General features: G+C 40.6%; 1 protein-coding gene across 7 annotated transcripts; it reads left to right on the forward strand.

Moving 5' to 3' along the window:
* The first annotated feature begins 21,122 nt into the window (after nt 1-21,122).
* On the forward strand, nt 21,123-118,490 carry mak (male germ cell-associated kinase). 7 transcript variants are annotated; one of them, XM_059945605.1, is made up of 15 exons: nt 21,125-21,387; nt 26,291-27,691; nt 36,988-37,322; nt 42,434-42,488; nt 44,820-44,941; nt 54,024-54,103; nt 61,177-61,309; nt 68,879-69,050; nt 71,268-71,435; nt 85,936-86,235; nt 88,571-88,770; nt 89,212-89,348; nt 107,392-107,493; nt 108,038-108,157; nt 117,599-118,490. In XM_059945605.1, exons 3-15 carry the CDS (start codon nt 37,222-37,224, stop codon nt 117,757-117,759), a joined length of 1,851 nt encoding a protein of 616 aa, XP_059801588.1. In that variant the 5' UTR covers nt 21,125-21,387; nt 26,291-27,691; nt 36,988-37,221; the 3' UTR covers nt 117,760-118,490. The 7 variants fall into 7 exon arrangements, 6 of the variants coding, with proteins under 6 accessions (XP_059801588.1, XP_059801584.1, XP_059801585.1 ...); XR_009507116.1 differs by lacking the exons at nt 26,291-27,691; nt 117,599-118,490 and adding an exon at nt 106,052-106,094 and having other exon boundaries at nt 21,123-21,719; XM_059945601.1 differs by lacking the exon at nt 26,291-27,691 and having other exon boundaries at nt 21,125-21,719.
* The last annotated feature ends 5,044 nt before the right edge of the window (nt 118,491-123,534 follow it).

The raw sequence follows: 123,534 nt of genomic DNA on the forward strand, positions 1-123,534 counted from the left end.
ACCTGGAGAAAAACACAGTCATTAGCACCAGAGAAAGCAGCACCAGAACTCTGTGGCTTTGCATTTCTGAAGGATGTCAGGGTGGTACTATCATGTGGCAGTGCAGACATTTGAAATTAGATCCTATTACTGCTATATTGAAAATATAGGAAATCTGCTGTGAAAGTAGATTGAACGATTAGCTGATTTCTTTCAACAGTGCTGAGGTAAAGATAAAACAAGTCAAACAAAGATAAAACAGATTTATCCTGTGCAGATAGCTTAGAGAGATAGGAAGCAGTTTTACAAACTGAAATGCTTTAGACAAACATGAGCTGACCATGTCTGAAATCTATGCTTAACTCTTTATTGAAATTGTTATCACTGTTACCAAAGTCTATGGGCTTTTAATTTTGCCTTATGATCCCTGCTCTGCCATAAATACATAATATGAAATATAGAGTTGCTCTTACTAGGAATATCTAAGTGCATTCTGCCAACTACCTATAAAATTAGTCCAAAATGCTGAGGGACATTGCAAGGTCTGACAGTGTGAATTATACACACTTCATCAAGTGTCCTGCATAAGGGTCTTGGCCTGAAATTTTGACTGTTTATTCCATTCTATGGATGCTGCCTGAGTTCCTCCAGCACTTTGTGTGTGTGGCCTTGGATTTCCAGTATCTGTAGATTTTCTCGACTTTCCGAATAATATGAATCTGTATCTGAATACCAAAAATCTGTTTTTGAAATAAACAAACTTTTAGCTTGAAATTTATACTTTTGTTTGACGATGACAAAAGAATATCAAATTTAAAATAATATACAATTCAAATTAAAGCCATTGTGAATGATAATTCATACAGTTCAGTTTAAAAGTCTGACCTGACACATTATATAACTGCTAGTTTAATGCTTTTTGTTTGTCTGAAACATTTGCAGTCTATAAGACATCAGATATTTCTCTTTGAGAGATTTCCCAAGCAATTTATTGCACCTGTCAGTGATTTATCTTCACATGTTTATCTACAATACGTAAAAGAATATCTCAAGAATGTCAAATATAATACGTGATGGATTGCAATATTGAATGTTGAGCACAGTTACAAAGAGCTACAAAACTGCATGAATTTGCTCTGCTCAAATTATTGCTTCTGACATCAAAGAGTGAAACAGACTTTGGACTTACTCTTATATTTTGATCCAATGAATAAAAACCAATAAAAACCATTGTTTTGCAATTAAAACAAAACAAATTTTCTATTGAGGAAACTGCAGAGTTGAATACAGTATTTGCTGTACAAATTCCCTCCTCTTCCAGGAAGTTCTTTGTTGTTGCAGAATCTTGACAAGAGATGTGGCCTTCACATAACATAATTCTTAATTATTCCAAGAAACCTCTCTAGTCTGAAAACTTAATTTCAAAAGTATGTAGTTATTTTTTCAGATGTTTTAAAAATAGATTATTCATCTTTTTCCCCTCTATACTAATTTCTCACTTTCTCTTATTTCCTCTCCCTTATTGAGTGTATTTTTTTATTTTAATGATTTGGCATTGAATTAACTATCCTAATTTGTGCTGTATAGCTCAGAACTGCATTAAGACTCTTCAATCTAATTGGTTAAGAAGAGATGCAGATGCTTTTCTTGTTCACACAGGTTACAGACCCAAAAGCTTCATCTGCAGAAGGCTTTGAATTTTACAGTAAGTCACAGTAAAAAAAAATGTAAATATAATCAATAGCTGGTGTTGCTTGTTCACTACTGAGTGCAAACTCTGAAAAAAATTACCAGGAGAGTAAGTATACATATATTGAATAGATTAAAAATCATGCAAAAAAACAGAAATACAGTATATTAAAAAAAAGTGAGGGTCCATGGGTTCAATATCCATTTAGGAATTGGATGGCAGAGGGGAAGAAGCTGTTCCTGAATCGCTGAGTGTGTGCCTTCAGGCTTCTGTACCTCCTACCTGATGGTAACAGTGAGAAAAGGTCCTTAATATTGGGCGCAGCCTTTCTAAGACACCGCTCCCTGAAGGTGTCCCGGGTACTTTGTAGGCTAGTACCCAAGATGGAGCTGACTAGATTTACAACCCTCTGCAGCTTCTTTCAGTCCTGTGCAGCAGCCACTCCATACCAGACAGTGATGCAGCCTGTCAGAATGCTTTCCATGTTATATCTATATAAGTTTTTGAGTGTATTTGTTGACACACCAAATCTTTTCTTTTACTTATTACTTAGAAAATAAAAAACCTAATCTAATTGAGTAGAAGAATAAGAACTCTGAAAGTTGGAATACATACCACTAGAAGTGAAACTAATCAAAAAGGTGGTAATGGAAACAAACAAAGCCAATAAGTTTATTTGACAAGGAGGAAAGTTATCTTACACCTGTATGAGGTATGGATAGATCACATTTGCTTTACTATGGCCAGGAGACAGAGATACAGAAGACTTAGAAGGCAGAAATCAGAACTGAAAACTCACACTTATCAAGGACTGATGAATTAGTCATTAACAGAATGAAGGCTTGGGGCTAATAAAGATCTTTAAATTTGTGAAAGATTTTGATAGAAATGACACAACAATGTTTTAGTCATGAAAAAGGGCAAAACAATGATCAGAATCAGAATTATGTCTTATATAATGTGAAATTTGTTTTGCAGCAGTACAGTGCAAATAAGTTCCAAAAAAAATGATAATACAAAAAAGGAACAATGAGATCATGTTCTTTGGTTCACTGACCATTCAGAAATCCAATAGAGGGGAAAAAGCTGTTTCTGAATCATTTAGTATGGGTCTTCAGGTTCCTGTGCCTTCTCCTGATGGTAGTAGCATAAAGAGAGCATGAACCAGAGTGTGTGTGTCTTTAGTGCTGATGCCACCTTCTTAAGGCACCTCCTCTTGAAGGTGTCCCCAGTGGTGGGGAGAGTAGTTAGTACCCGTGATGTAGCAGGCTCTGTCAGCAATCATCTATAGCCTCTTGTAATCCCATGCATTGAAGCCACCATACCTGGCTGTGATTCAACAAAAGAGAATGCTCTTCACTGTACATCTATAGAAAGTTGCAAGAGTTTACAAATCTTCTCAAATGGCTAACAAATTAGGGCCACTGGAATGTCTTCTTCACAATTCCAACAATGTGCTGGGCCCAGGATAAATCCTCTGAGATGCTGGCACCCAGGAACTATCCACCACTTACCCCTCAATGAAGAGTAGAATGCATTTCCCATTATTTAAGTCGACCATTCCTTTCTTTTGCTGACATTGAGTGCAAGGTTTTCGTTGCAACACCACTCAACCAGCTGATCTATCCCACTCCTGTATCCCATGCCTCACTACCAACAGCAGTGATGCCTTCAAACTTATAGAAGCCATGCTTAGCCACACAGTGATCAGTAAGTAGAGCAGTAGGATAAGCAACCATCCTTGAGGTGCATCTGTTTTGACTGTCAGTGAGGAAATGTAATCACTGATCTGTACTGACTGTGGTCTCCCAATGACGAAGTCAAGGATCTAGTTGCAGAGGGAGGTATGGAGACCCAAGAAAATAAACATGAGTAGGATATCGTGACCACATTTTGAAGTTGATTGAACTATTATAAAAAAAATTAGATTAGCATACAATTTAAGAGAAAACAGTGTATTTATGCTACCAAGATTAGATTGTGAAGATAGATGAAGGCTGTGACGATAAACACTAGCATGGACATATTGACCATTTTTTAAACTGCTTAATATATGTGTCAGGGTTTAGTTTTCCAGATTGCATATTCTGCAAAAGGTCACTGACAGAGGCAGCACAGTTAGACAGGATAATGAGGATGGTATTCAGGTATTTATCTTTATTAGCAAGGGCATATAAGATCAGGTCTTGATACAAGCTTAGTTAGGCTACAAGTGAATTGTACATGTTCAGGTTGCCACACAATACTGAGTAAGTGACACAACTGCACTGAAGAGGTTTCACAAGGTCATTACCTGGGATGGACTGCTTCAGCTACGAGAAGAAATTGGATAGGCTGAGTTTGTTTTCCAGGATTGTTGTGGGGGGCAGGTATTGTACTCACAACATTTAAGAAGCTAGGTGAGCATTTGAAATATCAAGGTTAAGCTATGGACCAAGTGCTGGTAAATGGAATAATATAGAAAGATACCGGATAGTCAACATGGCTGAAGGGCCTATTTCTGTACTGTAAGGTTTTGTGCATTCAGTCATGAATAACAGAGCTTTAGTCAAATGAATTGTTTTTGATAATAATTGATTCAATATGTTGAGTGATTTCTAGAGACAGTGAAAAAAACAGCTGTAGGAGCTCAGTGGTTCAAGGCAGCAACTGTGGAGGCAGAGGGGCAGTGATTGTTTTGAGTCTAGGCCCTGTATTACAGTCCTCAACCTGAAAAAGGTCAACTACACCTGTGCATTCACAGATGCAGCCTGACCTGCTGATTTCCTCAGGTTTTTTTTTGCTCTAGAGTGGAGCATCAGCAGACGTCCCTCCAGAAGGGGTTTTATATATAGATGGGTTCTATATTCTGATTAGGCTCTATAAAATATGTGGATTCTATAAACTAGCTGGGTTCTAAAGGCTGAATGAGTTCTTTTTTCTCAAATCTTTTTTAATATTATTATTCAAAAATAGTACAAGTACATCAAAGTAACAACACTTACAATGCCTCAAAAAAAGAAGAAATTATCTTAAGGATTTTTGTGGATTTAAAAAAACCCTACTAAGCAAGAAAAGTGACGGGAAAAAAAAAGAAACCCATTGGGGGTACAACCCCAGAGCCATGCGTCATACAAAAGGCTTCTAAAAATAAGCATCAAACCGCCAACAAGAAAAAAAGATATATCAAAAAAAATTTACATTTAGATCATGGAGGAAATCTAACAATTAACTGAAATGATAATAACGAGCAAATGAGCCCCATCTCTTCTCAAAATCGAATAAAGGTTCAAAGGTTCAACTTCTAATTTTCTCCAAGCTAAGACGTAGCATCACTTGAGAGAACCATTGTGACAAAGTAGGAGCTGATATATCCTTCCATTTCAACAAGATGGCCCTCTTAGCTATCAATGTAACAAATGCAATAACATATTGGTCAGGCACAGAGATACCATGGATATCTTGAGGAATTATTCCAAAAAGCACAGTCAATTTATTAGGCTGTAAATTGATTCTGAGTGCTTTAGAAATTGTTGAAAAGACTGACTTCCAAAACAGTTTTAATATAGAACATGACCAGAACATATGTGTCAGTGTAGCTATCTCAGTTTTACATCTATCACAATACTTGACAACATTAGGAAATATTTTCGAAAGTCTCTCCTTCATCAAATGGTAACGATGTACAATTTTAAATTGAATCAGTGAATGACTAGCACAGATCGAAGAAGAGTTAACCAGCTTCAGAATCCGTGTCCAATCCTCCCATATAAAAGTTAAATTGAGTTCCTTCTCCCAATCCTGTTTAATCTTAATTAAAGGATGATTATCCCATTGTAATAATAAATTATAAATTCTTCCAATAGAACCTTTCAAAGAGGGTTCATATTCATAATAGTATCTAACAAGTCAGCCTCCAATACATAAGGAAAATTACTTAAATGATTTTGTAAAAAATGTCTAACTTGTAAAAAGTGTGAACATGAGAGAGAATACTTATCGACTAATTGTTCAAAAGACATCAATCTGCCTTCTTTAAATAAATTCAATAAAGAATTAAAACTTTATTTTTCCAAAGTAAAAAAAATTAGATCACTCCAAGAAGGTTTAAAACAGTAATTACAATAAATTATACTACAAAGTTTGAATTTTTTAAGATTAAAAAAATTACAGAACTGGAGCCAAATTTGTAAAGAGTGCTTAACCACAGGATATAGGTTTAAATTAGCAACTTTAGCTAATTGTATAGGTAGAGCAACTCCTAATAATGAAGTTAAATAAAACTGCTTCACAGATCTCAGTTCCAAGTCTACCCAAATTGGCCAATCATTCCTATCACCCCAATATAACCAAAAGGACCCAATATACCGCAAATTAACAGCCTAATAATACCATCTTAGATTAGGCAAAGCGAAACCTCCGTCCTTTTTCAACGTTTGCAAATGACATTTACCAATTCTTGGTCTTTTATTATCCCAAATAAAAGAGGTTGAATGAGTTCTGTACACTTGGCAGACTCTATAGGCTGTGTAGGTTCTATATGAGTGGGTACCGCAATGAAACAGCAGGTATGGGATTAGAACAATCAGTGATACTGGGAAGAGTGCTCAAGTCAACAGCCTTTGTTTATGTTGGAGATGGATGGCTCTAACAACAGCTTAACCTGTGAAATTGAATTACCTTCTTCTGTGTTTTGATTACAATCATCCCTCATTGAGTACATATCTTGAAAAAGCTACTTTATAATTGAACCTAGTTAAACTGTGCCCTTGAATACAAGAAGCTACCACTTTTATGGTACCTTTCAATTTCATTTAGGTAAAATGACTCCTTATGGCCAAAGACTTAACTTTTAACATGCAGTCACTGTTTGACAGTCAAAGGCTGCTTATTTGCACACTGCAGACCGACAAACAATGGAATAAAAAAGTTGATTGAAAAGTAGTTCGGACAAGGCAGACAATTTTAAAGACTCGCTTGAAAATAAAACTATAGCATTTATTAACAAACCGAGAGAGGCCATTCAGCCCATTGGGCCCATTATGACAATTCAATTATCACATATCCATCCTCTTTCTATCCTTGTAGCACTTCAGATTATTCTCCCTCAAGCCCATCATCCCTCCTATGATTCATTTTGACATTCCTGATACTAAGGAGTAATTTACAGTGACCAAGTAACCTACCAGTGTATTCTTGTGATGTGGGAGGAAACCACAACAGCCCAGGGAAAATTCACACATCAACAGGTGAATGTACACACACTCCACACACAGCACCAAGGTCAGGACTGAACCTGAGTCTCAGGAGCTGTGGTATAACAACATTTCCAGCTACATCTACTTCTGGGGTGCCAAGGCACAACTCGAGTGGCAGCAGTCCTCTCACTGGATACAATTAAATATTCCCTTTTTAGACCGCTACAGCTAAAAACCGCAACTGCTCCCAAGGTCAGTACAGTCAACAAAGATGTTTTAATGTGTTTAAATGAACTATTGCTGCTTAAAACCAATGGAAACAACACCAATTGGGGTCAGAAGCGCCTACATAGGACACCTCGGAAGAAGCATGGGCGTAGAGCGGGATTACAAGTGCATTTAAGGAAATAGGGTTTTAAACTCCCTATACTGACTATCTTGCTGGTGAACGTGCAGTGTCTGGTAAGTAAAATCGATGATCTCAGAGCTAGGTTGCTGTATCAGAGGGACAATAGGACCACGTGTATCCTTTGTTTCATGGAATCCTGGTTAACCCCTTCCATACCGGATGCAGCGATTCAGATAGAGGGGTTTACTATACACCATCAGGATAGATCTATAGAGTTTCTCAAAAGCAGAGGTGGTGGAGTATGCCTCATGATCAACTCTTCTTGGTGCACAAACATATCAATGCTGTCCCAAATGTGCTCACCAGATGTGGAATATCCAGCAGCAAAGTGCCATCCTTTTTACCTACCTTGGGAGTTCTCTGGGGTAATTTTGGTAGCAGTTTACATTCCACCTCAGGCCAATGTCAATCAGGCTTCAGATGATCTGAGCAATGGGATCAACATGCATGAAACAACACGCCCTAATGCCTTCACCATCGTTTTGGGAAATTTTAACCAGTCCAGTCTGAAAAAAATCACTAAGCAACTACTATCAACAGACCACTTGCAATTCCAGAGGAAACAACACACTGGACCATTGCTACACCACCATCAAGAATGCCTACCGTGCTATTCCACACCCTCACTTCAGGAAGTCTGATCACATGGCTGTACTTCTACTCCTGGAGTATATGCAGAGACTGAGGACTGCAGCACCAGAGGTGAAGACCAAGAAGATTTGGACAAGAGATGCACAGGAGCACCTACAGGACTGCTTTGAATCGGTGGACTGGACTGTATTCAGGGAAACATGAGGAAATCTGCAGATGCTGGAAATTCAAGCAACACACACAAAATGCTTGTGGAACACAGCAGGTCAGGAAGCAATAACAGGGAGAAGCACTGTCAACGTTTCGGGCCGAGACCCTTCGTCAGGACTAACTGAAAGGAAAGATAGTAAGAGATTTGAAAGTAGGAGGGGGAGGGGAAAATACTAAATGATAGGAGAAGACCGGGGGGAGTGAGGTGAAGCTGAGAGCTGGAAAGGTGATTGGCAAAAGGGATACAGAGCTAGAGAAGGGAAAGGATCATGGGATCATTCAGGGATTCATCTTTCAACCTGGATGAATTTGCTGCAGTTGTTTCCGATTTCATTAAAACCTGTGTGGATGAGTGTGCGGCCACAAAGACTTACTGTACATTCCCAAACCAAAAGCTGTGAATGAACCAAGAGGTATTTCGTTTGCTGAAGGCTAGATCTGTGGTATTCAAGTCTGGCGACCCAGGCCTATAACAGAAAACCAGATATGATTTGCGGAGGGCTATTTCAAGGGAGAAGAGACAATTTCAAATGAGGTTGGAGCCGACATCGAATGGCAAACCTGGCAGAATCTGCAAGGCATTGCTTCCTACCAAGTGAAACCCAATAGCATGAATGGCAGCGATGCTTCACTACCAGGGCCTTCTATGCACGCTTTGAAAGGGAGAACACAACTACAGCTGTGAAGATCCCTGCTGCTCCTGATGACCCTGTGATCTCTGTCTCAGAGTCCGATGTTAGACTGTCTTTAAAGAGAGTGAACCCTCGCAAGGCAGAAGATCCCGATGGAGTACCTGGTAAGGCTCTGTAAACCTGTGCCAACCAACTAGTGGGAGTCTTCAAGGACATTTTCAACCTCCCACTGCTACAGGTGGAAGTTCCCACTTGCTTTAAAAAGGCAACAATTATACAAGTGCCTAAGAAGAATAATTAGAGCTGCCTTAATGACTATCACCCAGTAGCACTCACATCTGCAGTGATGAAATGCTTTGAGAGGTTGATTATGAATAGACTGAACTCCTGCCTCAGCAAGGACCTGGACACATTGTAATTAGCCTATCGCTACAATAGATCAATGGCAGACACAATTTCAATGGCTCTCCACACGGCTTTAGACCACCTAGACAACACAAACACCTACGTCAGGATTCTGTTCATCGACTATAGCTCAACATTTAATACCATCATTCCCACAATCCTGATTGAGAAGTTGCAGAACCTGGGCCTCTGTACCTTCCTCTGCAATTGGATCCTTGACTTCCTAACTGGAAGACACAATCTGTGTGGATTGGTGATAACATCTCCTCCTAACTGACAATCAACACTGGCGCACCTCAGGGTTGTGTCCTTAGCCCACTGCTCTACTCTCTATATACACATGACTGTGTGGCAAGGTATAGCTCAAATACCATCTATAAATTTGCTGACGATACAACCGTTGTTGGTAGAATCCCAGATGGTGATGAGAGGCTGTACAGGACTGAGATTTGCTAACTAGTGGAGTGGTACTGTAACAACAACCTGGCACTCAATGTCAGTAAGACGAAAGAACTGATTGTGGACTTCCGGAAGGGTAAGAAGAAGGAACACATACCAATCCTCACAAAGGGATCAGAAGTAGATAGAGTGAGCTGTTTCAAGTTCCTGTGTATCAGGATCTCTGAGGATCAAACTTGGTCCCAACATATCAATGTAGTTACAAAGAAGGCAAGACAGTGGCTATACTTTATTAGGAGTTTGAAGAGATTTGGCATGTCAACAAATACACTCAAAAACTTCTATAGTTTTACTGTGGTGGGCATTCTGACAGACTGCATCACTGTCTGGTATGGATGGGCTACTGCACAGGACCGAAAGAAGCTGCAGAAGATTTTAAATGTAGTCAGCTCCATCTTGGGTACTGGCCTACAAAGTACCCAGGACATCTTCAGAGAACGGTGTCTCAGAAAGGCAGCGTCCATTATTAAGGACCTCCAGCACCCAGGGCAAGCCCTTTTCTCACTGTTACCAACAGGTAGGAGTTACAGAAGCCTGACGTCACACACTCAGTCATTCAGGAACAGCTTCTTCCCCAATGCCATCCGATTCCTAAATGGACAATGAATCTTTGGACACTACCTCACTTTTTAAAAAATATACAGTATTTCTGTTTTTGCATGTTTTTAATCTATTCAATACATGCATACTGTAATTAATTAATTAATTGTTATTTATTTATTTATAAGAGCAATTACTGCATTTGCATTTTAGGCTAAACCTGAAAACTTTTGTAGAGAGAAACCATGTTCCACAAACTATCATCTGTGAAATAGCATGCATGATTCTGGGTCTTCAGGCAGTTCCTCATTTTGGATAACTAAAGTCCAAAGGAGAACAATACATGCATGGCCCAAGACAAACAGCCCACCATACACTGAGTTCCTGTGTGCAAACTGCTGATCAAGCAGAAAAGGACAGATGAAGGCAAAATAAGATCAGCCATGTTTTTGACAAATAGAGGAGCAGGCTTGAGGAGGGTATGGTGTTGGGAGTAGCACAGATCCTTCTACTTGTATGTTCTTAATAGCTCTTCCTAATTTACACATCTTCTTCAGACTGGAATAGTAGGGGGTTGAGAGCAGTTATGCAAATTTCAGCAGGCTCATTGTTGGATTGCAGAAGCTCAGAAAAATTTGTGTTGGAGCTCCACTTACCTTCACTGCTTCTGCTGTCACTTGATTGTCCACAGGTTAAGGAGGAGGAACAACGCAAGCATTACCTCCGAGAGATTAAGAATTCAGGATGAATTTCTATTAAGACTACACATTGGAGCAGTACAATTCCTTCCATTGCAACCTGGAGTCCTTGGATTTAGCAAATCAGCCCATTCATTAAAATTCTATGTCTTGCCCTCTTTTTATAATCTAGGGGTTTCTACTGCCTCAGTATCTTCCCCTCACTCACAAGATTACAAACTAACAAGCCAAGGTACTTCATTTATAAAAGAATTATGTCACGCAAAGCCGCATTTCTTTATGCGTGCATATCAAATAAGCAACTGGCTTCTCCATAGAGGATGTCAGTATCAAGATCCTTCCAGCCCAAACAATATTGCAATGTATACACAAATAACAAGTTACTCACATAGTACAATCCTTAAAATGGTGCCACATTTGTTACAGATACACAGATGCATTGAATTTATTATGTATTGAGTTGTTGACACATGTTTGGCTGATCAAATATTTTCAAACATGTGGCAACAACTCAATGCATAAAAGCATGCAGACATGGTCAAGAGGTTCAAAAGTCAGAATGGGGAAGAAATGTGATCAAAGTGACTTTGACCATGGAATAATTGTTGGTGCCAGACAGGTGGTTTGAGTATCTCAGAAGCTGCTGATCTCCTGGGATTTTCATGCACAACAGTCTCTAGAGTTTACAGAGAATGGTGTGATAAGCAAAAAGTGAGCAGCAGTTCTGTGAGCCAAAATGCCTTGTTAATGAGAGAGGTCAGAGGAGAATGGCCAGAATTGTTCAAGCTGACAAGAAGGCGATAGCAAGAAAGAAGAAAGAAAGAAGAATTGCCTGGATATCGGAGGATCCCCACATGCACCATGGAGTTCAAAATAACTTTAGTATATGTCTTTATTTTTTTCCCCAAATAACTAATAATTTTATCTTCAAAGGACCTATATATTTAATCCTATCTTTTGTAGATAGTGGTGCCAAATTTTCAAAAAGATATCATATTCATTACTCTATTATTCTATTTATTGTATGTAATTCTCTTAAAAATTTAATAAAAAATATATTTTAAAAAAAGGCGATAGAAACTCAAATAACACGTTACAACAGTGGTGTGAAGAAGAACACCTCTGAATGCACAGCATGTCAAAATAAATGGGCAACAGCAGCTGAAGACTGAACATACCTCCTGTATCTAATAAAGTGGCCTTTGAGCGTTTTCTTTTCCAACATCATTGTGTTTCTACTGGTAGTATATGTTGATAGAAACTGAATACTGTAAGCTGATGGTTGAGCTGAAGGGTGTGTTTCTGTGCTCTGAGTTTGTAAGCTGTGGCTTTCAACCCTGAATATGGCTGGTGCCATCACTGTGTCTATTAGTGCCACCTACAGGTCAGATTTTTCTTAGTCAAATTCTTACATTGCATTCTATCATATTGTACATTTCAGCCCTCTCCCCTTTTTAATATTTAGTTAATGGATCTTAGCATTACAGTCAAAGTTTGTAATGCCAAGTGGGGCTAAGTGCCAAGTTTAAAGTGGGGTCAGAAACCAGAAGTGATTGAAATCAATCCTGGAAGTCAGAGGAGAGGAAGAACACTAAAAAGAAGTAATGTTAGCTTCAGAAGAGGCGTGGGAATATCTAAGAGTGGGATGGGCAGAAAATAAGCAAACTATTAGGAGAGAAGAAGAATGAGAGCAAAGGGCTATTGGAAAAGGGGTAAACAAGGTAAGAAAGAATGGTGCTGTGACAGGAATGGGTGCAAGATGGAGAGAGGTGTGGGAAAAACCTGTCAGAACTGAGAAAAATAATAAAGGCAATTATATGGTACCTTCCATAACCTTATGATGTCTAAAATCTTCTTTGCAAAGACAGTTAATTCATCTTGTGATGGCTAGTGTTGTAATGTAAAGAAATATCATAGTCATCTTGCAATTTGCAAGTTGCCAGATGCAAGAGTGTGACAAAATGTTATCTGACCATCTGGAGTGGTGTAGGAATACTGACCTGAGACACCAACCAAGTTCTCCTGTTTCTGTTCCACTGGTGTCAGTGGATATTTTAAACCTATCTGGAGGACAACTTGAAATTCTGTTGGTGTCATTTTAAAGCTCTCCTTGAGAATACATATTTCAGTTGTGAATGGAAAGACAGGGTTTATATCTAAGATATTCTGTCCCAGAACAATGTTCTTACTCCAAGATAGATTTAAGATTGGGCAATGGAAGGCCTACCCCAAAACATCTGCCATGGTGTGAATTTGGTCATGGTAATTTTCAGACTCTAGGAATTTTGGAAGGGAATCCGGGAATACTTTCAATAGGCATTAGATCAGAAAACTCAAGGGGCAATGGAGGATTTTGTTTCTCACAAGAAGGGAGAATATATTTTATTGGTTCTTCAGCAGCAGATATAGAGAGCATTGAGATTGAGTTACTGCATAACACTGCATGATCTGGATATTCAACCTGGAGATATTGCATCATGGCAGCAATGAAATTTAAATTTAAGCATTTAAGTAAAAAAATGAAATAACCTGCTATCAGTATTAGTGGCAATGGAGCTAACAGGATGTCATTTAAAACTGTCTGCATCAGTAACGTCCTTCATAGAAAGAAATCTGTCTTATTTTCCTGTATGTAGCCTGTATGTAGGGTTTGCATTTCTCAGCTTTAACTGACATAAACTTAAACAACCTTGCATACCAAATTGAAAAAAATTGTTCTTTTCTGAGCCCCATTGAACAAGAGTGTGTGGTTTTGCTTTCTGAAGATGCACATAGCTTTCAAACGGTGGATATAGGCTTCTGACCGATCCCATCTGACTAGTCAGTGCTTTTTAGTAAAAATAAAGGAATATGCTTTTTAGTAAAAATAAAGGAATATAAGTGGGTGGTAATGGTCAGAAAATCACACTAATGCATGATTACATGAGAGGAAATTAAGACATAACTAAAGTTTTTCAGTCTGAGATATTTCATTGTCACTTACCAGAAATTTTATGAATGATCTCCAGTAGCTAACCACCTTGCTAGATGGCAGGGTCAGTCAAGTGCTGAACTTATTTGTGGGCAGTTTGCAAAGACTGTTCATTTCAGTCCCTGCATATGCTCATGGAAACACCTGCATAAACAATGAAATCCACTACCACCTTAAAAGAAACAGAGTTAAGGTGATTGTAGGGATTATCTTTATCATCATGTTTGACAGTGGCAGGGATTACACCCTTGTATTCCTCTAAGATCAAAGAAAGCAGATTTCAAATCACAGAACATCTTCAATAATTATCCTGCAGAATCAGTACTCAGACATATCACATCGCCATTGACTTTGTTACCTCAGAACAGAACTGTGTACAGGAATTGAAAGAGATTGAAAGTTAATATCTAAAAACTTTGCTGAATGCTAATACGAAAAACAAAATAACACCATCAAGCTGAATCAAAAATATAAACTGAGAAAAATCAAACATCACCTTCAGACTTACCAGCCTGTCTTTAACCACACTGTGAAATAGCCTAGTATGTCATTCAGTTCAGAGGGTAAATAGGGTCAGACAATAAATATTCCTCTTGCCAACAATGTCTTGAACATGCAAATAAATGTAAAACAAATGAATGCAACCTGTAGTTGCAGCCAACATTCTGTGTCAGCTTGTTTATCCTTGCTAACCACAGCACCACATACTGGCAAAACAACGATCGCAGGTTAAAGTTGATAGTTATACAAAATGAATTTTCACCTTAGCACAACCTGACATGGGAAATACACTTAAATGCATTTTGAAAGGGAATATTATGACCAGTTCTGATGAAGGATCTCGACCCAAAAAGTTGACTGTTCATTTCCCTCCATAGATGCTGCTTGACTGAGTTCCTTCAGCTTCTTTGTATATTGCTCAGTTTTATGATACACACTCCTTAATGATGCCACACAAGCTAATTTAAGACTAGTGGTAAGCAGGCAGAATATAATTAATATATGCAGAGAAAATTAATTTTGTTTCATGATGTATATTAGAATGCTAACATTCTAATTTATTACTATTTAACTAATCAAGTTGAAATGGTTCGCCCATGTCCTTTAGGAAATCTGCTATATTTTCACAGTCTAGGTTACATGTGATTCCAATCCTGTACCAAAACAGTTTTAATTTTAACCACCCTTTAGTAAGCCACTTGGCTACATCAAACGGCTACCTAGCAATTTATCTTCTTGGGGCAAATAGAAACATAGAAACGTAGAAAACCTACAGCACAATACAGGCCCTTTGGCCCACAATTCTGTGCCAAACATGTGCATACTTTAGAAATTACATAGAGTTACCCATAGCCCTCTATTTTTCTAAGCTATATGTACTTATCCAAGAGTCTCCTAAAAGACCCTATTGTATCCACCTACACCACCATGGCTGGCAGCCTTCTACAACCACTCTTTGCCTTCTGTGGGCAGGCCAATTCTTGATCAACAAAGCCTCCTTATTTTCTCAATAAGCCTTGCAAGGGGTACCTTATCAAATGCCTTGCTGAAATCCATATACACTACATCTACTACTCTACCTTCATCAATGTGTTTAATCACATCTTCAAAAAACTCAGTCAGGCTTGTAAGGCACAATCTGCCTTTGACAAAGCCATGCTGACTATTCCTAAACAAATTATGCCTCTCCAAATGTTCATAAATCCTGCCTCTCAGGATCTTCTCCATCAACTTACCAACCACTGAAGTAAGACTCACTGGTCTATAATTTCCTTGGCTATCTCTACTCCCTTTCTTGAATAAGGGAACCTTTGCAACTCTCCAATCCTCTGGAGCCTCCCCCGTCCCCATTAATGGTGCAAATATCATTGCCAGAGGCTCAGCAATCACCTCCCAAAGTAGTCCTGGAGACTTATCCAACTTGATGCTTTCCAAAACTCCAGCACATCGTCTTTTTTAATATCGATATGCTCAAGCTTTTCAGTCCATTCTAAGTCATCCCTACAATCACCAAGATTGTTTTCCATAGTGAATACTAAACAAAGTATTCATTAAGTACCACTGCTACCTCCTCCAGTTCCATATACACTTTTCCACTGTCGCACTTGATTGGTCCTATTCTCTCACATTTTATCCTCTTGCTCTTCATACACTTGTTGAATGCCTTGAGGTTTTCCTTAATCCTGTTCGCCAAGGCTTTCTCATGGCCCCTTCCGGCTCTTCTAATTTCATTCTTAAGCTCCTTCTTACTAGGATTATAATTTTCTAGATCTCTATCATTGCCTAGCTTTTTGAACCTTTTGGAAGCTTTTCTTTTTGACTAGATTTACAACAGCCTTTGTACACCATGGTACCTGTACCCTACCATCCTTTCCTTGTCTCATTGGAATGTACCTATGCAGAATCCCACGTAAATATCATCTGAACGTTTGCCTCATTTCTGCCATACATTTCCCTGAGAAGCTACCAACTTATTCTTCCAAGTTCCTGCCTGATAGCCTCATATTTCCCCTTATTCCAATTAAACACTTTTCTAACTTGCCTGTTCCTATTCCTCTCCAATGCTATGGTAAAGGAGATAGAATTGTGATAACTATCTCCAAAATGCTCCCCCACTGAGAGATCTGACACCTGACCAGGTTCATTTCCCAATGCCAGATCAAGCACAGCCTCTCCTCTTGTAGCTTATCTACATATTGTGTCAAGAAACCTTCTGGAACACACTAACAAACTCCATGCCATCTAAGCCCTTTGCTCTAGGGAGATGCAAATCAATATTTGGGAAATTAAAATCTCCCATCATGACAACCCTGTTATTATTACACCTTTCCATAATCTGTCTCCTTATCACTTCGATGTCCCTGTTACTATTGGGTACTGTATAAAAACACCCAGTAGAGTTATTGACCCCTTTCTGTTTCTAACTTCCACCCACAGAGAACCCGTAGACAATCCCTCCATGACTTCCTCCTTTTCTGCTGCCCTGTCAATATCTCTGTTCAGCAGTGCCAATCCCCACTTCTTTTGCCTCCCTCCCTGTCCTTTCTGAAACTTGTAACACCTGGCACTCTAAGTAGCCCTTCCTGCCCCTGAGCCATCCAAGTCTCAGTAATGGCCACAACATCATAGGTCCAAGTGCTGATCCACAAAGCTCATCCGCTTTGTTCATTATATTCCTTGTATTAAAATAGACTCATCTCAAACCATTGGTCTGAGCATATCCCTTCTCTGTCACCTGCCTATCCTCCCTCTCACACTGCCTACAAGTTTTCTCTATTTGTGAGCCAACCTCCTTTTCCTCCGTCTCTTCAGTTTGGTTCCCACCCCCCAGCAATTCTATTTTAAACTCTCCCCAACAGCCTTAGCAAACCTCCCTGCCAGAATATTGGTCCCCCTTGGCTTCAAGTGCAACCCAACCTTATTGTACAGGTTACACCAACCCCAAAAGAGATCGCAATGATCCAGAAATCTGAATCCCTGCCCACTGCTCCAATCCCTCAGCCACACATTTATCCTCCACCTCACCTGCGCAGTCGTACCTTGATCAAATCACTGAAGAAAAAGTGATCTTCTTTTAAATTCTTCCCACCGGTCTAACTCGCTGACATCTATGCGCCTGCGCAGTCGTGCCTTGATCAAACTGTTGAAGAAAAAATTATCTCCTTTTAATTTCTTCCCTATTAGCCACAGTCATATTCCAAGAGTATTGAGAACATGAAATCACTGTATGAGTATGAACACTGGAATCATACACAAACCCTTGCAGATTGGAAGGGAAAAGTGTCTTGAGAAGGTGATGGAGCTAAGCAGAAAAGCCATGGCCATAGGCTGAAGTCCACTGGTTAAATTCTCGTTAATTTTGTGTGATGGCCACCCCTATTAACCATTTCTTTTCTCGAGTTTCCCTCTAAAATACCTTTTTCATAAAGCACATGCACTTATCTACTATCTTTAAATCTCATCTATACCAACTTTTCTACTATCAAAACAATATCACACTTGTGAACTTTATTCCCCATATTTTCCACTTACACTAAAATCGAAACACTTTTGTAAAATCTTGCCTCAATTTCAGGCTCTGTAAAACCACGGTTTCAGATCACTGAAGATCTGGTATTGCAGGATTGTTGTATGTTTCTGATTTACAGACATTTAAAAATTATTAACATTGCTTTGGATATACTTACCACCTGGCTTTAAGAGGTTCAGAACAAATGGTGTCATACATCCACACGAGCCACAGGAAAGAACACAGGGCAGGTTTGGCTGGCAAACATCACCCAAATCTCTGGGAATTTGGAATACTGAGTAGTTTTAGATTATGCAATAGTACAAGTTAAGTTTGTTTGCAAATTTAATCTGTTCATCAATCAACATCATAATTCTGCCTAAACTTGGCAAAGTTATAATTTGGTCACCCCAATGTAAAAGGGAACAGTAGTATATTGTCTATCTAAAACAACATTATTGCATAGCTCAATGACTCACTGAATTTTTTTTCATGTGTTAATTTTTAAAAAATATTTCAAAGAGTTTTCTCACATGAACTGCATTTGTTGTGTAATATTGATAAAGATATTATTTTTGTTTGGTCAAGCTGGAGCTTGCTTTACATTGTTTAATCATTCATAATCTGTGCCATTTCAAACTTGGAGAAAATGTTGTTGAAACAAAATCTTTCCAGAGTCTGATAGAAATTGACATCCTCCTATTTTTCTTTCACCACATCTTTTCTTGACTGGAAAAATAGCCTGTCAGGGAGCTCAACCCTTGGCCACATCCCAATCAACCAGACAGGGCTATCTAACCAGAGATACCAGTAACTGTTTTCTTTTTAATCATCTTTACATCTTGACTGGTTTCATTTTTGATTCCTGTACTTTGAAGGTTTGGAGGTTTATTTTGAGGATTGCAACAAAAATGTAAATACACAGATCAAAATTCAAAATAAAATTAATTATCAAAATGTTACCATATACTACCTTGAGATACATTCCTTGCAGATATTTGAAGGAATATAACAAAATACAATAAAATTTATGAAAACTATACATATACAAGGAATCTGTAAAAGAAAACAAATTGTCCAAATAAAAATAATAGTGAGAACATGAGATGTAAAGAATCCTTGAAAGTGACTTTGTAGGTTGCAGAATCAGTTCAGAATTCTGGTGAGTAAGTTATCATTTCAGGAACTTAATGGTTGTAGGATAATAACTGTTCCTGAACTTGGTGGTGTGGGATCTAAGACTCCTGTACTTCCTGCACAAAGGTGGTAGTGAGGACAGAGCATGGCCTGGATGGTGTGGATTTTTGATGATAGATACTGCTTTCTTGTGCCAGCACTCCATGTAAGTGTGCTCAATGGTGCAGTCATAAAATGGTTGGTTGGCATCCATCTGTTCCGAAGGACAATGGATGATGATCATCATCATATTCACAAGCCTGGGCAGAATGTATGCAGATACTGAGATATCCAGTCATCAAGATCCCTCTCTTGGCTTCACCAGTATAGTCCAAAGGAGAGCTTATGAAACAATACGTTTGAGACCAGCTTGGCTACAGCAGCTGCCAGAAGGATATTCAATGACATCCAGCTGCCTTAGGGGCTCCACTCCGGATTTGCTGTCTGTGTTTAGTCCATAGACTCCATCTCTCCCGAGGTTGCCCTCAAGGCAGTGGGGCTATTTACCCATAGCTGGGGATCTGGTTCACGAGCACCAGGGCATGACCACACACTAGTGAGCCTGCGTGCTATGTGTACAGGGGCCAGAACTCCTCCCCATCTTCTATAGTTCAGCCTGAGTCTGAAAGGAGTTCAGTTTCTGTGTGTCACCTGAAGGAGCCACTACATTGGGGCTTGCTGTTGGAGAGACTATGTACTGGCAGGGAGAGACTTACACATTCCATTCTCCTTTTTGCAAGACTGCTAGCCAATGGTGGAAGTTGAAAGTGAGAGCGACAAGCACTACCCACTACACTACCACACTAGACGTGTCACATCAACCATTTGACACACCATTGACAATCCATATAGTCAACATTTCCACCAAGAGCCTGATTCTTTATAGATCATGACAGATTTTCTGCCATGGTTTCTAATTTCCACCGTTTACAATCATTGATTTTGTTTTTTGTTTAGGAGTTATTGGCCCAATAAGACCATTACTGACCAAGACAATTACTTCAGTTAGAACTCCATAGATTTAAAAACAGAAATTGCTGGAATAATCAGGACAGGCTACATCTGCATGAAGACGAAAAGTTAATATTTCACGCTGATGGCCCTTTTTGTTAAAACATTGGTTTAATCCCCACTAACATCTCGGGCTCCAAGGTATATAACTAATGCAGCTTGAAGCTTGGTTAATCCTTCTACAACATCCAAACATGCTTTTGATGAACCAACTGGAACTGAATTTATAACTTCTTAAAGCATTGAAAATCAGAAGTGGACCAGTGCCAGTTAATTATACAAAGGACAAAGAATTTGAGGTTTTCAGTTTATAAAACAAATACAAAAAATTGTGTGAGATTTAAACATGATGGTGGCCAAGAAACTTACAGCATTAGCTTAACAGTCCAGAACACGTATTACAGGTACCGTAGGGTATGGTACTTTAATGGTAAGAAAATATCTCAGAGGCTAAATGCAAATAATTTATAAAACGCATATGAACGATAAAGGGTAGAATCAAGCACTATCTGAAGTGTTGGGTTCATTTGTCATAGTCCTATATACCCTAAGGATTTTTTGTGCATATTCATTCAGGAGATGCAGACATTACAGAATTCCAGTTTCTTTCACTACCAATTAGCTGAAGAATCTTTTAATTGGATTGATGGGTATGCAGGCCAGAGCAGTAAGGATGGTACATTTCTTTCCTGAAGGATATCACATCAAATGGATATGCGAACAATTTCGTGGATAGAGGCAAAAAAAAACTGGAGAAACATCTCAGATCCATGTCACCGCATTTAGGTAATGGTATGGAGATCAAGCTGTCGGTCCAGTAATTTGACCATTCCGTTACCTTGAGGGAAGAGGGACAATGATATGTTAGACAGGGCATCAGCTTTGTCCCTCTACCCAGGAGAAATTCGGCATTGCAACCATTTGACAACGGCGATCCAGGGTTCCTGTCGGCATCACCACAGGTTGCAGATTACAATCTCTGGCAGTGCATCCGTAAGGGGAAATACACCAACCGAGAGAAACCCAAGAGAAGAAATTTCCAATGCCACGGAAGAAAACCACACGCGCACCAGACTCCGCCGAGGCGAGTCTACACCTGCGCAAATCGGACGAAGCAGCTCGGACATTCATTGGTCAAGAGGGCGGATATTTCTTGAGCATGCGCGTTGCTTGTAAACGGTGTGGCGTTGCCATGGAGAAGGCGGCAGTGTCTGGGACAGGAGCAGCGGCGTAACTGCAGGTTTTCTCGTATTTAAAATAAACAACAGCCGAGCAGGCGGGAGACTAGTGTTGGGGTGAACGTTACGAGTGGATCCAGAGTCGGGAACCTGGTCTGTTTGATGCGGCAGTGGTGAAGGCGCCGGGCCGGATGCTTCAGTGCCGGCCCTCTCCTGAAAGAAACGAAGTGTGAAGTTATTTACGCAAGTAAAGTGAGTTATTGCCGTGTGCAAAAGTACGGGGAGGCATAGGTACTTTTTAAAAAAAAACTTGCTGGCAACAACATCATAGGCACATCGGTTCTGACTCACACAGAATAGAAGTTATACATAAAAAAATACAATTAAAGAAACAGACTTAAGAAATAAGACATTGGTGCCAAAATAGACGACAGACAGAAGCGAGTTCGTGGTGGTCCGAGGTGTTCCATTGTTGAAGTAGGATTGGGATTGTGAAGGTCGGTTCAAGAACCTGATTGTCACACGGAAGTGGCCGTTCCTGAACTCTTCTGTATCTCCTGCGCCATGGTAACACCGAGAAGAAGGTATGGATTGGATAGAGGGGTCCTTGATGATAGATACTGCCTTCTTGAGATAGCGTCTCCTGTAAATGTTTTCAATGATGCTTGGCCAGCAACCATCATTCTCATCTGGAGCTGGTGTTCGACATTAGACAAAATAAATACTAATAATTTGACAGAAGGGGGCGATCAAAATAAAAGGTCAGTTGATAGTTAAATTGACAGAATTGCTGTTAAACACCGGCTCGAGAAGCAGAACAGTATTTTCTTGGTAGCACCTGACTTTAATTCCAGGGCACTCTGACAAAGACAAGGAATGGAAGAGGGGTGTGTCTTAATTTTCTTGGGCATCAGGATGTTTCTGAGGGAAGAGTGAGCAGCAAGAAGATGGATCGATTGCACCTCAACAAAGCTGTGAATTGTGTCGTTATAAGGAGGTTAATTATGACGAGGTATACACTAACGTGGTTGGGGACGGAAAAGCAAAAATAGTTGAAATGGAATGGAAGACTGTGTGTGCAGGCAAAATTAAAACTATCCTAATATTAAAAAGCAAACTCTATAAGGTAGCTTTTATTTAATGCATATCACTGACCATTTAATAAGAAGTAAGAACTAAGACCCTGGTGTGGTTGGATTCACATATAAATAACTTCAAATGTAGTTTTTCAGCATATCAAATACTTGGGGCTCAAAAAGAAGAAATACAGGGGAAAGAAAGGATACAAGGTGATATTTCATGGGTTACTCACAAAACTTCTAGATATACCTCATCTGAACTACTATTGCTGCAATTTATAGCCTGTATTTCCACCTTAAACAACGTACTTTTAAAATGTCTTAACGAACTAGCAGTTTTACGATATCCTGAAGGACAAGGAGTGGAGTGGACCTCCAATCTCAGGATGCAGGTATGGCACCTTTAAGCAGACAAATAGCTGGAAGAGAGGAAGGAAGGGACGACTTCAAGCCAGACCAAAATGGCACAATGTAAAACTTCCTCTACTCAGTTGGCAAATGTACAGTCTCTGGAGAACAAGATAGAGGATGTAAGGGCAAGATTGCTGTATCAGCCATCATTCTCTTTCAGAGACGAGGCTAGCTTCAAAAAGACCAGATATGGCAGTCAGGGTCAAGGACTTCTCAATCTACTGGATGGACCAGACTGCATATTGAAAGAAAACAAGAGGCGTGGGCTCTGTGAATCATGATAAACTGTTCATGGTTCTTGGATGTAATGGCATTGTTGCACTCTTGGGTTCCCGTGATCTTAATCTCGTGATTAAGTGCCATCAGTTATACTTACCGAGAGAGTTCTCCTCCGTGATCCTGACCGCAGTTTGCATACTCCCAAAGGCTGATGTTCAGCAAGCATATTGAGTGACATGATTAGCAAAAAAAAAAAAACAGCCTAACCCAAATCCTTTCAAGACATTACCAGGAACTTCGATCTCTGCTCAGTTATAATCAACGTATCACTTGCAGAACCAGGGATCCTAACACACTTAACCACTGCTACACTAACATAAAGAATACTTACCATTCCCTGGATCACATTTTGGGAAATCTGATCACCTGCCATTTCTCCTCTTACCTCCACACAGGCAGAGGCTAAAGAACAAGGTTCTAGAAGTAAGGACAATGAAGAGGTAGTCACAGGAGGCATAGGACCACTTTGAGTCAGTGGAGTGAGTTGTGTTTGAGGACTCATCAGGGGATCTGAATGAGTATGCCATGGTTGTCACAAACTTTTGTAAAGTAAGTCATGTCCCCACAAAATCATTGAGCTTCTCCAAACCAAATCCCTGGATGAAAAAAAAAGGTACCCATGTACTTCAAGCAGGCTTCAATTGTACTGTGCCCAAGAAAAACATGGTAACCTGCCTCAATAACCATTATCCAGGAGTACTAACATCCACTGTGATGCAGTGCTTTGAAAGGTTGGTGGTGAAGCACATCAACTCCACTCTGAGAAGCAACTTGGATCCTCTACAATTTCCTACCATCACAACAGGTCAACAGCAAATGCCATTTAATTGGCAGTTCACTCAACCCCAGAACATCAGGATGCTCTTCATTGACTATAACTCACTATTCAGTGCTATCATCCCTGTCAAAACTCATCAATAAGTTCTAAGACCTAGGTCTTTATACCTCCTTTTACAACTGGACCCTTGATTTCCTTACTTGCAGACAACGGTCAGTTTGGATTGGCAGTAACTTCTTCTCCACAATCACTATCAGCTCAGGTGCACCACAAGGCTGTGTGCTTAGTCCCATGCTCTACTCACTTTATATTTGTGACTGAGGTTAAGCACAGCTCCAATGCCATGTTTAAGTTTTCTGACAACACTACTGTTGCTGGCTGAATCAAAGGTGCTGATAAATCAGCATATAGAAGGAAGATTGAAAATCTGGCTAAGTGGTGCCACAACAACAACATCTCACTAAATGTCAGCAAAAGGAGGAAACTGGAAGTCCATGAGCCAGTCCTCATCAAAGGACCAGAGATGGAGAGGGTCGGCAACTTTAAATTATTTGGTACTTAAGTATCATTAAAATGAAAGCATGGCAGTGCCTCTGCTTTCTTAGAAGTTTGCAAAGATTCAGCATGTCATCTAAAACTTTAAAAAACTTCTATAGATGCACAGTGGAAAGTATATTGACTGGTTGCATCACAGCCTGGTATAGAAACACCAATGGCCTTGAACATATAGGCCGGCAAAATGTAGTAGATACGGCAGAGTCAATCGTGGGTAAAGCTCTCCTCACCATTAAGCACATCTGCAAGGAATACTGTCACAGGAAAGTAACATACATCGTTAGGTACCCCCCCCCCCATCCAGGTATGCTCTCTTACCGCTACTGCCATCAGTAAGGAGGTGCAGGAGCCTCATGCCTCACACAGCCAGTTTCGGGAACAGCTATTACCCACTCAACCATCAGGCTCTTGAACTAGAGGGAATTACTACTCAACTTCACTTGCTCCAACACTGAAGTGTTCCCACAAACTATGGACTCACTTACAAGGACGCTTCATCTCATTTATTTGTTTGTTTACTTGTTTATTTATTTTTTTGTTTTGTATTTGCACAGTTTGCTGTATTGTGCACATTTATTGTGTGTTTTTTCATTGGGATTCTATTGCATTTCTTCGTAATTACTGTGAATGTCCTCAAAAAATGAATCTCCAGGTAGTATACAGTGGCATGTAGGTGCTTTGAGAATGAATTTACTTTGAATGTTTTTTTTTCTCATCCTGAATATCAATCCTAAATGTGTTTTTTTTAAACTTACAAAAATCTTAAAGGGTAAATACAAATAATGTTGACTAATTATTTACCAAAACAGAGTAAATAAAATAAAATTAATGGATATTTCAAAAATGAATAATGATACAGGAGTCTTAGCTGTTGACCTCATTGAACACACTCTGTTGAAAGAACTGAGCAGCGTCAGTGGGAGAAAAGTACTTGTTGACATTGAGTCAAACCCTACACTGGGGCTGAGAGTAGAGAGGTGAAATGGCCAGCATAAAGACGAGGAGAGTGGTGAGAGAGAACTCTGATGTAATTGGTGAACTGTAAAATGTCAGGCAGGTAATGCCTGGTAGGGGAAATAAATTGGTGTGGAGTTGGAAGACTGTGGTGTATGAGTGATAAAACAGGGCAGACAAAGAAAATAACAATAGTTGGATCAAGATGAAGGGAGCAGAGTATGAAGATGAGAGACAATTGCTAGAAGGAGATACTTGGCAGCACCTTAATTGAATTCTGAGTCATTGAGTTTCTCCAACTCCTGTTTTGCTGAAGTAGTATCTGTTGGGATGGATGGTGAACTTTGCATGGATTGTCCCAGGGGCTATGGTTGCTAGTTCAGAGAGCAACCACAATTGGGGAATAGTAAGATAGTGGGTAATGCTATACTTGGAAAGATAGATACTCTTAGCTTGTGAATGGAGTCCTGCAGTTGCTGGAGGTAAGGGCATCTTCTTGGATTTAGAAAGGAACTACAGATCCACAAAGAAGCAAACAGCATGGCTAATATCAAATGGTATAAAGTGCAGTGAGGGTAGGCATGCCCAGGCATTAGCCTTGAAGAAGATGGCAGAGTTTGTCATCAAAATCTCAGTTATAATTGATACCCGTACCTGGCTGAAAGCCTGAGAGAGTTTATTCATAACTAGCTTCTAGTTTCCTGTCTTATGTTTTCTTCCCTTGTTTCTGTTTTCATCCATAGCTGTGGATGAGTGTGTCCCCACAAAAACTTTCAGTGTTGTCCCCACAGAAGCCCTGGATGAACAATGAAATCCGGAACCTGCTGAAAGCCAGATCAGAGGCATTCAATTCTGGAGATCCAGAATGCTACAATAGGTGCATGTATGATCTCCAGAAAGCCATCTCTCAGGTGAAATGGAGATTCTGGACTAGACTGGCGTCAACAAGGGATGCTCAACAATCGTGACAGGGTCTGAATGCCATAACTTCCGACAAAGCTAAATCTTGTGACATAAGGGGCAGCAGAGTTTTGCTTCCAGATGAGCTTAATGCCTTCTATGCTAACGTTGACCACTAGGAACTATTGTGCATCCCCAGGTTTCCTGATGATCCTTTGGTGTCAGTATCTGAAGATGACATGTGGGCTGCCTTCAAGAGAGTGAATCTAGGGAAAGCATCCAGTCTGGATGGAGTACCTGATGGCGTACTGAAGACCTGTGTTGAGCAACTGTCTGGTGTACTCATGGATAACTTTAACCTCTCGCTCCGGCTGTGTGTTGTATCCACCTGCTTCAAGCAGGCTTCAATTGTACTGGTGCCCAAGAAGAGTGTGGTAACCTGTCTAAATGGTTATCACCTAATGGCATGTGTATCCACAGTGATAAAGTGTTTTGAGAGGCTGCTGTTGAAGCATATCAGCTATTGGCTGAATGGCGACTTGGATGCGCTCTAATTCGTCTACTGAAGCAACAGGTTCACAGCATATGCTGTCTTGTTGGCTCCTCATACAAGTCTGGAACATCTGCACAGCAAAGATGCATACATCAGGATGCTCCTTATCAATATCAGCTCAGCATTGAATTCCATCATCCCCTCAAAACTAATCAGTAAATTCCAAGACCTGGGCCTCAATACCCCCTTGTGCAAATGGATCCTGGATTTCCTCACTTGTAGACACCAGTCAGTTCAGAATGGCAAAAACATCTCCTCCACAATCTCCATTAGCACAAGACCACCACTAGAATGTATACTTAGTCCTGTCCTCTACTCGCTTTACACCTATGACAGTGTGGCTAAGTACAACTCCAACACCGTATACAAGTTTGCTGATGACACCACTGTTTTAGGCTGTACTAAAGGGGGTGATGAATCAACGTACAGGAGGGAGATTGAAAACTTGGCTGAGTGGTGTAATTACTACAACCTCTCACTCAATGTCAATAAAACCAAGGAACTGATTGTAGATTTCAGGAGACCCAGTAAATTTCAGAGGGTCAGTGGTGGAGAGGGTCAGTACCTTTAAATTCCTGGGTGTCACTATCTCAGAGGACTGTTCCTGGACTCATGGTGTAAATACTATTGCAAAGAAAGCACAACAGTGCCTCTACTTGCTCAGGAGTCTGTAGAGGTTTGGCATGTCATCGAAAACCTTGGCAAACTTCTATGTATGGTGGAAAGTGTGCTGAATGGCTGCATTGCAGCCTATTGTGGGAACAGCAAGGCCTTTGAGTGTAAAATCCTACAGAGGATTTGGCCCAATACATCACAGGTAAAACTCTCCCAACTATTGAGCACATCTACACGAAACACTGCTGTAGAAAAGCTGCATCCATCATCAAAGATCCTCACTACCCAGGCCATGCTGTTTTCTCACTACTGCCATTAGGTAGAAGGTACAGGTGCCTCAGGACTTGCACCAGGAGGTTCAAGGACAGTTACTACCCCACAACCATCAAGCTCTTAAACAAAAGAAGATAGCTGCTATCATTTAAGGACTTGGTTAGATTGTTATTTCATACTTGCTATTTATTGCTATTTATTTATATCTACATTTGCACAGTTTGTTTACAGCTTATAGTTCCTGATGTTTATAGTTACTATTTTATAGATTTGCTAAGTATGCCCACAGAAAAAGAATCTTGGTTGTATGTGTATGTATTCCGATAATTAATTTTACTTTGAACAATGGAATTACACTGGCTATTTTTCAGTCTTCAGATACACTGCTGGAATTCACTGAGCTCTGAGAAATTTCAATCGATCGATTCACTATCCCTGCTGACCATTCTGGTGTAGACTATTGGGTCCAGCAACTTGTCTGCATTTAGCCACATGAGATTTTGACTATTTTATTCCTTGTGATTTGGATTTGTACAAATTCCTCTTTGCTGAAGTTCGCCCATATTTTATCTTTAAGTGAGATCCCCTCTCATTCTTCTAAACTCAGTGAATATAATCCTGAGTGCATATTTATCATTAACAAGAATGCCTTATTGTATCTTTCCCTTTCTTAATCTTTTACCATTTAGATAATTATCATCCTTCCTGTTAACACGAATATAAATGAAAATCTTCATATTTATCCACATTATACTGCAACAGCCATTTATTGAATAGTGGTATGCCTAACAGTATAGTTATTCAAGCTTGTCAACTTCCACCACTATTTTCTCCCTCAGCATTCTCTCTCCAGCCAACCTAATTTTAATTCATGTTCTACCATCCATCCTAATGCAACAGCTCTCTCCTTCCCCAGTATTGTTCTAGTCCCCCATGAATCCAAACTCTACCCATTTAATACCCTGATCTATTTGATCCTAAACCATTTTACTCAGACAGAAATTCAATTTTCACAAAGAAAGTTATCCAGAGATTATGACCAACTGGTTTGAATTACTAATTTAGAGCAGGGGCTCCCAACCTGTGTGGATATAAATACCACAGGCCTAGATGTGCCCAAGCATCATTCCTGAAGAAGATGGCAGAGTTGGTAATCAAAACATCAGTTATAATTGATAACTGTGCCTGGCTGGAAGCCCAAGAAGGATTTATTCGCCATATACTCCTTGAAAGCACTAGATTCATTTTTAATAGGCTAGTTAGTTTAACATCTATTTTGACAAAATGAAAAGTCAATAATCAAAGAACAAAGTAACTAATCATTTAGGATAGTTGAATATAATCAAATTTAATCAATGTGGTTTTATTAAAGGTAAATCTTGTTTGATAAGTTTGCTAGAATTCTTTGAGGGTATGACAGGGGCAGTTGATAGAGGGGAACTGGAGATGTAGTATATTAGATTTCTGAAAGGTAGTTGACAAGGTGCCATGTCAGAAATGTATAAATTAAGAACCCATGGTAGTGGAGGAAGAAAACTGAAAACCGGCTGTTACATAGAAAACAGAGGGGTGAAGCTAGTGTACACTAGAGTTTGTTTTGGGCTCTCCAAAGTTTATTGTTTGCATTAATTGCCAGGAGAAAAGAATTTAATAAAAGTTTTCAAGTTTGCCGATAATCCGAAAATAAATGGAAGGGCATATTGTGATAAGGACATTGTTATTCTGCAGTGGGTTACAGGTTAAATCATTAGGCAAAATCTTGGCACATACTGTATATTGTTTCAGCCCCTTATCTAAGAAAGGAAATGGTAGCAATGGAGGCAGTCCAAAGGAAATTCACCAAGCTAATTCTTGCAATGATAGGGTTGTCCTGTCAAGAGAGGTTGGACAGTTCTTGTCAGTATTCTTTGGTGCTTAGAACTTATAAGATACTAACAGAACTTGACACTGTGAATGTCCAGATGTTTTCACTAAGGAACAAGGGAATTTCAATAGGTTCAATTTAATGTCAGAGAAATGTATACAATTCTAGCGTAGTGTTCTAATATACATCCTGAAATTCTTTTTCGTCACAAACATCCACAAAACAGAGGAGTGCCGCAAAAAATGAATGACAGAATGAATAAAGCCCTCCCCAGCTCCCCCCTCCCACACATAAGCAGCAGCAAGGCAATAACCCCCCACCACCACCACCAGCAAAAAAACATCAGTGCCCTCCACCGAGCACTCAAGTATGCAGCAAAGCATCAATAAAGACACAGACTTGCAGTACCCAAAGACTACTCGTTCACCTGGTAATTCGACATAGCACAGACTCTCTCTCTCTCCCAAATAAGGGAAAAAGAAGTGTCCCCATTTCACAGCGAGAAGGGAGACATAACAAAAACAACTCACTAATTTATGATTTTAAAAGTCTGTTGCGTTGCTTTTTCCGAGCTCTGTGCCCAAAAACCTCAGGTCCCTGGGCACACAGTCACTGCTTATGATCTTCCATCTCCCACAACACACCAGTTTTCTGCGGTGGCACCAGCCTCGAATCTTCTCGCCTCCACAGCCACGAAAATCTGGCACCCTGAAGGCGCGTTAGTCTTCTAGGCTGCATTCTTGGCCTATCGAAAATCGACCAGTTGTGACGCCCTGAGAGCGGGTCCCATTCCCGCAAAGAACCAAAGTCAGTGTGTAACAAATTAAAGGGCTAGTCATTTGAAACCGAAGTGCACAGAAATGTCATCTGTGAGGTCAGTGAATCCCTGGAATTTTCTGCCCCAGCTGTTGATGGAGGCCAGATCATTAAATATATTTTAAAGGTAGAGACCGATAAATATTACATAGATTAAGGAACTAATGGCTTTGGGGAACCAGCATAGAAGAGGAGTCAATATTATATAAAATGGTGGGGAGGGCTTGAAGGACCTGCAAGCATATTCATGCTCTTAGGTTGTGAGAGATTATATAAGTTTGAGAGTGATGTAAAAATTAAATCTAAGACAAACTTGATTGAAATCTATAGACTTGAATTTAATGGTAATACAAAGATGTGACAGATACATTGGTATAGGTCAGTTGGTAGATAAGCACCAACAGGTATTTAAATATATTTTATTGTTCCATTGGGGAAATAAGTAACTCCAAGAGAAAAGTAATCTATCAGTAGCTAACTAAAGCAGTTAAGGAGGTCCAAAAATTGAAAGAAAAGGTTTATAAGTTTGCAAAAGGTAGACTGGAAGAATTTTAGAAACTAGCAAAAGATGACTTAAAAAGTTGACAGACAAGAAAAGACTACAGTAATTAATAAACCAGAAATATAAAAATAGAACTTGTCCATAAAAAGGGAAAATTGGTCTCTTACAATTTGTAAGGATAAATATCTGGGTATTAGGAATGTCAGCAATTACCCTGTATCTGTTTTCACAGTAGAAGGTGCTAAAAGCATAATAAAAACAGAGGGTACCCAGAGGTCAAAGGAGTCTGAAGATCTTAACAATTCGAGGCAAAGGGCTGCTAAATCCCTTGCACGTGGTGGCAGGTATTCTGCACTTCTAAAGAAATACAGTGCCTGTAAAAAGTATTCACCCCCTTGGAAGTCTTCATGTTTTATTGCTTTACAACATTGAATCACAGTGAATTCAATTTGGCTTTTTTGACACTGATCATCAGAAGAAGACTTTCCTTTCAAAGTGAAAACTGATCTCTGCAAAGTGATCTAAATTAATTACAGATGTAAAACACAATTGATTGCATAAGTATTCGCCCCCTTTAATATGATACACCAAATCATCACTGGTGCAGCCAATTGGTTTTAAAGATCACATAATTAGTTAGAAGGAGTGTGTGCAGTCAAGGTGTTTCAATTGGTTGTAGTAAAAATACACCTATATCTGGAAGGTCTAACTGCTGATGTGTCAGTATCCTGGCAATAACTACATAAAGACAAAGTAACTCCATGAAAAGGTTATTGAAAAGCACAAGTCAGGAAATGGATACAAGAAAATTTCTAAGACACTGTATATCCCTTGGAGTACAGTTAAGTCAATCATTAAGAAATGGAAAGGATGTGGCACAGCTGTAGATCTGCCTAGAGCAGGCAGTTTTCACAGTAGAAGGTCCTCAAAAATGGAGTGACCATGCAAGAAGGGAACTAGTGAGGGAGGCCACTAAGACCTATGACAACTCTGGAGGAGTTACAAGCTTCAGTGGCTGAGATAGGAGAGACTGCGCACACAACAGTTGTTGCCTGGGTGCTTCACCATTCGCAGCTTTATGGGAGAAAGCCACCGTTGAAAAAAGTACATATGAAATCTCGGCTAGAGTCTGCCAGAAGGTATGTGGGAGACTCTGAAGTCAGCTGGAAGAAGGTTGTTATAGTCTAATAAAACACAAATTGAACTTTTTGGCCATCAGACTAAACATTGCGTATCATCAAAAACACACCATCCCTACCGTGAAGCATGGTGGTGGCTGCATCATGCTGTGGGGATGCTTCACTGCAGAAGGTCCTGGAAGGCTTGTGGAGGTAGAGTGTAAAATAAATGCAGTGAAATCCTGGGGGGAAACCTGATGCAGTGTGCAAGAGAACTGCAACTTGGGAGACAATGACCCCAAGCATAAAGTCAAAGCTGACAGGAATGGCTTAAAAACAACAAAGTTAATGTGTTGGATTGGCCAAGTCAGTGTCCAAACCCCAATCCAATTGAAAATTTGTGGCTGGACTTCAAAAGGGCTGTTTGGTCGCTCAGGATCCCCATGCAATCTGACAAGGTTTGAGCAGTTTTGTAAAGAAGAATGGGGAACAGTGTCCAGATGTGCAAAGCTGATGAGACCTATCCACACACTCAAGGCTGAAACTGCTGCCAAAAATGCATCTACTAAATACCAACTTGAAAGGGGTGAGTACTTTTGGAATCAATTATTTTGTGTTTTATATTTGTAGAGATCTCTTTTCACTTTGCCACAAAATAGTCTTTTTCTGTTGATCAGTGCCAAAAAAGCCAAATTAAATCCACTGTGATTCAATGTTATAAAACAATAGAACATGAAGACTTTCAAAGGGGGTGTACACTTTTTATAGGTACTGTAGCTCAAGGGGTACCAGATCTATTAGTTGTCTTCTGTCTAGATTTTACAAAGGGCTCCATAGCTTGGAAGACAGTAAACAGTAAAAAAGAAAGGAAAATATGAAACATGCTGGTTGTGAAGTTTTTGGCAAGCAGACCCGAGGTATCCCCGGGTTATGTATGAGCCTGAAGGATTTAGGTGAGGGGGTACGGAGGTCTTGGAGGGTTAGGAAACTCCCAGATCAGTTGACCTATGTAGCGCCTGAGGGCTACATTTGGCTACATTTACATCTACTGTTTGGGGAGCAATGTCACTGTTTGTGCCTGGGTTAGGGTTTGTGTTGGCAGGAAAGGTTGGCAACTTATTTAGTAGTCATGAGGACATGACTAAATTTGGTGGGGGGGAGAGTGTAAGGGGGTTTCTTTTTTTAGGTAGCCCCCTGGTAAGCCTCAGGCTCACTCAGCTCGCTTCTATCTAGGGGAAGCAGCCTTCGGCCCCACCAAGCTGGGTAGTCAGCTTGTGTGGATGCTGTGTGATATCCCCACCCCGCCAAATAACAGACAGTACTCCATATGCAATTAAATGATTACACTTTATAGAGCTTACTAGAACTAAGTGACTAATAACGATACAGTATATATGAAGGAAAAGAAAATAAAGAAAAGGCGCCAAAACTTATCAAAGTCCAAACCACTTCATGCACAGCTGTTGGAGCTCAATTAACAAAGTCTTCTGGCCACCATTCGATCCCCTCAGACCTCCTCGACTTGTAGCTCAGGATCACCGGAAGTGATCAACCAAACACCCCAAGCATGTCTGCCTTCATCTCCTCTCCTCACCAAAAATCCTGGCCTCGGACCCCCGCTCGGGGTCCGTTCCGTTGCCCAGCTTACAGCATCACGTCCTCTCTCTCTCACCACCTCGTGCCGACTCCCCAAATGCCCACCAACAAGAGCTTACAGACCCAGAAGAGAGAATAACATCTATCCCAATTGGTTAACAAATGAATACAATTCTCGTTATCAGTAATTTTAACCCAAACAAGCTGTGAGAGAAAGCACTTATCATAACAAAGAAGCATTCCTACTTTTAACAAAACAAAGAAGCCATTTTGATTAACATACGCAGTAACAAAAAAAACCCTTACACCAAGAAGAAACCCCCTTACACATGAAAAACTAAAACTTCAAAAATCGAAATATCAGCAGTTCAAAAGTATTCATTCCCCTTTGCTAGATACTTAGTTGAACCACCTCTTGCAGCTATTACAGCCAGTATTCTTTTTGGATACGTCTCCAAAAAGATAGCACCTGAGTACAACACTCCTTTAGTCGACATCTCGATAGATTATGAAGTCATATATTTCACTACTTTTAAGTCTTTCACTTTTTTTTAACTTGGATGTGAATCTGGAACTGTTGGAGCCTGTCATTTGTTGTTTGGGTGTTCCAGCACTCTGCAGTCTCTGAGAGGATTCCTGGAACCTTGTGGCAGGCAGGCTGTGAACTGATGTTCAACTTCATCTCATTAATTAAATCTTTCATTGTTCACCAATTAAAGCAATCAGGGTGATTGAAACATCTAGGTGAATGCAGAAACGAGGAGATTGTTTTGGTGTTTCAGTACTCTGTGGTCTCTGCGAGGATGCTGGGGTTGAACTCCGAACTCCGAACTCCAACCGACACCCTGAGCTGTAATAGCATTGCGTTAACCGCTATGCTTCCATGGCACCCTATGATACCTCTGGACCAAACACTTGGATTGCCTCACGTCTCCCACACTCCATATCAATTTAATACCATCCAGAGTTCTACTGCTTACATCTCTACCTGCACTTAGTCATATTCACTTATTATCCCAAAGATCTTTAATCTATATTTGTTGCAGTTAAGCAAATTTGAATTTAAAATTCTCAAATGTGTTTTATTTTTAATCCTTGAATAGGCTCCCTGCACATAATTCTACAATGCTCGGAAGTATATTCATTTCCCAATCTCATGCATTTTCCTGATTTAATTTCTACCAAAACTGGCAGATTCATCTTTATCTGGAATTACTTTTCTAAGCTACATTTTTATTTAAAATTCTCTTTCACCTTTGGCCAAGATGTTGTTCATCAGCTGAAATATATCTTTATGACATGTCAAGTTAATAATGACATGGAGTATCTTGAGATGTTTTCCTGTGTCACATGGGATAGCTGGAGATAAGTTATCACTAACCTTGATATTAGTACATGGAATACTTGCTAAGCTTTCAGAATTATTTTGTATACAATCATTCCTAAAAGGAAATGGATTAATGTAATGGTTAAAAATTATGAATTGTTTTGATATATGTAATAGTACAAGTATCATTACATTTTGATACTTGTGTTGAGGTTGGTAACCAAAGGACAAATGTTTAAGATAATGGCTAAAAAAAACTGCTTTCCTCCTTGCAGTTTTTTCACAGCATGCTAAAGACTGTAAACTGGGCATTTGATTGTTTGATGACTAAAAAGAGCTATAGAGTAGGGATGATAGAGTGGGAGTAAGAGAACTCTAAAGAGCTGGCACAGATGCAGCATGCCTTCAAAGACCTCCAGTGCTCTATGGTTTTATAAAACTGTCTTCAAGTGTATACTGGTTTGACAAAGGACATTGAAAACAGGAAAGAATATTTTCAACATTTCAGCTTGATAAGTAGTGAGAAACCCATTAGATATTCAGTGTGTCACTGCCTGGCACTATGGAATAATGGAAATAACAAACATAAATTCTATTACATCAGTGGCAGTTCATAAAGGATGATCAAAATACTTTTAACACAGCTAATTTTTTTTTTTGTTTGGGCATTAATGTGTGTGTCCCTTTAGAGTCATGGAGAAGTACAGCACAGAAACAGGCCCTTTGACTCATCTAGTCCATGCCAAAACCATTTAAACTGCTTACTTCCTCTGACCTTCACTTGGACCATTGCCCTCCATATCCCTACCATTCAAACTTCTTTTAAACATTGAAATCAAGCTCACATGCACAACTTGTGCTGGGAGTTTGTTCCACACACTCATGACCCTCTGAGTAATAAGTTTACCCCCATGTTCCCTTTAAACTTCTCACCTTTTCACCCTTAACCCATTATCTCTAGTTGTAATTCCACCCAACCTCAGTAGAAAAAGCCTGCTTGCATTTACCCTGTCTATGTCCCTCATCATTTTGTATACCTCTATCAAATCTCCTCTCAACTTCTACATTCTAAAGAATACAATCCTAACCTACTCAAACTTTCTTAACTCAGGTCCTCCAGGTTCGACAACGTCCTTGTAAAATTTCGCTGTACTCTTCTAAATTGTGTTTCCTTCCTCAACTTTTTCAAATGCATATTATCTTCATATCATAAACTTTATACAGTTTGATGCTAGTGCCTGATTTTAAATCTTCATTAATTTCTAGAAATTAATTCACAATTTATGATGCTTGTATTACTTTGTAACTTTATTTTTACAACTGTTTTTAATTTTGTAATGCTTTCAGACACTGAGCTAACTTCAGAAATGTGATAACAAATGGCTGGTTGTTGTACTCCTCCAACTGTAATCATGAATGTTATGATTTTTGTTCAGACTCTTGTGCCAAGCTTGATTTGTAATAAAACCACAATAAATGTACATTCCTTTGTTTCCTAAATACTGTTATTACAAAAAGCCTAATGGCCCATTGTTCCCCATCTATATTTGTCCCAACATTAAGTGAAATTAACTCATTTACATATAACTGAAGATCACTTTTGTGAGGCCGAGATAAATTAATTGTTGAATGCATCTTAAAATTAGGCATTCCTTTCCACCCAGCCCACTCTCTACACCATTAATAGAAACACATGTCTGGAAGATTAACAAGCATTTTGTGGTGTAGTACCCTTGTTCCTCACTATTTAGAATAATCTATGTACATTCTATGAGAGTAATATTTAGCTGTTCCAAGCTTTAGAAGTCTGGCATATGCAAGCAATGCCTGAATTCTACAAAAGCAATATCTGGGCATTGCCCTTGATGTTTAAAGTCATTGCACAGTTTCGGGTGCTAAAATTAATTGTAGGATCCCACGTCTTCCTGGAAAAAAATTGGATCCCTAGACCAGTAGACAACAATTGCCTAGTATTAAAGACCATTCATTACACTGAACTCCTTGATTTGCATTTCATGAATGGCTGAACACATCTATGCTTGGCCCAGTTGTCAGTTGTCAGTTGTCAGATATTTGGGTTCAAGTTTTGAAAAATTTTTCTGTTCAAACAAAAAAAAATTAACAAGGGAGTGGCAAAAAGTTTACACTTGTGTGGTACTTGATTGTATATATTGTATATGATGTGATGCAGTATCGAATGAAGATAAAGACACTTATGTTTTGCTTTTACAGCAGAATGACAGAGGAACACTTGTGACTATATTCTTGAAACCTGTTACAAGTATGCATTAAGGAAATGCTAAACAACCGTACATCCAAGGACTACTTTCATTTCTGAGATAAATAACAGAAGGCTTTTAAAGCACTCTTGGAGTTGTACAGTTTTTGAAACTGTGAATCAAGCAGATGAAGGAATATTTTACATGAGCCTTAAGTACTGAACTATATAGATTTTTTCCACAAAATATGAATCGATACACAACTCTGAAGCAGTTAGGAGATGGCACATATGGCTGTGTGCTTATGGGAAAGAGTAATGAATCTGGAGAATTGGTGGCAATTAAAAGGTATGTGTGCTTTTTCCACAAAAATTGTTATCTACATTTACATGTTACAATTATATTCATGGAGAATACATACAGATGAGAAATTTAAATTTATAATTTTGTAAATTGCTTTGACATGAAATTTTCAGAATGAAGAACCAGAAATAAAGCTTTAGTTAAAGTGAGTCATGTGGCTTAGCAGAAGTGCACGCCACCCTGTTATATAAAGCCACAAATGAGATGCTGCTTACTTACAATTGTAACCGTTTCATATTTGAGAGACTTCTATTATTTGAATAGCTCAGAGAAACAGGTTTTGATTTTCTTTGGAATAACACAGTACTGGAGAAACTCAGAAGGTCAGGAAGTATTTATAGAGGCAAAGGAACAGTCAATATTTTGAGCCTTCATCAGGACTGGAAAGAAAGAGGGCAGAAGCCAGAATAAAATGAGTGAGGAGAAGAGAAGGAGCAGGTGGCAGGTGATAAGTGAACCCAGGTAGAGGGGGAAAGTAGATAGGGAGGGAAGGGTAATGGAAATAATAGGAGAAACTAGGAAATGATGAGTTATGATAAATGATGAGGCAAAGAGTTAAATAAGATGAAATCTGATAGGAGAGGGCAGTGGACCACAGAATAAAGTGAAAGAGGTGCAATACCAGAGGGAGAAAGTGTGTGTGATGGGCTGGATAAGGGGAAACAGTGGATGAATGGGGGTGAGGGAGGGGGGATTGGAGAGGAGTGGTTACTTGGAAGTTGATGCTGTCAAGTTAGAGTCTACCAAGGCAGAATATGAGGTGTTGTTCCTCTAGTCTGCATCTAGCCTCAATTTGACGGCAGAGGAGGCATTAACAGAATAAGAAATGAAATTAAAATGGCTGACCACTGGAAAATTCTGGCTTCTCTTTGAGCAACGTACTTTCAGAAATAAGTTGATATTGGTCAATGTTGTTCAAGGTGCAGTTTGCCCCTGGTAGTTTCCAGAAATTCACCCAGGAAAATGATAGAAGAAGGAACATCAATTTTTCATGTGAGTTGTACTGAGAAAGATGACACCCAGAAGCTAATATTTTAACACAGAAATTTGTCCCCAAATACAAGGAATATGGAATAAAATTCACTCCTGTGGAACTTCTGTGAGCACAAATTGTGAAAGAAACAACAAACTTTCTCTATTTTTGTTTTCAACTGTCATTTTTTTTGGGGAGTACACAGATAATGTATCAGCCTGTTTAGTCTGGTAGGTTCCATTTAGTGTCCAACAGTTTTTTTTTCTTCAAGAGTTTTCCATATTATTTAATCTCAGCAAATCTAAAACAGGGCCTGCAAGTTTAAGATCCAGTAGTAAATCTAAATAACCACTGTTACTTTGTTGCAAGTAATGTCATTAAACAAACAACCTACTTGGTATGCATTAAAAGCATATGTCTCCATTTAAATTGAAAGCTAGAAGGTGAATTGCATCTGTAGTGGCCTGTATCTCCAGATGAGCTGCTGGCCACTTAAGAGGTCAGTTTCCAAATCTCTTAAAGTGCCCCCACCCCCGCAATGAGCACCACCAGCTGTGGCACCCATCATTACTGTTGAGAAGAAACCATCCAGCAGAAATCCATCTCTGATAATAAATTTACTTTATTAATGAAGTGCATACATGTCACCAAATACAACCCTGAGATTCATTTTCTTGTGGGCATACTTTAAAAATCCATAATAGAATAATAACCATAGTAGGATCATGAAAGACTATGTCAACTTTGGCATTCAACCAATGTGCAAAAGACAACAAACTACAAATAAAAATAAGAAAGAAAGAATAATAAATAAAAAAGCAATAACCGTTGAAAACATGGGGTGAAGAGTCCTTGTAAGTGAGTTCATAGTTTGTGGGAACGGTTCAGTGTTGGGTTGAGTGAAGTTATCTCCCTTTTGCTCAAGAGCCCGATAGTTGAAGACTAATAACTGTTCCTGAACCTGTTGGTGTGAATCCTGAGGCCATTGTACTACCTTCCCCTTTGTGGCAGCGAGAAGAGAACATGTCCTGGGCAGTGTGGGTTCCTGATGCTGCTATCCTGCAACAGTGTTTTGTACAAATGCACTCAGTTGTGGGGAAGGCTTTACTCATGATGGACTGGGCATATCCACTACTTTTTGTAGGATTTTTCATTTGAGGGCATTGGTGTTTCAATGCCAGGCTGTGATGCAGCCAGTCAATATACTCTCTTCCATGCATCTATAGAAGTTTGAAAAACAAACAAGGGAAAATCTGCAGATGCTGGAAATCTAAGCAACACACACAAAATGCTGGAGGAACTCAGCAGGCCAGGCAGCATTTATGGAAAAAAGTACAGTCAATGTTTCAGGCTGAAACCCTTTGGCTGGACTGGAGGAAAAAGGCTGAGGAGCAGATTTAAAAGGTGGGGGAGCAGAGAGAGAGAAATACTAGGCAAGAGGTGAAACTTGGTGGGGGGGAGGGATGAAGTAAACAGCTGGGAAGTTGATTGGTGAAATAGACAGAAGGCCCTGGAAGAAAGAAAAGTGGGGAAGGAACACCAGAGGGAAGCGATGGGCAGACAATGAGATAAGGTGAGGGAGGAAAAAGGGGGTGGGAGAAGGGGGAGGCGGTGGGAGTCATTAACCAGAAGGTTGAGAAATTGATGTTCATGCTAATCAGGTTGGAGGCTACCCAATCAGAACATAAGGTGTTGTTCCTCCAACTTGAGTGTGGCCTCATCATGACAGTGGAGGAGGCCATGGATGGACATATCACACTGGGAAGTGGAATTGTTCTGCCAGACGGAGCATAAATGCTCGACGAAGCAGGACATATCGGATTTGGAATGGGAAGAGCATTTATGCTCCGTCAGCCAGAACAAGCGGGATCTCCCAGTGGCCACCTATTTTAATTTCACTTCCCATTCCCATTCAATATGTCCATCCATGGCCTCTTCCACTGTCGTGATGAGGCCACACTTAGATTGGAGGAACAACACCTTGTATTCCATTTGAGGAGCCTCCAACCTGATAGCATGAACATCGATTTCTCAAACTTCTAGTAATGCCTCCTCCCCTCCTTCATCATTCCCCATCCCCTTTTCCTTTTCTCATCTTACCTCCTTGCCCACCCATCGCCTCCCTCTGGTGCTCCAACCCCCTTTTTCTTTCTTCCAGGGCCTTCTGTCTCTTTCATCAATCAACTTCCCAGTTCTTTACTTCATTTCACCCCTCCAAGTTTCAGCTATCACCTGCCATTTCTCTCCCTCTCCCCCCACCTTTTAAATCTGCACAGCTTTTTTCCTTGAGTCCTGCTGAAGGGTTTCAGCCTGAAACATCTACTGTACTTGCTATAATTGAGTAAGAGGTTGTTCTTATAGCACCACTCAGCCAGATATTCAATATTCACCTTATATGCTGATCGGTCACCACCTTTGATTTGGCGTACAACAGTGGTGTTGTCAGCCAACTTAAAAATGGCATTGGAACTGTGCTCAGTACAAGGAGGTATAGAGGTCAAGGTCTTGAATCTTTTTTATTAGCTTGGAAGGGTGATGGGATTGAATGACAAGTTGTAGTCAATAAAGAGCACCTTTGCTGTCTAGATGTTTCAGGGTTGAGTGAAGTGCCAATGAGATGGCATCTGCTGTGCTCCGGTAGAAAAATTGGAGTCGATCCAAGTAACTTCTCAGGCCGGAGTTGAATGTTTTATCACCAACCTCTCAAAACACTTTATCACTATGGATGTTAGTTCTACTGGACAATAGTCATTAAGGAAGGCTACCAGGTTCTTCTTGGGTACCAATATAATTGAAGCCTACTTGAAGCAAGTGGATACCTCAAACTGCTGACACAAGAGATGAAAGACCTTAGTGAACACTCTATCTAGTTGATCAGCACAGGTCTTTAGTATTTGGCCAGGAACCCCATCTGGGCCACCTTCCTGAAGACTACTCAGACATTGGCCTCAGAGACTGATCATCAGGGGCTGTGGGAGTTTGTAATGATGGCTCCTCCAATGTTTTGACAGTCAAAACGGGGATAGAAGGCATTGAGTTCCTCTGGAAGCAAAGTCCTGATGTTGCATGGTTTGCATTATGAATATATGGTATTTACACAGTGGCTACCTTATTAGGTACATCTGTACACCTGCTTGTTAATGCAAATATATAATCAACTAATCATGTGGAAGCAACTCAATGCATTAAAACGTGCAGATATGGTGGTTCAGTTGTTGTTCAGCCCTAAGATCAGAATGGGGAAGAAATATGTTCTAAGTGACTCTGACCATGAAATGATTGTTGGTGTCAGATGGAGTGGTTTGAGTATCTCAGAAATTTCTGATCTCCTGGGATTTTCAAAAACAACAATCTGAGATTTGCAGAGAATGGTGTGAGAAACAAGAAGTATCCAGTGAGCAGCAATTTTTTGGGCAAAAATGCCTTATTAGTGAGAGAGGTGGATGGAGAGTGGCCAGACTCATTCAAGCTAATAGGTAGACAACACTAACTCAGATGACCATGCATTACAATGGTGATGTACTGAAGAGCATCTCTGACTGCACAGCACATCAAACCTTGAAGTGGATGGGCTATGACAACAGGAAACCACAAGCATGCACTCAGTGGCCACTTCATTAGATACAGGAGGTACCTAATAAAGTGGCCACTAAGTGTAATTGCAGACTGCATGAAAGGAGAGCAAAATATGCTCTGATCGATTCCTCTTAACAACTAAATCTGATGGAAGCTTCAGCTGTATATGAAAGTTCACAGATGCTAAATATGTTTCAGTAAATTTCAAGAACATTTATATTTTTGATACATGCATTAATCAGCTTGTCTAATATAGTGAGAGAATTCTGTACTCATCCAGTCTACATTAAGAGATTACTAGACAGGTATATGGAGGAATTTAAGGTGGAGGGTTATATGGGGGGGGGGCAGGGTTTAAGGGTTGGCACAACATTGTGGGCCGAATGGCCTGTACTGTGCTGTATTGTTCTTTGTACATTAAGAGTATTAGGTTATCTTGACGTATGCTATGCTTAATTTTCTCATTACCTTTTAAGAATATATTTAGTACCTAATACCTAGGCTTCATTTGAGCTCTTTGTTTCAGTGCATATGTTTAATTGTGCAGGATGAAGAGGAAATTCTATTCCTGGGATGAATGTATGAATCTCAGAGAAGTTAAGGTACAGCAAATAATTGTTCACCCCTCGTAATGATTCTGTCTCCATTAAGAAGTACGTGTGATTCCTTCAGGGACTGAAACACATTCCTTCTCTTTCCTCCTCCCAACCCCATCCCCACAGTCAAACACTGATGAAGTGGATTGCTAGTTTATTGCATAAGTTCAGATACCATGGGTAGCAAATTCTGTAGGAATTGAAACAAGTACTGTATGCTGCACTTCCTCTCTGTATAGTATGTTCTTGTGTTAGTAAGCAGGCCAGAGCTGTAAGTTGTATTCCAGATATAATCTCACCAAGGCCATGTATATTTGGGGCAAGATATCTCTACTATTGTACTTAAATACTCTTGTAATAGAGGACAAGATGCTGGTTACCTTCCAAGCTGTTTGCTAAACATATTTGTTAACTTTCTATAAATTGAGTGCATGGGTACTTGACTCTGAACACTAACATTTTACAGCAACACATAAAACGCCAGAGGGATTCAATGGGTACGTATCTCCACAGGGACATAGACAATTTTTTGTTTTGGGTCAAAATTCTAGCATCTGCAGCCTCTTGAGTCACTAACAAGTCTGTCAACCTTTCGATGAACTTTGCTTTTAAACATACTCTAATTTTTGTATCTTTTTTAAACCAAAGGGTGTAATTTTACATTTTTTTCTTTATTATATTTCACGTGCTTCCTTCACATAGTTCACACTGCTGTCTAACTTTATATCATTATATACTTGGATAATTAAATAAAAGCAAAAGAAAGATTAACTTTGTCAAGGATTTTGAGTATGACCAGTTTCTTTAAGAGTGCAAAGAGAAACAGCAGGATGGAGCTTAACATTTAGTGGGGATTGGGAAATGGAACAAGAGACTGCCAAAGAGCTGAAGGCAGGAGAACTGGCATTGACAACCGGGGAATCAGGAATTGCAGATTTGACGAATCTGTGGGGGAGGTAGACTTGAGATGGGGGGATTTTAAAGTGTTTTTTTCTGTGTCAAGGCAAGGCAGCAATTTAATAACTTTTGTAGTCCTCCCAATTCAACACTACTAGACGAAGAGTGTGCAAACAGATGTTATGCATTTGAATTTCTAGGCATTGCTTATTTAGGTGAAATATTCTTTTACCTACATAACAAATAATTATCTTTTTAATGAAATCATTTATCCCAAAAAGCTCAAACAGCATCCATGAACAAAGAAAAAGTTAACTTAATGGGGTTTTTGTTATAGAAATACATTCTGCATGTTTGCAGCATTCTATTTTTTAAAATCCTTATTCAATGTTTTCTTCCTTCTCTGCAACATTCCTAGGACAGGATTTCTTTCCCAAGCATTGTAACTTTGTCTATTGAATTTGTTTCCTTTTCTCCTTCTTCCCCCTTCTTGAAGAAATTGATCAGTTTTGTTTTAATGGGAGTTATTCTGGGCATTTATTGATATTTGATTATGGATTTGGATCACTGTTCCCTCTAAGCTGTGTTGGTGCGTGACCATGCAGTAACTAACATGCTCCCATGCACGTAGCATTTGTTGCTGCACAGCTAGAAATGGATGCAGCCAGAAGTTTATGAAACACAAAAGATTTTCTTTGTTGTGCTGTATTTCATTATACCCTTAAATTACTAAATAAAATCAAAAGTAAATGATTATTCAATTTTCATTCTAAATTTTGTCCCCCAATCCCCACTACAACAGTGTTGCTTGTTGTTAATTCGTACTAATATTTGAGCTTCCCAGCACAGTTTGGCCTGAAATATATGACCTATCTTATTTGTTTTTAATTACTTTGTATCTTAATCCTACAAAACAGCTCAAAATGGTAACTCTTGCATGTGATAAAGATCAATAGAAAATGCACAACAAACTTAATCCAGTGTGTGATGAGAAGTTTGAATACTACAGTCCATTGTAGCTTCTCTGTTTTGAAGACAACAGAACTTTATCATTATTATGCATACTATGCTTGTTTTAATCATAGTTTATTTAAGTAAAGCTTAATAGTATGCATAATAATGATAAAGTTCTGTTGTTGTGCAAGTTAAATACTGAAATTTGAACACAGTTGTGTTATATTAATTCTACTAAGATAATGAAAAGGTAGCTGTTGACAAAATTGAAAATTTCTTGGTAAGTGGTTTAGAAATACAAACTTGTTTCTGAATTCTAAGAAAAAAAATTGCAAGAGAAAATTGTTCCATTTAAGCAACTTTCAATTTATAACAGGACTTAGTCATATAAAAGAAAGTGTTGATGTATCAACCTACATATCAGAACTTTGCATTGTCTTGAATGCTTTCCAAGCAAAATCAATAATGTATTTTCTATTTTTTTAGTCACTAAAGAAGTTAAATCATGCAAACATTATCAAGCTGAAAGAAGTTATAAGGGAAAATGACCATCTTTACTTTATTTTTGAATACATGAAAGAAAACCTCTATCAGCTTATGAAAGACAGGTATGTCTTTTGTTCAGCATCTTTTTAAACTATTTTTGTGGAAGGGAGGTCTTTTAATTTACAGTGAAGAACATTATACTATGAAACAAACAATGGTACTAATGTAGCAATGTGTTATAAAATAGACAATTATACTACACAACAAGTAAATGTTATTAAACTGGAATCATAAATGTTTTGCTGTTCCCAACCAGCAGGATAAATAATAACTAGACCCAGAAAGCTATGTGTAAAGAAAACAAACACATAACCAACTGTTGTGAATGATGATATGGATGCTAATGTTGTTTGTTTAAAAATTATTTAGAATTCTGCAAAATTAATTTGGACTCGGATTACTTTATATCTATCCTCCTTGTCCAGCTATGTTTTCCAAACCTAACCACGAGGTTCACAGAAAGGTCTTCTTCAATGTGGACATGGTTCATTTGCAAATCATCTTAAATTTGTTCAACTATCCTCTATTACTGTGTTACACATAATTAATCGTATTAATTAATGATGATTTGTTGTGGGGAAATTTTAGCTTGGTTCTTTTTTTTAGTCCATGGTTCCACTAAAGGCTGTTAAATTTCTCTTGATTTTGTGATTCTTTCCCCAAAAGCTTTCCCACTTTTCATGTTATAGTGATTTCTCATTTTTTGAACACTCTAATTCTTTGGGAACACATCAACATATATGAATCAAAAAAATTATGTTGACCATTTCCTAATTTCTATACTTAGTGAGATAGAAAGAATCTAATTCTGATTGTGTGACATATCCAATTCAGTTTTCTAATATCTCCTTTGATTCTACCTGATCTTGTCCAGTGACCCAATTTTACTGTGGTGTTCACTGAACATCTACTTCATCAAAGACCTCTATAATGTAGGTTGATGACCCTGGTTCCTAAACCATATGATGTACATTATTACCCCTTAACAAGCTGGTATATTATACAATACTTATTTTCAGAAAAATTATTAGTACTTTGTAAGTCAGCTTTCTGTGACTTTTTAAGCCCCAACTGTAAATAGATTCGGTCCATTTTTATGGCAAATTGGAAACTGATTCTGAAGAGAGAGCATTAAACTAAAAGAGAGAGATGAGATCAGATGAGGAGAACATCAAGGCCATGGAAAAAATGGCATTTTAGATGATGGTAGACTGTCCAGCCAGGTGAAATGCATCAAAGAAAATTATAATAACAAATCCTAGAAAAATGGTAAAAGTTAAAACTGAAGTCAGTGTATCTAAATGTATGATGTATTCAGAACAAAATAGATAAACCACCAAAACAAATTGAGACTGTTGTGTATGTGGCCTGATTACACAACAATGCAATTAATAAAAACGCTGGAGACGGGAGCTAAGGTTCATGATTTTTTTACTGGCAGAAACCGAACTCGGCACACACGTACAGATCAATACGCGTCTAATAGAGCCTGCAACGACGTGTCCCTACAACATAAAGTAGTCCCTTATTATACTGTAGGCCATACAGTACACTCCTCCACTTTTATTTTAATAATGTATCAACTTTTTTTTATTGGGTCACTATGCTAAACAAATATGTCTACCCTTAACATACAAATGCCTACCATTTATTTACTTAGTAACATAATAATATCAAGTTACAACAAGCCTTTTTTTTTACTTTTGGTCTAAGACCCATATATAACTCAAGTCTCTGAAGGGGTCTTCTCTGCCTCTCCGGGTAACGTCTGTAAATAAACTTGTTTATTTTAATACAGAGTTCCATATAAAAGTCATGAAAAGTGGACCTCTGAGCATAGTTAAGAAGATCTGTGCCTTCAACTTGCTAAGAGTTCTAGGCAGCAGATCGCCTCCGTATAATGAAGACTCCTCTGTGAAGCTGTCCTATATATATTATGCATCTTTGTGCTATCACTTGTCTTCCTTACCCATATCTCATTTGTTCCAACTGAGCTAATTATACAGCCGATCTTCTTATTCTCCTTGGATTCCAACTAGATAGCCTGATCTTTATGATACTATCTCCGATCATAATATAGCTTTCCATCTTCTATTCACGCTTCTTATCTTTGTGCTGGTGATTCAGCAGGAGTGCTGGGAAGATGCTCAGGAGAAGACGGAGATGCTGTCACTTTTTGTGGAACACATCATTTTGGGAGTTAAAGAAATACATGATAAATTGGAGAACAATATTGCATTCTGCACTGTTCAACTTGCAAAGAGTTTGAACAGCAACTCTGACGTGAGATCCCGAGGGCTCTTTCGGGCTGTGATTCAGGTCCTCAGGGACTGTAAAAATAGTGCAGGGTGTCTGTTCTTCAGGTATGATCTGAAAGAATGTACAATTTGCTTAGGAGAACTCAACAATCCAAACCTGCTTCCATGTAATCATTTTTATTGTTTAAAATGTATAAAGCGGTGGTTTGAATCAGGACAATGACTCTGCCCACTGTGCCATACTTCTCTAGATGATGATTATGTACCAGCGGTAGCAGAAGAAATAAGTGAAGCTGTAGCAAAATTAGTCATATTTCGCAAGAGGTGTGATGTATTTTTCGTAGCTTCGGTTTCCATGGTCTGCTTCAAAGATGACTTGACACCAATAAAAGAAGTGGTTGGTGATCTACTGTCTCTACTAGTTATTCAAAAGTCAGGGCAATCCAATGACTCACAGAAAGATCAGGACTTTACCAGTAATCGTTCACCATTTGATGAAGCAATTGATTGAAATCCTATTGTTCATTTTGTTGTTCTTAAGCTGCTGTTAAAGTACAGTTTTGCAGATATTAAGGATTACCTGCAGTGCTATTTGTCTGGCTCAAGAGGGAGAAATCCTTCGGTGCACATTCAGCACAAGTATGAAAATACAATAGAAACCTTACAGTTTGTTGCCAGCATTCACCTCTGTTTTGATGTTGTTTCCCAACCTCCTTGTGGAAAAACAAAACCCATTGGCTGAAGATTCAAAATATGTACGTGCAAAAGAAACTTTCCTGCAAAGAATTAAGTGTATGATCCTCAATGGAGGAAATGATTGGTTCAAGATTTACCTTGTGCGAAAGCTGTTCTATTTGAATGGAGATCCTGGTCTTTTCAGAGATTTAAGCTTATTGAGAGTTCACAGATCTTCCATTATCTGTTCGTCTGTTAACAAGTAATTTAGCTGCACAGGTGCAGGTTTTCATCTTTTGTCGGTAATTAGAACAGGATCATTAGGTCTCCTCCTTAGTTTCCAAGTCGTTATTGACTTTATCTCCATAATGAGTTCCATTATTAGCCTTTCATTCTCAATCATATTTTCCTTTTCTTCTAACTCAATCTTTTTATCTTCAAATTCCTTCACTGCTGCTTTCTTCTCTTTAATATAATTCCTTTCCACTTGTTCTGTCTCCAGTTGCAGAAAAAGCTCTGCATTTCATATTCTTTCATTGTATTGTTGATCTAGTTTCTTCATCCTTTTCTGATACTCCTGCAAAGTGCCTTTCTGTAACTGTTGTAGCTGTCTTTTGAGAGATGTCAATTTCTCCTGGTACATCTGCTCTTTTACTTCCAGGTAGTCTTCATCATCCTGCTTATTGGCAATATCTTGCATCCTCTGTATCTTCATCCGAGTCACAGCCACGGATACTGTGTTCGCCCTTATCGTTGATGCTGTCTAGCTGCTCCTTGTTGTTGTAATAGTCGACAGTGGGAGAGGGGAGAGCCACAGATATCTTCCCCGCCGAGCTGCCCTCCTTTGTTGACACAACTTGTGCCTTGATGGTGTGCCAATCCAATCCAACTGGATTTTCCTGAACCATTCACATCCCAGCAACGATGGTCCTCCATTTTTCAGTACATAGAGGTTCAGCTGCTGTGTTTTGTCTCCGTAGGTCACTGTCACTTTAATTTTGCCTTTGGGATTCACTTTCTGACCTGTTTAAGTCTTTAGTAGAAGTTCAGTTCATTTCAGAGGTATGTGCATCAACAGTCATTTGTAATCATGTACAGAGGTCACTGTTAAAGCTGAGCCTATGTCCAACTCCATTTTCAGTCTCACGCTTGTCACTTGTGGATCTCTTCGATCATCTGTCTCTTTCACATTATGAAGTTGCAGACAAGACAATTCACTTTTGTCTGAGTCATTTTCATCAGAACTGCTTTCTTCCATTTTGTGTACATTGTTGTGTTTTCCTTTCTGGAGCTTCTTGTTTCTCTATTTTTCCCTTTTTCTGCTGTTGACTAGCTTTGCATACTCTGCCAATGTGGCCCTGTTTACCACAGTTTCTGTGTTCTTTGTTTTTAAACCAAGAGTCATTCATGTCATGTGACATATTCCCACAATGGTAATGTTTCTTTCCTTCATTTCTGTTGTCATGTACCCTGTGACCGGGTTACCAAACCAGCAGAAATGGAATGATACGTTGGAGTCTGTTGGTACTGCAACTAAAGGTGTTTATTAGTAAACTAAGTAATACAGTATAAAAAATGCAAATATACATATAAAACAGGTTAGCAATGATAAATACAGAATTGTAGGAATAAGAATCAAAACCAAGCTCTATCGTAGTCTAGAGCTAAATGAATAGTCTTAAGATAATGCAGAGTTCAGTTCAGTTTGGGTTGAGGTAGTTGCTTTGTGATGAGAGAGGGAGAGGGAGAGAGAGCGAACCTTCCGTTGTCTTCTTGTTCCGTTGTACTGTTGCGGTCACCGATTATGACCCCTCCGTTCCAAGCCAGACCATTCTTCAGTGGTGAGCTCGTCAGCCAGGCGTGGGTGGACACACACTCAAGCCCTCACCGGCTTGGTTTCACACACTGTAAGCCTCTGACCAATTTCCTCAAATCGATCCTCCAAGCCCCACCTTCCTGTGGGTGCACAACACTCATTCAGTGTCCAGTGGCGTGTCTGCCTGTGTCTCAGCAGACTCATCTTTTATCCCCCCTGCCAGGGTACCAGCCATCCATCAACTGACCATGTCCATGTCCATCAAACTGGGTCACTCCCTCCTGTCTCAGCAAGCACTGGCATCACTCTGCTGTGTCGGCAGGGATTCACACAAACAGGCAAAGTGGCAAAGTCCTTGGAAGTAAAGTCAACAATCAGCAAAGAAGTCATAATTTTAAATCCTTGTATCTCTTTCATTATCAGCATGTGCAGCATGGTGCCTCTCCCCTTCTTTATCTCTCTCTCGTTAGCAGCATAGTTCATGGGGGGTCAACTCTGGACCCCATCTCCCCATGGTTTTCTCATCACACATCACACTGTTCAGTGCCATTTTATTTGTGGCATATTCCAGAGATTTTTGTTGTACCTCGGAAGCACCTCGTGCCGCTATTTCTGTTGATATTGCAATGTTTAGCGCTTTCTCGAATGTAAGGTCTCTTTCACACAGAAGCTTCTTCTGCGTGGCTTCACAGTGCATGCCACACACTAACCTGTCCCTCAATGCATCCAATAGACCAGCTCCAAATTGACAATGTTCTGATAATTTGTGCAATTCAGCACAATATTCAGAAATGCTTTAATTTTTGCTCTGATTCCGTTTGTGAAATTTAAATCTTTCAGCAATGACCAGTGGTTTGGGATTTGAATGCTGTTGGAGAATGTCTACTATTTGCTTGAACGTTTTGTCAGTTGGCTTTTCAGGGGTTAAAAAAGCCCGTAGCAGGCCATATGTTTTTGCTCCCATAACGCTGAGTAAGATGCTGGTTTTCTTTTCATCATTAATATCATTAGCATCACACTATAACTCCACTCTTTCAATGTAAGTTGCCCAGTCTTCAAAGCCACTTTCAAATGCTGTAATGATTCCAATCATAGCTATCTTTGCTATGTTAATTAAGCCCTGTTTTCCTTTTTGCTAGCACCATGAGCTAGCATCTCCATCTAGATGCTCCTTTTTATCTCCCTTTTGGGGCAGACAGACCCTCAATCCCTGGGGGTCAGCGCCGGCTGTGGTCTCGCCTGTATGTGCTGGGGCTCCGACTGTGTCTCTTGGTCTCCTGACGTTCCTGACCCCGGCTGTGCTCCTGTTTCCTTTCAGACTTGCGGCCTCACTCAACCTCCTTTTCCCGCTCCTTGGCTTGTTCCTTGCGCTCTTCTTCCGAGTATTGTTATCAATTAAAACACAGCATTTCGATACGATGTAGGTTCATTAACCTTGTCACCAATTTGTTGGTTACACAACAATGCTATTAATAAAAACACTGGAGATGGGAGCTAAGGATCATGATTCTTTACTGGCATAAACCAAATTCGGCACACATCTTCCAGCAGATAGTTAGTTTAGTAATTCTGCCATCAGATCTGGCTTATCCAGTCAAAGCAGTAACAAGCCCTGCTTATTGGTTCCAGAACTATTCAGTATTCCAGAATCATACTGGAATGCAGAGATGACGCTAGGTCTTTATTTCTCCTGCATCCTCTCTCCAATAAAAACTTCAAGGGTTTCGTGAACTGTTTTCCCAATAAAATTAAAACCATACCTTGGCTTCCTGCTATTATTTTCCTTCTTTCCTCTAGAAACTGAGACCACCCCTTTCCACTTGCCTAACTCTACCCCACCTTAAATGAATACTGCTGTAGCCCTTGCCATTTGTTAACTCTAGAGCTGTCAATTTCATTTGCAGCTTTCCTTGTACTCTGTAAATTTGAGGTTTTCCAAAACAGTTTTCTTATATTATCTCCAGTTGGTAAATGTCCATTTAAAATCCTGATCCTAGATTTCAGACCACTAAGGTTTTGACCCACTCTATATTTTTAATCTCTTCCCTCACTGAAACACTCCAAGACATCTGGACTTCTTAAATGATGGCTTCTTGATCATTGCTGAATTTAATTGATACAGCATTGCTGATTGTGTGTTTGAAAGTCTTGGTTCTAAGGTCTAGAATTCATTCAAAGTCCAGTCTCCTTTCCTCTCATTGCTATCTATCCCTCTGACGAAGATTTTGATCATCTTACTATTTTACATTTATGTGTCTAAGTAATGATTTTTACCAGATAACAATTCTATGAAGCTTTCATAATGTTTTGTCAGATTCATGGTTCTGGTAAAGTCAATACTATAGTCTAAATTACACTATATATTTTATCTTTTGACAGTAAACCAAGTAAACATTAAATTCCCAGCTTCTACTTAAATTACAACTAACCCATTCTCTGTTCATGCTCTGTGTCTTGGCAAAGTTATAGCTCCTGTTTGGATTATACATAAAACAATAATTGCAGTTTTGTTTTAGGTCTAACCCATATTATAACAGAATTCTGTTCCTGAGAACTATTTGCACCCAAATAGTTCCGGAGTCTAAAGTACGGTCACAAACTAAGTTTCCACATGGCAGAAAATAAGGCCATAAGATATAGGAGCAGAATTAGGCCATTTGGCCCATTGAATCTGCTCCACCATCCAATCATAGCTGTTTTATTATCCCTCTTAACCCTATTCTCCTGCCTTCTACCCATAACCTTTGACATCCTTACCAATCAAGAACCTATAAGCCACCTCCTTAGATATACCTAGTAACTTGCCCTCCACATGGTCACCAACTTCTGGCTAAAAAAAAAAATCCTCCCATTTGCCTACAGCCTATAACAGCGGGCAAATCTATATTGCTTGTATCACAAACACATGTTTTATATTATTCAATGCCTATAAAAAGTGTTCATCCCCCTTGGAAGTTTTCATGTTTTATTGTTTTACAACGTTGAATCACAGTGTACAAAATTTGGCTTTTTTGACGCCAATCAACAGAAAAAGACTCTTTCCTCTCAAAGTGAAAGCCAATCTCTACAAAGTGATCGGAATTAATTAGAGATATAAAACACAAAATAATTGATTGCATAAGTATTCACCACCTAAAATATGATACACCAAATCATCACTGGTGCAGCCAATTGGTTTTAGAAGTCACATAATTAGTTAAGGTATCCTAGCTATATATAAACGTAAGTGCAGAGAAGGTGTTTCAATTAATTGTAGTAAAAATACACCTATATCTGGAAGATCCAACTGCTGGTGAGTCAGTATCCTGGCAAAAACTATATGAAGACAAAAGATCACTCCAAGCAAATCTGTGAAAAGGTTATTGGAAAGCACCAGTTGGGAGATTGGTACAAGACAACTTTCCAAGTCACTGTATATCCTTTGGAATACAGTTAAGTCAATCATCAAGAAATGGAAAGAATATGGCACAGTTGTAATTCTACCTAGAGCAGCTATTCTCAAAAACTGAGTGACCATGCAAGAAGTGGACTAGTGAGGGAGGACAAGAGACCTATGGAGTTACAAGCTTCAATGGCTAAGATGGAAGAGACTGCACATACAACAACTGTTGTCTAGGTGCTTCACCAGTTGCAGATATATGGGAGAGTGGCAAAGAGAAAGCCACTATTGAGGGAAAAAACTGACATGAAATGTCAGCTAGAGTTTGCTAGAATGAGAGGAAAGCTTTTCAGCCATCAGACTAAATGCAATGTTTGGCATAAGGCAAATACCACACACCATCCCCACCATGAAGCATGATGGTGGTTGCATCATGCTGTGAGGATACTTCCACAGGAAGTAGGAATGGCTTAAGAACAACAAAGTTAATGTCCTGGAGTGGCCAAATAAAAGTCCAGACCTCAATGCAATTGAGAATTTGTGGCTGGCTCACAATCCCTGTGCATTCTGACAGAGCTTGAGCAGTTTTGTAAAGAAAGGGGGAAAATGTGCAAAACAGATACACATCCACATTGACTCAAGGCTGTAATTGCTACCAAAGGTACATCTACTAAATACTGACTTGAAGTGGGTGACTAATTATACAATCAATTATTTTGTGTTTGATAATTGTAATAAATTTAGACCAACTTGTAGAAATTTGTTTTCACTTTGACATGAAAGTCTTTTCTGTTGATCACTGTCAAAAGCCAAACTAAATCCACAGTGAAAGAAAGTTATAAAACATGAAAGCTTCCGGGGGGGGGGGGGGGGGGGGGGGAGGGGTTGAGAATAACTTTTAAAGAAACTAGATATACTGCACATAATGCAGGTGTTCGTAAGCTGGGGAGGACTTGCAATGACATGATAACTGTTTACTCAATCAGAGATATTTGTACTGTATTGTCTCTCCACAGAAACAAGTTATTTCCTGAATCAGTCATTAGGAACATAATGTATCAAATAATACAAGGATTGGCATTTATCCACAAGCACGGTAGGTTTCTTCTAAAGGTTAGTGTAATCCAACTTGCCAACAACATGAGCTGAAAAGCAGCTAGCAGCAGAAAAATATGTCTCTCCACTGCTCCCTTTCCAGTTCAAAAATTTTGAATCATATTTGCAACAATTTGTGTGCTGTTTGTTAGAAATGGAGCTAAATCATCCAAACTTCGATTCATCTACCTCATCCTCAAATAATTAAAGCTCAAACTTCAAAGTAAATTTTATTGTCAGAGTACATATATATCACCATGTATAACTGTGAGATTCTTTTTCCTATGGGCATACTCAGCAAAACTATAGAGTAGTAACTGTAAACAGGATCAATGAAAGATCAAGTAGAGCACAGAAGGCAACAAACTGTGCAAATGCAAATTTAAATAAATAGTAATAAATTACGAGAGTATGAAATAACAAGATAATGAATCCTTAAAGTGAGATCATTTGTCATGGGTACATCTCAATAGATGAGTGCAAGAGCATTCATAGTTGAGGGGTAGTAACTGTTCTTGAACCTAATAGTGCGAGTCCTGAGGCACCTGTACCTTCTACCTGAAAGCAGCAGTGAGAAAAGAGCATAGCCTGGATGGTAAGGATCTTTGATGAATACTGCTTTGCCACTACAGCATTTCATGATGATATGCTCAATGGTTGGGAAGGCTTTACTCATAATGTACCAGACCAAATCCATTACCTTTTGTAGGATTTTCCCCTCAAGGGCATTGGTGTTCCCATACCAAGTCACAATGCAGCCAGTCAATACACTTTCCACTATACATCTATAAAAGTTTGTCAAAGTTTTTGATGTCATGCTGAATCTCCACAAACTCCTGAGGAAGTAGAGACACTGTTGTGCTTTCTTTGCAATTACATTTAGATGGGCCCTCTGAGATAGTAACACAAGGAATTTAAAGTTACTGATCCTCTCCATCTCTGATACTCCAGTGAGGACTGGCTCATGGACCTCTAGTTTCCTTCCCCTGAAGTCTACAATCAGTTCCTTGGTCTTGTTGACATTGACTGAGAGGTTATGATACCACTCAGCCAAATTTCCAAATTAGACTGCATCTTGAGACTACCAATCAGAAAGATTCAAATTAAAAACAAGAAATAAAAGCAAGAGGAGACATTCTGCTCCATTAAGCCTATTCTGCCTTTCAATAAGATTGTTTAATGAAGTGCCCTCTATTGCTTCCCTAGGCAGAGAATTCCACAGAGTTACTACTCTCTGAGAGAAGCAGTTTAACTCATCATCTCCAGTCCAAATCTGCTCCCTTAAATCTTGAGGTGATGTCTCCTAATACTAGTCTCACCTACTAATGAAAAGAACTTTTCTGCCTCTATCCTTTCTATCCCTTCTTAGTTTTATGTTTCTGTAAGATCCCCTCTCATTCTTCTAAATTCCAGTATCTATAGTCCCAGGCATCTCGATGTTTCCTCATAGGCTAACCCTCTCATCTGGAATCAACCTGGAACTTCCTCTGCATCACCACCAAAGCAGGTATATCTTACCTCAAGTAAGGAGACCAGAATTGAATGCAGTACTCCAGGTGCAGCCTCACCAGTGCCCTGTATAATTTCATTATAACCTCCCTGCTCCTAAATTTAATCCCTCTAGCACTGAAGGCTATTATTCAATTTGCTTTCTTGATAACCTGACATAGGGAAAGGTTGAATAGGTTAGTGTAACATTATTACAGTGCCAGTGATCTGAGCTCAGTCTGTGGGGAGTTAAGATATTCTTCCCGTGACTGAATGGGTTTCCTGTGGATGTTTCTCACATTCCAAAGATGTATGGGTTAGGAGATTAATTGGTTACATGGGTCTAATTGGTGAGGTTCCCCAGATTGTTGGACTGGAAGGGCCTGTTTCTGTGCTGTTTCTCTAAATTAAACTAACTTGTTACACCTGCAGCCAACCTTTTGCTACTCATGCACAAGTACTCTCGAATCCCTTTGCAGAACCAGAATCAGGTTTAATGTCACTGGCAATGTCCATTCAGAAAACGGGTGGGGGAGGGCAAGAAGCTGTTCCTGAAACATTGAGTGTGTGCCTTCAAGCTTCTGTACCTCCCTCCTCATGTATCCATGAGAACAAGGCATTACTTGCGTGATGAGAGTCCTTAATGATGGATGCTGCCTTTATGTGGCATAATTCCTTGAGGATATCCTGGATACTACGGAGGCTAAGTGCCCAAGATGAAGCTGACTAAACTTACAGCTCTCTGCAACTTATTTCAATCCTATGCAGTAGCACCTCCCCATACCACAACAATATGCTGCAATATTTCACCATTTCAAATCAAATCAAATTCAGATTTAATTGTCATTCAACCAAACATAAATACAGCTGAACTAAACAACATTAGTATGGGGCCAAGGTGCAAAGCATACACAGCATATTGAAAATAGTGACCAAAAAACCATAGCCAAGCAAAAAAAAAACACATGTATAGTCCAAGACCCTGAGCGACATGGTCTGCAAATTGATGGTACAGTTCCGGGCGGTGCACAGCCACTACAATCCAGCCTGTCATTCGACTGATTAAACACTGTAGGGCAGTACCGATGAGAGGCTTGCCATCCAGCCGGGCATAGATGCCACAGTGTACTGCCTCCGGCATCTCCTGTCCTGGACTCCAGCAGCAGGCAAGCCCACGGCTTGAGGCTATGCCTTGCTACAACTGAAGCTACACAGCTGCCCCAACCACCTGTCATACCACCAAGCAAGGGAAGTAGGCCTGCAGCGTCTTACATTATCAATGTCCAACAGAGCTCTTGCAATTGCAAGAGAAATATCCAAGACAGTTATTCTCAGTTACACAGCATGCCAAGGTCGTGTATCAACACTGATGCCTTTGTGCAGCAGACAGCAACACAGTGTTTAAATAATAATCTATTTTTTCTTCCAAAGTACTGTAGATGTCCATGCATTTACCAACATTGCACTCCATCGGCCAGACCCTTGACCACTGACTTAACCTAACTTTAGTTCTCTGAAGACTCTCCACATCCTTAGCTATACTACACTCTGTTCCCTCTTCCAAATCGTTAATGGATATGGTGAACAGTTGTGGGATCACCCTTGGAGCAGTTTGCTCCCCCCTGATTACCAACCAGAAAAACATTTATTTAACCCAACTCTTTATAACCATATAACCATATAACAATCACAGCACGGAAACAGGCCATCTCGGCCCTCCTAGTCCATGCCGAACTCTTAATCTCACCTAGTCCCACCTACCCGCACTCAGCCCATAACCCTCCACTCCTTTCCTGTCCATATACCTATCCAATTTTACCTTAAATGACACAAATGAACTGGCCTCTACTACTTCTACAGGAAGCTCATTCCACATAGCTATCACTCTCTGAGTAAAGAAATACCCCCTCGTGTTTCCCTTAAACTTCTGCCCCCTAACTCTCAAATCATGTCCTCTCATTTGAATCTCCCCTACTCTCAATGGAAACAGCCTATTCACATCAACTCTATCTAACCCTCTCAAAATTTTAAATACCTCGATCAAATCCCCCCTCAACCTTCTATGCTCCAATGAATAGAGACCTAACTTGTTCAACCTTTCTTTGTAACTTAAGTGCTGAAACCCAGGTAACATCCTAGTAAATCGTCTCTGCACTCTCTCTAATTTATTGATATCTTTCCTATAATTCAGTGACCAGAACTATACACAATATTCCAAATTTGGCCTTACCAATGCCTTGTACAATTTTAACATTACATCCCAACTTCTGTACTCAATGCTTTGATTTATAAAGGCCAGCGTTCCAAAAGCCTTCTTCACCACCCTATCTACATGAGACTCCACCTTCAGGGAACTATGCACTGTTATTCCTAGATCTCTCTGTTCCTCTGCATTCCTCATGCCCTACCATTTACCCTGTATGTTCTATTTGGATTATTCCTGCCAAAATGTAGAACCTCAGACTTCTCAGCATTAAACTCCATCTGCCAACGTTCAGCCCATTCTTCTAACCAGCATAAATCTCCCTGCAAGCTTTGAAAACCCACCTCATTATCCACAACACCTCCTACCTTAGTATCATTGGCAAACTTACTAATCCAATTTACCACCCCATCATCCAGATCATTTATGTATATTACAAACAACATTGGGCCCAAAATAGATCCCTGAGGCACCCCGCTAGTCACCGACCTCCATCACGATAAACAATTATCCACCACTACTCTCTGGCATCTTTGCCTTCTGCTTATTAACAACTCCTCAATGCATGCCTTATCAAACACCTGGAAATCCAAGTATACAAAACAATATACTGCTGGTACCAAACTATCCATCTCTATTATAACTTTGGGTTCATCAGACACATGAAGAGGGGGAGCTTGCTACATGGGCAAGCTCTCCCTCTTCATGTGTCTGATGAACCCAAAGTTATAGCAGAGATGGATAGTTTGGTACCAGCAGTATATTGTTTTATATACTGCAGATTGGGTCACAACTGTAGTTCCCCATTAAGGTAACAGAGGCATAGAAGTTGAGCCAGTCTTCAAGTACAATTGAAACGCAGAGGCTTTAAACACCCACTCCTGACTATACTTCTGGCAAATGAGGGCATACAGAAGTTGTCGATGCCAACTGCTGGAGTGATGCCACAGACAACCTGGCACTCAACGTCAGTAAGACAAAAGAGCTGATTGTGGACTTCAGGAAGGGTAAGACGAAGAAACACATGCCAATCCTCATAGAAGGATCAGAAGTGGAGAGAGTGAGCAGCTTCAAGTTCCTGGGTGTCAAAATCTCTGAGGTTCTAACCTGGTCCCAACATATTGATGAAGTTATAAAGAAAGCAAGACTGCAGCTATACTTTATGAGGAGTTTGAAGGGGTTTGGCATGTCAACAAATAAGCTCAAGAACTTCTATACTTGTACCGTGGAGAGCATTCTGACAGGCTGCATCACTGTCTGGTATGAAAGGGCTACTGCACAGGACCGAAAGAAGCTGCAGAAGGTTGGTAAATCTAGTCAGTTCCATCTTGGGCACTAGCCTACAAAGTACCCAGGACATCTTCAGAGAACGGTGTCTCAGAAAGGCAGCATCCATTATTAAGGACCACCAGCACACAGGGCGTGCCCTTTTCTCACTGTTACCAACAGGTGGGAGGTACAGAAGCTTGAAGGCACACACTCAATGATTCAGGAACAGCTTCTTCCCCTCTGCCATCTGATTCCTAAATGGATATTGAATCTTTGGACACTACCTCAATTTTTTTAATATACAGTATTTTGGTTTTTGTATGTTTTTTAAATCTATTCAATATATGTAATTAATTTACTTGTTTACTTTTATTTATTATTATATTTTTTTCTCTGCTAGAAATAAGTTAACAAATTTCACATCGCATGCTGGTGATAATAAACCTGATTCTGATTCTATCATATACAGTCTCTGGAAAATAAAGTTGAAGACCTCAGAACAAGTGATTGCATTGAGGCCCTCATCTCCTGTTGCATCCATAACATTTCCATTTGGCATGTTAGACAATGTCCTCTACTGTGAAGACCTACATAAAACTGTTTTTTTCTGCTTTTGTGCTAGCTTACTGTCATAATTTGTCTTTCCTTTTCTTACTGCTTACTTAGTGTTTTTTTTGCTTTGTAAACTTTCCTGAGCCTTCCATTTTCCCATTATTTTTGATGATTTCATAAGCATGAGCGTTTAGTTTGTTGCCTTCCTGTTTCTTAGTTATCCAAGATTGGCACTCCCCACCCTTCCTTACTGTCCTTGCTTTTAACTGGAATCTACCTTTATTAATCACTCTGAAAAGTCTACTTGGAAGTTTTTCACTGGTCCTCAACTGTCCCACCATGTGGCCTGTACCAGCCAACTCCTTCTTCATCCCATTGTCGTCTCCCTTGTTTGGGCATAATTCTGTGATTTTAGATCAAGCTATTGCACCCTCTGTTTGTATGAGCAATTGAATCATACTATGATCACTCTTTCCAAGATGATCCCTAACTACAAGATCATTAATTTCTATCTGTCTCATTGCCCAGGACCATATCCAAGATCTCATTTTCCCATGAAGGTTCAGCAACATGCTGTTCAAGAAAGCTGTCATGGATGCATTTTATGAAGTCCTCATCAATACTACCTTGACCAGCTTGATTTGTCAAATCTATGTGCTAGTGAAAGTCCCCCATGTTAATTACCATTCCATTCTTCTATGCTTAAGATATTTATTTGTTTATTTCCTGTGACACTGTAATATTATTATTTGGTGGCCTATAGACTACTCCCACCGGTGATTTTTTCTTTTGCCTTTCTTATTCCTAATCTCTACCCATATAGATGCAATATTTTGTTCATTAGATCTCTTATCATCTCTCACTATCTCCCTAATCTAATTCTTCCTGAAGAGCAGTACCCTACCTCCCTTACCGTCCTGCCTATCCTTATATATTACCCTTGGATACTCCCAATTATCTCCGTCCTGTAACCACATTTCTGTAATGGCCACTAAATCATACTCCTTTGTACTGACGCATTCCACAAGTTCACTGACTTTGATTAAGATGCTATGGGCATTCTGATAATATATCATTACATTCATTCTGCTTTTTAGAATCTAGAAATTTTTGTGTTTGTCTTTTCTGTACTCAATTCTTGCTTTTATCTTATTTTAACTTTTGCTTTGGACTCTGCATTGCTTCCCTCTGTTTTTCTGCATGGATTCTATGCCCCCCCCCCACTGTATTAGTTAAAACACTCCCCAACAGCACTAGCAAGCATACCCCTAGAATTGTCATCGCTGGTATAAAACTGTGGGTCCAGAAACTAAGTGCACCTTCTGGGTTAGCACAACAGAGGCAACAGCACATTCAGTATTGCAATGCAAGATGCATTAATTGGTAATATGCAAACCCACATATTGTTAGGCAGCATTCCCCTATGCAACATGAAGTGTTTCATTACATTCTGGACTAATGTTAGATAATGATAAAATTTGTAGATCTTTTACTTATGCTTCACAAAGTGCTGAAGGTCAACAAGAGTTGCTGTCTTAAGAAATTCTGGATGTCTCTGATAGGATTTTTTCATCGTGACATGAAGCCAGAAAACTTGCTCTGCATGGGTCCAGATCTTGTCAAAATAGGAGACTTTGGGTTAGCCAGGGAGCTAAGGTCACGTCCACCCTATACAGACTATGTATCCACACGATGGTAAGTCCAATTTTATATAAGAAACCAGAATCTTAAATAAAAAGGTACTTCTTCCACCAAACATACCTTTACTTTCCCACCACTCTCTGCTTTCTGCAGGGATCACTCTCTCCATAATTCCCTAATCTTTTCATCCCTCCCCACTAATCTCCCTTCTGGCGTTTATCCCTGCAAGCGTAAGAAGTAATTCATCCCCTCCTTCACCACTCAGTACGCCAAATAGTCATTCCAGGTGAGGCAACACTTCTCCTGCATATCCTTTGGGGCCATCTACTTCCAGGGTGCCTTGGGAACGGTAATTTCTTGCAGCATAGCTCAACAGATTTGATTAAGTATTCTCATTTCAGCCTGATACAGCTGGGGATTACAACTGTTTCCAAGGTCTGTACAGTTAATAAAGATGTTTTAATGTGATTGAATAAACTATTGCTGCTTAAAACCAAGATTGAATAAACTATTGCTGCTTAAAACCAATGGAAACAATGCCAATTGTGGCCGTACTTCTCACCAGATACTTTGAAGAAAACATGGCTGCAGGTCAGGAATACAGGTGTGTTTCAGAAAATGGGGTTTTAGACTCCCAGTATTGACTATCTTGCTGTCAAATGTATAGAGTCTCGTAAATAAAATCAAACATCTTGGAGATGAGGTGCTGAATCAGACGGACTTTAGGACTGTGTGTGTCCTTTGTTTCATGGAATCCTGGTTAACCCCTTCCGTACCAGACACAGATTCAGATTGATGGGTTCACTATACACCATCAGACAGGACTGTCAAGTCTCTCAAAAGCAGTGTTGGAGGTGTATGCCTCATGATCAACTCCTCTTGCTGCACTAATGTATCAGTGTTGTCCCAATTCTGTTCACCAGTCTAAAATATCTCACAATTAAGTGTTGTCCATTTTACGTGTCATGGGAGATTTCTGCGATCATTTTGGAGGTGGTATACATTCCACCTCAGGCCAATGTCAAACAGGCTTTGGATGATCAAAGCGATGGGATCAACATTTATCGAAATTCTCTAGACTCTGGACAGGTCCCGGCGAATTGGAAGACAGCAAGTGTCACGCCACTTTTTTAAAAAGGTTGTAGGCAAAAGATGGGTAACTATAGGCTAGTTAGCTTAACATCTGTAGTCGGGAAAATGCTTGGAGCTGTCATTAAGGAAGAAATAGCGAAACATTTAGAAAGGAGTGGTTCCATTCTACAGACGCAGCATGGATTCAGAAAGGGCAGGACCTGTTTGACAAACTTACTGGAGTTCTTTGAGGACATAATGAGTGCAGTGGATAGAGGGGAACAGGTGGATATCGTATACTTGGATTTCCAGAAAGCATTCGATAAGGTGCCGCACAAGAGGCGTCGAAATAAGATACGGATGCATGGAGTCGGAGGAAGTGTATTAGTATGGATAGTGGATTGGTTAACCAATAGAAGGCAGAGAGTTGGGTGTTTCTCCGGTTAGCAGTGAGTGGGGTGCTGCAGGGGTCGGTGCTGGGCCCACAGCTGTTTACCATTTACATTGATGATTTGGAAGAGGGGACTGAGTGTAGCGTAGCAAAATTTGCTGATGACACTGAACTGAGTGGAAAAGCAAATTGTACAGAGGCTGTGGAGAGTCTGCAGAGGGATATAGATAGGTTAAGTGAGTGGGCCAAGGTCTAGTGGATGGAATGCAACATTGGTAAATGTGAGATCATCCACTTTGGAAGGAATAATAGAAGAGCAGATTATTATTTAAATGGTGAAAGATTGCAGCATGCCGTTGTGCAGAGGGACTTGGGAGTGCTTGTGCTTGAATTGTAAAAAGTTGGCTTGTAGGTACAACAGGTTATTAAGAAGGCAAACAGAATGTTGACCTTCAGTGTTAAAGGGATTGAATTCAAGAGCAGGGAGGTCATGCTGCAACTATACAGGTTACTGGTGAGGCCGCAACTGGAATACTGTGTGCAGTTCTGGTCTCCATACTTAAAGAAGGATATACAGGCTTTGGAAGCAGTGCAGAGGAGGTTCACCAGTTTGATTCCAGAGATGAAAGGGTTAACCTTTGAAGACAGATTGAGTCACTCTCTGGAATTCAGAGAATAAGAGGGGATCTTATAGAAACATACAAAATTTTGAAAGGGATAGATAAGATAGAAATAGGAAAGTTGTTTCCATTGGTAGCTGAGACTAGAACTAGGGGACATTGCCTCAAGATTCAGGGGAGAAGATTTAGGATGGAGATGAGGAGAAACTGTTTTTCCCAGACAGTGGTGAATCTGTGGAATTCTCTGCCAAGGGAAGTAGAATGCTGTGGAATTCTCTGCCAAGGCTCCTTGACTAAATATATTTAAGAAACAGTTTGATAGATTTTTACATAGTAGGGGAATTAAGGGTTACAGGGAAAAGGCAGGTAGATGGAGCCGAGTTTATGGACAGATCAGCCATAATCTTATTAAATGGCGGGCCAGGCTTGATGGGCCAAATGGCCTACACTTGCTCCTATTTCTTATGTTCTTATGTTAACATGTGTGAAACAGCACACCATGATGCCTTAAACATCATGTTGGGGAATTTTAACCAGGCCAACCTGAATAAGTCACTAAATTACCATCAACAAATCACTTGTACTACCAGAGGAAACAACATACTGGACCACTGTTACACCACCATCAAGAATGCCTACCGTGCTATTACACACCTTCACTTCAGAACATCTGATCACCTGGCTATACTTCTACTCCTTGAGTATAAGCAGAGACTGAAGACCAGTAGTGAAGACCAAGAAGGAATGGACAAGGGAAGCATAAGAGGACTTACAGAACTGCGATGGACTGAACCATATTCAGAGATTCATCTTCGAGTCCAGGTGAGTATGCCGGAGTTGTTGCCGATTTCATTAAAACCTGTGTGGATCAGTGTGTGCCTACAAAGACTTACTGTACATTCCCAAACCAAAAGGCATGGATGAACCAGGAGGTACATCGTCTGCTGTGGGATAGATTTGTGGCATTCAAGTCTGGCGACCCACGCTGTAGAGAAAAACAAGGTATGATTTGCGGAGGGCTACTTCAAGAGCCGAGAGACAATTCCAAGCAAGGTTAAAGGTGACATCGGATACACATCTATTCTGGCAGAGTTTGCAGGACATTACTTCCTATAAAGTGAAACCCAGTAATATGAATGGCAGTGATGGTTCACTACCAGATGAGCTGAATACCTTCTATGTCCACTTTGAAAGGATGAATATAACAAGAGTTGTGAAGCTCCCTGCTGTACCCAGTGACCCTGTGGTCTCTGTCTCGGAGGCCGATGTTTGGCTGTCTTTAAGGAGGGTGAACCCTCGCAAGGCAGCAGGTCCTGATTGAGTACCTGGTAAGGGTCTGAAAACTTATGCCAATCAACTGGCAGGAGGATTCAAGGACATTTTCAATCACTCACTCCTACAGGCAGAAGTTCCCACCTGCTTCAAAAAGGCAATAATTATACCAGTGCTTAAGAGTAGTGTGAGCTGCCTTATTGACTATCGCTCAGTAGCATCCACGTCTAAGTTGATGAAATACTTTGAATAGTTGGTCATGGCTAGAATGAATTTCTGCCTCAGCAAGGACCTGAACCCACAGAAATTTGCCTATCGCCGCAATAGTTCTACGGCAGACACATTCTCAATGGTTCTTCAAATGGCCTTCGATCATCTGGACAATACAAACACCTATGTCAGGATGCTGTTTGTTGACTATAGCTCAGCGTTTAACACCATCATTCCCACAGCTTTGATCAATAAGCTAAGAACCTGGACCTCTGTGCCTCTCTCTGCAATTGAATTCTCAACTTCCTAACTGGACGACCACATACTGTGTGGATTAGTGATAATATCTCCTCCTCCCTGACAATCAACACTGGCGTACCCAAGGGTGTGTGCTTAGCCCACTGCTCTACTCTCCATACTCATGACTGTGTGGCTAGGCATAGCTCAAATACCAACTATAAATTTGATGATGATACAACAATTGGTGGTAGAATCTCAAATGGAGATGAGAGACTGTACAGGAGTGAGATACACCAGCTAGTTGAGTGGTGTTGCAGCAACAACCTTGCACTTGAAGTCAGTGAGACCAAAAAGCTAATTCTGGACTTCAGGAAGGGTAAAATGAGGGAACATGGACCAATCCTCAACAAGACAATAGACAATAGGTGCAGGAGTAGGCCATTCGGCCCTTCTAGCCAGCACCGCTATTCACTGTGATCATGGCTGATCATACACAATCGGTACCCTGTTCCTGCCCTCTCCCCATATCCCTTGACCCCACTATCTATAAGAGCTCGATCTAACTCTCTCTTGAATGCATCCAGAGACTTGGCCTCCACTGCCTTCTGGGGCAGAGCATTCCACATATCCACCACTCTCTGGGTGAAAAAGTTTTTTCACATCTCTGTTCTAAATGGCCTACCCCTTATTCTTAAACTGTGGCCTCTGGTTCTGGACTCACCCATCAGTGGGAACATGCTTCCTGCCTCCAGTGTGTCCAATCCCTTAATAATCTTATATGTTTCAATCAGATCCCCTCTCATCCTTCTAAATTCCAGTGTATACAAGCCCAGTCACTCCAATCTTTCAACATATGACAGTCCCGCCATTCCGGGAATTAACCTTGTGAACTTACGCTGCACTCCCTCAATAGCAAGAATGTCCTTCCTCAAATTTGGAGACCAAAACTGCACACAGTACTCCAGGTGTGGTCTCACCAGGGCCCTGTACAGCTGCAGAAGGACCTCTTTACTCCTATACTCAATTCCTCTTGTTATAAAAGCCAGCATTCCATTAGTTTTCTTCACTGCCTGCTGTACCTGCATGCTTGCTTTCATTGACTGATGTACAAGAACACCTAGATCTCGTTGTACTTCCCCTTTTCCTAACTTGACTCCATTTAGATAGTAATCTGCCTTCCTGTTCTTGCCACCAAAGTGGATAACCTCACATTTATCCACATTAAACTGCATCTGCCATACATTTGCCCACTCACCCAACCTGTCCAAGTCACCCTGCGTTCTCATAACATCCTCCTGACATTTCACACTGCCACCCAGTTTTGTGTCATCAGCAAATTTGCTAATGTTACTTTTAATCCCTTCATCTAAATCATTAATGTATATTGTAAACAGCTGTGGTCCCAGCACCGAACCTTGCGGTACCCCACTGGTCACAGCCTGCCATTCCGAAAGGGACCCGTTAATCACTACTCTTTGTTTCCTGTCAGCCAGCCAATTTTCAATCCATGTCAGTACTCTGCCCCCAATACCATGTGCCCTAATTTTGCCCACTAGTCTCCTATGTGGGACTTTATCAAAAGCTTTCTGGAAGTCCAGGTACACTACATCCACTGGCTCTCCCTTGTCCATTTTCATAGTTACGTCCTCAAAAAACTCCAGAAGATTAGTCAAGCATGATTTTCCCTTCATAAATCCATGCTGACTCGGACTGATCCTTCTACTGCTATCCAAATGTGTCGTAATTTCCTCTTTTATAATTGACTCCAGCATCTTTCCCACCACTGACATCAGGCTAACCAGTCTATAATTCCCTGTTTTCTCTCTCCCTCCTTTCTTGAAAAGTGGGACAACATTAGCCACCCTCCAATCAGCAGGAACTGTCCTGAATCTATAGAACATTGGAAAATGATTACCAATGCGTCCACGATTTCTAGAGCCACCTCTTTAAGTACCCAGGGATGCAGACCATCAGGTCCCGGGGACTTAACAGCCTTCAGACTCAACAGTCTATCCAACACCGTTTCTTGCCTAATATAAATATCCTTCAGTTCATCCTTTACCCTAGTTCCTTTGGCCACTATTACATCTGGGAGATTGTGTCTTCCCTAGTGAAGACAGATCCAAAGTACCTGTTCAACTCATCTGCCATTTCCTTGTTCCCCATAATAAATTCACCTGTTTCTGTCTTCAATGGCCCAATTTTGGTCTCAACTATTTTTTTGCTATTCACATACCTAAAGAAGCTTTTATTATCCTCCTTTATATTCTTGGCTAGTTTGCCTTCGTACCTCATTTTTTCTTGGCGTATTGGCTTTTTTGTTATCTTCTGTTGCTCTTTAAAAGCTTCCCAGTCCTCCGGTTTCCTGCTCATCTTTGCTATGTTATACTTCTCTTTTATTTTTGTACTGCCCTTTACTTCCCTCGTCAGCCACGGCCGCCCCTTACTCCCCTTAGGATCTGTCTTCCTCTTTGGAATGAACTGATCCTGCTGCTTCTGCATTATTCCCAGAAATACCTGACATTTTTGTTCCACTGTCTTCCCTGCTAGGGTATTGTTCCATTGAACTTTGGCCAGCTCCTCCCTCATAGCTCCATAGTTCCCTTTGTTCAACTGTAATACTGACACATCCGATTTTTCCCTTCTCCTTCTCAAAACGGGATCTGAAGTGGAGAGAGAGAAAAATTTCAAGTTGCTGGGTGTCAAGATCTCTGAGGATCTAACCTAGTCCCAACATATCAATGCGACTACAAAGAAGGCAAAACAGTGGTTATATTTCATTAGGAGTTTGAAGAGATTTGGTTTGTCAACTAAAACACTCAAAAACTTACATAGATGTACCATGGAGAGCATTGCAACAGGCTGCATCACTGTCTGGTATTAGGGGATGGGGGAGTGTTTCTATTGCACAGGACTGTAAGAAGCTGCAGAAAGTTGTAAAATCAGTCAGCTCCATTGTAGGTACTAGCCTCTGTAGTATCCAAGACATCTTCAGGACCAGTACCTCAGAAAGACGACGTCCATTATTAATGACTCCAATTACCCAGGGCATACCCTCTTCTCATTGTTACCATCAGGTAGGAGGTGCAGAAGCCTGAAGGTGCACACTCAGCAGTTCAAGAACAGCTTCTTCCCTTTTGCCATCCAATTTCTGAATGGACATTGAACCCATAAGCACTACCTTGCTTCTTATATTGTATGCTCTTTCTGTTTTTGCACAATTTTGATCTATTCAATATACATATATATTTTACTGTAATTGATTTGTTTATTATTTTCTTTTTTATCTTTATTATCATGCATTGCATTGTACTGCTCCTGCTAAACTCACAAATTTCATGACACATGCCAGTGATAATAAACCTGATTCTAATTCTGATCCAGTGCTCCCAAAGCAGCCTCCTCTACATTGGTGTGACGCGACATAGATTGGGGGGGGGGGCACTTTGTCAACCACTTTTGCTCTGTTTGGTCTATTTTCAGAAAATTTAGAAAACATTTTGTTCTTTTGTTCATCTCACTTCCTGTCTCAATATACATATCAGCAGCTATTAGTAAATTTCTTTAACTATTAAGATTACCTATTTTGCCACCTAACTTTATAATTTTCTTTGGAAAAACCTGTCACTAAAAACAACAATAGATTGATTCACCATTCATTCCATGACTATTTGTGACTATTTTCTATTTGTAGAATTACCATTGTCTTTGGTATCAATAATTACATTTTAACAATTCTAGAACCCTTATAGATATTCTGAGAAATATGATACAGCATATAGCATTTTTCTTTCAGTTGTTTTCCCCATATCTTCATAGGTATCGTGCTCCGGAAGTTCTATTGCGTTCCTCTGTCTATAGTTCTCCAATAGATATATGGGCAACAGGCTGTATTATGGCTGAACTATACACACTGAGGCCACTCTTTCCAGGAACCAGTGAAGTGGATGAAATCTTTAAAATCTGTCAAGTGTTAGGCACTCCAAAAAAAGTAAGTAACAATTGTAAATGTGAAGGCAATAGCCTTTATCAAAGTTCAAAGTTTGTTTATTATCAAATTATATTTATGTTATACAACCTTGAGATTCTACAGGCAGTCACAAAACAAAGAAAACCAAAAGAACCCATAAAAAAGACTGCCCAATATGCAGAGAGGTGAAAAAACAAATCGTGCAAACAATATGAATACCCATTTGAAAATTTTGGCCAGGAAAGGATTGCTGTATCAGGAAAGGTTAGATAAATTGAGACCATTCTTATTGGGGTTTAATAGACACTTGGATAAGTACATGGATAAGATATGAAACAGCATGGGAAAATGGGATGTTTGGTGGAAACCATGGTTGGCATGGATGAGATGGGCTGAAGAGCCTGCTTCCACGCTGTATTACTCATAACTTTAAGAATGAGAGACAATCTTACTGATACAGATAACATTCTTAGGGTGCTGGATAAGGTAAATGCTGGGAGTGTGGGAAAATCTAGTACCAGAAGACATCTCATTTCAGTCTTAATTAGGAAGCATTTCTATTCTCAAAGCACTGTGTTTTTTGGAGTACTTTACATCAGTAAGCTGAGGAGGCAGAATCCTTGAATATTTCATAGCTGTTGTATGTAGATTTTAATGAATAAATTAATCAAAGGCTATGGAGATAGGGTAGGAAAGGTGACAAAGTTGTATCTGCTTGCTGAATGGTGGAGCAGGCACTAGGGGCCAAATGAGAGTGAAAGTGTGTCATAGAGTCATACATTTTCTGAAATAGTCACTTTGGCTAACCATATCCATCAAATATTTATCTACACTAATGTCTGAAAGTGTTCATCTAAAGCTACTTAAATGTTTTAAGAGTCCCTGCCTCCACTACACCCTCAGGTAGTGTATACAATATCTCAACTTGGTGAAAAATTCTTCTTTAAATCCCCTCTAAATATCATACCCCTTCCATTTAATCTTTGCCCTCCTGTTATAGAAACCTCACCAAGAGTTAAAGTTTCTCATTATCTACCCTTTCCATGCTGCTAATAATTTTAATTGCATCATTTAGGTTCCCCCCACCCCCCACAGTCTTCTCCACTGAGGAAAATAAACCCAGCCTAAGTGATTGTTTCTTACTGCTGAAACATCCAGGCAACATGATGATGAATCTCTTCTGTATCTGCTCTAGTGCAGTCACATTCTATCTATCATGTACCAACCAGAACTGTACATTTCACTCCAGCTGCTGTTTAATGTGTACAATAATCTTGATCTCATACTTTATTTCCTTGAGCTATTGTGCTTTATCTTATTGTGTAATTAGTAAATGTTAGACATGTCTGTGTTATGTTTAAAAAATTGAGAAGTATGATGACAAGGCAACAAACAATGTGTTGGAAGAACTCAGTAGGTCGAGCACCTGTTGTGGGAGGAAGGGAATTGTTTACATTGCAGGTCAAAAACTTGCATCAGGACCTGCTGAGTTCTTCCAGCAGATTGTTTGTTGCTCCAGGTTATAGCATCAGCAGTCTCTTGTGAGTTTGAAGGCTTTGGACAAAGCAAGTGACAGTACCTGAATACTGAGAATAAATGGTGCATCTACCTAAAACTCTGCTGAACTAGGGTTCACACTGATCTACCAGGAAGTGGAATGTTTATCCATCAAGTACTCTGTCACTTTCCAAAGTACATTGTTTCACTATCATAAGTGTGGTGAGTGAGAACAGCAGTATGAAGTTAGAATTTAAGAACCTTAGATTTTAAGACAATAAAAGGATCTCAACCACAGATGAAAGGAGATGGAAGAGAAGTTGAGTAATGTCGAACATGTGGGAATAGGTGTTAATGTCAAAATTAGGTTTATTGTCATATGCACAAATACATGTAGGCAAAGGTACAGCAGTATCACAGTCATGTAACATCATGTAAGTAGCATTCATAAGAAAACAAATTAAACACAATTTTTACAAGAAAGAACACAACTAAAACAAAGTCCATTCTACGAAAACTCAACTCTATTACACAGTCAGAGCCTGTTGTCATAGAAGTCGTACAGATGTGCACATGGAGGCATCAGTTTGGATAAAAAACAAAGTCCCCAATAATCTAACAATTTTTATTATAATCTTGCATAGTTCCTAAGTAGGATAAATAAAGTCATATTAATGTTATAGTTTATCTTCAAAAAAGTGTATCATATTAAATGTAAGCTGTCCCCCCCCCATCTTCCAGAATGACTGGCCAGAAGGTTATCAGCTTTCAGCTGCCATGAATTTCCGATTTCCACAGTGTGTGCCCATTCATCTGAAGACGCTGATACCCAATGCTAGTGACGAAGCAATACAGCTCATTAAAGAAGCACTTTATTGGGATCCTAAAAAAAGACCAAATGCTAGTCAGGTAAGTTAACAGAAGAGGACCATTCAGTAACGTTGTGTAATTTGATAATCTAAGGCTACATTTATGTAGAACTTTATCAGATGCTGAACAAATTTCTGTATGTGTACTGAGAAAGCATCTAATATATCAGTAGCACAACAATTGAGTAACATTTGTCTGGGGGGGCGGAATGTTGATTGTAGATCACATTTATTGTAATGTCATAAAAGTTTACTATAGAGGAGGCTATTCTTCTTTTCTTGAGGCTGGGACCACCTTCCAGCTTTTTGGTCTAAGGTCTTTCAAGTAGAGTATATTAGCTACTCATTTAGACACATTTATATGCATTGAGTATTTCTGCCTTCAACACTTTCCCAGGCAGAGAGTTCCAGTTTTAGGGTTTAAAAAAATAACTTTCATTAACTCCCCTCTAATTCTTCTTGCCTTTAGTCACTATACCCTGGCTATTGAACTCTCAACTAAGGGAAATACTTCCTCTCAAACTTCAGATCGCTTTATGAACCTTGATTAAATACTTCAATAGCCACCTCTGCTCAATGCCATTCTAGTTCATCTTTATGATAATCCTCCAGCCCAGGCAAAACCTGTGCAAAGCAACATAGTGGGGCAACAAGCTCCAGTAATCCAAGTTTGACCCTGACCTTTGGTGTAGACTGTGCACAATGTGACCTTTCTGTGATTATCTAGCTTTCCTCCAGGTGCTTTGGTTTCCTTCCGACTCCCACAGATGTACTGCAGGTTAAATTTACCCTAATGTCAGTGGGGTAGGAGGTAGGGATGCTGGGCAAGCAAGTTGTTCATCATGCAAGAGATTGCAAAAAAGTAGGAGGAATGCATCTGATATGAATGTTCTGATAACCAGCATTGATTCAATGCTCTGAAAGGTCACCTCCTCTGTCACTATGAAACACAAAATAAACATACCCTATTTGGCACTGTTATATTCTTCCTGTAGTGTTTAGAACTTCATGCAGTGCTTTAGCTAGCCAATGATTTATGGAGTCCCATTGTGACTTCTCTGTTCTTGTAGTCCATGCTTTAACCACTAATGTAAAGTATCTTTTTTCACCACTTTAGCTTTTTTTCCTGCTTTCTCTGCACCTTCAGTATTTAGTAGATTTGAGCTTTTAGATTTCTCTGTTTCTCCACACTGCTCAGGAATACCATATTTAATGCGCTGTAAGGCTTCACTGCTAATGTAATGGTTTCTCTGTAGCAGCAATGTTTGGGTTATGACTAGAGATAACAGGGGCTTTGGAATGCGCCATCCAATGAGAGGCATGTTGTTCTTTCTTGTGGGACTGAGGGAAGGGATTTTGTGGTATTTTGTTGGAGCAAGAAGATAGGAGTGGAGAAAGTTAGTAGACCCGACTGAGTGGACTTGGAGCGAGCATCTGAGGGTACGTGACACTTGGAGGAGGTCAATGGAGAATCAGTAGATGGAAACGTGATCTTCAACATACTGTTATGATCTGGCAACAATGAATATAGAAATGAGACAGGTTTTTTTTTAAACGAAGAAATTTAAATTTAAATTTAAATTCAGCTCAACAACCAATGAAAAGTAAACAAACAACTAACTTAACTGGAAGTTAACTGCTATATGGCAACTCAAACAGTTCTTAAAAGCGATAAATGCAAACACAGTTCTTAAAGCGATAAATGTAAAAGTCCAAGTGATTTAGAGAGTCAATTAGGAGAGACTTTCCTGAAGTAACGAATTCCTCGATGATGTGACGTTATGGCTGATCCCAGCCAAAATATGCCTTGTCCGAAGGATTTACGATGAAGGAAATAAAAACAGCTTAAAGGAACTGACCTTCCCCTTGGTGAATAACGCTGCATCCAACCCTTTCTGCTTTCACAATGCAGGGCCTATGTCGGATGCAGGTTACTACCTTCTGAACGAGGTTTCAATAAGGTCGATCCTGTATTACCGCTGACGACACCAACTTTTCTCAATCCTTCGGGTTTTCCATACTTCGATAAATTCTTCACTCTCCGACTGGACTAAACTGGCAGCATTGTGGCGAAACTGCTGGCAATAACCTTTGAGATTTAAGATAGAAAGTAAAACTCCACTTTAAAACAAAACTGCATCATGAGATGAATACGCAGCATAACGGAGTCACTAACAAATTAAACAATGAACTGATCTGTGTCACAGCAAAGCTTTCCTGTCTTATACCTGTTGAAACAGGCCATCACATGACAGTGGGAAAATTACATCATGTGACATCACACTGGTGGGAAATTACATCACCCCACCATCACAAGACCATTACATTGTGCTCACAAGATACTCATTTACATCCTGGTCATAAGATACGCACGAGGTATTTAACAGTTTCATGTGAATGGGCCCTCTTTGTTTTTATTTACTAACCTATGGTCAAATTAAGAATTATAAAGCTCAATCGTTCAGTTGCACATTGTGTACTGTTTCTTATTGCATGGTACTGATTTGTAACAGGGGAACACATCACACAGCATCCACCCAAACAAGATTTCTCAAGTTTAGCTGGGCCAGGGTCTGTCTTCCCTTAGATTAAGCCGCTAGCTGAACCTGAGGGTTACAATTGTGGGGGTATCATTCCAGGATTGATTTTGTGGGATGCTCCAGAAGACGACGAGGAAGAGTTGAGATTTCCTGCTGGGGTACTGGTGAAGCCCGAATTGCAGAAGCCCTTGGTTATACAGGCGAGCAGGATGGTAGTGATTGTCAGAAACATTTTGAAGAGGGAGGTCACTTTCAAGCAGGGGTTGCCCCTGGCGCATCTGTTCCCAGTGATGGTAATGTCTAGTGTCCCTGTGAGACAAGCTGGAGAGAAACTTTTGGAAAAAGGGAGAAAGTTGACCACTGAGTCATTCAACTTCAGAGACTTCCTGGTTCCTGCGGGTTGGAAGAGGTGGCTGGTAGAGAAGATGTTGAAGCTGGAAGGTGTCTTTTCCACTGAAGAGTTTGATATGGGTTGTTCTAAGAGCACTTGTCACACTATCCGGGTGACCAAGGACACCCCATTTAGAGAGAGTTCACGGAGACTGGCCCTGCAGAAATGGAAGACGTTCAGCAGCATTTGTGTAAGTTGAAGGAAGCTGGGATCATCACTGAGACCCAAAGCCAGTAGTGCGTCCCCAGTAGTAATGGCCCGAAAGAAGAATGGGAAGGTACCGATGTGCATAGACCATAGGACTCTGAAAAGGCGCACCAACCCTGACCAGTATATGGCCCCGAGGATCGAAGATGTGCTCGCCTGTCTGAGTGGTGCAAAGTGGTTCAGTGTGCTGAACTTGAGGAGTGGATATTACCAGATACCCATGAGTGAGGCTGGCAAAGAGAAGTCAGCATTTATATGTCCCCTGGAATTTTTCCAGTTCAAAAGGTGCCCCGGGGCATATTGGGAGCTCCTGCAACCTTCCAGTGGGTCATGGAGAAGATGGTGGGGGATGTGAACTTGCTTGTGGTATTGGTGTATCTGGATGACCTCATAGTGTTTGAATTAACCTTGGAAAAACATGAAGTGAGGCTACTGAAGGTGCTGGGCTGCCTGAAAGCTGAAGGTTTAAAACTTTCCCTGGACAGGTGCCAGTTCTGCAAAATGTCTGTTAGCTATGTTGGGCACATAGTCTCACTGATAGAGTAGTTGCAGATCCAGCTTAGATAGAGGTGGTGACCACTAGGCCAAGACTCCAGACTGTGAGCACTCTGTACTCGTTCCTCGGGTTCTGTGGTTACTATCGAAAGTTCGTGAAGGGCTACGCAAAAGTGAGTCACCTGTTGAAGCAGCTTCTGTGCGGTTACCCTTCCTTGGGGAAGATAGGGAGGGGGATAAAAGGACAGGAGGGTGGAGAGTACCTTAGCCCATTGGAGCCCTTTAGACCGAGGTGGGATGCAGAATATGAGGATTCCTTTCAGTCACTGAAGGAGCTGTTGACCCAGGTGCCAGTGCTGGCTTTTGCAGACCCCCAATTGCCCTATGTATAGCACATGGATGCCAGCCAAGAACTGCTGGGGGCGTCCTTTATCAGGATCGGGGCATCGGATTGAGAACCGTTGCATTTATCAGCTGGAGTTTGTCATCCTCCGAGGAAAAACTATCCCACACACAGGTTGGAATTTCACTCGTTGAAGTGGACAGTGGTGGATAAGCTGAGTGACTACCTCTGCAGGGCCAAATTTGATGTGAGGACAGACAACAACCCCCTAAATTATATCCTGACCTCAGCGAAACTGGATGCTACAGGCCATCGGTGGTTGGCAGCATTGTCTGCCTGTGATTTCAGCCTGAAGTACCAGTCAGGTAGGAGGAACGTTAATGCTGATGCATTATCCTGATGGGTGCATGAGGGACAGGACAGGAAAGAGAAGTGGGAGAGCGTTCTTGCTCCGGGAGTGAAGGCCATGTGTCAGTTTGCCTTTACCGTGAAGGCATAAGGAAAGGGGGGTCAGGATCGAGCTGTGGATCAATTGGGAGCTTCAGATGATACCATTCCCCTGCTTTATTGTAACCTGACTGTTCTGAAGACAAATCTGCTGCTGGAATTGAGTTCTGGGGAAGTGGCAACTGCTCAGCAAGATGACCCAGGCATCGGTATTATTTGGTCAGCGGTCGAAAAGGGAGACATGGCTCAGACAGAGAAGACAAAACGCGCGGTGGTGCCTCCATTACTGAGAGAATGGCCTTGGTTGGAGTTGCATAACTAGATCCTATACCTGGTCACGTCACCTCCAGACCGACCTCGGCATTCCCAGCTGGTTCTGCTGGAGAAGTATCAGAGGATTGTGTTGAAGTCACTTCATGATGATTCTGGACATTTGGGGGTTGCAAAGGCCTATAGATTGCTCAGAGATCAGTTTTACTGGCCCCGAATGAAGTCAGAAGTTGAAGAATACTGCAAGTTGTGCATTCGATCCATATGGCGGAAGACACTGCCTACGTAGGCAGCTCCCTTGACCCACTTGCAGAGTGTGGGACTCCTGGACCTGGTGTGTATGGATTTCCTGTCCATAGACCCTGATGCCAGCAACATGGCGAATGTCTTAGTCATCATGGACCACTACACCAGGAATACAAACACGAGGAAATCTGCAGATGCTGGAAATTTAAACAACACACACAAAATGCTGGTAGATCACAGCAGGCCAGGCAGCATCTATAAGGAGAAGCACTGTCGACGTTTTGGGCTGAGATCCTTCATCAGAACTAACTAAAAGGAAAGATAGTAAGAGATTTGAATGTAGTGGGGGGAGGGGGAAATGCGAAATGATAGAAGACCAGAGGGGGTGGGATGAAGCTAAGAACTGGAAAGGTGATTGGTGAAAGTGATACAGAGCTGGAGAAGGCAAAGGATCATGGGACTGTCAAAATGAATCCAAACTCAGGTTGGAGGAACAACACCTTATATACCGGCTGGGTAGCCTCCAACCTGATGGCATGAACATTGACTTCTCTAACTTCTGTTAATGCCCCTCCTCCCCTTCTTACCCCATCTTTGACATATTTAGTTGTTTGCCTGTTCTCTATCTCCCTCTGGTGCTTCCCCCCTCCCCCTTTCTTTTTCCAAGGCCTCCCGTCCCATGATCCTTTCCCTTCGCCAGATACTGCTACAATACAGAGATCGCCCAAAAACAAACCTTCATGAAGATCTGCTGGTTAAATTACGCGACCTCGGCTTGCTGAGGGGATCAGTCCTACAGTCCTTGGAGTTGCCTGATGCTGGTGGCCAGAGGTGGGGACATTGTAAGCAATGTGCAAGGAAGCAGAAGCAAGGCAAGTGGGCAGGGGTCCGTGCCAGGCAAAAAGCAAACATTAGCCGGCCGGCTCTCTCTCGTCCATTCTGCTCTCCAATGTCCGCTGCCTGGACAATAAATTAGACTACGTCTGACTCCAACGAAATACTCAGCAGGAGTACAGAGTCTGCTGTGTATATGTTTTTACAGAGATGTGGCTCACTGATGGAGTCCCAGGCACTGCCATTCAGCTGGACGTCTTGTTTCAAGCAGACAGAGATGCAGCTCATTCCGGTAAGACTCGCCGTGGTGGCTTGTGTGTCTACATCAATACGGAATGGTGTAAGAACTCTGTGCTGGTTTCCAGACACTGCTCATCGCTAGTGGAGTTTGTGACTGTTAGATGCAGACTATTTTATTTACCACGGGAATTCACCTCTGTCCTCATAGTTGGTGTGTACATTCCCCCCAGCGTTATTGCTAAGGAGGCTCTCTATGAACTGTATGGGGTATTAGCAAACTGCACACCCTGATGCATTGTTTATTGTTGCCGGAGATTTTAACCACGCGAACCTTAAGTTAGTGCTCCCCAAATTCCATCAGTATGTGGACTTTGCAACGAGGGGGGAGAACGCATCGGACCTGGTTTACACAAACATCCCTGACACATACCGGGTGGAGCCCCACCCCCACCTCAGTTACTCAGACCACATCTCTGTTACGCTAATCCCAGCATACAGGCCACTTGTCAGACGCTCCAGATCAGTTCAGAAGCAGGTGAAAACCTGGCCAGCAGGAGCCATCTCTGTTCTTCAAGACTGCTTTGAACACACTGACTGGCACATGTTCAGGGAGGCTGCAACCGATGGTGACTCCACCAACCTAGAGGAGTACACGGCAACAGTAACTAGCTACATCAGGAAGTGCATTGACGATGTCACTGTGTCCAAGACCATCACTACACATGCTAACCAGAAGCCATAGATGACAGCGGAGGTGCGTGCACTGCTGAGGACCCGTGACTCCACCTTCAGAGCAGGTGACAAGGCAGCCCTAACAACAGCAAGGACCAAACTGTCCCAGGTCATCAGAGAGACAAAGCGTGCACATATCCAGTGAATCCACAGCCACTTCCAGGACAGCAGTGACATGCAGCGCATGTGAAAGGACATCCAGGACATCACCAATTACAGGACAACAACACCTGACTGTGCGGGTGATGCCGCCTTCCCAGATGCACTGAACAACTTCTGTGCTCAGTTTGAGGCAGAAAGTGATGTGGCGGCGAGGGAGTCCACCCCTCCTCTAAATAACCAGGTGCTGTGTCTCACCGTGGCCGTTGTGAGAAGAACCCTGTGCAGGGTCAACCCAAGGAAGGCTGCTGGACCAGCCAACATTCCTGGTAGAGTGCTTAGAGAATGTGCAGACCAGCTAGCAGGTGTTCTCACTGACATCTTCAACATCTCCCTGAGCAGCACCATTGTTCCAACATGCTTCAAGACCACCACCATCGTCCCCATGCCGAAGAAGTCTTCAGTGTCCTGCCTAAATGACTACCATCCCATTGCACTCACATCCATCATCATGAAGTGTTTCAAGAGGCTCGTCATGAGGCACCTTAAGACCCTGCTGCCCCCCACACTGGACCCCCTGCAGTTTGTGTACCGTCCCAACTGTTCAACAGACGACACCATTGCCACCACCCTCCACCTGGCCCTAACCCACCTGGTCAAAAAAGACACATACGTTCGAATGCTGTTCATAGACGTCAGTTCAGCATTCAACACAATCATCCCTCAGAAACTGATAGGAAAGCTGAGCCTACTGGGCCTGAACACCTGCCTCTGCAACTGAATACTAGACTTCCTGACTGGGAGACCTCAGTCAGTCTGGATCAGAGGCAGCACCTCCAACACCATCAGACTGAGCATGGGCCCCCCACCCCCCCAGGGCTGTGTGCTCACTCCACTGCTGTTCACTCTGCTGACCCACGACTGTGCTGCAACACACAGCTTGAACCACATCATCAAGTTCGCCGATGAGATGACCGTGGTGGGTCTCATCAGCAAGAATGACGAGTCAGCATACAGAGAGGAGGTGCAGCGGCTAACGGACTGGTGCAGAGCCAACAACCTGTCTCTGAATGTGAACAAAACAAAAGAGATGGTTGTTGACTTCAGGAGGGCACAGAGTGACCACCAAGGTTCAGCTGGTCACTCCTTGGTAGAGATCATTAAGAGCACCAAATTTCTTGGTGTTCACCTGGCGGAGAATCTCACCTGGTCGCTCAACACCAGCTCCATAGCAAAGAAAGCCCAGCAGAGTCTTTACTTTCTGCGAAGGCTGAGGAAAGTCAATGTCCCACCCCTCCCTATCCTCATCACATTCTACAGGGTTTGTATTGAGAGCATCCTGAGCAGCTGCATCACTGCCTGGTTCAGAAATTGCAAGACCCTGCAGCGGATAGTGAGGTCAGCTGAGAAGATCATCGGGGTCTCTCTTCCCACCATTACAGACATTTACACTACACGCTGCATCCAGAATTCAAACAGCATTATGAAGGACCCCACACACTCCTCATACAAACTCTTCTCCCTTCTGCCATCTGGGAAAAGGCACCAAAGTATTTGGGCTCTCACGACCAGACTATGTAACAATTTCTTCCCCCAAGCTATCAGACTCCTCAATACCCAGAGCCTGGACTGACACCAACTTACTGCCCTCTACTATGCCTATTGTCTTGTTTATTACATTTGTATTTATTGTAATGCCTGCACTGTTTTGTGCACCTTGTGCAGTCCTGGGTAGGTCTGTAGACTAGTGTAGTTTTTTTATGTGTTGTTTTTACATAGTTCAGTGTAGTTTTTGTACTGTTTCATCTAGCACCATGGTCCTGAAAGACATACTTGTTTTTACTGTGTACTGTATCACCAGTTATGGTTGAAATGACAATAAAAAGTGACTTGACTTGACTTGAGTTAGTAGACCGCCAGACAGAGTGGACTTGGAGCAAGGGTCCATGACACTTGGAGGAGGTCGATGGGAAGCGAATGGATGGAAGTGTGAGCTCCAACATGCACATTTAACTGTTTCATGTGAATGGGCCCTTTTTCTTTTTATTTGCTTATTTACTGACCTACAGTCAGATTAAAAATTATAAAGTTCGATCAATTAATTGTATATTGTGTACTGTTGGTTATGTCATGGTACTGATTTGTAACAGGGAACACAACACCCAGCATCCACCCAAACAAGATTTCTCAAGTTTGGCCTTCTTGGAGATTGTCTTCACCTAGATTAAGCCACTATCCAAATCCGAGGGTTACACATACATTCCTCAATTGATATTCCCAAAATGCCTTGTATCATTCTTCTCCAAATTGAATTCCATTTGCTACATGTATGCCTATTTAGCTAACGTATTAATGTCTAACGGTAGCTACAACTTTCAGACCCACCAACAACACATGACCAATTTTTGTACTGTCTTAAATTACTTAATCCTAAATTTTAATCTAAATCACTTACTTTGAAGAGTCAAAGGGACTTGACACTGCAGAATTTCACTTGTAAAAAGTCTGATAGTTGTTAAAATATCAAGTATTGCCCTCTGCTATATGTCATCTGAGACAATTTTGATTCCAATTCACTTATTTTAGATCCCATCTTTTTTTCCCCCCTGATCCACGGGACTTAGACATTGCCATAGTTCAAAGCCTGCAAATGAGGCATGAATAATACCCAAGGAGGCAGAGCAAGTATCAAGTAGAAGATGAGTCATCCAGATTAGATTAGATCTAAAGATCTGATGGTTTAAGGTTCAAAGTAAAATTTATTATCATTGTCACTACATACAATGCTGAGGTACTTTTTACTGAGGGCATACTCAGCAAATCTATAGAATAGTAACTAAACAGAATCAATAAAAGATCAAGTAGAGCCGAGAAGACAACAAACCGTGCAAATGCAAATATAAATGAATAGCAGTAAATATCAAGAGCAAGAAATAACAAGATAAAGCATCATTAAAGTGAGATTATTGGTTGTGGGGAAAGTCTCATTGGATGAGTGTGGTTATCTTCTTTTGTTCAAGAGCCTGATGGTTGAGAGGCAGTAACTGTTTTAAATGTCATTCCACATCTCTGCAGATTCTAAGGAAGTAGAGGCACTGTCATATGATGGGTCTAGGACAGGTCTTCTGAGATAATGACACCCAAGAATTTAAAGTTACTGCTCCTCTCCACCTCTGCTCCTCCAATGTGAACTGGCTCATGGACCTCTGATTTCCTTCTGCTGAAATCTACAATGACCAACATGATAATAATCTGAGATCTTAATTCACATACCTAAGAAGACTTGTGGTTCTTTCAAGGTCTATCAGCCAAAAACAGATATGTAAATTTAGCTGTGGAATCAATTAAAGTATAGATTGATCAAGTAATATTGACCACTTAAAATATAAACCTTTTTTACATTTTGAAAACAATTTCTTACCCGTATATGATTATAGACAATAGACAATAGACAATAGGTGCAGAAGTAGACCATTCGGCCCCTTGAGTCTGCACCGCCATTCTGAGATCATGGCTGATCATTCTCTATCAATACCCAGTCCCTGCCTTGTCCCCATATCCCTTGATTCCCCTATCCATCAGATATCTATCCAGCTCCTTCTTGAAAGCATCCAGAGAATTGGCCTCCACCGTCTTCCGAGGCAGTGCATTCCACACCTCCACAACTCTCTGGGAGAAGAAGCTCTTCCTCAACTCTGTTTTAAATAACTGACCTCCTATTCTCAATCCATGCCCTCTGGTACTGGACTCTCCCAACATCTGGAACATATTTCCTGCCTCAATCCTATCAAATCCTTTAATTATCTTAAACGTTTCAATCAGATCCCCTCTCAATCTCCTCAATTCCAGCGTGTACAAGCCCAATCTCTCCAATCTCTCTGCGTAAGACAGCCCTGCCATCCCAGGAATCAACCTAGTGAATCTACGCTGCACTTCCTCAATTGCCAGAATGTCCTTCCTTAAACCTGGAGACCAAAACTGTACACAATATTCCAGGTGTGGTCTCACCAGGGCCCTGTACAAATGCAAAAGAACATCCTTGCTCTTGTATTCAATTCCCCTTGTAACAAAGGCCAACATTCCATTTGCCCTCTTCACTGCCTGTTGCACTTGCTCATTCACCTTCATTGACTGGTGAACTAGGACTCCTAGGTCTCTTTGCATTTCTCCCTTACCTAACTCAACACCGTTCAGACAATACTCTGCCCTCTTGTTCCAGCTTCCAAAGTGGATAACTTCACATTTATTCACATTGAATGACATCTGCCAAGTATCTGCCCACTCACTCAGCCTATCCAAGTCTCCCTGTATTCTCCTAACGTCCTCTTCGCATGTCACACTGCCACCCAGTTTAGTATCGTCAGCAAACTTGCTGATATAGTTTTCAATGCCCTCATCTAAATCATTGACATAAATCGTAAAGAGCTGTGGTCACAATACAGAGCCCTGTGGTACCCCACTAGTCACTTCCAGCCAGTCTGAGAAACACCCATTCACTGCTACCCTTTGCTTTCTATCTGGCAACCAGTTTTCTATCCATGTTGAAACCCTGCCCCCAATGCCATGAGCTCTGATTTTACTCACCAATCTCCTATGTGGCACCTTATCGAATGCCTTCTGAAAATCTAGGTACACAACATCTACTGGCTTACCCTCGTCTAACATCCTTGTTACACCCTCAAAAAACTCCAACAGATTAGTCAAGCATGATTTGCCCTTGGCAAATCCATGCTGGCTCGGCCTAATCCTATTTCTGCCATCTAGATGTGCCACTATTTCGTCCTTAATAATGGACTCAAGCATCTTCCCCACGACTGACGTTAGGCTAACAGGGCGATAGTTCTCTGTTTTCTCCTTCCCTCCCTTCTTGAAAAGTGGGACAACATTAGCCACTCTCCAACCTTCAGGAACTGATCCTGAATCTAAGGAACATTGGAAAATGATTACCAATGCATCCGCAATTTCCTGAGCCACCTCTTTTAGAACCCTCGGATGCAGACCATCTGGACCCGGGGATTTATTAGCCTTCAGTCCTACCAGTCTACTCATCACAGTTTCTTTCCTAATGTCAATCTGTCTCAATTCCTCTGATATCTTAAGACCCTGGCCCATCCATACATCTGGGAGATTGCTTGTGTCCTCCCTGGTGAAGACAGATCTAAAGTATGCATTAAATTCTGTTGCCATTTCCCTGTTTCCCATAACAATTTCTCCCAATTCATTCTTCAAGGGGCCAACATTGTTCTTAACTATCTTCTTTCTCTTCACATAGCTAACAAAGCTTTTGCTATCCCCTTTTATATTCCTGGCTAGACTGAGCTCATACCTGATTTTTTCTCTCCGTATTGCTTTTTTAGTTAATATTAGATTATATTCTTTTGTCCTTTAAGTTTACTCTATATAGCAATACAATACTTTCATATTTCTGAAATATTTAACTTTATGTACTGCCTCTGAACTAATAAAGGTTTCAGTTGCAACTATTGATTGTATTCATGTTGTTTCCACACATCTTGCAGAAAACAAGCTTGTGATAAATAATAATACTTCATCTAATTGAATATTTAAGGAAGGAAGAAAGCTTTAATTTTGTCAGCTGATTGATTATCCAACTGGTGAAGTTTTGATATTGGCTGAAAAGTAGTAAAGGAGAAAATAAAATGTTCCTTTGAGCAACATTTTCTAATTCTACAGGCATGATTCAGCAGAAGTGGCATTGATGTAATAGCATTGTTTTTTTTTAAATGGGATAGACAGCGATACACTTAATCTAATACTGATGGTGGGCAAGCTGTTGGGGGAAAAAATCTTGCAATATAAATGTAAATCATCAATTAGAAACCTACATGTTAATCATGGACATCTAGCATGATTGAGAAATGATGCCGTCTAATTTGGTTATCTACTCAAAAACTGTTGGCAATGAAGAGGGCAGTATTATAACAGTGTTCCAGAGCCCAGAAGAACAGGACTGTTTTCCCCATCTCACAGACATTATATTTGTTGCCCACATGCATATTACCCACAATGTTCTTGCTCCCAACTTGGTCTTTGCTCCTCAACTTTTTTGAATCTTTCACTGAAAGAGGCTTCGCAGTAGTGAATTTAAAGGCAACACGAGTGACAGATTCATAGATGCTGTCTGGCCTGCTGAGTTCTGCCAGCATTTTGTGTTTTTATTTATTTCCAGCAACTGCAGATTCACTTGTGTTGCCTTTGAATTCACTATTGCAAAGCCTCTCTCTCTGCTCCCAACCTACTATTTCTTTGGCCCGAAATGTCGTTACTACCTCCTCCCATAGATGCTGTCTGGCCTGCTGAGTTCTGCCAGCATTTTGTGTTTTTATTTATTTCCAGCATCTGCAGATTCACTTGTGTTGCCTTTGAATTCACCACTGCGAAGCCTCTTTCAGTGATGCCTACACTGAAGAAGTTCAGATCTTTTCTCCGACAGGAGTTCAGCGAGAGCCTCTCTCTCTGCTCCCAACCTACTATTTCTTCGGCCCTGAAACTTTTGGGCCACAAGCTAACCCAGACCCGGTATTATAGCTCTTTTATTTCCCATAATTCTCCACCTTCCTCCTAGCCCATTTCCCTCCAACCTATCACTTCCTAGCTCTCTACTTTATCCCTCCCCCCACTTCTTATCCCCCCTTGACCATCCCATGTTACTTCACTCTTGATGAAGGGTTTCAGCCCGAAACATCGTCACTACCTCCTCCCATAGATGCTGTCTGGCCTGCTGAGTTCTGCCAGCATTTTGTGTTTTTGTTTTTAGAATCAATAGTTCTCTAATCCCCATATGCATTTATTTTAGTACAATCATTCATTTAAACAGTTTGGTAAGAAGTCACCTTTCCTTAAGAATTCTCTTGAAAATTCCCATTTGAAGTGGTTCTACTGTTCCTTCTAATAGGATTTCCTTGCATGTTGATTATTTTTTTCTTATCTTTAATGAAATCCCAACCAAAAACTAACTTCTACAGTGACTTTTCTTTCCTTAGTGAACATGTCCTTTTTTAGCTAATTTTACATGGAACTTCCACTCTTCACATTTTGGATTCAAGCAGGCTTGAAATATTCAAAAGTCTTGATGGTTCTGCAGTGATGTTTACAGTATCCCCTTCTGCTCACTGGACCCTGGTTCTTGCTCATAGATAGCAAAGTGGCAGGTGGTTCCATGCTCACTTTAAACTTATCAGGGTCCCATTTCCAGATCTGTTTTGATAATCACTACTCAGTTCCCCTACTGTCTTTAACAGACCTCAACCACGTTTCTTGCACTTAAAGCTTATGAGGTTAACTGGAAAATTTGTGTATATCTGTAAAATATCTGTAGTATCTGTGTAATATCTGTAAAAAAAAAGTAAATGACTTTTTTGTGTTTTGGTATTGAAAGGAATACCTGCCATTACTTAAGCATGCTGGAATGTTACTCGATACTGAGTTGTGCCACTCAGCTTGAGTACTTCACAGAGAAGTTTTTAAAACAATGAGTGCAAGAGAACACTAATAATTATTATTGTAGTCATTCAGCAGACAGGTCAGTGTAGTCATAGAATGAGGCAAATTCTAAAGGGAAATTGAACTAGATAATCAAAAATCCTTCCTTGTGTATTTTGTTATAATCTTTAGTTTTCTGATGTTACTCATAATTTTAAACTTAATTCTAAGTGTCAGCTTTTTGAAATCTTAGGCACTTCGATATCCTTATTTTCAAGTGGGCCAAGCTTTAGGTGCTCCTATGCAATATGTTCAGCCACCGCAGATACAGAGAAAAACAATTCAACCTACAGAACACAAGCAAGAAATTTTACCAAAGTATGAGCTTCAATCCCAACCCCAGCCGTCATCTCAATCTCAGCTGAAAGGTACAAATCAACCGTTTCGACAGATACAAATCACACAACAAGCTGTTAACTATCAAGGACCAGAAAAGGAGATGTTGAAATTCAAGCAAACTGGTCTTCCCTCCATTACTAACAACACCTATTTGGTAAGATGTATATTAATTAATAGAACAAGACTCTATTTAATGGATTACATTTGAATGCAAAGGATTGAGTTGAAATGTTAGTGGAAAGCAGTAATTAACCATAAATTAAAAATGGCAGCTGGTCTGTAATTAATTCCTGAACTGAATTGTGCAATACCCCCATGTTCTTCATTCATAACTATGGAAAGAAATTAGAGCTTCAGTTTAAAATTGACTTATGGATAACTTGAGTTAATTACTGCAAATACAGTACACTAGGACATTTTTTGACAATCTACTTCCCTGTATTACAACAACAATTTTGTACCTGGTATCAAAAAAAAACAATATAATTGTCATTGAGCAAGAAAAGAAAATGTCATCCTAGCAATGGCATAACCACAGCAGCAAGATCAGAGGTTCATAAAACATGTTGCTTCCTCAATACCAGGAAGAGCATGAAGGATTGTGGGGCAGGGCAGAGGAGGGGGTTGAATGGATCAGTCATGTTCTACTTTTGAACTATTTGTGTAAATAGGAAACAGTATGGGATCCTACAGTGTCCATTTCAGAATTACTTGAGTGCTATTCAGATGTATATTGAACAATGTTGGAAGCCACTCTGCTTATCTGGATATCATGTTCACACGTTAGATACACAAATGACTTAGTACAAATATTGAAGGTTACATGATCCATATGTGGTAGGTCCTGATTTTTTAATTATATGTTGTTCTTTCTAGAAATTGAATTGCATAGTGTACAAAAAAGTATTACATTATTCTATTCTAAACAACAGCTTGATTAATAATTAAGGAACAGTAGTGGGATTGCTGACTGATGAGTCTAGAGGTTACCAAGGGGTAAATGGGAGTAAATTTGGAGGGAGGTTGCAAAATTCTGCAAGAATTACAGAATAGCAAAAATGGAGAACAATGATAGTTCAAACAGATAGTGGGAAATAGCAGTATAATACAAGACGAGAGAAGTTTTCTAAAGTAGATTTCTCTTATTTTCTCTTAACAATAGTAGAAGCCCTTTGACCCTTTGAGGCTCTCTTGGAGCTTGGAGTAATCCTTTCAATCTCCAATCACCACATTTCCTTGTAATTAGTCAGCTCCAGTCTGATTCTCCTAACCCTCTCCTATTAGGAAAGGGACTCTTTGCGACTCCCACTAACCCCCCCCCCCCCACTTCTTACAACATTTCTCCTTGCAACTGCAGGTAATGCAGTTTCACCTCTTCCCTTCTGAGCATCCATGCACTTATACAATCTTTCCAGGTGAATCAGCAATTCACTTGGACTTCATGCAGTCCAGTGTCCTGCATTCGATATTCACAATATGGTCTCCTTTATATTGAAAACTCAGGTGTCCCTTTGGAACATTTACATTCAGTTGGCAGGAGTGACCCTGAACTACCTGCTACTTTAATTCTCAATTTCTCTTCCCTCTGATCTGTCTGTGACCTTCTGTATTGTCAGTTAAGTCCAGTGCACACTTGAAATACAGAGTGTCATTTTCTGCCTGGCCAATACTAAAGCTGTCTGGACTCATTAGTGAATTTTACAATTTCAAGCAGCTTAACTTCCTCGTCTTTGTCAGTCATCCAACTGTGACATTAGCTTTGCTTGATTATTTTACCCTTTTTTTCTGAAGAGTTGAAGCCAACCCCAGCCTGAGTTCCTGGATTTGTCCCGCTTTGCATTTGGTACTTTCTGTATTCTGTCGTCCACGTGCTTACCCTCTAACTGCTCATATTCACTCATTGATCAGATGACCCTAATGACAGCTTCTTCCTGTGTTCATCCCAAATTTACCCAATTGGACACATCCCCTCCCCCACCCTCCAGTTTTACAAGCTCCTTTTCAGTTCAGCCGAAGGGTCTTTTTGTTTTTAATAAACTGATACTTATAAATACTGAAGGACACTTAACATTTAAAAACATTTAAATAAATTCCGTTTATTAAACATAACATATACGTACTGCCTAATACTTCATTTCTCATAACCATTCCTCTCTATTCAAATGAAAAGAGGCATTAATTATCCTACACAGATTTTAGGAGGTGAACGGAAATTGTTGTAACTTTATGTCCATCATCACTTAATGTTCAGAGTAAAGGTCGGCAAGAAAATTGCCAGTACGTTTGGGACATCAGTATTCACCAATGCACACAGAGAAAGATGATCATTATGTTCATCTCAACAGCAATTTTCCAATGTTGCTGAAAGCTGTAACTTAGAAGGGAAGAAGCTAAGATAAGAGAGAGGTGAAACTTAATGGAATTAAAATTACTGCCTTTTTTTTACTTGTAAGTGATGAAGGTATTGTGATTTTTGTTCCAATGCAAAGACTGAAGTGCAGAAGCAAGCCAAAGGAAGTGAAAATAATGCTATGGGTTTCAAAAGTGGCAGACGTCGATGGGGTCAGATTGCAGTGAAAACTATGGACAGTTGGGATGACTTTGATAGTTCTGACTTTGGAGTATCCTTTTCAAAAAAGGCCACTGTGGTGCCAGTGAAGGAGGAAGGCAATGACAGATATCTTGAAAGGTGCGTCAAGTATATCAAAAAAAATTTTTTAATTGAAACAATATTAGAGTGATTTTCTAAGAATTGTCACTTTTTATTGTTTTGCTATAATGTTTGTTTCAAGGCTTTGATGCGTACTGACTTTATAAAGGACTTTAAGGTTATTTGGTTAGGAAGCAACTTACCCAGACTTGAAACCATGCATCAACATATTTTACTGAACATATACTTTCCATATTTACTTTTCTGGTCTTTTTTATTCAATTGATTCTTTTTTAAGGTTTTTGCATATTTTATGGAAATGTTCAAAATTCCATTCTTCATGGAAGACCCTTTAAAAAGTATACTGTTGGCAGTTTCAAATCTTGTCCATTTTCTATGTATTATTAATTAGATATTTATTGTTTGGATTTCCAGATTGTTCTCTTGTGCAATATCAAAATCCACTGTTCTGATTTGCAGCTCAGCTGAACACAAACAAAATCACAACAGCAGAGGAACAAAAACAGTCCCAAATACCACTGTCCCAAGACTGGATTCTGGCTTATCTGCATCCTCAGCAAGGCAGCATTATTTGAGGCAGTCAAGGTACCTTCCAGGTAAGTAAGAACTTGGAACACTCATCAGCTTGAGGTACATTCTACTGACTCTATGGCATGGAGACAGGCAGCTCTGAAATGCTCCTGATTTAATTATTGATCTCTGATGTATTGGTCCCAGCATAGCAGGCAGGCTTAAGACAACAGTGTAGCAGAAAACTACCAGGCTTGCTATTCAGCAAACACGAGGAAATCTGCATATGCTGGAAATTCAAACAACACACACAAAATGCTGGTGGAACGCAGCAGACCAGGCAGCATCTATAAGGAGAAGCGCTGTCGACGTTTCAGGCCGAGACCCTTTGTCCGGACTAACTGAAAGGAAAGACACTAAGGGTATCTTAGTATCTCTTACTATCTTTCCTTTCAGTTAGTCCTGATGCACCATCAATAACCCACACTGAGACGTAAGGCAAGATATCGGCTTTTATTGACTGGAAGAAGGAACCAGGAGTGAGTGTCCATCATACTATGACCTGGAGACTGAGGCCGAGCGTCAGGCCTCAGATCGCCTTTATACAGGGGCCTGTGGGAGGAGCCACAGGAGCAGTCAGCAGGGGGCGTGTCCAGACAGGCACATAGTTCACCACAAGTCCTGACGAAGGGTCCGGCCCGGAACATCGACAGCGCTTCTCCCTATAGATGCTGCCTGGCCTGCTGTGTTCCACCAGCATTTTGTGTGAGGCTTGCTATTCAAACTACTTTTTGGAGATTAGTCATGCAAGTGGAAGAATGTTGTCTTCATCTTGCATTCCCTGTTGTCACTTCCTTTCCAGATTTGCGTACAAAATGCAGTGGATTCCAGATAATTGGGGCACATCAGGACAAGTACATTTTAGCCCAATTAAGCAGTTAATGACGTTTCAAGGATTCAAAGTACAGTTATTATCAAAGAATGTATAAATTATACCATCTTGAGATTTGTCTGCTTCCAGACACCCACAAAGCAAGAAACCTGAAAAAAAATTGAAGAAAAAAACCAACACCCAATGAGCAGAGAAATAGAAGAAAAATACAAATCATACAAACAACAAAAGCAAGCAACAGCATTCTGAACCAAATTGAGTCCATAAGCCCAAAGCAGCTAGAGTAGTCCCAGAGCCTCATTCTCAGTGCATCACACAGTGGTGCAAATTGTCGCAAAGTTCACAGACATGAAGCAGTCTCACAGAGAGCAGCAGACATCACAGAAGAGCAGGTGGAAACACTCTCCTGCAGTTCCGACACCCTGCCGAGACCCTTCGGCAGGACTGGAGAAAACTCTTTTTTACTTTTCTTCATCTTTTTTTCTCCAGTCCTGCCGAAGGGTCTTGGCCCAAAATATCAACTGTACTTTTTTTCCATAGATGCTGCCTGGCCTGCTGAATTCCTCTAGCATTTTGTGTGTGTTGCTTAGATTTCCAGCATCTGCAGATTCTCTCTTGTTTGTGACTATAAAACTGTATTAGTTCCTAATAATTGTTAATGGAGCAATTCATCCCAAGTATGCTGCTGTGATCTTTGACACTAACAACATTAGTGCAGATGTTTAATGCAGACAATGGACTGCTTTAATGCAATGCTTTCAATGATTGCATCCTCCAAATCTTAATTTTCATTGTAAAATTAAGATGATTGTCAATACTTTCAAATTCTTTGTAGTTCTCTTCTGAAAGAAGATGGCACCAGCGAACAATGCAACCAAGGGCGACATCCTCCAGATGGTTCACAAAACTACTTCTTTCTTCTTTTTTAATGGCTTCTTTTTCTTTCAAATGTGGTCTCCTACTGTTGAAGCCTGTGATCTACATTTTGGTGGTGGGTTTTTGAGTCAATTGAGTGATCTGACACTTTGCAATCTCCGAGGGTGTTCCATGAGGCTTTGAGTGAAATGTGCCTGGTGTGTAGTTTATGTTATGATGTTTTTCTGCTTACTGGTTGATGTTTGTGCAGTTTCTGAGGATTTTGAATTGGGGCACCCTGCAGGAAACTAACACTGAGCTGAACTAGACTCTCAGTACTGTTTTTTTGCTTGGGGAGGGGTTGATGTATTTCTTTGAACAGGACAATGGTGTTCTTTGTTTCGGGGCTGCCGGTTAGGAAGATGCATCTCAGGGTTGTATTCTGCATACATACTTTAATAGTAAATGTACTTTGAATCCTTGAATAGTGTAATCATTTCATTTTCTCTCCTGTCCACTTCTGGCATCTCCAAACCTGAATGCTTGTAACAGCAGTGAGCAAAGCAGTTCTGTATTGTCTTAATGCTTATCTTTTGCTACCTATCAATGACAAAAATTGCTGATTTTTGAACAAATGAACGCAGCTGGCTGTGTAGTGTCTGACAGCCACATCAGTGCACACAACTGATGCTAGTTCGAAACTGTTCGGCAATAGTCTTCTGTGCCAATTAAGTGGCATGGTGTCCCAAATAAATAAAGGGAATCCCGGCTATTTTCTCAATTAAATTTTATTCTTTAAGAGTTGTCCCAAATGGCCCAGTTAATCGGAATCCATTATAAAGCAAGTACAACACCAATGGTTTCTTTAGAACTATACCCTGGTGTAAGGAACAGACTGTTGGAAATCACTAGTATTACTAATGTTATATCAGCCTGGAAAATGCACAGTGCAGTATGTGGTTTTAGGTTTATCCCTGCATTATATGTGAGTGCTATGGGGAGACCATCATTAATATTTTTTGGATCGGGACAAGAAGGGCAGTGTGAGAGCTAAATTCTGAAGGAAGGCAGTTTTTTTAAAAAACTTCTTTGAGTACAAGAAGGGCAAGACTGCGCAGCTGCATGATGTAGACAGGACAGCGCGGACAGTTTAAAAAAAGACTATCCTCTACAGTGAACAGCGGTCAGAGCAGGCAGCGGAGTGAGTGGCAGCAGAGTGTAGGGCTTTGGCTCAACAGGCTTAGGCAGTAACGGGAAGAGGTGAGAGCGAGGCACCAACTCTTTTTTTCCCCTCGGCGAATCGGCCCAACGGACAGAGGAACAGCAGGGCTCACACAGCCAATGGTACGAGCTAACAGTTTAAAAAGTTTGTGTGTTTGGTGAGGTAAGTGGGTGAGTAGACTTATTTTTCCTGTTTCATTCCTGTAGAATTAGGTAGCATGTTTGTAGGGTTAATACTGTTACATACCCCATAACTGGGTTAACAGACCAGCAGAAATGTAATGATACGTTGGAGTCTGGTGGTACTGTAACTAAAGGTGTTTATTAGTAAACTAAACAATACAGTATCAAAAATGCCAATATACATATAAAACAGGTTAGCAATGATAAAAACAGAAGTGTAGGAATAATAATCAATGGTAAAAAACAAGCTCTATCAAAGTCTAGGGGTAAATGAATTGTCATAAGAGGTTATAGTTCAGTTCATGCTGAAGTAGTTGTTGTGTTGCAATGTTGGGGAGAGAGAGAGAAAGGGAGCGAGCGAGCAAGAGATGAGCAGCTGCAGCAGGCAAACCTTCCATTGTCTTCTTGTTCCATTGTACCATTGGAGTCACCGATCATGACCCTTCTGTTCCAGGCTAGACCGTTCTTCAGTGATGGACTCGACACCCAGGCAAGGGTGGACACACACACAAGTCCCCACCAGTCTGCCTTCATCCACCATGCTCCGGACTGATTCTCCTGAACTGATCCTCCAGGCCCCCACCTTCCTGTGGGTGCACAACACTCTTTCAGTGTCCACTGGTTTGTCTGAGCGTGTCTCCCCAGACCCATCTTTTATCCCCACTGACGGGGTATCAGCCATCCATCAACTCAACATGACCATGTCCATCAAACTAGTCCACTCCCTGCTGTCTCAGCAAGAATGTTAACGAGCAAAGAGGTATCCTTGTAGCAAAAGGTAAATAATCAGTGAAGAAACCATAATACATAAATCATCCGTCTCTCTCTCTCTCTTATCTGTAGCAGATGCCTCTACCTCTATTCTTCGTCTCTCTCATTAGCAGCATAGTTCCCAGGGGGGCGTGGGGGGGAGGTCAACTCTGGACCCCATTTCCATCTGGTTTGTTCAGCACACATAACAGTACTTTGTTCAGGGTGTCAGATATGGGAATCCTGGGAGACCTCCAGCCTCTCTGATGGCCACATCTGTGCCAGGTACACCGAGATGCAGCTCCTCAGAGAACATGTTAGGGATCTGGAGCTGCAGCTTGATGACCTACTGCTTATTAGGGAAAGTGAAGAGGTGATAGACAGGAGCTACAGGGAGGTAGTCATCCCTAGGCTACAGGGGTCAGAAAACCGGGTGACTGTCAGGAGAGGGAAGGAAAATGCCCTGATAGTGGAGAGCACCCCTATGGCTGCCCCCCTCAGCAACAAGTATATCATTTTGGATGCTGTTGAGGGGGATGACCTGACAGGGGAAGGCCATGGTGACCGGGTCTCTGGCACTGAGCCTGGCGCTGTTGTGAAGGAAGGAGAAAAGGAATGTGGTAGTCATTGGAGATTCCATAGTCAGGGGAACAGACAGGAGACTCTGTGAGCCTGATAGAGTTACCCGCATGGTGTGTTGCCTCCCAGGTGCCAGGGTACGGGATGTGTTACGTACCTAGTAATGGGTTAAAAAGAACCAGCAGAAATGGACACACCTGGAGTCTGAGTCTTACGTTATAAACTGTATTTTATTAGTAACTACTTGAATAAAGTAATATAAAACAAGATAAAGTAAACAGGTTAGCAGACCATATGCATATATATAGGTAAGTAAATAAGGATCCTAAGTTTCCCCAGCTCAGGTGATTAGGTGATACAGTCTTATGGTGGTATGGTAAATAATCAGTTCAGTTCTGGAATTTGGTTTGAATAGAGTTGGAAAGAGAGAGTTAGAGTATTGGTTTATCTTCCAATGCCAGTGCCAATGCCAATCCTCCACATCATCCTCCTGTTCCCAAAACTTACTTAAAAGTCACCAACTTGTGACCACAGAAAAGGGGATACCATCTTCTGTGGTGGAGTTATTAACCCCAGACCAGGGTTAAACACACCAATAGCTCCCCACCGGTCACCCCTTTGTCCACATTGTGAGCAAAAACCTCACCCTTGTCGTGGGCACACAAAACTCACCAGTGTCCTCCTTGCCTCTGGAGTCATGTGTCTCCTGTGTGTCTTGTGTGTCTCTGGTGTGTGTTTGATTAAAAAAGTCAACTGATCTTGTATATATTCAAGTGCTGAGGACGAACTGTCCATCCTATAGCTCCGCCTTTCAGTTTCCAAGGCAACTCACCGACACTCTCTCTCTTGTCCCTGTTGCTGAGTTAGTACACAAGCTGTTTGCTCCCTCTCTCTCTCGTTTAAAGGAACAGTCCACTTTAGAATAATCCTTCAGATCTTGTTACAGATGTCTCAGATTGGGTCCAGAATATACTGAAGGGAGAGGGCGAGCAGCCAGCTGTCTTGCAACATGTTGGTACTAATCACATAGATAGGAAAAGGGAGGAGGTCCTGAAGAGAGATTTCCGAGAGTTAGGAAGGAAGCTGAGAAGTAGGACCTCCAGGGTAGTAATCTCAAGATTGCTACCTGTGCCACGTGCTAGCTAGGCAATAATAGTAAAATCAGGCAGATTAATGAGTGGAGGGGGCAAGGGTTCAGATTCTTTGATCATTGGGATCTCTTCTGGGGGAAGTATGACCAGTTCAAAAAGGACAGGTTACACCTGAACCCGAAGGGCACCAATATCCTGGCGGGAAGGTTTAATAGAGCTGTTAGGGAGGGTATAAACTAATTTGGCAGGGGGATGGGAACCGGAATGATAGAGCGGAGGAGGGGGAAAACTGAAATAAATCTAAGATAGTGAGCAGTAAAGATGTCAGGAAGGACAGGCAGGTGATGGGGCAAATTTGCAGCCATTGGGATGAGTTGCAGTGCAATCAAAGTGAAAAGTACCAAATACTGGACTTAAGGTGTTATACTTAAATGCACACAGCATAAGGAATAAGGTGGATGATCTTGTTGTACAGCTACAGATTGGCAGGTATGATGTTGTGGCCATCACTGAGACGTGGCTAAAGGATGCATGTCTCTGGGAGCTGAATATCCAAGAATACACAGTGTATCAGAAGGATAGGCAGGTCAGCAGAAGGGGTGGTGTGGCTTTATTGATAAGAAATTATACTAAATCATTAGAAAGAGTTGGCATAGGATCGGAAGGTGCAGAATCTTTATGGGTTGAGCTAAGAAATCTCAGGGGTAAATGGACCCTGATGGCAGTTATATACAGGCCTCCTAACAGCTGCAGTGATGTGGACTACAAATTACAACTGAAAATAGAAAAGGCTTGCCAGAAGGGCAGTGTTATGATAATTGTGGGGGATCTTAACATGGGAGTGGATTGGGAGAATTTGTAGAATATCTACGAGATGGCTTTTTAGAACAGCTTGCTGTTGAGCCCACTAGGGGATCGGCCGTACTGGATTGGGTATTGTGTAATGAACCAGAGGTGATTAGAGAGATTGAGGTGAAGGAACCCTTAGGAGACAGTGATCATGATTGAGTTCACTGTGAAATTTAAGAAAGAGAAGCCGAAATCCAATGTGTCGGTATTTCAGTTGAGTAAAGGAAATTACAGTGGCATGAGAGAGGAACTGGCCAAAGTTGGAAAGGGACACTAGCGGGAAGGACGGCAGAGCAGCAGTGGCTGGAGTTTATGTGAGAAGTGAGGAAGGTGCAAAACAAATATATTCCAAGAAAGAAGAAATTTTTGAATGGAAAAAGGATGCAACCGTGGCTGACAAGAGAAGTCAAAGCCAAAGTAAAAGCAAAGGAGAGGGCATACAAGGAAGCAAACATTAGTGGGAAGACAGAGGATTGGGAAGTTTTTAAAAGCTTACAAAAGGAAACTAAGAAAGTCATTAACTATATAACCATATAAAAATTACAGCACGGAAACAGACCATCTTGGCCCTTCTAGTCCATGCCGAACGCTTACTCTTACCTAGTCCCACTGAGCCGCACTCAACCCATAACCCTTCATTCCTTTCCTGTCCACATACCTATCCAATTTTACTTTAAATGACAATACTGAACCCGCCTCTACCACTTCTACTGGAAGCTCGTTCCACACAGCTACCACTCTCTGAGTAAAGAAATTCCCCCTCATATTACCCTTAAACTTTTGCCCCGTAACTCTCAACTCATGTCTTCTTGCTTGAATCTCCCATACTCTCAATGGAAAAAGTCTATCCACATCAACTCCATCTATCCCCCTCATTATATTAAATACCTCTATCAAGTCCCCCCTCAACCTTCTATGCTCCAAAGAATAAAGACCTAACTTGTTCAACCTTTCCCTGTAACTTAGGTGCTGAAACCCAGGTAACATTCTAGTAAATCTTCTCCATACTCTCTCTATTTTGTTGACATCTTTCCTATAATTCGGTGACCAAAACTGTACACAATACTCCTTACCAATGCCTTGTACAATTTTAACATTACATCCTAACTCCTGTGCTCAATGCTCTGAATTATAAAGGCCAACATACCAAAAGCTTTCTTCACCACCCTATCCACATGAGACTCCACCTTCAGGGAACTATGCACCATTATTCCTAGATCACTCTGTTCTACTGCATTCTTCAATGTCCTACCTACCATTTACCATGTATGTCCTATTTGGATTATTCCTACCAAAATGTAGCACCTCACACTTACCAGCATTAAACTCCATCTGCCATCGTTCAACCCACTCTTCTAACTGGCCTAAATCTCCCTGCAAACTTTGAAAACCTACTTCATTATCCACAACACCACCTACCTTAGTATCATCTGATCCAATTTACCACCCCATCATCCAGATCATTAATGTATATGACAAACAACATTGGACCCAGTACAGATCCCTGAGGCACACCACTAGTCACCGGCCTCCAACCTGACAAACTGTTATCCACCACTACTCTCTGGCAGCTCCCATCCAGCCACTGTTGAATCCATTTTACTACTTCAATATTAATACCTAACGATTGAACCTTCCTAACTAACCTTCCGTACGGAACCTTGTCAAAGGCCTTACTGAAGTCCATATAGACAACATCCACTGCTTTACCCTCGTCAACTTTCCTCGTAACCTCTTCAAAAAATTCAGTAAGATTTGTCAAACATGACCTTCCACGCACAGATCCATGTTGACTGTTCCTAATCAGACCCTGTCTATCCAGATAATTATATATACCATCTCTAAGGATACTTTCTATTAATTTACCCACCACTGACGTCAAGCTGACAGGCCTATAATTGCTGGGTTTACTCTTAGTACCCTTTTTAAACAATGGAACCACATGAGCAATACGCCAATCCACTGGCACCATCCCAGTTTCTAATGACATTTGAAATATTTCTGTCAGAGCCCCTGTTATTTTTACACTAACCTCCCTCAAGGTCCTAGGGAATGTCCTGTCAGGACCCAGAGATTTATCCACTTTTATATTCCTTAAAAGCACCAGTACTTCCTCCTCTTTAATTGTCATAGTTTCCATAACTTCCCTACTTGTTTTCCTTACCTTACACAATTTAATATCCTTCTCCTTAGTGAATACCGAAGAAAAGGAATTGTTCAAAATCTCCTCCATTTCTTTTGGCTCCACACATAGCTGTCCATTCTGATTCTCTAAGGGACCAATTTTATCCTCACTATCCTTTTGCTATTAATATAACTGTAGAAACCCTTCGGATTTATTTTCACCTTACTTGCCAAAGCAACCTTTAGAGGGAAAAGATGAAAGGAAGCTAGCAAATAATATCAAAGAGGATACTAAAAGCTTTTTCAAGTATGTAAAGAGTAAAAGACAGGTGAGAGTAGATATAGGACCGATAGAAAATGATGATGGGGAAATTGTAATGGGAGATAAGGAGATGGCAGAGGACCTGACCAAGTATTTTGTATCAGTCTTCACTGAGGAAGTCATCAGCATCAGGGAAGTGAAGTGTGCGCAGTCACAATTACGACAGAGAAAGTACTCAGAAAGCAGAATAGTTTAAGGGTAGATAAATCTCCTGGACCAGATGGAATGCACCCTCATGTTCTGAAGGAAGTAGCTGTGGAGATTGTAGAGGCATTGACCTTTCAGAAGTCAATAGATTCTGGCATGGTTCCGGAGGACTGGAAGATAGCAAATGTCACTCCGCTATTTAAAAAGGGGGCAAGGAAGCAAAAAGGAAATGATAGACCTGTTAGCTTGACATTGGTGGTTGGGAATTTTTTTGGAGTCGATTGTCAAGGATGAGGTTATGGAGTACTTGGAGGCATATGACAAGATAGGCAGAAATCAGCATGGTTTCCTTAAGGGGAAATCCTGCTTGACAAACCTAGTGCAATTTTTTGAGGAAATTACAAGTAGGCTAGGCAAGGGAGATGCAGTGGATGTTGTGTATTTGGATTTTCAGAAGGCCTTTGACAAATTAAGAGCTCGTGGAATTATGGGAAAGTTACATATGTGGATAGAGCGTTGGCTGATTGGCAGGAAACAGAGAGTGGGAATAATGGGATCCCATTCTGGTTGGCTTCCGGTTACCAGTGGTGTTCCACAGGGGTCCGTGTTGGGGCTGCTTCTTTTTACGTTGTATATCAACGATTTGGATTATGGCTTTGTGGCTAAGTTTGCTGATGATACAAAGATAGGTGGAGGGGCCAGTAGTGCTGAGGAAACAGAGAGTCTGCAGAGAGACTCAGATAAATCAGGAGAATGGGCAATGAAGTGGAAAGTGATATACAATGTTGGAAAGTGTATGGTCATGCACTTTGGTATTAGAAATAAATGGGCAGACTATTATTTAAATAGGGAGAGAATTCAAAGTTCTGCAATGCAACGGGACTTGGGAGTCCTCGTGCAGGATACCCTTAAGGTTAACCTCCAGTTTGAGTCGGTGGTGAAGAAGACGAATGCAATTTTGGCATTCATTTCTGGAGGAATAGAGTATAGGAGCAGGGATGTGATGTTGAGGCTCCATAAGGCATACTGTGTGCACTTTTGGGCTCCTTATTTAAGAAAGGATGTGCTGATGTTGAAGAGGGTTCAAAGAATATTCACTAGAATGATTCCGGGAATGAGAGGGTTAACATATGAGGAACGTTTGACCGCTCTTGGACTGTACTCCTTGGAGTTTAGAAGAATGAGGGGGGACCTCATAGAAACATTTCGTATGATGAAAGGGATGGACAGAGTGGATGTGGCAAAGTTGTTTCCCATGGTGGGGGAGCACATGACTTAAGGATTGAAGGGCACCCATTCACAACAGAGATGCAAATAAATTTTTTTAGACAGAGGGTGGTGAGTCTGTGGAATTTGTTGCCACGGGCAGCAGTGGAGGTCAAGTCATTGGGTGTATTTAAGGCAGAGATTGATAGGTATCTGAGTAGCCAGGGCATCAAAGGTTATGGTGAGAAGGCGGGGAAGTGAGACTAAATGGGAGAATGGATCAGTTCATGATAAAATGGTGGAGCAGACTCGATGGGCTGAATGGCCAACTTCTGCTCCGTTGTCTTATGGTCTAATATACATCCTGAATTGCCCATGGGAGGGCAATGTTGAGCCACTTTTTGAAACATTACTGTCCATCAGAGAAGCAATATTTCTTGAATCAGAATCAGGTTTAACAAAACTAGCGTATGTCATGAAATTTGTTATTTTGTGGCAGCAGTCCATTGCAATACATAGTATTAAAAACTATACATTACGATAAGAAGTATATATTTGAAAATTAAATAAGTCATGCAAAAAGAGAACAATAAAAATACTGAGATAATGTTCAAGTGTTCATTGTCCATATGTAAATCTCTTGGCAGAGGGGAAGAAAAGTCCAAATAAAATTTATAATCAGAGTACATACGTGCCACCACATACAATGCAGAGATTCTTTTTCCTGTGGGCATGCTGAGCAAATCTATAGATCAGTAACTGTAAACAAGATCAATGACAACAAACCATACAAATGAAAATTGAATAAATAGCAATAATTAACGAGCGTGAAATAACAAGATAAAAAGTCCTTAAAGTGAGACCATCAGTTGTAGGAACAGAAATAGAATGAGTGTAGTTATTCCCTTGTTCAAGAGTCTGATGGCTGAGGGGTAGTAACTGTTCTTAAACCTGGTGGTTCAACTCCTGAGGCACTTGTACTTTTAAACTGATGCAGCAGTGAGAAAAGAGCATGGGCTGGGAGGCGAGGATCTTTGATGATGGATGCTGTTCTTCTACGACAATGTTTCATATAGATGTACCCAATGGTTGAGAGTGCTTTACCTGTGATGTACTGAGCCGAATTCACTACCTTTTGTAGAATTTTCTACTCAAACACATTGGTGTTTCCATACCAGGCTATTATGCAGCCAGTCAGCACACTTTCTACCACTCATCTATAGAAGTCCGCCAAGGTTTTTGATGACATGCCAAATCTACGCAGACTTGTGAGGAAGCAGAGGTGCTGTAATGCTGTCTTTGCAATTGTATTTATATGGTGGGTCCAAGACAGGTCCTCTGAGATAGTGACTCTCTCCACCTCTGATTTTCCAATGAGTACTGGCTCATGGGCCTATGGTTTCCCCATGCTGAAGTCTACAATCAGTTCCTTGGTCTTATTGACATTGGGTAAGAGGTTGTTGTTACCACACCACTCAGCCAAATTTTCAATTACCACCCACAACACAGTGGTGTCATCAGCAAACCTTTATACGATATTGGAGCTATACTTCACCACATAGTTATAGGTGTAAACCGAGTAGAACGGGACTAAGCACATATCCCTGTGGTGCTCCTGTGCTGATAGAGCTTATGGAGGAGATGTTTTTCTCAATCCGAACTGATTGGGGTCTGCAAGTGAGGAAATCAGGATCCAATTATACAAGGAAGAAGCTGTTTCTGAAACATTGAGTGTGTGTCTTCAGGCTCCTGTACCACCACCTTGATGGTAGCAATGAGAAGAGGGCATTTCCTAGGTGATGGTTGTCCTTAATGATGAATACTTGCTGCTTTTTTTGAGGCATTGACTTTTGAAGATGTCCTCAATGCTGAGAAGGCTAGTGCTCATGATGGTGCTGGTAGAGTTTACAACTTTCCACAGCTGTTTCCAATTCTGTTCAGTGGCCCCTGTATACCAGACAGTGATGCAGCCAGTTAGAATGCTCTCCATGGTGCATCTTTAGAAATTTACAGTGTCTTGGGTGACATACCAATTCTCCTCAAAGTCCTAATGAAATATAGCTGCTGTTGTACCTTCTTTGTAATTACATCAATATGTTGAGCCCAAGATGGATCCTCAGAGATGTTGACACCCAGGAACTTGAAACTGCTCTCCCTTTCCATTTCTGATCCCTTGATGAGGACTGGTGTGTGTTCCCTTGACTTCTATTTCTAAAGTCCACAATCAATTCCTTAGTCTTACTGACATTGAGCGCAAGGTTGTTACTGTGACTTGATTCAACTAGCTGATCTCACTCCTGTATGCTTCCTCTTCACCTTCCAAAATTCTGCCAACTATAGTTGTGTTGATGGCAAATTTACAGATAGCATTTGAGCTGTGCCTAGCCACATAAGTGTAGGTGTAGAGAGAGTAGAGCAATGGGCTAAAACACATCCAGTGTTGATCGTCAGTGAGGAGATGTTATTTCCAATCCACACAGACTGCAGTCTCCCAGAGAGGAAATCAAAGATCCAGTTGCCAAGGGAAGGCACAGAGACCCAAGGTTTGGAGCTTGTTGATTAGACTGAGGGTATGATTGTGTTGAACACCGGACTGTAATTAATAAACAGCAGCCTGATGTAGGTATTGCTATTGTCCAGGTGATCCAAGGCTGAGTGGAGAGCCAGTGATATTGCATCTACTGTGGACCTATTGTGGCAATAAGGAAATTAGTGGGTCCCAGGTCCTTGCTGAGGCAGGAGTTGATTCTAGCCATGACCAATATTTTAAAACACTTAATCACAGTAGACATGAGTGCCACTGGGCGATAGTCATTGAGGCAACTCATCCTGCTCTTCTTGCTCGCTGGTATGATTGCCACTCTTGTGAAGCAGGTGGGAACCTCCAACTGCAGTAGTGAGAGATTGAAGACATCCTTGAATACTCCTGCCAATTGGTTGGCACAGATTTTCAGAGTCCTACCAGCTAACACCATATTCGCCTGACACCTTACAAGGTTTCATCCTCTTGAAAGATGTTTTGACTTGGCTTCTGAGACAGAGATCACAGGGCTACCAGCTGCTGCAGAGGTGTAGCTTTATTCTTCCTTTCCAAACATGAATAAAAGGTGTTGAGCTCATTTGGGAATGAAGCATCACAGCCATTCATAATGTTAGGCTCCACTTTGTAGGAAGTAATAGCCTGCAAACCCTGCTGGAGTTGGAGCATCTGATTCCATCTCCTACCTCAATGGGAATTGTTTTCTCCCCCTTAAAATAGACTTCCATAGGTCGTACATGGACTTCTTGTATAGTTCCAGATCACTGAGTTTAAATGCCACAGATCGAACCCTCAGCAGCCTGCAAATCTCCTGGTTTTTCCACGGTTTTTGGTTTGGGTATGTCTGGTATGTTCTCAAAGGCACATGCTCATCCACAGAGGTCCAGACTTGGGAGTCCTCGTACAGAATTCCCTAAAGGTTAATTTGCAGGTTGAGTCAGTGGTGAAGAGGGCAAATGCATTGTTAGCATTCATTTTAACAGGACTAGATTATAAGGCATTGGAGTATTGTGAGTAGTTTTATGCCCTGTATTTAAGAATGGATGTACTGACACTGGAGAGGGTTCAAAGGAGGTTCACAAGAATGATTTTGGGAATTAAATGCTTATCATGTGAGGAACAATTGATGACTTTGGGCTGTACTCACTGGAGTTTAGAAGAATGAGTGGGGATCTCATTGAAACCCATCAAGTGTTAAAAGGCCTGTATAGAGTAGATGTGGAGGCAATGTTTCCTATGGTGGGGGAGTCTAGGACCAGAGAGCACAGTTTCAGAATGGAGGGATGTCCATTTAGAACAGAGATGAGGAGGAATTCCTCTAGTCAGAGGGTGGTGAATCTGGAATTTGTCACCACAGGCCATTGGGGAAGCCAGGTCAGTGGGTGTATTTAAGACGGAGGTTGATTAGTCAGGACATGAAAGGTTGCAGGGAGAAAGCAAGAGAATGGAGTTGAGAGGGAAATGGATCAACTATAATGAAATGGGGAATAGACTGGATGAGCCAAATGAACTAATTCTGCTCCAAGTTCATATTGGTCTTGATCAAGCTGGTGCCAACTGTGCATATTCATTCAGACTCAAAGATCAATCCATGAATATTGTAAAGTCTACTGACTCAAAGTGCTCCTCTGCCTCTCTTGACCACACTTTCTTTGTCCCCACTGATACTACAGACTTAGTTCCTTCTTAGTTACTGGGAGCAGAGCTACAGCCAAATGATCAGATTTTCCAAAATGTGGCATGGGATGGCACAGTAAGCTTTCTTGATGCTGGTATAATAGTGGTCAATAGTGTTGGTTTCTCTGGTTCCACAGGTGATATATTGGTGGTGGTCATTCAGACACTTCTTAAAGCTATCCTGGTTAAAACCTTTTTTGCAACGATAGAGAAAGCATCAATGTGCATAGTTTCGTGCCTGCTGATTTACAGGTCTGAGTTCCTCCAGTGCCAGCTTGTCATAGGCCTGAGGTGGAATGTACACTTCTACCAGGATGCAGGTCTAAGTAAGGATGTATTGTAAATTGGAGTTAGGACAGCAAATAGAATCATTTTCATATGCACTAGACAATACAGGACATGTGTTTAAAGAGCTTAGTGATGGATGCCCCACCATTTTGTAGTTGGAATACACTGTATGCGTGCTAGTCCATGTAACCAAAGAGCTGCCTCCCCCCAGGACCATTCTAAATCTTTTCTGCATCCTTTCCTTCCTTCATATCTTATGGTGCAGCAATCTTTTAACCAGAATTAGATGCAATGTCCTTGTTGAGCCAAAATTAGATGTCATGCCCTTGTTGTGGTTGTTTAATAAATATTTTATATAACTCCTTGGGGTACACCCTGTACTATGATATTCTGGCAATGGATGGGATGTTAGTCATGAGAAATGCTGTGTGTTTCTGGAGAGTTCTTTAACATATTCTTGACCTATTACTTGCAAATGATGGAAAAGTAAGATGGAGTCAAGTCCCCTGATGCAGAACCCTCAACTTCTGCTCTGGTAGCCGTTATTAGTCTTGTTAAATTTGTGTTCAATACTGACCTCACCTCCCCACAACCATCCTCTCAATCCCAACTCCTCAGATGCTAAAAGTGGGAGATTCATTATTGGTGGTAACATTGAATAGATTAGATTCTCATGTTGGGTAGTGTTGAACCATCAGAGAAGCAAGATTTCAGAACCAATAATAAATTTTTGAAATGTCCCATTGAAGATGATTGAATGTGTTTCTCTCTCCTTTCAGACAGCAGTATCAATAAATATATTTATATTATTAATATTTATAGTATCAATATTAATAATGTTGCAGTCTGCCCTTCACTAGTACTTAGTTAGGTTCCAGGGGAAGGGCAACTTGGGCACTTTACACTAAACCTGAGCAATAAATAGGCTTAGCTTTGTAATTATTATTAGATGCAATAAAGATACAGAATGAAATAAAGCAGAAGTAATGAGCCTATGACACATGACAGATTGCTAACATGAGTGAGAACTAGGCTGATTAAATAATGTTCCAAAGAAGTAAAAAGGGAAATGGAAGAACCACACAGAGCATGAAATGTCTGACAACAAATATATTCTTTTTTCTGTTTGTCATAGAATGTGAGTATACAGGAAAACAGGGACTGCATGGTAGCATAGTGGTTAGCACAACACTTTTCAGTACTAGTGACCTGGGTTCATTTCCCGTTGGTGTCTGTAAGGAGTTTGTACGTTCTCTCCCCGTAACCACATGGGTTTCTTCCAGATGCTCCAGTTTCCTCCCACAGCCTAAAGAGATACTGGCTGGTAGGTTAATTGGTCATTGTAAATTATCCCATGATTAGTCTAGAATTAAATTGGGAGACTGCTGGGCAGCTCAGCTTGCTGTATCTTACTGTATCTCAATAAACAAATAAATAAATAAAACTAAAGTTTGGAGCAGATTCAATGGACCAGATGACCTAATTCTGCGCCTATATCTAATGGTAAATTTCATTTCATAAAGAGAGGGTCAACTAATGAGAAACCAAAATGGGACTTTTCTCAAGGAGACAGATGCTAAGTAAGTATTTTATCTATTAAATCTTTACCAAGGAAAAATAAAAGTACTGCTAAAATCTTAACAAAGGCAGGTTTAGTTGAAACCCTGGATGGGCTAAACCTGATAGAGGAGGTGTTAGATCCTCGTGTGGATAAATCACCTGGTCCAGATGAAACAAATCCCAAGTGGCTAGGGAAGAAAGATGACAAGTGACAAAGGCATTTTTAAGACACTTTTATCGAAGTGTAAAAACTCATGAGGACATAGATAGGAGTGAATGCATTGTTTTTTTTTCCCATTGTTGGGGAGTCAATTAAAAGGCACAAGTTTGAGGTGAGAGGCAACTGATTTCATAGGAACTTGAGGGACAACTTTTTTTTTACAGCATGTTGTACATAAGTGGACTGAGCTGCCAGAAGATGTGGTTGGTTGAGGCAACTACAGTAACAATATTTAAATGGCAGCTGAACCATGAATATTTGGAAATGAAATGAATTTGAATTACAGGTGGGATTGAAGGATATGAGGTATTGTCGGCTGAAGAGCAAGTGTAAGTAGCTGATCTCAAATGAAATCTGAAATCCTTCACTCCTATTCTGATATTTTAGACTTCATTCTTCCTTTCCCATCTGCATCTCAAGATAAACCTTCAATTCTCTTCTTGCTGATCACACATCAGTTGCATCAAGCTACTTTTCCTGATTACTGCCATTTCACAACCCTTTCCTTTTGTTTTATCTGCCCTCCCTCAGTTCATTTCTAAACATTTACAATTCTTATAAAAGTTTGCTAACCAGAAATATTGTTTCCCTTTCTAAAGACACTGAGTTGTTCCAACTTTTCTGTTTCTGTCTCATAGTTCCAGTGCCTGCTGTATTTTGCTTTGCCCTCCATAGCCTGACACAATCCCAAGTATTTATTAGTATGTGACCTTGCTGAGCTTGTGCAATCATTTCCCACCTCACTGTGTACAAGTTACTTCCTTTGCCAGTTGCTAAATGCAGTCGGCATCCTGGCTGGTGACTATGAAGATCAAATTATGACAGTTTTCATCGCCACAGACCAGGCAGCCTCTATTTCTTGTACTCCTGAAAAGGAGTTGAGAATTGTTCTGATAAGACAGCAGAGGAAAAATGTAGTGCATACAGGAATTCTTTGCAGTTTCACTTGGACAGAATTGAGGACAGATGCAGAACTTAATGTGAGGATCTGGATTAAGTCTACAAAGAGCCATAATTAAACACTGCAACCTGTCAGTAACTGTTGCCTTTCTAGGACTCCAGCACTCTAGGCATGTAAAAATGGACAGATAAATTGCCCTCCTCCAGCTCTTTGTAGTTCCCTGTTGTTGTGGAACAGCTTTTCTTACAGGAAAGAATGAAAAGCTTCATTGATTCTTGTCCAGTTTATTGGAAGATGTTACCGTTGTGAATGACAGCGTGTATGTGTGTGAAATTTGCAGTAGTAATACGTGTGAGACAAAGTATGTAAATAGAGGTTTGAGTCCTGGGATATATTTGTGGTGTGTGCATGTGCACATGCCTTTATGAGAATGCTGGGGAGTTGGCTATAAATGATGAATCAGCAAGATAACATCACTTACTCTGATATCAGAGAAATGACTTGAAATAGTTAATAATAAACTCAACATGCATCTACCCCACTCACCAAATAAAACTCGAGAGATCTATACAATGATGTGATAATCTCCACAAACTAAATCTATCATGTATTTTTACGATCAGCTCCAACATGATTGCTTCAAGCATTTCAGTCTGAATACTATTATCAGAATTTAACAAATGTAAACCACACTATATGAGTTGAATTTCTCAACTTTCTTTCAGGGATACATTTTAAGAACACGTCAGTGGCAGGAGGAAATAAAGAGCATAGCAAAGCACTAGGAGTTATTGGTGGAGGAACATCTGTTGGTAGAATTAATGCAGGTAAGTAAGACAGTAGGATAATCGATTGATTATAAATTGTTTCCATATTGGGAAATCATTGAATAATACAGCACAAGATTATTTGGGAGCTTCTTTTTCTCTTCAAATAGTTATCTTGTTCCTTTATTTTAAATTACCATTGAATTAGCAAATCGAACATCAGTGCAAAGAGAAACTACTAACCTTTCTGGTCAATGATCTTTTACCAGAGCTAATTCTGCTGAAAGGTCTCTGCATGTAAATATTAACTCTGCATTTTCGTTCTTCACAGATGCTGCCTGATCTGATTATTTTCAGCATTTTTATCTTTATTTGAATTGTAGTTTTATGCTCTTTGATTACTGCTAATTTATTATTTGCCTTGTGAACATAGGCATATATCACATTAATTAAAGAGCAGATAATGTTGCTGTATTGTGAATTCACTGTACTGTTACAAATGAGATTGGAACAAGATTTTACATCACTTAATATTAAATCTACAGAATGAACTGTAGTTCAATGTAAATATAAATAAATACAAGTTTATATTATGTTGTTACAGGGAATCTAGGAGTGTTTGGTTCAGATAATACAACTGGCGGTTATATTCCATCCTTTTTCAAAAAGGAAGTGGGATCAGCAGGGCAGAGAGTTCAATTTGCTTTTGGTGGACCTTCTGGCAGTAAGTATTTATTTCTGCCTCAATCTTCGAACATCATTTACACAGTAGTTTATTTTTCAAGCCAGAATAAATTTGTGAGGGCTTATTAAACAATCAACAAAGATTGTGGAAGAACTAATACTTTTGAAACTATAGAAATTTATAAGAGTGCAAGCAGTGAAATATTTTCTATTATGACAAATTGGTCTCAAGTTTATTAATAAACAGTTTATTATGGGGAAAGGGAAAAGAAGATTTTAAATGGGTTTTGAAATATGAAATACTTCATCAAAATAATGATGCAGTAAATAATGGAAAAGTTAGAATTAGCCCACCTTAGGTGTCAAAATGGGAGAGCAGATGTATATATGTGGAATGTACTGTAGCTGTATTGAGTATCAACCAGTAGGAAGGAGACAGCAGATTATGGAATCAGGAGCAAAAATCAAACTGTTGGAGGAACTTAAAAGGTCAAGCAGTATCTACAGAGAGGGAAAGATGGTCAATGTTCAGAATCTTCATCATATTTATTATCACTGAGACATATTTGTGAGATTTGTTTCATGTTCCCTGAAAACGACACCTGCAAGAGAAGTGCATCTGGCTGCAGCTCCTAACAAACCATGTTAGGTAACTGGAGCAAGAGCTGGATGACCTCTGGATTATTCGGGAGAATGAGAAGTTTATAGATAGTAGCTACAGGGAGGCAGTTACACCAAAGGAGCAGCGCACAGGTAATTGGGTTACCATCAGGCGAGAGAAGGGGAAAGGGCAGGCAGAGCAGGGCTCCCCTGTGGCCATTCCCCTCAACAACAAATATACCGATTTGGATACTGTTGGGGGGGTTGACTTACCTAGGACAAGCTGCGGAAGCCGGATCTCTGGCACTGAGTCTGGTTCTGTAGTGCAGAGGAGAAGGTGGAAGAAGAGAAGAGCGGTAGTGATAGGGGACTCGATAGTTAGGGGTACAGACAGGAGGTTCTGTGGTCGTGACAGAGACTCCCAGATGGTTTGTTGCCTCCCGGGTGTCTGGGTCAGGAATGTCTCTGATCGTGTACACAACATTCTGAAATGGGAGAGTGATCAGCCAGATGTCATGTTACACATCGGTTCCAATGATGTAGGAAGAAAGAGTGAGGAGGTCCTGAAGAGTGAGTATAGAGAGCTTGGTAGGAAGTTAAAAAGCAGGACCTCGAGGGTGGTAATCTCAGGATTGCTCCCTGTGCCACGTGCCAGTGAGGGTAAGAATAGGATGCTCTGGAGGATGAACACGTGGCTGAGGAACTGGTGTGGGGGCAGGGTTTCAGATCTCAGGATCATTGGGACCTCTTCTGGGGCAGGTGGGACCTGTACAAGAGAGACATGTTACACCTGAACTAGAGGGGGACCAACATCCTTGCAGGGAAGTTTGTTAGTGCTATTGGGGAGGATTTAAACTAGATTTGCAGGGGGTTGGGAACCAGAGTGATAGAGTAGATAGTGGAGTGGGGGTGAAAATAAATGATGTTAAAGTTTCATGCAAAGTCACAAATAGAATGGTTGTGTGTGGTGGTAATAATCTTCTGAGGTGTGTCTATTTCAATGCGAGGAGTATTGTGGGGAAGGCTGACGAGCTGAGGGTGTGGACTGACACGTGGAATTATGACATCATAGCCATTAGTGAAACTTGGCTACAGGAGGGGCAGGACGGGCAGCTTAATGTTCCAGGGTTCCGATGTTTCAGATGTGATAGAGGCAGAGTAATGAAGGGTGGTGGTCAGGGACAGCATTGCTAGTCAGGAAAAATGTTACAGCAGTGCTCAGGCAGGACAGATTAGAGGGCTTGTCTACCGAGGCCATACGGGTGGAGCTGAGCAGCAGGAAAGGTATAACTACGTTAATGGGGTTGTAATATAGACCACCCAATAGTCAAAGAGAATTGGAGGACCAAATCTGCAGAGAAATAGCAGACAACTGCAGGAAACATAAAGTTGCGATAGTAGGGGATTTTAATTTTCCGTATATTACATAGAAACATAGAAAATAGGTGCAGGAAGTAGGCCATTCGGCCCATCGAGCCTGTACCGCCATTCAGTACGATCATGGCTGATCGTCCAACTCAGAACCCTGTACCTGCTTTCTCTCCATACCCCCTGATCCCTTTAGCCCCAAGGGCCATATCTAACTCCCTCTTAAGTATAGCCAATGAACCGACCTCAACTGTTTTCTGTGGCAGAGAATTCCACAGGTTCACCACTCTCTGTGTGAAGAAGTTTTTCCTCATCTCGGTCCTAAAAGGCTTCCACTTTATCCTTAAACTGTGATCCATCATTCTGGACTCCCCCAACATCGGAAACAACCTTCCTGCATCTAGCCTGTCCAATCCCTTTAGAATTTTATACATTTCAATCTTCTAAATATGAAGATTGATCCCCCCTCAATCTTCTAAATTACAGCGAGTATAAGCCTAGTTGATCCAGTCTCTCTTCACATGAAAGTCCTGCCATCCCAGGAATCAATCTGGTGAACCTTCTTTGTACTCCTTCTATGGCAAGAATGTCTTTCGTCAGATTAGGGGACCAAAACTGCACACAATATTCTAGGTGTGGTCTCACCAAGGCCTTGTACAACTGCAGTAGAACCTCCCTGCTCCTGTACTCAAATCCTCTTGTTATGAATGCCAACATACCACTTGCCTTTTTCACCACCTGCTGTACCTGCATGCCCACCTTCAATGACTGGTGTACAATGACACCCAGGTCTCGTTGCACCTTCCCTTTTCCTAATCGGCCACCATTCAGATAATAATCTGTTTTCCTGTTCTTGCAACCAAAGTGGATAACCTCACATTTATCCACATTAAATTGCATCTGCCATGAATTTGCCCATTCACCTAACCTACCTAAGTCACCCTGCATCCTCTTAGCATCCTCCTCACAGCTAATACTGCCGCCCAGCTTCATGTCATCTGCAAACTTGGAGATGCTCCATTTAATTCCCTCGTCTAAATCATTAATATATATTGTAAACAACTGAGGTCTCAGCACTGAGCCTTGCGGTACCCCACTCTTCACCGCCTCCAATCTGAAAAGGTCCCGTTTATTCCCACTCTTTGCTTCCTGTTTGCCAACCAATTCTCTATCTACATCAATACCATACCCCCAATACCGTGTGCTTTAAGTTTGCACACTAATCTCCTGTGTGGGACCTTGTCAAAAGCCTTTTGAAAATCCAAATATACCACATACACTGATTCTCCCCATCCACTCTGCTAGTTACATCCTCAAATATTTCTATAAGATTCATCAGACATGATTTTCCTTTCACAAATCCATGCTGACTTTGTCCGATGATTTCACCTCTCTCCAAATGTGCTGTTATCTCATCTTTGATAACCGACTCTAGCATTTTCCCCACCACAGATGTCGGGCTAACCAGTCTATAATTCCCCGGTTTCTCTCTCCCTCCTTTTTTAAAAAGTGGGGTTACATTAGCCACCCTCCAATCCTCAGGAACTAATCCAGAATCTAAGGAGTTTTGAAAAATTATCACTAATGCATCCACTATTTCTTGGGCTACTTCCTTAAGCACTCTGGGATGCAGACGATCTGGCCCTGGGGGAGCATTTGCTGCTGCTGTTCAGGAGGATTTAAACTAATGTGGCAGGGGGATGGGAACAAGTGCAGAGAGACAGAGGGGTGTAAAATGAGGGTAGAAGCAAAAAGTAGTAAGCTGAAAAGTAAAAGTGGCAGGCAAGCAAATCCAGGGCAAAAATCAAAAAGGACCACTTTTCAACATAATTGTATAAGGGCTAAGAGAGTTGGCCTGAAGGCTTTGTGTGTCAATGTGAGAAGCATTTGTAACAAGGTGGATGAATTGAATGTGCAGATAGTTATTAATGAATATGATATAGTTGGGATCACAGAGACATGGCTCCAGGGTGACCAAGGATGGGAGCTCAACATCCAGGGATATTCAATATGCAGGGAGGATAGACAGGAAAGAAAAGGTGGGGTAGCGTTGCTGGTTAGAGAGGAGATTAACGCAACAGAAAGGAAGGACATTAGCCTGGAGGATGTGGAATCGATATGGGTAGAGCTGCATAACACTAAGGGGCAGAAAACGCTGGTGGGAATTGTGTACAGGTCACCTAACAGTAGCAGTGAGGTTGGGGATGGCATTAAACAGGAAATTAGAAATGCGTGCAATAAAGGAACAGTAGTTATAATGGGTGACTTCAATCTACATATAGATTGGGTGAACCAAATTGGTAAGGGTGCTGAGGAAGAGGATTTCTTGGAATGTATGCGGGATGGTTTTCTGAACCAACATGTCGAGGAACCAACTAGAGAACAGGCCATTCAAGACTGGGTATTGAGCAATGAGGAAGGATTAGTTAGCAATCTTGTCGTGCAAGGCCCCTTGGGTAAGAGTGACCATAATATGGTGGAATTCTTCATTGAGATAGAGAGTGACATAGTTAATTCAGAAACAAAGGTTGGGACTCCCATACTGTTAAAGGTCTACATGGGTTAGAGTTTGTAAAATGTGTTCAGGAAAGTTTTCTAAATCAATATATAGAGGTACCGACTAGAGAGGATGCAATATTAGGTCTCCTATTAGGAAACGAGTTAGGACAGGTGACGGAAGTGTGTGAAGGGGAACACTTTGGTTCCAGTTATCATAACACCATTAGTTTCAACTTGATCATGGATAAAGATAGATTTGGTCCTCGGGTTGAGGTTCTAAACTGGAAAAAGGACAAAATTGAAGAAATGAGAAAGGATCAAAAAACGTGGATTGGGACAGGTTGTTCTCCGGCAAGGATGTCATTGGTAAGTGGGAGGCCTTCAAAGGAGAAATTTTGAGAGTGCAGAGTTTGTATGTTCCTGTCAGGATTAAAGGCAAAGTGAATAAGGATAAGGAACCTTAGTTCTCTAGGGATATTGGAACTCTGATAAAGAAGAAGAGAGAGATGTATGACATGTAAAGGAAACGAAGCAAACAAGGTACTTGAGGAGTATAAAAAGTGCAAAAAATACTTAAGAAATAAATCAGGAGAGCTAAAAGACATGAGGTAGCTTTGGCAGTCAAGATGAAGGATAATCCAAGGTGCTTCTGCAGGTATATTAAAAGCAAAAGGATAGTGAGGGATATAATTGGTCCTCTTGAAGATCAGAGTGGTCTGCTATGTATGGAACCAAAAGAAATGGGGGAGATCTTAAATGGGTTTTTTGTGACTGTATTTACTAAGGAAACTGGCATGGAGTCAATGGAAATAAGGCAAACAAGTAGTGAGGTCATGGAACCTATACAGATTGAAGAGGAGGAGGTGCTTGCTATCTTGAGGCAAATCAAAGTAGATAAATCCCCAGGTCCTGACAGGGTATTCCCTCGGACCTTGAAGGAGACTAGTGTTGAAATTGCAGGGTCTCTGGTAGATATATTTAAAATGTCAATATCTACGGGTGAGGTGCCGGAGGATTGGAGGATAGCTCATGTTGTTCCGTTGTGCAAAAAAGGCTCAAAAAGTAATCCAGGAAATTATAGGCCGCTAAGTTTGACGTTTGTAGTAGGTAAATTATTGGAAGGAGTACTAAGAGATAGGATCTGCAAGTATTTGGATGGACAGGGACTTATTAGGGAGAGTCAACACGGCTTTGTGCGTGGTAGGTCATGTTTAACAAGTCCATTAGTTTTTTGAGGAGGTTACCAGGAAAGTGGATGAAGGGAAGGCAGTGGATATTGTCTACATGGACTTTAGTAAGGCCTTTGACAAGGTCCCATATGGGAGGTTAGTTAGGAAGATTCAGTCACTAGGTATACATGGTGAGGTTATAAATTAGACATTGGCTCAATGGGAAAAGTCAGAAAGTGGTAGTGGAGGATTGCTTCTCTGAGTGGAGGCCTGTGACTAGTGGTGTGCCACAGGGATCAGTGCTGGGTCCATTGTTATTTGTCATCTATATCAATGGTCTGGATGATAATGTGCTAAACTGGATCAGCAAATTTGCTGATGATACAAAGATTGGAGGTGCAGTGGACAGTGAGGAAGGTTTTCAAAGCTTGCAGAGGGATCTGGACCAGCTGGAAAAATGGGCTGAAAAATGGCAGATGGAGTTTAATACAAACAAGTGTGAGGTATTGCACTTTGGAAGGAAAAAACAAGGTAGAACCTACAAGGTAAATGGTAGGACACTGAGGAGTGCAGTAGAACAGAGGGATCTAGGAATACAGATACAAAATTCCCTAAAAGTGGCGTCACAGGTAGATAGGGTCGTAAAGAGAGTTTTGGTACATTGGCCTTTATAAATCAAAGTATTGACTATAAGAGATGGAATGTTATGGTGAGGTTGTATAAGGCATTGATGAGGCCAAATTTGGAGTATTGTGTATAGTTTTGGTCACCGAATTACAGGAAGGATATTAATAGGGTTGAAAGAGTGCAGAGAAGGTTTACAAGGATGTTGCCGGAACTTGAGAAACTGAGTTACAGAGAAAGGTTGAATAGGTTAGGACTTTATTCCTTGGAGCGTACAAGAATGAAGGGAGATTTGATAGAAGTATATAAAATTATGATGGATATAGATCAGAATCAGAATCAGACTTTAATTGCCAAGTACCTGTGCACATACAAGGAATTTACTTCCGGCAGATGTTGTCTCTCTGCTCATAACAATAATAATGATAAATATAAATGAAAATATAGATTATACATTTATACATACAGATAGTGCAATCCAAGTAATAGTTAGCCAACAGTTAACTGTTCAGCAAAGTGACCGCAGTAGGGAAAAAACTTCTCCTGTGCCTATTAGTCTTAGTCTGGAGGGATCTGAAGCGCCTACCAGACGGAAGCAGTTCAAACAGTCCGTGGGCAGGATGGAAGGAGTCCTTTATGATGTTCCCCGCCCTCTTCTTCAACCTGGAAGAGTACAGGTCCACAATAGAGGGCAAGGAGGCTCCAATGATGCGCTCGGCAGTCCTCACTGTGCGCTGTAGTCTGGTTCTATCCTGCTTGGTGGCGGCTCCAAACCACACAGTGATGGAGGTGCACAGGACAGACTCAATGACTGCAGTGAATGCAAGCAGGCTTTTTCCACTGAGGTTAGGGGAGAAAAATACCAGAGGACATGGGTTAAGGGTGAAGGGGGAAAAGTTTAAAGGGAACATTAGGGGGGTCTTTTTCACACAGAGATTGGTGGGAGTGTGGAATGAGCTGCCAGATGAAGTGGTAAATGCGGGCTCACTTTTAACATTTAAGAAAAACTTGGTCAGGTACAAGGATGAGAGGTGTGTGGAGGGATACAGCCCAGGTGCAGGTCAGTGGGACTAGGCAGAAAAATGGTTCAGCACAGCCAATAAGGGCCAAAAGGCCTGTTTCTGTGCTGAAATGTTCTATGGAAGCAATATAATGCAATGTTTCAGGTCAGGACCCTGCATAAGAATGCTTGTAATTACAGGTACAGCGAAACATGAGTGCCAAGTCAAGAAAACAAACCCATAAGTACTGTCTACTTTTAAAAAAAGGAGTAGGCACTCACTGCAATCACCTATTTATCACTGCTTCCAATCACAAAATCCCCACCCTACTGACCCTTGTCTGGACCTATGATAGATAATAAATTCACACAGCACAGGACCGACCAGGCCCCTTGGCCTCAACGTAATGACAAATAAGCTAATCCAGTAAATAAAAGCCTATTAAACTCGTCCCTTCCATTCCATATCCCTCCATTCTTTACATATTCAAGTGCCTAAGAGCCTCTTAAATGTCTCCATAATGTTTTATTTGCCTCCATACCACCCTTGGCAACATATTCCAGGCATCTACCACTCCATTTAAAAAGCCAAACAAACTTGCCCCTCTTAGCTTAACTGAATGCCCTCTAGTATTAAACATTTTGACACTGGGGAAAAAAAAAATCCTGGCTCTCTGTCTATCTATGCTCCTCATAATCCTATAACTTCTATCAGGTCTCCCATGAGCCTCCATCTGTCCAGAAAAAACAACTCAGCTTCTCATAACACATGCTCTCTAATCCAGAAACCTCTTCTGCACCCTCTTCAAAGCCTCCACATCCCTCCTATAATGGGGCAACCAAAATTGAATGTGGCCTAACCAGAGCTGTAACATAACTTCCTGACTCTTGAACTCAGTGTCTCCACTAATAAAGGCAACCTTGCCATACACCTTCACTACCTTCTTCATAAGTTGATAGAACTTATGCAGCCCCTTTCAGGGAGCTATCGATTTGACCTTTAGATCCCTTTTGAACATCACCAGTGTTAAGTTTTCCACCACTAGCTGTGTCCTCTCCCTTTATATTTGATCTCCCAAAGTGGAACACCTCACAAATGGCCAGATTCAATTCCATCTGCCATTTCTCCACCCTTACTTGCCAGCGATTTATTATCCCACTAAATCCTTTGGCAATCTTCTACGTTATCTATAACAGCACTAATTTTTATCATCTGTGAACTTAATAACCTACCTATGCACATTTTCATCCAAATATCACGTAGCAGAGATCCCACTAGTCATAGACTTCCAGCCAATGTTGCTCTTCCCAGTGGACTGAAATTCACAAGTAATCAATTACATTTGGAGCATTTAGAAAGCTTTAAGAAACCATGTTCTTATGTTTAAGTTTGAAGTGCAAAAATAATGCACAGATTTAAAATCAGATTAAAACTTCAAAACTTAATGGTTTCCAAAATAGCTACACAATCTTACTTCCTGTAGCAGATCCCATTTCCTTGAATAGGAACTGCTATACTTGGGCCAGGCTTAATCCAGAGCAAGCTCAGCAGGCACCCCCAGTCTGAGTCCACTGGAGCAGCAGGAGCTAACATGGCCATTGACAGTTTGGTCCCACATGGCAGTGAAAAACTAAGACTAATATGGGGCACCCTGCTGTGCCCACACAAGCACTGGCCCTAGGGTGGAAGATCTGTTTTCAAATGCTGTCCACTGAAAGTGCTGTGTGACATACTTCCCCATAGATCTCAATCCAGCACTGCTTCCCCTAACTGGTTTGTAAAGTCCACATACACATTTCAGAACTTGCAGTTTGTTAGTCATTGTTATATAATTTGCCCCAAAATTTGTATGGAATTGGTTTATTAATATAAGTCAAAAGTTAAACATGGTATGGCTTAATAAAACCTAAATGGAAAGGCTGGTATAGAGTGGATGGGGAGAGGGTATTTCCATTAGTTGTAAAGTCAAGTATCCAAGGGCACAGCCTCAGATTAAGGGAACATCTTTTAGAACTGAGATTAAAGAGTGGTAAATCTGTAGAGGTTATTGCCAGAAATAACTGTAGATGCCAAGTTGTTGGGTGTATTTAAAGCATTGGTTGATAAATTTTTGGGGTTCAGCTGAGCAGACCTAATGGGCCAAATAGCCTAAATAGCCAAATAGCTTGTATGTTGTAGTTTTATTATCTTAAATATTAACAACCTGTTTTCTTCTCAAAGATCTTGATGCATGGAAAACCAAACCAACCCAGTTCCAACACCCAGGCTCCAACTACAATCCAGCCAAAATAAATTCTGCTGAACGCCTGGCCTATCCACCACCCATTCATCCAGTACATGGAAGGATTGATTGGGCAACTAAATATGGTGGCCATAGATAGCCATTACCATCAGAACCATTGATCAGCCTGAATTAGGAGTTTTTAATTCGAGAATTTGTCTCAAGGATCATCACCCTGAGCTAGTTCAGAAGCATCTTATTCAAATTTTTTTTCTATTTGATAACTGATAGGATTATTTGCTAATTTGGAATCAAGTAGATCATTACAGTTCAAGATACAACATGCTACTTTGATATGGATATGAACAGCAGCTGTAAGCTTGGTGCAAAGTTCTAAGAAGTTAATTTAAATTGTAATATTTTAATTGATTTGAATAAGAATTATAGATTAAATATTTATTTTCATACATCTTGCAAATATTACTTGTGCCTTGTAAATAGTTAGCATTATGAATTGTCTTATCTTAATGCTGAATAGAATGTAAAACTTTTTCATGTTACACTATTTTGCATTGGGATCAGTATTTCTTGCTTAAACCTGATGATTATAGGCACCAGAGGAAGAGCTACTGATCATTCTCAATGAAACCCTGTATCTTAACCAAAAAATTCTTAAAATGCATGTTAATAGGTACAAGATGAAATTCTTAAAACTCTATTGTACATTTAAAATGCTTCTTTGCAGAGAAGAGACCAAGTTCCTTCAGTAATGTTTGTAATGAAGTAATAGTTTTAAGGTACTGTACTTTAGTAAATATCTATTGATTTGCTGGAGTTTACTTGTCATTTTTCATGGAAAGAGAAAACTAATAAACGCAGTTTACCTCTCCACCCCGTGTAATGCCCTGTAACAATTCAAAAGTGTGTCAGAGCAGGGGTCCAGTGAAAAACAGCTGTTGTATGAGGAACAACATTTGGATTGAAATGTATCTTTGAAGTTGGGTAGATTTCATGACTTGGGCATCATGCAAGGAGAAACAAATTGTTAATATTCTAGTTTGATGGTCTTGCATTACAACTGGGAAATGTTTAGAGCTGTAACTAGTTTTAAGTACAGGGTTAGAGAATAACTAAAGGGAAGATATCTGATGGAGTGGAAGGTAAATTGGTTAGAACTCTTGTACTGATGTAACCTTTTAATATTACATTATTCTGGATGATGAGCCTTCATTCATTTAAAATTAAGCAAAAATATAATTAATGGCTCAAATTAGATCATGCAGCAGAATGCTTATGGTGATTCAATTTAATAACACATCAATCATTCAGGAAAATAATGAATATACTAACAGATAGGGTGGTGAAGAAGACACATGGCATGTTTGCCTTCATTGATCAGGGCCTAGAATATGAGTTAGGATGTTACATTGCAACCTTACAAAACATTGGTTTAGACTGCACTTGTACTCTGTGCATTGCTGGTTACCACATCATAGAAGGTTATGATTACACTGGAGAGTATCGGAGAGATTTACCAGGATACTACCTGGATTAGAGAGATTGAATAGGTTAAACTTGTATTTCCTGGAGTGAAGGAAGATATGGATGACTTGAAAAGGTAAAGGCTTTAGATGAGAGGAAGAAATTGTAAAAGGGATCTGAGAGGTAGGTTTATTTTTACACCACATTTGATATCTGGAACTTGCTGCCAGAGGAGATGGTGGCATTATATACAATAGCTATGTTTGAGACATTAGACAGACATTTAGGTAAACAAGACATGGGACACAATTGTACTATGTGCAATATTGTGTGCAGTTTTAGTCACCAAATTACATAAAGGGTATTAATAAGGTTGAATGAGTGCAGAGAAGGTTTAGAGGGATGTTGCCGAGACTTGAGAAACTGAGTTACAGAGAAAAGTTGAATAGGTTAGGACTTTATTCCCTGGAGCATAGAAGAATGAGGGAAGACTTGATAGAGGTGTGTAAAATTATCATGGGTATAGATAGAGTGAATGCAAGCAGGCTTTTTCCACTGAGGTTAGGGGAGAAAAAAAAACAGAGGACATGGGTTAAGGGTGAAGGGGGAAAAGTTTAAAGGGAACATTGGGGGGGGGTTCTACACACAAAGAGTGGTGGGAGTGTGGATTGAGCTGCCAGATGAAGTGGTAAATGCGGGCTCACTTTTAACATTTAAGAAAAACTTGGATAGGTACATGGATGAGAGGTGCATGGAGGGATATGGTCCAGGTGCAGGTCAGTGGGACTAGGCAGAAAAATGGTTTGGCGTAGCCAAGAAGGGCCAAAAGGCCTGTTTCTGTGCTGTAATGTTCTATGGTTCTAATGGGATTACAGTAGATGGGAAAAAGGTCAACATGTATTTTGTGATCTAAAGGGCTTGTTGCTGTAGTATACAATTCTATGACTTCTGCAAATCCATCAGAGCATTAGTGAGTTGTCATCTGTGTTTCAGAATACTGACAAGGCCAAGCGTGCACAATTCAAACTTCATGCATTAATCTGCCTAGTCCCAACAACCTGCACTGGGACTATAACCCTTCTTATCCTCACCATTCATGTACCTATCCAAACTTCTCTTAAGTGTTGAAATTGCATCCAGTAGTTGCACTGGCAGCATGTTCGCCCTAAACATTTCACCTTTCACCCTTAATCCATGACTAGTTGTAGTCTCACCCAACCTGAGTGAAAAAAGGTTGCTTGCATTTACTCTATTTATAGCCCTCATAATTTAGCACACCTCTATCAAATCTCCCCTAAATCTTCTACATTCAAGGGAATAATTCTAACCTATTCAATCTTTCCTTATAATTCAGGTCCTCCAGTCCTGGCAACATCCTCATAATTTTTCTCTGTACTCTTTCAATCTTATTTACATCTTTCCAGAAGATGCTCAGACTAGAGTACAGCAACAGGCCCTTCATATCACAACGTGCATGTTGACCTTTTGTCCATGTATTGTATGTACTGGATATTCACCCCCAATATTTCAGTAACATACCTATCTTGAAAACCCTCTTCCAATTTGCCACATTATCTCCCTTCCAAAACCTGACAGCAGATCATAAGAACCAAACAAGATCCAAGTACAGATTCCCTAGTATGGCCAGACAACATCCAATAAAGCTCAGTGAGCAAGATTAGGATCTCCATGTTCATATTGGCATACCCAGTGTTACTGACATAGTGTTCTATGTCATTGGCATAGTCAGGTGCATTTTAGTTACAGCCTCCACTTCTGAACCCTATATTTTATTGAGTTGCAGTCCATTAAATTTTATGCACCCTGGGAAAGTATGTATGTACTATAATCAAAGCCTACCTGACATTTCCATGGTATCCTGACTGTTTCTAAACTATACTGTGCTCACACACTTTCTCATCCCTTTAGTCCTTGTTTCTTCACGTTTCATGCTGATGTCTACTCCATAACAAAATAAGGTTAAGCCTTCTACTATAGCAATGGGAATATTCTTCCAGCCTGTTGACATCAGTTCAAGGTCCAGGATATCCACCTTTTACAAATTCTTCCTGCCCCAGAATTTGAAATAAAAGTCTTCCTCATGCAACATATCTCAACTACACATAACTTATTATTTTATTGTTCCTTCACTCATTCGGCACTAGAACTTAGAAAGATCACAAGGTTTAAGATCCTGCTTTGTAACTCTCCTCCCCAGCAGCAATGGCTAATATTCCATATCCAATTTCTGAAAGTTTTTTTCCTTCCCTCACATCCTTAATCCTGACATGGGAGAGTGACTGCCCTTAACAACAAGATGTCCTGGTATAACTAGTCATTGGCCGTCAGGGAGATCACTCAAAATTGAGTTGTATTTTGCTAAAAAGATAATTGTGGTTACTGAGGTTAATCAACCCATCACACTGTCCCCGTTCAACAATGTTCAACTTCCTCAACAAAAACACTCTTTCCATTGCAAGGTCAAATGGTGGCAATATTTGCCAAAAATTGCATCAAGCAATTCCACTTGCAATACATCAGAAATAAATCAGGCCCAATTTACATGCAACATGACCTAGGCAACATTCAGGCATCAGTTGATAAGTGTCAAATTGACATTTCTGTTTCAGAAGGAGCAGGCAATGAACATTTTCAATGCCACTGTCATGCCCAAGTATTCTAGCTTTCCCCTTGCCAATCCCAAATGACAATTGGAGAGTTGCCATTAACTAGAAACTCAAATGGATCAGCCCCATAACTACTGTGGCTACATGAGTATGTCAGAGGCTGGGTATCCTGTAGCAAGTGATTCATTCTTAACACACCAAAAATTTGGCAGCAACTACAAGACAAAAGTCACATGTCTGGATAAATAGTTTCAACACCTCTCATGCTTATCTCCATCTATGATAAAGCGGGCTGCTTGACTGGCATTCCATCTACCACCCTAACTATTCATTTCATACAATCTGCAAATACAGCAGCTGCAGTACAATCTATAAAAAGTATTAACACTGTCAGCATTACCCAAATTCACAACCTTGACACCAAGGAAGACATCAGGCAGATGGAAATACTACCATTTGCAGATTCTCAATCAAGTCACACACCATCCAGAACAGCTGCCCTTCATTGCCATTGGGTTTAAATCCTAGTACTCCCTGCACAACTATTCAGAAACACTTGCACCTGGACTGCAGCAATTCAAGTAAGTGGCTCACAAGGCAACATGGAATGGGTTGCAACTGTCAGTTTTGTCAATGACATTCAGATCCCAAAAAACAGGTAACCCCTGTATTTCTACACTGCACTGTATTTCCCACAGTGTCATGCTCCAGAGCGTAACCCTTTCAGATAATCCCATGCTCAATACCAAAAATACTGGAGGGAATTCCTGTACAATCCATCTCTTCCCACTTCCAATTCATCAATTTATGCTAAAAACAAAAAGTGCTGGAAGTACTCAGGTCAGACCACATCAGTGGCAAAAGAAACGGAGTTAATCCTTCTTGTCAAAGATCCTACATCGAGTTCCTCTTCTCACAGATGCAAACTGAAACACTGAGAATTTCCAGCATTTTTAAAAATTTTCAATTTCCTGCATCTCTAGTTTTCTTTTATTTTCACAAAATAGTGATTCTGAGTTCTGTTGTCAGGTGGATAAACAATAACTGGAATAGATAATCCAATTAAAGTTAAATTCAATTTTTACACTCACTCATTATGCATGACCAGTTTCCTTGTGGTTCAGGAACTTTATGCAATGATTTTCAGCTCTCTCCATTCTATTTCATCATGTACCAGTAACAGTTATTCAGTACCAAGTTCCTAAAACATGCACATTTGATTTACAACGTGTCCTTTAATGTTAGAATAAAGGGAATAAAACCAATATGCTAAGTGACTATCCAAATAATATTTTGTACTAACAATATACTTAATCCCATTGAAGTAAATGCATTGAATTTGAATTAAATTTGAAATAACATAGTGGCAGTGGAACTGCTGTTTCACAACTCCAATGACATGGGTTCCATCCTGATATCCAGTGCTCTCCATTTGGAATTTGTTCTGGTACTCCGATATCCCAAAGTAGTGCAGGTTGGTACATTAATTGTCCTGTAAATTGCAATCTGGGGGTAGTTGATAGTTATGAAGGAAAAATAAAATAGGTTTATTGTAAACAAGTGGTCAGCAAGGACTCAATGTCTTCTGTGCTGTCTCTACATTACTCTAAATCAGACTACAGACTTAATTATTCTTAATTTGCTGTTTATGTGGTGATTATTTCTCACTTAAAGATCTGCACAGCACTTTTCACACTGGGATGATGTCTCAATGTTGCTAGACATTCCTCACTTAATCATTTGTGACATCAAGGACAACTATAATTAACATTATACAGTACACTAAATTAATCTAACTTTACCTTCATAGGCTCTGCTGTTAACAT

Source organism: Hypanus sabinus, chromosome 20 (genome assembly GCF_030144855.1).
Source record: "Hypanus sabinus isolate sHypSab1 chromosome 20, sHypSab1.hap1, whole genome shotgun sequence".
NCBI classification, from domain to species: domain Eukaryota; kingdom Metazoa; phylum Chordata; class Chondrichthyes; order Myliobatiformes; family Dasyatidae; genus Hypanus; species Hypanus sabinus.

What these genes read in the sequence shown, in the direction of transcription:
- mak (XM_059945601.1), top strand. Translation starts at nt 37,222, where the DNA reads ATGAATCGATACACAACTCTGAAGCAGTTAGGAGATGGCACATATGGC. An exon ending in AAAGACCAAATGCTAGTCAG is followed by an intron (nt 71,436 to 85,935) that starts GTAAGTTAACAG and finishes TTGAAATCTTAG; the next exon opens with GCACTTCGATATCCTTATTT. An exon ending in TTACTAACAACACCTATTTG is followed by an intron (nt 86,236 to 88,570) that starts GTAAGATGTATA and finishes TCCAATGCAAAG; the next exon opens with ACTGAAGTGCAGAAGCAAGC.